This window comes from Diabrotica virgifera, chromosome 1 (genome assembly GCF_917563875.1).
Source record: "Diabrotica virgifera virgifera chromosome 1, PGI_DIABVI_V3a".
Classification (NCBI taxonomy): domain Eukaryota; kingdom Metazoa; phylum Arthropoda; class Insecta; order Coleoptera; family Chrysomelidae; genus Diabrotica; species Diabrotica virgifera.
The window spans coordinates 250298539-250414830 of NC_065443.1; the positions used below are offsets into that span (position 1 = coordinate 250298539).

Genomic DNA, 116292 nt, shown 5'->3' on the forward strand with positions numbered 1-116292 from the left:
CAGAGAAATAAAGGTACTTTACCCTTGAACGAAATTCATATTTTTTGACATACCTCGTATAATATTGATAAAATTTGATATCTAATGACTGAATCTTAGGTTTTAGAGCATTCAGAACTTTTTATAAAAATAACTTTTTTTCGTAAAATTAATAATAAAAAAGTTTCCCATATGTTTCCAACTTAAGTAGTATAATAAATAAGTAGAATGAAATAGATGAACTTTCAGACATTATACTAAAAATATTTTATTTAGTAATAGACAAAGCTTATCACTAATATTATTATTAATTCGTTAAGCGTTACAAAGTTTACTGGGTGTGTACAGGGTGAGGCAAATAAAGGGCCTATTAGAAATATCTCGAGAACTAAAGGCAACAGAATAATGAAAATTTGGATTTAGGGGTTTTGAAGAGTCATCTATTTAATGAAAATATTTTCATCTATTTGCTACTTCCGGTTATACAGGAAGTTGCTTATAACTTCGTTTTTTTAAATGGGACACAATATATATTTTTAAATTTTTGGATTCTCTTCGATGTCTTCTTTCTTAAAATATGAGGTTTTGTAATGTTATACAGGGTATTTTAAAAGATAATTGCGTTTTTTTTATTAATTTCGTAGCAACATTCACACCCTGTACAATTGTAAAAGTTTGATATCTAAAACTGTAACTTACGTTCAAATGATTTTTAATATAGTCTACTATTGTTAATAATCATTAGTATAGCTAAATTTTTAATTTCAGTATACAGGGTTGGTCGAAACTCGGAATGAGTATTTTCTGAGTTTTCTTAAATGGAACACCCTGTATTTTAGTATTGTAGTGAAAGGATATTTTATGGTTCTTTTTTATTTCTTAAGCATTTTCTATACCTAACTGCTTTAATTTGTGCTTAATTGTTAATCGCACCAACAATCTTAACTACGTAGGTATTTTGATTGCTAAACCATTATTGGTAATTTTAAGGATCAGTCTGGATTAATATGTATTTATTTCTGAAAAATTATTTGTGACTGAATTTTTTTACGGCCAACCTAATAAAATTTTACGTATTTTTTGTTGCAATTAATGTTTAGCTTGAATCACCAATAACTCACAAATTAAAGCAATTAGGTATAGGGAATACTTATAAAATAAAAAAGTACTATAAAATATCATTTCATTACAATACTAAACTCAACAAAGAAAACTCAGAAAATATTCATTCCAAGTTTCGACCAACCCTAAAATTTTAAAATTAGCTATACTAATGATTCTTAACAATAGTAGACTATATTAAAAATCACTTGAACGTAAGCAGAATTTTTAATGTAAAACTATTACAATTCTACAGGGTGTGAATATTGCTCCGAAATTAATAAAAAAACGTAAATATCTTTTAAAATACCCTGTATAATATTACAAAACCTCATATTTTAAGAAAGAAGATATTGAGGAGAATCCAAAAATGTAAAAATATACAGGGTGTCTCATTTAAAAAAACGAAGTTTCCGGTATAACCGGAAGTTGAAAAGAGATGAAAATATTTTCATTTAATAGATCATCCTTCAAAACCGCTTCAATCCAATTTTCATGATTCTGTTGCCTTTAGTTCTCGAGATATTTCTAATAGGCCAGTTATCTGCCTCACCCTATATATGAAACAACGATAAAAATAACTTAAATACGTTTAAATCCCATATTGAATCCATCTTTAGGCATTAGAGAAAAAACATTATTGACCATCTTAACAGGTATTACGGTCTTCTCTGTAGGGACAATACTAAAGTGCTTCAAAATATAGAAGAACAGAACTTTCGTTTCTAAAATTGCAAATCTGGAACCGATGCAGTTCCTTGGACCTACTCCAAATGGTTGAAAGGCGTATGGTTTAATATCTGATTTATTTTCATCGCTAAATCTTTCAGGATTGAAGATATCTGGATCTGCAAAGTAATCCGGGTTATGGTGTATTCCGTAAGTTGGGATTATCATTGAGGATCCTATTTTAAAATGAACTGGTGTTTCATCAGGTAAAGTGGGTTCTATGGTATACGGTTTAGTGCATACTCTTTCAATTGCTGGCTGAACTGGCCATTTTCGTAAGGTTTCTAAAACAGAATTAAAAAATATATATATATATATAGTATTTTTACTACAAAAACGTTATTACGTAGGTCAAAATTTTTGACGTAAGAGAACTGTCAAAACATTAGAATGTGACTTTTCATTATTGCCATATTTATAATAAACATGGCAGTAATGGAAAGTCACATTCTAATGTTTTGACAGTTCTCTTACGTCAAAAATTTTGACCTACGTAATAACGTTTTTGTAGTAAAAATACTATATTTCTCTCTGCAGTTTGGTCGCATGTGGGCTAAAAGAGTGATCAATAAAAAGGTATCTTAAAAAATATTGCTCCTGCTATGCTTACTTCTCTTACAACTCAATAGAACTTCCTTCAATAGTTGACCTAGGACAGGGGAATTGGTCAGGTATTGTGAAGACCTATAATAGCTTCCGCTTCTTGTGAGGTAAAATGGTCTGCTACAAGGGGCGCGGGCGGTACTCGCACCATTGCTTTTTAGCCTTTACATCACAGACATGCCGACAATAATATCTACAAAGTTTGGCTAGGCTGATGACTGGGCTTTATTAACACAAACAAAATCACTAGATGAAGCTGAAGGGATTCTGATGGAAGGCCTAGGGGTTATGGGAAGTTGCTTTAAAAAATGGAGACTTCGCCCCAATGCGTCTAAGGCCGAAGTAAGCTGCTTCCACCTAAACAAAAATCTGGCGTCAAGAACTCTTAACGTTCATTTTGATAACACACGCCTTAACTACAATAAACATCCAAAATACCCAGGCGTGACTTTGGACAAAACGTTAAGATTTAGAGAACATTTAAGTACAGTTGGCGAGAAGCTAAAAACTAGAAATAATGTCATTCAGAAGCTCTGCAGCACAACACGTGGGGCATCGGTATCCACACTCAGGTCTTCAGGCTAAGCTCTTGTTTATTCCGTAACGGAATATTGCGCACCAATATGGATCAATAAGTTACACCATGAGAATGATTGCTAGAGTAATCAAATCTACACCAATCCATTGGCTACCAGTGCTGAGAGACATTCCACACAGATGGAATGTCTTTAGCAACACAGCGCTGTCGATTCATAACCATATAGAAGATGCAACCATAAGTCCACTGCGCTCCAGAAAACCTCCAATACAAACAGCAGAATTAACCGCAGCCGCCGTGTTCAACATGATCACCAAATGGATCCATGAATGGTAGGAAATTACAGTCATACCTTCATCACAGAGACACCTCCTGGATTTGACCTACCATGTAAACCTGGTGCACACTTAATCGCATCAGATCTCAACATGGTCGATGTGCGTACCTACAGGATGCACAAATGGGGTAAGCCGCCGTCAATGCGGCGAGGTCCAATCTATCAACCACATAGCGGAGGAGTGCCTCCAGCGAGCTTACCGGGACAGTTCACAAGATTTCCTGTTTGCGACAATCCAATCGATTAACTATACAGGGTAGCGAAAAAGTATGGAAACACGGTAATTTATCGAAAGCTGCTGGAACGATTTTTATAGATTTTGGTGGGTAAGGGTCTTCTAATGCGGCCGATATTATAGTGGTACCTAATTACATTGTTGTTAAATCTTCCGTTTTTCTGGAAATCTAATGAACTTTTTTATTTCAAATAGAACGTTTATTTTATAGAATATTATATTTAATATATTTATATTATAGAATATATTTATATTTTATAGAATGTATATTTTTTGCGTTTTGAAGTACTTAAGAAATACTGATTATTTTTCATGTTATATTCCCTATACCTACAGTCGGAAAAATGAAAGAATACCCATGAATGAACATATAAAACACGCTGTATTTTCCTGTCACCGTGTCACAAAGAAAATTGTCCAGTGCAAGTACATGAAACAATAATTATTACATGTACTTGCGCTGGCCAATTTTTTGTGTGACACGGTGACCGGAAAATACAGCGTGTTTTATATGTTCGTTCATGGGTATTCTTTCATTTTTCCTACTGTAAATGTCATAATTACGGAGTTATTGCTATATTTATTAAAAAATAATTTTTTGAACACATTATAAAAATCAATTTTTTGTTATTTGGTAATTTTCCTCTAAAGTTATTCGTTTCAGAGTTATAAATAACTTAAAACTGAAAAAAAAGTCGAAAAATGACGATTTTTAAGGTTCAAAAACACAAGTAAAAAAATAATTTTTGAAATAACGAAGTACCTAAATTCAAGCCTTCTTCTATTATAAGAATTTTTGGCACATTATATTCGAAAACATTGTTCTTTTTAAGTGTTAATGAAGCGTATATGAGAGGACGGGCGATCGGGCTGCAATAACAACGAAAAAACAATGTTTTAAAACGAAATAAGACCAAGTTACTTATTGGTAACTGATAAAATAACCATCTTTTCTTTTCTTTTCTTTTCTTTTCTTTTCTTTTCTTTTCTTTTCTTTTCTTTTCTTTTCTTTTCTTTTCTTTTCTTTTCTTTTCTTTTCTTTTCTTTTCTTTTCTTTTCTTTTCTTTTCTTTTCTTTTCTTTTCTTTTCTTTTCTTTTCTTTTCTTTTCTTTTCTTTTCTTTTCTTTTCTTTTCTTTTCTTTTAGTTTATACTTTATTCACCTTCTTGGATATTAAAGCAAATAGTTAGCTAAAATTATTATCACGGCGAATGATAGGACGTGGAATGCAATTTAGATTTCCCTTGTCGAGTATTTCGCCACTCTGTTATGCTTTATTTTTTCCAACTTAAAAAGCTCAGAGGATAAATAATTTCGAATTTTATTTCCTGACTTATTAGACTTTTGATTCATAGATGGTGCTAGTAGCATCTTTGGTCATTATTTTGATAATGACCCGGAAAGGATGAAAGGATTTAATTTCAGTTCAGTGCCTCTACCCAGGTGCTCCGATGAGGAAACGGTTATTCCGAAATACGTATAAGCACATAGTAGAGGTAGTGTTGCCCAAAATCGGTCTTGGTCTTGCAGTCTTGGTCTTGTTCTTGCGTTTTAGCAAGACCAAGACCAAGACCAAGACCGCCTTATTTTAGCAAGACCAAGACCAAGACTGACCGTGCAAGACTTGAGCAAGAACAAGACTTAGCCTGCGAGACTCTTGCGTCTTGCAGTTAGGATTGAGTGTCGTTTTATGGAATATATTTGTTCGGGAATATAGGTCTGGATCCCGCGTATGAAAAAAAAGTTGATTAATAGCAAGCTGAAAATTTGTTAATAGCTTAAGGCTGTCTAGTCGGACAAACTTTGATGTATGGGAACACTGGAACAGGGGAAGTTTTAATTGTGGAACAGGTTAAAAATTTGGAACGTCAGACCACGAAAAGGTCACATGTATTTTGTCCGACAGAACTTCGAATTGATTTGTCACCCTTTCATTAAACGCTCATGCAAAAATCAGACTGCTATTTATCACCTGTCATAATTCCTGTCATTTGACATGTTCTACGTGTTCCACTCATTAAAATGCCCATTTGGTGATAAATGGCAGTCTGATTTTTGCATGAGAGTTTAATGAAAGGGTAACAAATCAATTGGAAGTTCTGTCGGACAAAATACATGTGACGTTTTCGTGGTCTGACGTTCCAAATTTTTAATCTGTTCCGCAATTAAAACTTCTCCTGTTCCAGTGTTCCCATACATCAAAGTTTGTCCGACTAGACAGCCTTAAGCTATTAACACATTTTCAGCTTGCTATTAATCAACTTTTTTTTCATACGCGGGATCCACACCTAATATGCTTAGAGACAATGAGACGCAAAAAAATATGTAACAAAAATTTGGAAAATTGGATTTATGCGCATTATGAACAATACGATAAACATATATGTATAGCGAATTAAAATATCCATATAAGAATACTCAGAGGTTTATTATTACAATGTAAATATAAAATATTTATTTTCATTCTTTCCTAATATCAGACAACACTTTCGCTCCGAAAGTAATTGTACTAGATTTTGAGAATACCTTTCATAAAATAATCTTCTTGTGTGACGCCGCACCGACAGTATAATAATAAGTATCACATTTCGCATTGAAACTTTTAAAGATATAATGTCACCTTTGTTGATAAAAATAAAATACAAATAGCATATCCACTGTTACCGACACCCAGTCAATTGTTTTTCCTTATCAGTTAGTGGGAATAATACCATATCGTAAAGACTAAACGTCCTACTTATAAACTTTTACAGAGTGTGCAATTAGATATTAGATCAATAGGCCAAACAAAATTTTTTGCTGAAAAAGCACTCGATAAGATAATGCCCGGCTACCCTGTATAGTCCATTCACTTACGGTAAAATGTTACAAAACCTTGAAATTTTAAAGAACCGCTTGGATTTTGGATTGACGTATGATTACGTACACATAGCTAACACGCCAAAAAAGAGATACTGGCCGATGCATGTGTGATTTTGCCCTGGGGATGAGTTTCACCTTTCACCCCTTCTTGGGGGGTTAAAAAACAAAGGTTCAAAATAAGTCGAGGTTGAATAAACTGACTAATTCTAAGCAACTTTTGTTCTATTTTATTCATCTACAAATAAACCAAGTCAATACTTTTCGAGCTATTTGCGACTGAATATGTTCATCTTTCAACAAAAAAAAAGAAACACGTTTTTCGACAGTTTTGCGCAAATGACTCAAAAAGTAAGTATTTTATCGAAAAAAATATTCTAAGCAAAATATATCTTAGAAAAAATTGAAATAAAATAATGCATTTAATGGTAGGGAAACCCAAGCGGGGAGTTTTGCAGTTATTGGAGCGCGTCAGATTATCACATGGGGAGAAACCTTGTACCCTGTAAATGTACCTCTACCATATATTGGCTTTTAATACAGGGGAATTCGTTAAGGGAGGCCCGAAAAAAATATATAACCTTAGAAAAACTCGAAATCGTCAGATTAATATAAGGTAAGTTTAGCATGTAATACAAAACAGTGTACCTATATTTAAAAAATCTGATGATTTGAGCGGGGCCTAAGGAAATGGGTGAGTCACAAAGTTTCACAAAAAAGCGAATATTTCGCGAAATGAATGTCAGATCGAAAAATTAAAAAGTGCGTTCAATATTTTTGAAAAATCTATCGAAGGACACCAAACACAAAATGCAAAATTTTATTAAGAAACAGACTGACTCTCGTGGGACATGGTAGATAGCTCAGTTAGTTAGACGTTAGACTATAGGCAGGGATAGTTCAGATCGTGAGTTTAAACCCACCCAATGTGAATTGTTTAGACATTTATTAATTTGGTTGGTTTTTACTATGTCTATGTTAAGTCAAGCTGAAAATGTACCTATACGTTTACGTTGTTCTAAGATCTAAAGTAATATTTAATAAATAGCAATATGCTAGTGGGTAACTGCGAGACTTGCAAGACTCTTGCTGCAAGACCAAGACCAAGACCAAGACTGGGAGTGCAATACCAAAACCAAGACCAAGACCAGGTGTATTGGTGCAAGACCAAGACCAAGACTTTCCAAGTCTCGTCTTGGTCTTGCATTTGGGCAACACTAAGTAGAGGCTCTGTACTGTAATCAAATCTGGACCATCTTTTCTTTTCTTTTATTTTATACTTTATTCACCTTTGGTGGATATTAAAGGAAATAGTTCGCTAAAATTATTATCACGGTGAATGACAGGACGTGGAATGCAATTTAGATTTCCCTTGTCGAGTATTTCGCCACTCTGTTATGCTTTATTTTTCCAACTTAAAAAGCTCAGAGGAAAAATAATTTCGAATTTTATTTCCTGACTTATTAGACTTTTGATTCATAGATGGTGCTAGTAGCATTTTTGGTCATTATTTTGATAATTACCCGGAAAGAATGAAAGGATTTGACTTCAGTTCAGTGCCTCTACCCAGGTGCTCCGATGAGGAAACGGTTATTCCGAAATACGTATAAACACATAGTAGAGGCTCTGTACTGTAATAAAATCTGAACCATCTTTTATTTTCTTTTAGTTTGATAAAATTAGGGTTGAAATTGAATTTAGGCACTTCGTAGTTTTAAAAATAATATTTTTTATTTGTGTTTTTGAACCTTGTAAATCGTAATTTTTCGATGTTTTTCAATTTTAAATTGTTTATAACTCGGAAACGATTAACTGTTTTGTCCTGGAGAGAGAGCAGCATATGTGCCTCCCGATGAGAGCCTAATATGTTCCGAAACCGGTAGAGGTGCTTGCTGCATTCTCTGATTGAACTAGAATATAATGCGGATGTAGTTTCTTGTTGCAACTAAATTGAAAATGGTTATTCATTTTTGATTTTTTAATGACTATTAGTTTGCTAGCACAACTATACCGATGTTATTTTCCAAGGTGATGCTGCAGCATCTCTCGGGACTGTCGTGACGTTAAGCAGACCTTAGTTTATCGACATCACTTTTACTCCGGTCAACTTACACATCCGAGGGTACAAAAATTACCATCAAGCTGAAAATTGGCGGGATTGTTCAAAATACCATCATAAATGAAATCTAAAAAGTCCACATAAATTCGACCCGAGCTAAAAAACCCGACCTAAGCTAAAAAATTTACGCGGGGTCAAAGGTCACCAAATATAGTTTTTAGCGATTTTCAGCGAAAAGTTTTATCATAAAATTAGTTTTAATAAAAAATGTAGACTAGATAATTATATATAAAAAATATCTTATTACTTTTTTTCCTAAGAGCCACCGTTTTTGAGATCCAACGATTCAAAAAGTTGTAATCGTCATAATATGCGTACACGTTTCCGCACCACGTTTGAGGTAGTGCACTTAGCGCGTTTTTTAACGTGGTTTCTCCAGTAGGCCTATTCCACGGATCTGTTATAATTCTGTTTAATTTGAGGCTATTGAATAATTGATACTGGTAAGGGTTAAAAATGATAAAAGTTATAAAAAGCGGTATAAATTAAAAAAAAAGGGAAATTCATCCAACTCGTTCATAATTTTCTAATACTTCTGCTTCCTCTTCTCCTTGTTCTTCTTCTTCTTCTTCTTCTTCTTCTTTACCTTCTAGTTCTTCTTCTTCTTCTTGTTCTTATTCTTCTTGTTCTTCTTCTTCTTCTTCTTCTTGTTCATCCTGGGTGCAAGTAAATTGCCCCAATAATGACACATCGCATGGCTCCTCGATAGAATCAAATGAATCCTCAATTGTTGGTGATTCAACATTGAAGCACGACCGGTTTTGACAATTAATGCATGTTACCGAACAAAACATCCCTTTTTACAGTTGCAAAAAATTGTGTTCAGTTTTTCCGGCGCAGATGGGAGTAAAGTTTGAATTGGTTCTAATGAACTGTCGACTAGTTTTCATCCCCAGTCTTTTGGTTTTAGCTGATAACCAAGCCACACTCGAACTTAGTAATATACTCGAAAAATATGTTGATGAGGAGCCACTGAGGTTGGAGGAAGACAAGATAATTGCACTTGTTTTTATTTCGAGTATTTTTAAAGAAACATGTATATCGAAACTTATCTAAGCACGTAGTTTTTTAAGCGCTCCATACATAGAGAGAAGAAAGCTAATTCTGTTGGAAATAACTTCTTGTGGAGTTGAATTAGTTTTTTTAAAAACTTTAGCGCCTTTAAGTAAAATTAGGTTTAACACGTATATTCACTCCGGAGTAGTACTTAAGACTAATTAATACCTCGAGGGTGTCATCTACCTGAAGGATTTCGCCACCCAGGAAGATAACGGTGTAATTTGCATAATAGTAAACAAACTAAATTTGCATAAAGTTTATTGTATATTGAAATGTTTATTAGTACTTAGCAATAAGTATTTTGCCTAGAAAGTTGGCTTTCATTATTATGTTCAAACCCTTCTGAGAAAAGAATAGGTACGTATGGAACGTGTTTATTCCGACAGAACCCATCTTTACAAATTGAATAAGACGAATAAATAAGAAGAATTATTGTAAGTTAATACTTTGTCATATCAATTTACTATTTTTGTTGGGAATAAGCCGTAAAATTGAAATAATAATTCTTATTACTTTCGCGTTATATTCACTTTGCAACGATTTTTTTGTTGGCACTGTAATATAGGTACATAATACATTGCACCCCTCGGTAGACCGCAAGCTGTATAGTAGAAACATTATCATATAATATCTTATATTATTATGTGTAATATAAGTTAAGTTGACCGATAGAATATTATGTTTACTTGTATTAAGCTTCAGTGATGTATATACGTGGTGTACTAATACATAAATATGACGATTAGAACTCTTTCAACTCCTTGAGTCGTTGTATCTCAAAAACGGTGGCTCTTAGGAAAAAAGTATTCAGATATTTTTTATAGATAATTATCTAATATACATTTTTTGTTAGTACTAATTTTATGATAAAACTTACCGTTTCGCCGAAAATCGCTAAAAACCATATTTGGTGACCTTTGACCCCGCGTAAATTTTTTAGCTCGGGTTGGATTTATGAGGACTTTTTAGATTTCATTTATGATGGTATTTTGGACAATTCTGCCAATTTTCAGCTTGATGGTAATTATTGTAACCTCACTCCTATTTTTGAGTCTAACTAGACCGGTCTATTTGCACTATCGAGCACTTGTTGGGTTGATGTCGAAGTGGGCTATATCGGAGGAGGCATCTCTGTCAGCTCACCGGCATATTTTTATTAACATAGATGCTATCAGGTTCATTTCTCGGGAAGTCAGCAGTTAAAACCTCTTGAATTTTTCTTTGTGTCGTGTCAGAGTTGTGGAAAAAGACATCTCTGTGGATCATTAATCCAGATCATCGTCTAGGAATACGAGGCTAGCTGTGCTCTAGCATCTCTGATTTCCTGCCAGAAAGACATCGCAAGTTAAGCTGAGATCTCTTTAATGGGGTCAAGACGACTTCTTGACGAAAGAAGCGTAAAGCTGTGCTTAAGAGGTCTAAGAATTGTTATCAGAGAAGCTACCGTGACGCAGTGAAGTTATTTCTGCTTCAGTTAGGCTTCACCAATCTCTCTCCAAAAATGCTACTCCGTGAGTAAATTTGATTCTCCTTCTGAGTAGGAATTTGTTTTCCACTGAAGAGAAAACCGTTAAGACTCTTCTAAAGGCTTACTTCCTCGAGTTCAAGGCTAATCATATTTTCTACTAGGTCTTCTAGGTTAGATTGTACATACAGTGCATCTATAGCCTCCCTCCCTTTTTGAGCAGCTATAAAACTGATTTAGTTTCACTACCGCGGTGAGCGGCCGTGGAGTAACGGCATAATCGCTGGCCTCATACGCCAGTGCACGTGGGTTCGATCCCTGCAAAAGACAAACCATTTTCATTTCCAATAATAACACGAGCCGTCTCACCATGCCTCGGAGAGCACGTTAAGCCGTCGATCCCCCTGGGCTAGTGTACATCGGCACTAGTTACTTAAAAACAGGGTTAAAGATGTAAATGGCGCCGGAACTGCCCGAAAGGATCTCCCCGGCAAAAATGCCATACGACATTATTATATAGTTTCACTACTTCACCAGTGCTCAAAATCATTTCAACATCCAGAGTTACTATTCATCTTCGAATGGTAACCCTAAGTTATTTTTCTTTTTGATAAAGGGCATTGCTTTGCTACATCTGAAGAAAGGTATTGCTCTGCTTCATTTGATAAGGTGAATTCTATTATAAATATATTTTCACTACCTTTATCTATGAAGTATACTTTTAAAATAGGAAATACTAAATTTAAATATAAAATATTTTATTTTACCTGTAACAACCATATCCATATACTTCATGTTCACAAGTGCTTCATAGGTGAGTTTTCCGTTACAGCTGTCCAATGTGTCTTTAACTTCATCTCTGAGTTTTTCTTGAATGTCCTGATTGGCACAAAGTTCGTATGCTAAGAAGCTTATAAGAGTAGAACTTGAATCAAAACCGGCAAAGAAAAAAACAAAAGCTTGAGCGATAATGTCATCATCAGTTATTTCGGCAGTCTTATCAGCTAGAATAAAAAGAAATAAGAATTAATTTTAGCGAGTAATTTACCATTAAGATAACAACAATAGTAAAAGGCACAGAGACTAATCATGCAGAATACGCAGGGTGTAGGGAAACCCAGTGGCGGCTCGTACCACTTTAAGAAGGTAGTGGCAGAACTCGGGCAGCCGCCAAAATTTTTAGTGACGGATTCACGATATTGTCAAAAATTGACCGGCTCCTTAAATATGCCTCTATTTTCTGAATTTTCCTTTTCGTGGTGACCTCTTAAAGCTAACTCGAAAGCTCCACAACACCTTATAATATTTGTAGTTTTTTTTTCTAGCGAAAAACCACTAAAAAATTTTTTAAGATACTTAATCTTCATTGTCGATTAATAAATTAAACTTAAGAAATAATCAAAATATTATCAAAATACCCACGATCATGATGCACTAAAAGTTTAATTACAAATACAAAAACTTTTTAACAGAAAATATACATAATAAAAGCGACAAACCAGCACGTAAAGAAACTCAAAATAAATAAACCTGGCATCATACCCTCGTGCCTGGCACAGATATTCTAATTTTAAGGTATACTAATAGTCCAATATAGCTCTTTCTCTGTCACTTACATAGAATGCTCGGAAAATCTTTCTCTCTTTAGTCGTGCCAGTACTGACTTCGGCACGAAGAAGATTCTCCTGTCGAATACTCTCCGCTGTCGGCAGGGATTGTATTACGCCCATAGTTGCCATATTTTATATAATTTATGAAGATCAAAAGAAATACACACAAAGAATTGACAGGAATTAAAAAGTTTCTGCATAGTTAGCAAGGTAGTGCCATGGCTCTATGGCACTACCTCACGGGCTGCCACTGGGGGAACCTCCGTCGCGGAGATGGCACGTAAACAAGAAGGTACCTTTTATTTATTACGAATGAGTTCTTGTAGTCCGTATGCAGTTGGTAACTTGTCATGAATACCATTACTGTCTTGATCTATAAATCTATATGAATTTCATGGTGTCACTTCTTCTTCCTTAAGTGCCATCTCCGCGACGGAGGTCGGCAATCATCATAGCTATTCTGATTTTAGAGACGGCTGCTCTGAAAAGTTCATTTGCTACATCCGTACCATTCAGGTTGCGCAACCACGATATTCTGCGTCTTCCTATGCTTCTTTTTCCTTGAATCTTTCCCTGCATAATCAATTGGAGCAAGTTTTATCTCTCTCCACGCGTAATATGTCCGAGATATACCAATTTTCTTGTTTTGATGGTATTTAAGATTTTCATTTCTTTATTCATCTTTCTCAGAACCTCTTCTTCTGTGACGTGTTCTGTCCACGATATTTTTAGAATTCTTCTGTACATCCACAGCTCGAATGATTCTAGTTTTTTCATTGATGTAGCATTCAAGGTCCAAGCTTCCATTCCATAAACAAAGTCGAGAAAACGTAGCACCTAGCCAACCTAACTCTTAGCTCCATGGTGTCACTACACTACTATATATCCTAAACCTACTAAGTTTAACTACCAATTAATTGCATATTTTACTGAACAACAAATTCTTACTCCATAATTCCTATATAATTCCTCCAATATCATAGCTCTTACCTTTCAGATGTTCCTCCACTATCGCATATCCTGCATCAACAATATTCTGATCTTCAGAATGTATATTTCCCTTTCTAGCTTCCAATAAAAGGTGAATCATATCTGGTCTCACTAGCCCTTTTTCTTCTCTCAGTTTAATAGTATCTTTTATTATTTTTGTAAAGAACTTTTCAATGGACGGCACAAGAAATTTGATATTAAACAACTAAAAATAATAATAATTACTAGATCAGAATGAAAACCAATGTAAAAAAGGTAATCTGTTGTCAGTTCTGTTACATATAATATGATTCTCTAAACAAGACATTTAATTCATTACCTTCGCTATTTTTGGTAAAAACATTGCTACTATAAATCTTGCCATCACTTTTATGTTCCTCAAATCCAAAAACTCTTTTCCTTTTAAAAAGAATTCGTTATTGGGATTTGCCAAAGAATCGACTTCGAGTCCAAAAGCTGTCGATGCTATCACATCTGTTCCATATCGACTAGCCAGTTCTTTCATTTCGATCTCGATGAGGTCTTTGTCCTGGTTGAGGAAGTGTTGGGTGAACTTATCGGCTACATTTGTTATTAGGTAGAGCATTCCTTTCATTTTACTGCTAGTAAACGAAGGGCTAAGGGTAGATCGCATACTTCTCCATTTGTTGCCTGAAAATAGAGGTTTATATGTAGATATGATACAGGATTAAGGTCACAATAAAGTACCCCGCACAAACCTTATGGAAATTATTGGTACCAGTGGATTTCGTTGATATTTTGGGAAAATATTCTTTGAAGCATCCTGATAAAAAGTTCTCATGGGCACAACTCAATCGTATAAAGGATTTTCAAGATATAGAGGCACCAACTCGGAAAATTATAAGATTTACTGGGTATTCCAATTCCCTGAGTTACTGGTTATCTGGCAACATGTAGAAGTTTGGATCAAGGAAAAGTACTAGTAGTCTAGGATTTTTTCCTGGCTATCCAATGGCGACCTTTACTTTGACCTTGACCTTCAACGGACGTCATCTTCTAGAGTTTCGAGGGTTTTCGGCATTAAATTGATGTACACAGCTTACTCATGGGCTTTTGGGATCGCTAAACACGAATATGCCATCGGAATTGACCTCCGGAGGACGTGGTGGCCAGGGTCACTGCAAGGGACGTCATATTCTAGAGTTTAGATGGTTTTCGACATTTAATTGATGCAAATGAATTACTGGACGGGTTTTTTAAAGTCGCTAAACACGAATATGCCACCAGAACCGACTCCCGGAGCACCTGGTTTCCAAGGTCAATGAAAGGCGCTCCTGAAGTTTCGAGGGTCTTTGGTACTACATTAATGCAAACGGATTAGTTATAGGTTATAGGACACAGGAGCACCTGTTTCCTAAGACAGGTTATCTTCTAGAGTTTCGGAGGAATCAAATGGAGGAATCAAATGGATTACTCTTAGGTTTTTAACCCCAGAAGATAACCTGTCTTAGGCACCAGGTGCTCCTGAGCCTGTGCTGATCACGTATTCGTGTTCAGCAACCCCAAAAACCTATAACTAATCCGTTTGCACTAATGTAGTACCAAAGACCCTCGAAACTCCAGGAGTGCTTTTCATTGACCTTGGAAACCAGGTGCTCCGGGAGTCGGTTCTGGTGGCATATTCGTGTTTAGCGACTTTAAAAAACCGTCCAGTAATTCATTTGCATCAATTAAATGTCGAAAACCATCTAAACTCTAGAAGATGACGTCCCTTGCAGTGGCCCTGGCCACCACGTCCTCCGGAGGTCAATTCCGATGGCATATTCATGTTTAGCGATCCCAAAAACCCTTGAGTAATCTGTTTATATCAATTGAATGCCGAAAACCCTCGAAACTCTAGAAGATGACGTCCGTTGAAGGTCAAGGTCAAAGTAAAGGTCGCCATTGGATAGCCAGGAAAAAATCCTAGACTACTAGTACTTTTACTTGATCCAAACTTCTACATGTTGCCAGATAACCAGTAACTTAGGGAATTGGAATACCCAGTAAATCTTATAATTTTCCGAGTTTGTGATCTAATTAATAAATCCACTGGGATCTAATTTCCATAAGGTTTGTGAGGAGTACTTTATCATTTTTTTAGTCCTGACCTGGATTTTTCTTGTAATTTTGTATTTGGGTGGTTTTTGTTCTAAATGAGACATATGTAAACCAAATATCAAAAAAATATACAGGGGGGATCTAAAGTTCTGGATCCAGAAAGAAATAATGGGCAAAATCTATAAAACACTTTGTAACTCTCGGTTATAAAAATCAATGATGCAATAAATAATGTAGTATATCTAGAACCGCCTCAGTGACCTTTATTCACCATTCAAGTGGTTTCCCAATGAAACACGCTGTATAGTTTGACTAATATAATTTTTTATTAAAAGATGAGTTTTCCGCGAGTACAAAATAGCTGGAAAATATCGACTAATAGATCTAACTATCTATCTATAAGAAGAAAAATAGTAATTGGCGATCATACACCAAAACAAGTAAATCACAAAAATGGTACACGTTTGAGAAAGATACAAATATTGACAAAATTATTAGTCACTTCAAATTAACGATCAATTTTGTTATTTTAATTTTTATTAGAAAACTTGTTATTTTTGTATATTTAGGTAGTGCTAGTAATTTACAGTTTACCAATGGCGTAAATCTTACCTTTTAAAGAAAAGAGATTTTTTGACCACAATGGATCAACTTCTTCGCTAGCAAAATCACGATGTTCATTAAAATGCTCAAAATCTTTAATAAGCATCTGCTTAATCAAATCCACGTCTGTGACAATTAGAGCTGGCCTGTTAAACTGGTATAGACCATTGTACCTAAAATCAATTTAAAAAAGTCTATTGAGTATTGAGTTACTAAGAACGTAAAACTTAATCTTTCATATTTATTAATATTTATGCTACATATATACCGTAAACTGGGCAACATTGTCCCTCAAGGTAACTTAAGTAGTCGAGGAAATGAAGCTGGAAAAATGGCAAAACCTCGCAATTTTTTCGTCCAGCATCGATTTGTACAAAAATTTGGGATCAGGCTCATTTCACCCTCTAGTTCATTTTCTATATTGAGCCGTTGTACGCTTTTGTTTTTTTAAGGGTGAAAACCACCCCTAATTGTAAGAAATTATAAAGTAACATTTTAAACTTTAATATTGTCAACATTTGCTTCTTATTAGTGACATAATGATTGTTTTGTGCTTTAAGATATAATATCACAATATTTCAACCCTTAAAACCACCCTTGTTGCAGCTATATATGAAAAGTTTACTTATCCTAAAATAATAATTTCGGCTTGCATCAATTTACATAAAAATTTGGGGTTAGGATAATCTTATCCTGTACTTCATATTCTATATCATGCTCAAGGGCGATTATTTTTAGGGGTGTAAACTGCCCTTATTGTCAAAAATTATATAAAAACATTGCACGCTTTAATATAGGTAAAATTTGGTTTTGACTGGTTAAATAATGATTGTTTTATGCTTTAGGATATAATATCATAATATTTCAACCCTTAAAAACCACCCTTAATAACATTGCAATTTTTATAAGTAGACAATTTAATAGATCTATACAAAAAAGTAGAATTAAAGAATTACAAAAACATTTACAGTCGAACCCGCTTATTGGAATAGCCTTTGTACCAGGCAAAAATATTCTTATAACCGGGAAATTCTAATAACCGATCATTGGTGGCTAGTCGAAATAAGTGTACCGAATATACGTAATAATATTATTTACATACTATGCCAATGTGTAGTTTTACATACTATGCCAATATGTAGTTTTACATACTATGCCAATATGTATATCATATATATACCTACATAATCAGTATATGTAAATGTTTTTAGGTCTTTTTACGTCAATAATACAGTAGTGTAACTACTACTTATCTATGTATGTGTTAAATACCAAATTACATTATACTATGTATGTGAATGAATACAGTAGCAGTAGGTAATTAATATAAAATGTATGCAATATGTAGATACGTAAATATTTTCTTATTAAAATGCATATAACAAAATTACTTATTTTTTCTTGAGAAATTATCGGTAATTATAGCTTTTTGTATTGTTAATCCGTGTGGTCATCCTTAATCCATTGGTTGAATGGAACTTTTATTGGCGGCAAGAAATGGATGAATTTAACAAAGCCATAATTCGCATCTTGCAAACAGGTTGGTAAATACTCTCTGGGTGAATTCTAAATAAACTGCTTGTAACAATTTTATAGCAGGCAACAGTGTCTTTGTGTAGACAAATGAAAACTACTTTATGACCCATGCATTTTTCGGCTAACGTTCGAATTGGTAGGTACTCGTAACAAAGTAATAAATATTTATTACCCTAATAATATCTAATCCAGCACTACAGGCCCTTGACGACTGACCATAATACAAAAACATAATTTAAATTTTTAGTAAATTGTAAAAAAAAATATTCGTTGACCTGCAAAATATGCTAATAAGCGGTATTATCTAATTAGAACCTATTCCAATAAAAGGATAAATTTATTAAGGAGTAAATGGAAACGTTTCGGGAACTCGAATTTATATTCCATAAACCGGGATATTCCTATAACAGGGATTCTAATAAGCGGGTTCGACTGTATTTACACAAAAATACGAATTTACAAATATATAAAAATATACATACAAATAGTTTTTTAGTCATCCAGTATACGAACCGGCTCTATGGTATTATATTCGAATTTTTCGAAAGGGGACTATTCGAATTTTTCGAAAAACAAATTAGTTTTATAAACATAGCTCCTTCATTTTTGGCGATAGAAAGTTTTTTCAATAACAGTTTTGTAGGATTTTTGAAAGTAATAAGATTCTGTAAATTAAATTCCGTAAGACCCCTTAATTTTTATTTGAGGTGGGTTTAAAGGGCTCGAATAAGGGGATGTTTGCTCGTAAATAGATGTTTTAAACAGCTATATCTCGCTAACTGTTCACTGCAATGAAAATCTATGCATAAAAAAATTTTAGCTATTAAAAAAGCTACAATTTAGTAGTGTGTCATTTTTTTCGTATCTCCAGTATTTTCGAAGATATTTTAAAGAAAATAAGAAAAAATGCAAATTTGCAAAAGATCAATTTTTCTTTAAACTCCAATTTTTCTAAAATTAGGCATTTTAAATAGGTCAAACTTCTTGGGTGTATTGATAATATAACTACAAAAGGAATTACAGAAAGACCAAGACCAATTTTTAGTTACAAGGGTAGTTAGGGGGTTGTTTTCACTGTATTTTTCGTAGAGAAAAACAGGTACCGACTTTTTTTTTGATCATAAGTTGCTCAATTTTTATGCTAGAAACTTTTAATTATTTTTTTGAAAGATCTTATTGTATCCTTGAAAAAACATCATGTAAGTTTTTCTGGAAAAATGCATGCAAAGTTTTCCCGTTATTTGGCTTTGATTATTTCAAATTATGCATTTGACGAAAAAAGCTAACCTTTAACATGCCGTATCTCGGTTTGTATTGGTCGTAAAAATATTATAGAAAAACAATTTCGTTTGTGTTACTTAAAGATACAATTTTGATATCTACAGTTTTTTTGATTAAATGCATATTTTCGAGTTATTCTCAAAAAACCCTATAAAAAAGTCGATTTTTCCGTCGAAAAACTGTTACTTTCAACCACGAATAACTCGAAAAATATTAGTTTTACAAAGAAAATGTAAAAAACATTTTTTTCTTAAAATTACATTTTACATCGATTTACATGGTTAAAATGTAATAAAAAATTCCCACCCGCGAGATGGGGTGGCAACTACTCCCAAGGTTTTAGCGTACAGCAGCATGATATAGAAAATGATCCTTGGACTATTTCCTACCTTTTGTGAGAATTTCAAGTAAATCCATCCTGGACGAAAAAAATGCGAGCCAAAATACTTCATTTTCTCGACTAAAGCCTAAATTTAAAACAGAAAAATTCGTCGTATATTAACTTTTAAAGTATATCCACAACAGAGCCGGATTTAAGGCAGTGGGGGCCCCAGGGCAGAATTGGTGTAGGGCCCCAGGACAGAATTGGTGTGGGGCCCTACCTCCTGCCATTAAAAAAAAGAATGTGTGTGTACTTTGTACGCACGTAAGAAGATATTCTTCTATTATATAATAGGTAATTTAAACGAAGTAATTATATTTAAAAGGTTATTTGTACTTATTTTATTTAAAAATCAAACTAACTTTCTTATCTACCACTTTCAAAAAAGAAGAATATCTTCAAAAATTATATAATAATATACTTACAATCATAAAATCTATAAAAAAAAATAAAAAAATAATAACTTGCTTGGGCTCGAACCCACTTCACGTCTACCGCGCCGTACGAAAGTTGACGGCATTTCAAACTGCACCAAACTCTCGTATACGTCATATGGGAATATACACAAACTAAACGTTTACACCATAAATTTATATGAATTTAATAAAATTATTAGTTTGATTTTTGTCGAAATAAAATACAACAAAATATAGACGATATATGAGATGAAGATTTGTAGAAAGTTTGTTCGTAATCAGATTATGTAAATTAAAGCATTGCCTACTAATAGGTAACTACAGTATTTCTCATGATCATCTTTCAGTGCGTCACAGTTTTTCGATTTCTCTCTAACGCATTAAATTGTATGTGACAGAAAAAAAGGCACGTCGGTGATTGCATTTCGTCGGTGACATTTTTATAACATTTATTCTAGTTATTCTAGTTGTCGATAGATAGCGACATAATAAAAAAATATTTTTTTTTTAATTAGATAATAATATTACAAATATTATCTGTATAATTTATAAGACTATACAAATCAAAGAAAATACCATTTTATAAATGCAAGAAACACATTTGATTTGTTTTTATTCCAAATTGAAAATAAAATGTGACAACTGTCAGATTTAACGAAAATGTCATGTTAGAATAAATGTCATAAATGTATATTATCACGGACTTACCCATTTTCCTATCATGTGTTACACACTGAAAAATGATCATGAAAAGGACAATACATTATTTTGTTTACATTTTCCAAATATATAGGTATTGAAACTATTAGGTATTTCCAACTGAAACATTTCGAATTACGTACCTGCGGCTTTTCAAAACTATTTAAAAAGTCACTATAATTATAAATTTGATTTTATTTCTGTCCACACATCAATAAAAACTAATATTACACAATATTTTTGTTTGCCGATAACCTCCATATTGAACAATTATTGACAGATCATATCAAAATTTCAACACCCAATCAGAGCCCATATAACCGCTAATACCATACTGTCGGTGTGCGCATACGCGGGGATCAATCAAATTTTACCCTCAATCGATTCGCCGCTAAAGAAGAATATCTTCAAAAATTGTGGTTGTAACTATGGTATTCAGCCAACTACAGGGTTTTCCCGTTTAGGAATAAAAAAAATTTTGATCTACTTTTATAAATATATTTTTAAATAATAACAAAGAGCTGTATCTTGTTACAGTAAAATATTAAAAATAAACATAGTAAAATGTATGGTTAAGTCCGGGTACTTTTCTTCTTCCTCTCGTTGTCCTTATGCCCTATCCTATAAGAACGTCGGACTTTGGTATCACCTATCCATCTTTTACCCATTTCTTCCACGCCTTCCGGTCTACTGCCATTTCCTTCATCTGTTACATTTTCCCTCTCTTTGTCCCGATTTCCTCGATTTGTTCCATTCACCCCTTTCTAGGTCTGCCCTTCTTCTTTTCACCTGTCTTTTGGCATCTGTCACCTTCTTTACTCGTATGTTCTCATTCATCCTAGTTAAATGTCCAAACCAATTCAGTTTTTCTCTATTGGTTCCTGACGCACGTTTCTAATGTTTTCGTTCCTTCCCCTGTCCATCTTCGTCTTTCCAGCTATTTTTCTCAGCTGCTTAATTTCTGCTGCATTTATGGCACTTTCATGTCTTTTATTTGTGACCCATATCTCGTTTGCATATAGAAGAGTTGGTACCGTGATTGTATTATATACATGTATTTTTGTTTCCTGGCTGATTTCCCAGTATCCTATTATTAATCGCATACTAAATTTTCGTAGCTTTCTTTGTCCTATTTGCAGTTTCTAGGTCTAGCTTTCCGTCATTCGATATTATCGTGCCCAGGTAGTCGTAGGCCGTCACCCTCTCCAATGCTTGTCCTTTACAGAACACTCGTGTTTCGCCTTCAATATCCTGCTCTTGCTGACCTATTTTCATCGTCCTGCATTTGCTGATGTTTATTTCTAATTTCATTTTCTCTCTTTCCTCAGTCCATACATCAGTTAGTCGCTGCATCTTTAGTACATACATCAGTTAGTAGCTAGGGTCTTTCTCGAGTACTTTTCGATTTTTTTTAATTAAAAATTCCTTAATTATGTCGGACATGTCTGGTTGCTTTAAGACATCGTGTTCAGTGCCCATTATAGAGAGATGATTCAAACGCTCTTGGCCCATCATAGACTGAAGTCGATTTTTAGTTAACTTAAATTTTGAGAATGATCTCTCCACTGCATTTAGTAAGCATCAGAACTAAACAAACGAAGTGTCACCACAACGTTTGGAAACGCATCATTCACATTCTTTTATTTTAGCAGTCGGTACATTTGAAGTTCTTTACTTATATTTTGATGAGCCGATTTCCTCTTTAAATGAATTGAAAAATTCCTACAAATTGTACCAGTTGGACAAATAGGTTTCAATCTAAATCATTGCTATCAATGTCGGTAAGCTTCAATTTTATTATAAGCTAAATTTTCCAAATAATGTAAAAATCCAAAATTGGAATGAATGGATTCACATTCAGAGAGCCTCTGACTTTACTTAAAGAGGAACTGAAGTGAGCTATAACAGCGATCAAATTTTGCGTCCTAAATTTCTCTGATTTTGCCATTTCAGTCTCTGAAATATTCCTTAAAATAGAAGATAAATTCTTTCAAGTGATCTAAGTGCCCCCACTCCTGAATTAAGGTCAATATTTAGATCTTCGCTAATACGACTTAAGCTGTTTGAATATTGCAAATATTCCTATTTCCAGTCAACACATTCGATTATACAAACCACTTGCATCACTACGAGTTTCAAATTGTTGCTCATCGTCTTATAAAATTTTGGATAATGCTCCTTTAATCTGATTATAACCTTTAACTAGTTCTTTTTTGACGTCACTTCTAGATGACCATCTAGTAGTATTTACTCTTTTAGGAACAATAATATTTCTGCCACGGTCGGCGTTGCTCTCGATTAAAGACGCATTTAAACATTCGATTAACAAGTTGTATCAATAGGTAGAGGAAAAATACATATAGGTAGTTCATATAGTTTCTCCAAGAAATAAAAGAATGCTATGGCAGCAGGACAACACTCAGCTGCAGCTTTTGCAACTAAATTTAGAGAGTGGGTGGAATCCGCAACGCCAAGATATTATGTTATCAAATTCCAGCCTGAAGACCATTGTGTTTTCCACTCATAATTGACGCGTTGTCGTAGAACTGTCCCCTGCAGTTTTTCAAATCGATGTCATCTTCTTGCCAGAATGTCAGTAGAGATTTAAATATATCTTCTGCTTTATGATGACCGTGATTTGGCAAAAATAAATTTTCAACAGTAGAGAAACCTTCCATGTAACGAAATATCACAGTTAATTGATTGACAAAAATTATTTTACATATATATGCTGATTTTATTCGATTTCCTTCATCTGTTGCACTGTTTTCCCTCTATTTGTCCCGATTTCCTCGATTTGTTCTATCCACCCCTTTCTAGGTCTGCCCCTTCTTCTTTTCACCTGTGTTTTGGCATCTGTCACCTTCTTTACTAGTCTGTTCTCGTTCATCCTAGTTATATGTCCAAACCAATTCAGTTTACTTTTTTTAATTTTTTTCTCTAATGGTTCCTGACAGCACGTTTCTGATGTTTTCGTTCCTTTCCCTATCCATCTACGTCTTTCCAGCTATTTTTCTCAGCTGCTTCATTTCTGCTGAATTTATGGCACTTTCATGTCTTTTATTTTGTGACCCACGTCTCGCTTGCATATAGAAGAGTTCGGTAGTACATGTAGTATATTCTTCTTCTTGTAATAGGACAGGGGAGGGGAATTGTCATTTCTGTCATCTGCCTTTTTGTGACGTTGATGACCAGCTATCATACCAACATTTTGTGGTCTACCAACCGAACGTGTTGATTCTAATTTTCTGAATTTTGACCCATTTTGCAATTCGATCTGGACCCATCAGTTCTATGCGGTCATTTCAACAATTCTCTTATAACGTTCTCGTTATGTATGCTATCATGAAAAAATTTCTTTTTTGTTTCTGAGGTAAATTTGCACAGTATCTTTGAACATATCTTTCTAATATTTAACAAAATATCATTACCTACGTGACTTGGTTAATTTTGTCTGTGGGTCAAAGTTAAACCAATAAAGTTTAGGTATATTTAGTTCCTGTATAAATAAAGCTTTAACATTTAAACCACTTTTAATCTCCCAATTTTGCTCTTTTTGAACCAACTATAAGAATTTTGTATCAAATCCTGTTAAAGTGAAAATCAACACACACGTGTTCCTAAAATAGAACTCATCTCGAAGTTGCAGGAAAATTGGACGGATAACTGAGCTCGGGAGTTAGCTGCGGGAGCAGTTAGAAAAGAAGAAACGTAACTTTGTGGATAGTATGGTAGTAAAAGAAAAAGAAAGAAAATTAAGGTTTCTGCTGAAAGAAACGTATTTACAGATGTTCAGAAAATAGTAAGAGCATATCTAAAACAAAAACAATTTTTCAAAATGCGGGACAAAGTGCGGGACAGGACGTTCAGCGTGCTTCCTATTCATCTCCATTATTCTGAGGGTACCAAACCAAATAAGGGAGCTGCGCCAGATGTTGGGTGTCTCCCTGAGAGACCGAATATACGTCGTAGAAAAAAAAAAACAACAGACGCTGTCGAAAAAATTGCGCCGCTAAAGTGAAATTAAGGTGGACGTTGCCAGATTGTCCGACAACCAATGAACAAAACGTATTGTCGAGTGGAGGCCACGAGAAGAAGCACTATGAAGCAGAGGACGCTCACCAACCAGATGGACCGACGATCTAAAACATGTTATCGATAACTGGATGCAAGCTGCACAAAACAGAGACAGAGGAAAGACCGGAGGGAGACTTATGTCCAGCAGTGGACGCGTACCGGTTGATGATGAAATGAGGGAGATCATTTGGCATAAAATTTTCCACACTTTCTTTTCTCGCTTCATTCAAAATATCTGGAAAGTTATTATATTCCCAAAAATTCACAATAAAAACTTACCTTGTACCCGGAAATCTATTATAAAGGTCAGATATGAACTGGACCAGTGGGCGTTGTGTGAATATACCAAAATAATTGTCTATCAAAACATTAGGAAAATCAGTTTGTTTCACTCCATGTTCCCTCCAATACATCGAAGGTTTATAGCAGAAGTAGTAAAACAGTGTTGCCAGCAACACTGCCACCAGAATCCAAAACATTATTACTGCTCTGAAATGAAACAAAATGTATTATTATTTGTCTCTTATTTCCTAGAAAACAATAAGTAAATAGACTGATCATACGTTTACTGTGTTGGTTTTGGTATGAATTTTGCTGAGTATCTTTGCCAATGTGTCTAAATTAGAAACACACAGGAACCGCGCAAGAATCTGTAGCTCCGATCAGAAGATAATTAAAGAAGCCTTTGCAAAGTTATGAATATTAACTTAAAAAGGGGGGAAAGGTTACCATTATTTATGATAATAGTTCAGGGATAAGATGTAGCAGCGCTAAGAAAAATCACAAATCTTTGGCGACAGATTGTCTACACACTTAGGTATAGCAATTTTGTACAATATCGAGATGCAGTATGACATACAATCATTGTCAGAAGGAGCAGGATACCTTAACCTAATATTACTAACTAGAGAATAATGGAAAGTAAATACACATTAGCTAATAGTGCTATTAGAAACTATCTTGCAGATGTGGCTAGGGCATCCCTGCCATTTCGTTCTTTGCAATTCGTGACTGGAAGCCGGGGATTATTCTGGTCCAGCCAGAGAGAGCTGCATATGCACCTCCTGACGAGAGGCTAGTAAGTTTCAAAACCAATAGGGGTACTTGCCGCGTTCTCTGATTGAACTAAAATATAATACGGCTGTAGTTTCGTATTGCAACGAAATTGAAAACATTTATTCATTTTAATAAACAATAAAATTTTACCTGCCAAAATTACAAAAATGACACAAGATAACTTTGCTGGTACTATTACCTACTGGTATTGTTACTTAATTTTTATCTTACTTTTGTTTTTGTATCACAATCTACTTGATTACGTTCTCAAAACATATCTGATTTTTGCAAAGATAATTATTATTTTAGTAAACAGCATGAACGAATACATCTACTGAGAGGTTCTAAATTATGGAATAAATTAATTTTATCTAAAATGGACCACTTTGGAGAAGAATCGCGAAACAGGTCGATTTTTATTTTTAAATTACAATTTTTTTGCATATATTTCATACTAGTGACGTCATCCATCTGGGCGTGATGACGTAATCAATGATTTTTTTAAATGGGAATAGGGGTCGTGTGGCACCTCATTTGAAACGGTGTTCAATTCTCTATTCAGTAATATAAATAATAATATCATTATTTATAGAGGGTGACCAAAAAAATAATTTTTGAATTAAATTAATTGACGCAAAAAGAAGAATGTATGTAATTTATTTAACTAAAAATACATTGTATTGCTGTCAGTAAATAGAAAAAAATGCTTATTTCACAAATAAACATTTCTTTTCGCTTAAATTAAATCACAAACAGCCTCCCACCTACCACTTGGCAGTTTGAACATTTAATTTAAGCGAAAAGCAATGTTTATTTGCCAAATAAACATTATTTCCTATTTTCTGAAAGTGATAGAATGTATTTTGAGTTAAATAAATTGCATACATTCTTCTTTTTTCGTCAATTAATTTAATTCAAAAATTTATTTTTGGCCACCCTGTATAAATAATGATATTAATGTTTATATTATTGAATAGAGAATTGAACACCCTTTCAAATGAGGTGCCACACGGCACCTATTCTCATTTAAAAAAATCATCGATTACGTCATCACGCCCAGATGAATGACGTCACTAGTATGAAATATATGCCAAAAAATTGTAATTTAAAAATCAAAATCGACCTTTTTCGGGATTTTTCTCCAAAGTCGTCCATTTTAGAGAAAATTAATTTATTCCATAATTTAGCCCTTCTCTGTATAGTATTCAATAGAAAGATGAAACGTTCAAGTTAGTCTATACAGGGTGTTTGGTAATGAATGGGCTATAACTTAACCTTAGATTCCTGTGGTTAAAATAGGTCGATTTAAGCTAACTTACTTTAGTACGAAAGTTGATAATAACCGAAATACAGGGTGTCAAATTTAAACTTTTATTTTATTTATTTTTGAATATTTCTTGACAGACATTGAATAACAACACGAACTTTGGTAAGTGGGGGTTTTTGGAACGAGAAACCTAAATTCCCCACCAAAAATTATATATTACCCAGAGGGCGCCAAATACGTCTTTTAGCGTTCATTTAATACGTAAAATTTTTTTTATCCCGCACTCTACATAACTTTGTGAGCAAAACTTTTATTCCACTATTGTTTCTACTTAAAACAGGTACTACATTCATATCGCTAAACTCAAGCGTTTTTGAGATAAACGCAGTTTAATTCTACGATGCAAAATTAAATTTTTTTGCATTTTATTGTAGTTACTAAACACCATTTGACACATCCCTAAAAAAATTAAATATTTCCCAGAGGGCGCCACGTACGTCTTTCAGCGCTTATTTAATACGTTCAATTTCTATTATCCCCCACTCTACATACTTTTGAGATCAAAACTTTTATTCCCCTATTATTTTTACTTAGAAATGTACTACATTTATCTCACTAAACTCAACCGTTTTCGAGATAAACGCATTTTAAATCTACGATGCAAAATTCAATTTTTTGCATTTCATGATAGTTACATGGGATACGGGCAACAATACATTGGCTTATAGGGCAGTCCTTACAGTAGGGATCCTGGCCTATACAGAAAAATGCAAGCGGGTGTGGGGTAACACTGCACTTTGGTTGCATTGGTACACATGCACATTGCATTGCTTTGCTTGCACATTGATGAAGTGGAAGGAAGCGAGTGGTGTGTTGTGTGACAGAAAAATTCCAATAAAGCTGAAGAGAAAATTCTATAAAACAGCCATAAGACCGGTTATGATGTACGGAACTGAATGATGGGCAGTGAAAAAGAAAGAGGAACAACGAATACATGAGGCGGAAATGAGAATGCTTAGATGGATGAGTGGAGTGATAAAAAAGGATAAAATTAGAAATGAGTATATTAGGGGAAGTCTAGGTGTAGCACCAATTGATACCAAAATGAGAGAGCATAGGTTAAGATGGTTTGGTCATGTTCAACGTCGAGACGTTAATCACCCAATACTAAGAATAGCTGAAGTGCAGATTCCAGGAAGGAGTAGGAGAGGAAAACCAAAGAAGACCTGGGGGGAGGCGATAAGGCAGGACATGTTGGTAAAGGGGATTAACATTGATATGACCCAAGATAGAATTGTGTGGAGAAATGCAATTAGGGAAACCGACACCGCATAGGGATAAGGCAAAGAGAATGATGATGATGATGGTAGTTACTAAAAAATCATTTGACATATTATCCTTGTCATACTTGGCAGAAAGTGTAGGTACTGTACACCCTACTAAATTATGTTAAACAAACGTTTCTGGCTACTACCAGTGACGTACGACGGCGGAAAGTGAATGGTTGACCCTTCCGAAATTCTATGCCACTGGCGTAATTGCTATTTTAGTGTAATTTTTAGAATCTGTAATAGGTATTTTCTATGTCAATAATATATCCTTATTCGTAACGATAAAGTCATAAGTTTTCGAGATATTTGAAGTCAAAAATGAAACGGCGAAGTTATTTTGATTAATGTATTATGCACCTTCGTTTTTAAGGTCAAATATCTCGAAAACTAACGACTTTATCGTTACGAATGAAGAGTACATTATTTACACACAAAGCATTCGAAAATTATGCTAAAATAGCAGTTCCGACAGTGGCGTAGAATTTGGGAAGGTCAACCATTCACTTTTCCTCGTCGTACGCCACTGGTAGAAGCCAAAAACGTTTGTTTTACATAATTTAGTAGGGTGTACTGTACAACTGTCTACACTAGCTGGCAAGTATACCGAAAAAAATAGTAAAAAAAATTAATTTTGCATCGTAGAATTAAACTGCGTTTATCTCAAAAACGGTTGAGTTTAGCGAGATGAATGTAGTACACCTTTTTTAAGTCGAAATAATATATTTATTGATATAATAAATTAATCGATTTATTTTGTGCTAAATATAAGATAGGTTGATGCGTAAATGCATAGCAATTAAAAATTGATTGAATCATCATTAAAATTAAACTAAAACAGGAAATAATATAAAGATATGCTAGCCGGAATGACAATCACCAATTATCATAATATTATGTTAAACACTTAATTGATTAATTGACTTACATTTTTTGATAGCGTCGCACAATATAAACAAAATTCTTTACCTAGCACAAGGTTTTTTCGATAAAATTATACTGGCAGCACGATAGCGGCGCCTGTTACAACATAGTGATTTAGCAATAGCATAGCTCACTCCTCTCCCAGCTTGAATCCTTGAATGAGTGAAGGTCGTGGTCAATCAAATTTACATCTGGATGATAGAGATGATTAATTATTTAATCAGCAGCGGAGCATCAACGAGGCTAGTCAAGCAAAAACGGATTCCTGGATATTATATTATGCGTATTATATTATATATACAGGGTGTCACAAAAGTAGCGGAACAGTTGAATATTCCACGAAATTAACATCGGATCAAAAAACTGAAAAATACTTGTTCAATATTTTTCAAAAATATATCCGATGACACTAAATACGACCCCCAACTCTTTAAAACCTTTAGCTAGGTTAACTTTAAAATCTTAAATGGAGATCCCCATTTTTATAGCAGACTTGGATTTTTTACGTAAAAATAAGTAACTTTTATTTGAACATTTTTTCGCATTGTGGATAGATGGCGCTATAATCGGTAAAAACGATTTATCGTGATACAATAGCCATAGGTAAATTATAGAAACGGTCTAATATCTCGAGAAATACACTTCCAAATGAAAAACCAAAAAACACGTGTTAAATATTATTCAAAAACCTATCGAATGACCAGCCCCGGATTAAGAATCTTGAGGCCTTTAGGCAACCTAAACTATGAGGCCCTTTAAGGAACCTCCTCCTTCTCCCTCCAAAACCTCGGATAACCCCTCCATCTCCGAGCGGTATTCCTTAGATCAGTGGTTCCCAACCTTTTAGAGGAAAGGCACCAAATTTGAGACACTTTTTTTGAAAAACAAATATAAAACAGAATATTCAAAAGTTTTTAAAACATTTATATCGAACACTTAAATTTAGTGTTTCTACAACACAACAAAAAATAAATAAAGCGAATAAGACATATATTTTTGCAAAAAAAATACATTTAATTTTTTTGCGACATTTAATATTAAAAATAAAAGGTTGCCTAATTTGGGATAGCCAGATATCCAAACTTGAGACAGGTACCCCAATTTGAGATACTATTCAAAAAAGCCCTTTCCTTCACAGAAAAGACAAATAAATGTGCTGGACTTTATTTCTCCACAGACTTCATGTGTCCCCCTGCCACATTGGTAACACTTTGCCCATCGTTCTCCATATTTATCGTCGGAAAATTTCCGACAAACTTTGCTCTAATTCTTCTTTGTAGGGTGTTAGAGTAATTACTGAAGCCTTTCCTGATCTGGCATGTGGCTTTTTAGCGGTGTCTCTCTTGTATGTAGGGATCGGACAGATGTCTTTCGGAGACACAAGTTGTTGATGAGGTAGTGGTGGACTAGGAGTTCTATGTTCACGCATTGGATGATTTGCTTGTTCATGGTTTGGTTCTATTATTTGTTCGTCCCTTTCGTTTTGTGTTTCCAAGTGCTCTTGAATTCCAAATTCAAAGTCCCTAAAAATATGGCGACAAATATAAACTTCTTTTACTTGAGTATCACTCACAGATTTGGAAAAACATACAAAACACCAAATACTGAGTTCACTGACTCATACTCTGTCAACCGATAACTCAGCTCAGTAATAAGCTTATCCAAAATTGGTAGATGCGTTTCAAATTTTACCTTTTTTTCAGCCTTTTTTTTAGGAAAACTTCATTGGAATAATTATTAGCATAATCAAAATGTAGTTTTCTTGCTCGTTTTCGTTTAATCTCGTCGAAATATTCACACTCAAAAAAATTTAGGTCGTAATATTGATTAACAGTGATTATTGAATAGTATTTCGTTGTAACAACAATGTAATTTTTTCTTTCAACGAACTTTTAGACATTGATCAATATATTTGGTTATTGTCAGAATGATTGAGAATAATAATTGTGAAAATAACTAGAGTACATTAATCAATAACACTCAATTTATTCAGATAATAAGTTAGTTTCGTATATTTAATAAATAACGGTAATTCTGGCAGCAAAGCACTTTCTTGATTTCGTAGATGATAAGTAATTACCTGGGTTTATCGTGACAACGTACAGATTTCATTAAAACAATGTACAAATGTTAATATAGAGTCATATTTGATTATTCCATAGATGTAAACTGATTGTTGTGACATCGAATGCATTAATCAATCTACTACTTTAATAACCACAATCAATGCGTTCATCGTAATAAACGAAGTTGTTAAAACAAAAATGTTTTGCTTGGCCATTTGAAATGTAACGGTTTTTCCTTATCGTTCTTTGTTAAACAATGCTGTTACCTCTGCCGAAGTGCCGAATAATTTCATTTCGTTTCCAAGTGTAGTTCGTACTGGAAGGAAGTTTTCGTGTGTCTATTATCGTATTCATTTTTTTCGAATCCTGAGAAAACTAATTAGTATTTTTGAAAAATTTAAACGCAGAATAAAATATTACAGTATTATCGAGGGTCTGAAGTCCCTGAAAACTTCTATAATGATTATTTTAATAAGTCACAGGGGTGAAAAAGAGAAAATTGAGTATGATTTTTAATTTCAAATATACCATTCAAAATAAACTTTTTGTTTATTTTAAGGAACTTTCAGCCCTCGGTAATAATGTATTCTTTTATTCTGAGTTTAAATTTTTCAAAAATACTTATTAGTTTCCTCAGGATTAAAAAAAAATGACTGCGTTTAAAGAGAATTCGATCGAAATTTTGAACCTGCGCTCTCCAAAAGGATTAAAGTGTTATAAATTTTTGGAATCACTATTGCAAACGCTTTTAAACGAGCTGTCACATGATGTACTTTCCCATTTAAAAAAACCAAAGTAGTGGCTGTCACCTGAAGAGGGATCGCGTAAAGTTCGAAACATTGATGTTATTAATTTGATTATTTTAAAAATCGACCTGTCCGAGCGTTTTGCTTATGTGCTAAAAATAAATAATAAGGAAGCAACACTTTTTCCAGCACACTGTATAAGTGAAATCATATGAGAAATCACACAGTGTAAAGTCCATTAGGTTTAGGACAAAAAAGGGGATTTGCAAAATTATTATTAATCAATTGATACATACATTGAGCTAATGCATTCAGTAATTATCAATATAAAATACGTTCATCGTAGGAATGAACGAAACTGATTGTAGGGATGAATAGAATTGCTTGTAAGAATAACCGTATTTATTGTGGGAATGAACGGAATTAATTGTAACAATAAACGGAAATAATTGTAGAAATAAACGAAATACGTTAGGAGAAATAACACTGTTATTAACACAACGAATAGTCTTCGTCGGTCAATTAACGACGTTGTTGTTTAAATGAATATTGTTCGTTGGCTCAGTGAACAGTGTTCGTAATATTAATAAATGGATGTTCATCCATTCAATAAACGTAATACATTGGATCAACTAATGAACATAATGAATTGGTGAACATCGCTTTGTTGTTCCAATAAAACCAAAAATTGGGCAAATTTTAAGTGTTGCTTTTGTTGTCTGAATTAACATTTTTATTAATATTACGTACCTTTTTCGTTGAGTGCAGAGTATTGTAAATCGCAGGCCTTCTGCTCGTAGTACGCAAAATTACCTCTTTGGGATTTTAAGAGCTCAAAAAGAAGCTGTAATAATTTACTGACAGCGTTGATGCGTTCTAAAATTGTTGTCCAAAACTCATTCATTATGAACGTTTCATAATGAATTTTGTCACGCAAAATTCCTCTAACCGTAGTTTAATCGGCACAGAAAGTACCGGCTCTTAGTGTAATAAGGGCATAATTTAATTTTTATGTAAGTATTAGGCAGTGGCGGATCCAGAAATTTTTTTGGGGGGTCATGCATTTTGAGGGTGATTTAATTACTTTTCTCTGATGCAAGGCCACTTAGTCTTAGCACCCCTAAGATATGTGTGTTTTCAATTATTTTTTGGATGGACCTCAAATTTTTTGTTGTTTGACGGCTCTCGGTTTTTCTTTTTTTAGGAAATTATATTTATCTTGGATCCGCCACTGATATTATGTAGGTATAGGTACTATACTACTTTTTTGCAGAATAATTTTTTTCTAATATTAGCTGTCAACATAACTTCAAAATGATAAACAAAATCTTAAAAATAATCATAATGAATAATAAATTCTGTACTTAATGATATTAGTTATAGATTATAATCCAATTACTTCTTTGTGTTGTAAATATTACACGTTAAGAATTAAATAATAAGTTTGAAAGATTGAAACAATTATTTGCTTTTCTCCTTTTCTCTTTAAATTTTCAACCGAAGTTATTCTAGTCATCCGCTAGGTGGCGATACCAGCAAAGCTCATAGCAAATAATGCCTGTATTTATAGTCGAGTCTCAAGACCTCGTCGAGTCTCGAGATCGACCTTGAATAAAATTTGGGTTTAGTTTACACACAAATTTTATTCAAGGACGGTCTTGAGACTCGACTATAAATACGGCATAAGACACCAAAGCTATTCGAAAATACAAATTAATAATGTAAGTGATGCAAGTGAGGCAAGTGATGGTGACAAAATAAGAAGGATGATTTCCTATTTTATAAGTTAGAAAGATGAAGTAAGAAAAAGAGCGCTTCCGAGAAAACTAATTGAATCGTTTATTGTTGAAAGGGGTTAAGACAAAAGCTCCATTTTCTACTTTTCGAGTTATAGTAAAAAACCCTTCTCTATTTCTACTCTGGGCTAATTAGCAAAATACAAGGAAAAGTTATTTACCAGCAATTTTATTGCTGGAATCGAATCTTATTATTGTATGTATTAATAATATAGATATGCAAAGTCCGCAGATAGTGTGCTACTTTTTTTATAAACAAAATGGCACCCGAAAATCGTGTTTTTTTTCAATTTTAGCTCTATAACTCCAAAGATTTTAAATTTAGACCAAAAAAACCCAAATAAAAATTCACCGCAAATAATTCTGCATAGAGACGTGTTTTTTCCGATTTACTTCGAGGAAAACTTTCCCCGGAAAAAGCGGGTTTTTCCAACAAAATCTTTAATTTTCAACTAAACTTTTAGATAATTAGTTGTTAATCAATAATTAAATAGCTTGGTAACGTAAAAGCCCTTTCCGTATATATTATAATTCCAGAAGTCTATGGAAATTGAATGAACAGTTTAGCAAGAATTAAAATGTTAATTAAAAATTTACGGTCGCTATAATAACGACAATAATTATGATACATAAGAATAACTATGATTTTTTCATAAAAAGACTCTATACCTATCTAATGCACTTTACAGAATTGAAATTGGACTATTTAAGCTGCCTCAGGAATATTTTAAAATTATAAACAATTTTTTGGTTTAAAAACAAATAGAATATCTCGGGAAATATTAAACTAAATTAAATTGTGAAAACGGTATTCAAAAGCCAGTGGCAGGACGCTTATTTTAAAAGAAAAAACGTTTAATTATGACGAGCGATTCCTGAGATACAACCGGTCAAATTTGACCGAAATTTACGGCAAAGATATAAACAATAGGATCATAATTTTCAAACCATCACCTTTTTATTTTTGTCTTCTTTCTCCACGCCAATTTTCATATCTTTAAAATCCTCATAACATATATTATTATAATAAAAACTATCGATAATACGTGTGAAAATTGCCAAAAATAGCAAAATTCCAATAAAAAATTAGGTTGAAGAAAATGTAACCCTCAAAGTTCAAAATCGATATACGTTAACAAAATGCATTTTCTCGGCTTCCCATGGAGCAATTTCCTTCATTCTTTTTTTGTTCCCTAATAACTAGAGTAGAGCCATCGAACTAACGCATTATTAAATGTCAAACTTGCTTTTGTTTTGTTATAATAGATTAATTTATTTATAAGAACAGAAAATTACATATTTTTTCCAGTTGTAGGCTTTTTTTTTAGATAAACTTACTACAAGTGTACCTTTTAAAGTTAAAAACATAAATATTCTCATTTGAAAGCTGTATAATTATTTAAACAATTTTTATTTAAACAAATTACAATATTGTGTTATAATAAATAAATAAATTTATTATAACAAAAGAAAAGCAAGTTTGACATTTAATAATGCGTTAGTTCGATGGCTCTACTCGAGTTACTTGGAAAAAAAAAGAATGAAGGAAATTGCTCCATGGGAAGCCGAGAAAATGCATTTTTTTAACGTATACCGATTTTGAACTTTGAGGGTTACATTTTCTCCAACCTAATTTTTGATTGGAATTTTGCTATTTTTGGCAATTTTCACACGTATTATCCATAGTTTTTATTATAATAATATATGTTATGAGGATTTTAAAGATATGAAAATTGGTGTGGAGAAAGGGGATAAAAATCAAAAGGTGATGGTTTGAAAATTATGATCCTATTGTTTATATCTTTGCCGTACATTTCGGTCAACTTTGACCGGTTGTATCTTAGGAACTACTCATCGTAAGCAAGCAAGCAATTTGATTAAACCCGACCTGTGGGAGATGTCCACCCTATCGAAAAAGTACATTCGGGTGTAACAATTCATTGGGGCGAGGTGTTTTGACCCGAGTGTAAAACAGGGATCACCCCACCTCGCTCCAATGCCCCAGGCCATCCCTTTCCCCCCCATAGCACGCTGATGCGCGATGGGGGCACAACTATCGTAGCCAAATGCTCTTCACAATGGAACCCTGGGTAATAAGATTCCATTGTGGTGCCCTAATCGAATGCAAAAACTAGGCCCAGCGTGATGCGCTCTATGCCTTTATCCTCTTGGAACTACTCATCGTAATTAAAAGTTTTTTCTTTTAAAAGAAGCGTCCTACCGCTGTCTTTCGAGTACCGTTTTCACGATTTAATTTAGTTTCCGAGATATTCTTTTTGTTTATAAGCCAAAAAATTGTTTATAATTTTAAAATATTCCTGAGGCCGCTTAAATAGTCCAATTTCAATTCTGTAAAGTACATTAGATAGGTATAGTATCTTTTTATGAAAAAATCATAGTTATTCTTATGCATCATAATTATTGTCGTTATTATAGTGACCGTAAATTTTTAATTAACATTTTAATTATTGCTAAACTGTTCATTCAATTTTCATCGGCTTCTGGAATTATAATATATACGGAAAGGGCTTTTAAGTTACCAAGTTATTTAATTATTGATTAACAACTACTTATCTAAAAGTTAAGTTGAAAATTAAAGATTTTGTTGGAAAACCCCGCTTTTTCCGGGGAAAGTTTTCGTCAAAGTAAACCGGAAAAAACACGTCTCTATGTAGAATTTAATTGCGGTGAATTTTTATTTGGGTGTTTTTGGTCTAAAGTTAAAATCTTTGGAGTTATAAAGCAAAACTTGAAAAAACACGATTTTCGGGCGCCATTTTGTTTATAACAAAAGTAGCACACTATCTGAGGACTTTGCATACCTATATTATTAATATATAGGATCTTATAATTCGATTCCAGCAATAAAATTGCTGGTAAATAACTTTTCTCAAAAATGGCCTATTCTCCGATAATCAGCCCAGACTATTCTATATCCGCGTCATTTGGTGTTAAATGCAATTTCGCAGTATAAACTATATACATGCAGTGCATCAGTGCTTGCTTCCTTTCAACACTAAATGTCGCGGAGATATGTAGAAAAAGAGAAGGATTTTTTACTATAACTCGAAAAGCAGAAAATTGAGCTTACCCCCTATCAACAATAAACGATTCAATTAGTCATATGAAAATGATATAATATGAATAAATAAAAGGTGTTATAAATGCAAGAAATTCAAGGAAGATGAATGCAATTAACAGAAAAAAGTGAAGAAACTGAGAGACGCAGTGTCAGCAGTTCATATACATAAATGAAATTATTGATAGGGGCTGTAGAGACAAAGAAAAGGGGGCATGTGAAAAATTAGTAATAAATAAGAGGTTTATCAAATAAAACTTGGCCAAGTATACCACGGCGAAAAAAATATTGTACTATGTCAATCAATAATATTTAATTACCAAAATTAAAAATGATTAATTTGGAGATCTTTTAAAATATAAAGTTGTGGTTAAACATTTCAGTCAAAAGTACTTATTTGGTTGGTTGCAATTATAGACCAGGGTAGAAAAATAAAAACGGGAAAAAAATCAATACAGGTATTTGAAGGTGCTAAATCGTAGGGAGTATATAGTTAATTAAAAATACATACAGAGGTACTCGTAAATCGACCTCATTTTTTTATAAAAAAATGCCAAAGTCAGAAAATATTGTTTTTTGCCTATAGCATTTTTAGTATCATATTTACAGCAAAAGTTGTATTATGAAAGTTGTGTATCACAAAAAAACGATTAATTTAAATTTTTACAAGTTAAAATCCATCAAGAATTAACCGAGATAATTGCAAAAAACCACGTTTTTTGCACTATTTTGGAAATGTTAATAACTTTTACTAAATAGGTTGTAAGGAACTTATTGTACCTTAATCATAAGGCAATTAAGTGCCTTTATTAGTTTACAAAATCTCAAGAAGATCTGTTTGTTAGTTTACAAGTTATGTTAAATGTTTATCCCAGACATCGAATGTTTAAACAATCATTGTTGCCCAAGGAGTGTTTTCAGAGCTTTTTGGCAAAGTGCAATGACTACTTAAAGACTCAAAGTAATAAGAAAATTAAAAAAAATAATATATTTGTTTTTTAAATGTTGTTAAACAAGTCGATAAAAAAATGGTAGGTTTTTTCTTAATAAACAATTAGAATATCTTTGCCATTTTTTCTGATAAATAATTATAATTGGTTGTGTCAAAAATCTGGTAAAAAAATGCACATTAAAATGAAAAAAATAACTTTCTAGGACCAATAATAGCCAAGTTATACTTTTTTTTTTGAAAAATCACATCTCTATTGTTTATAAATATTAAGAGTTGAAATTTTTACAGCATGGTAATAAATATCTATATTTTACATGACAATTGATAAGTACCAAATATCTTCTATTTAAAACGAGTAATAACCCTGTAAAATCAAGTTATTCACGCTGACTGAGCTGGGACCGTGTGATATGGAAGAATGTCGGAGTTCAGTTTCTCTAGTCGAGATTTTGCTATAGCAAGTTCAATTTGGAGCGCTTGAAAATTTTTATAATATCTCAGCTTCCAGAGAACGTAGAGCCTTCAATTTTTTTTTAAATAGGGGTAACTCGACGAAAGAATAACAACTAGCTAATTTTCATTGACCGGAAAAATCGGAAAATTCTGGAAAATGGATTTTTTTATTCAACCTTCTATTTACAACGTTAACAGTAATATATTTTGATAAACATTTTCATAGAATATTATAAATTTGTGAATAAATATTAAAATATAATTATGGTATGTACCTATATATTTATTTATATACAGGGTTGTTCATTTTATTCGCCTCAGTGTTTGTACGGAAAACGACTTGATTTAAAAAAAATCTTCATAGAAATATACAAACACTACAATCTAAAAATAATATGAATTATACAGGGTGCTTCAAAAAAGAGTGGTATGTCAAAGATATATTTTTTATGGAACACCCTACACCTGATGAAATTTTTGAACTGCTCAAATTGAAACAATATGCTAGCTGCTAGCTAGACTATACCTAAGTACAGGGTGTTTTAATTCATTTAAATTTTTAGAAAAACGTAAAATTTTAGAGAAAAATAAATATTTACGAATCTAAGAATCGTTGACAATTATTTCTTGGATCTTCATAATTGACTATTTCGCATATTTAAACAGATGTTTATTGTAACAAAATTTATAATTACTTAGGTCCAATTTCACCAACAACAAATAAATCAATGAATGCTATTCGTCCAATAAAATGTATTAGATGTTTAAGTTTATATTTTGTTTCAATATAATTTTAATAATTTAACCCATTAACCGCCAAGCAAAGAAATACTGCAATAATATGTAATATATTTGATTAACTAGAGTAAAATAAACTTAAACATTCGTAAAAAAAATTTTTTACACTTTGATAATGGCAGGTGTCACAACAACAAAATGGTTCGTTTTCGAACCTTTGGCGGAAATGAGATATAAAAATTGAAATACACAATTTTATTTGTTGTGAAAAGTCTCAAAATATTTAGAGTGTAAATGGACCTGGAAGTTTTCATAAACAAAAATAATATGGTTAGAACATTGCCTACACCTTCTTCAGCTTCTTTGTCAAAAATGAAGTCGAACGGCCCTCTATCCTTTTTAGAAATGTTTTTAGATATTTGAAGTTTACACTTTCCAATCCTGTATCTTGCACTGTGCCAGTTGCATAAATTCGACGAATCGACATATTGTCTACTGTCTACAACACTACACATCCTCCCTTATGGAGCCCCCTCCTCCCCCACGCTAGATTATAACAAAACTGAATACCAGAATACCCGTCTTTCTAAAGGTACGTATCCACTATGTTCGTAATATTGGACCACCGAGGCACTGCCGCACGGTCTTTGGCGCACTGTTGCACGGTCCGGGAGCGCCAACCATCCACTATGTTCACGAACCTCTTGCACTCCGCGCTCCCTGCAACTGCTCCAATCGATACGGTATGCGTTCCTCTACATATAAACCGACACCAATTGGAACGCCGAGACGGAGCGCGCACTGTTGCACGGTCCGGGAGTGCCTACCATTCACTATGTTTACAAACCACTTGCGCTCCGCGCTCCCTGCAACTGTTCCCATCTACATGCATGCGCTCCTCTACATATAAACCGCCACCTATTGGACCGTTGAGGCGGAGCGCACACTGTTGCATCGTCCGAGAGCGCCAACCATCCACTATGTTCACGAACTTCTTGCGCTCCGCGCTCCTTGCAACTGCTCCAATCGATACGGTATGCGCTCCCTTACATATAAACCGCCCCAGATTGGAGCGCCTAGGCAGAGTGCGCAAAATTGCACAGCCCGGGAGCGCCAAACGTGTCCACTATGTGGAGCAGTTGCAGGAGCTCGGAGTGAAAGCATAGTGGATACGTGTTTTTACACATAATAAAGAAATATCCCAACAAATTACTGCCTGTGCATCACCTTGAACTTATTCCTGATCAGACAGGAATATATGTCGACTTCCGCCAATGGTTCGTTATCGAACCATTATTTTCAAACACGAGATTTGATGACTCAGAAATTATTTTTTTTGTATTTTTATAACAATTGGTGTACAAATAGGTTAAAAAAATAATGTTTTAATTTATTTGACCACAAAAGTGTTATGCCGATAAAATTACTACAGTAAAAATAAAGTTGCGTCGAAGGATTGAAAATGTCGGACATTTAGAAAATATTTTTGTGATGAAAGCATGAGTTTGGAAATTAAACAAAATTAAATTTAGTTACACTTATATCTTCTGGTTGCTTAAAAAATACAAAGATTTAAAAAAAATTAACGAATTGCCAAAAAAAATTCTACAAAAAAATGGTGCGTTTTCGCACCTTTGGCGCTAAATGGGTTAAAGTGAAACTGGCGAATTTACTTTCTTCTAAATATTTACAGTCAGATTAACTTGCCAATTTAGTCAAAGAGTAAGTATTTTTTTGATAAATAAATAAAATAAGTCTTATTTGACGTTAGTAAAATGGAGATATGTCAGTTTATTGGTCGAATAACTTTAATCATAGAATAAACTACTATTCGTCGTTGGTGAAACCGGCCATTGATCGTACATTTTAAGATTTAAAAACTAATTGGAAACAAAAACATTCTCAAATTAAGAAAAAATGTATATGTATAGATTATAATTATTGATCTTCGTTAATTATACACAGTTTATGTACAGATTTATTAATTTCTTAAACATTATCCCTAATTTTTTTAAACAAATCTTCTTCAACTTCACTTTTGTCATCTATAATATCTGTCAAAAGGTTGTAGCATCTTTTTTCATTAGTATCATATTTGCAATTTATGCAAAGCTCGGTACAATTGATTTATTTTAAGAAATTATGGATAATGTGGAAGAAATTGATGAACCTGTACAAAAACTGTGTAGAATTAACGAAGATCAATAATTATAATCTATACATTTTTTTTTCAATTTGAGAACGTTTTTGTTTTCAATTAATTTTTAAACCTGAAATTGTACGATCATGTAATTATAAATTTTGTTACAATAAAAATCTGCTTAAATATGCTAAATAGTCTATTATGAAGATCCAAAAAAAATTTGTCACCGATTCTTAGATTCGTAAATACCTGTTTATTTTTTTTTTCTAAAACATTACATTTTTTTTAAATTGAAATAAATCAAAACACCCTGCTCTTAGATATAGTCTAGCTTATTGTTTAAGGGCAAATTCAAAAATTTCATCAGGTGTAGGGTGTTCCATAGAAAATATGTCTTTGATATACCACTCTTTTTTAAAGCACCCTGTATAATTCATATTATTTTTAAATTGTAGTGTTAATGGCCCTGTATATTTCTATGAAGAATTTTTTTTAAATCAATTCGTTTTCCGTACAGACACCGAGGCGAATAAAATGAACAACCCTGTATATATACTATAATTATATTTTAATATTTATTCACAAATTTATAATTTTTTATGAAAATATTTATCAAAATGTATTAGTGCTAACGTTGTAAATGAATGTTGAATAAAAAATACATTTTCCAGAATTTTCCGATTTTTTCGGCCAATGAAAATTAGCTAGTTGGTATACTTTCGTCGAGTTACCCCAAAAAAAATTAAAGGCTCTACGTTGTCTGGAAGGTGAGATATTGTAAAATTTTTCAAGCGCTCCAAATTGAACTTTTTATAGCAAAATCTCAACGCGAGAAACTGGACTCCGACATTCTTCCATATCACACGGTCCCAGCTCAGTCAGCGTGAGTAACTTGAATTTAAAGGGTTATTACTCGTTTTATATAGAAGATAGTTCGTACTTATCAATTGTCATAAAATATAGATATTTATTACCATGCTCTAAAAATTTCAACTCTTAATATTTATAAACAATAGAGATGTGATTTTTCAAAAAAAAAGTATAACTTGGCTATTATAGGTCCTAGAAAGTTTTTTTTTTTTCATTTTAATGTACATTTTTTTACCAGCTTTTTGACACATCCAATTATAATTATTTATCAGAAAAAATGACAAAGATATTCTAATTGTTTATAAGGAAAAAACTTACCATTTTTGTATCGACTTATTTAACAAAATTTAAAAAATAAATATATTATTTTTTTTAACTTACTTAGTACTTTGAGTTTTTAAGTAGTCATTGCACTTTGCCAAAAAGCTCTGAAAACACTCCTTGGGCAACAATGATTGTTTAAATATTCGATGTCTGGGATAAACATTTAATATAACTTGTAAACTAACAAACAGATCTTCTTGAGATTTTGTAAACTATGCTAAACTAATATTTTCTGACTTTGGTCTTTGTTTATAAAAAAATGAGGTCGATTTACGAGTACCTCTGTATGTATTATTAATAAACTATATCCCCCTACGATTTAGCACCTTCAAATACCTGTATTGATTTTTACCCTGAAATCGCTCATATTTATTTTTCTACCCTGGTGTATTGTGGAGAAACACAAAACACAAAAACACATACTTAATATGTGTTTTTGTAGATACACATTAAAACTAGTTTTGGCCCTATAATGAGTTATGTTTTTGTTTATGTTTTCAGTTTTGTTGAATGTTTTTGTTTTTAATTAATTTTTAAATCTAAAAATGTACGATTAAATAATTATAAATATTATTACAATAAATATCTGTTCCAATATGCTGAATAGTCTATTATAAAGATCCAAGAAAAAATTTGTCACGGATTCTTAAATTCGTAGATATTCATTTTTTTTTCTTAAACCTTACATTCTTATAAAAATTGAAATAAATCAAAACACCATGTATTTACGTGTAGGAAACCCTTATAAAAATATAGCTTATTTTTTTAAGGAAAATTCAAAAATGGCTCACGAGTAGGGTGTTCCATAAGAGAAAATATAACTTTAATATACCCCTCTTTTTTGAAGCACCCTGTATAATTTTCATTAGTTTTAGATTGTAGTGTTAATTGCCCTGTAAATTGCTGTCAAGAATATTTTTTTAAATATCAAGTCGTTTTCCGTACAGAGACCGAGGCAAATACGATGAACCACCCTGTATATATATATAAAGATATATATATACTGTACATTTATTATTTATTTACAAATTTATAATATGCTATGAAAATATTTATTGAAATATATTAGTGTTAACGTTGTAAATGAATGTTGAATAAAAAAGTCCATTTTCCAGAATTTCCCGATTTTTCCGGTGAATGGAAATTAGCTAGTCGTTATTATTTCGTCCAGTTACCCCAATTTAAAAAAAAATGAAGGCTCTACGTTCTCTGGAAGCGGAGTTATTGTAAAAATTTTCAAGTGCTCCAATTTGAACTTTCAATACCAAAATCTCGAAGCGCGAAAGCGGACTCAGAGATCCTTCCCCCATCACACGGTCCCAGTTAAGTCAGCTCGAGTACCTTCATTTTAAAGGGTTATTACTCATTTTAAATACAAGATATACTGTAGTTATTAATTGCAATGTAAAATATAGATGTCTATTATGATTTTTTGCAAATTTCGACTCTTAATATTTATAAACAATACAGATATGATTTTTCAAAAAAAAAGTATAAGTTGGGTATTATTGGTCATAGAAAGTTTATTTTTAGTTTTTAATGTGTGTTTTTTTACCACTTTTCTGATACAACTAATTATAATTATTTGTCGTGAAAAATAACAAAGTTATTCTAAATGTTTATAAGGAAAAAACTCGCTATTTATTAAACGACTTGTTTAAGAGCATTTAAATAATAAATGTATCATTTTTTTTTAATTTCTTAGTAGTTTGAGTTTTTAAAAACTCATTCCACTTGGCTGAAAAGCTCTGAAAATACCCATTGGGCAACAATAGATGTTTAAACATTCAATGTTTTGGATAAACAATTAACGTAACTCGTAAACTAACAAAACGATCTTCTTGATACTTTGCGCTCTAGTAAGGGCACATAATATCCTCATAATTAAGGTACAATATGTTCCTTAGGTCATATTTAGTAAAAGTTATTAACATTTACAAAATAGTGCAAAAAATGTGGTTTTTTGCAATTATCTCGGTTAATTATTTATCAATTTTAACTAATCAAAATTAAAATTAATTGTTTTTTTATGATACACAACTTTCATAATACAACTTTTGCTGTAAACATGATACAAAAAATGCTACAGGCAAAAAACCATATTTTCTGACTTTAGCCTTTGTTTATAAAAAACTGAGGTTGATTTGCGAGTACCTCTGTATGTATTTTTAATTAACTATGTCCCCCCTACGATTTAGCACCTTCAAATACCTGTATTGATTTTTACCCTGAAATCGCTCATTTTTATTTATCTGCCCTGGCGTATTATATGTTTACATAAATCACAAGGATATAAAGTTTTAGATTTATAATAACACTAGTATTTGCAAATTAATAATATATTAATAAAAAATTATATAGTAAATAACACAGAATTTTTAAATTTCAAACTAAATAAGGAAATATACTAAGAAAGTACAAGCAAAATATGCAGAAAAATATGATATATAATCTTAATAGATAATAATATATAATAATAAGATTATATAATCTTATCTAAACCAATCAGTAAGGTGTGATTATAAAGAATTTGAAAATACATACCATTACGTTGTTCTGTGGGTTCAGAGATTAAATAATGAAGCACGACGTGGTTTAAATAATTTTTTCTACAACCGTGTTAATAATGCAATTTTTAGCACTCCATACGAGCGTTAAAAATGCTACTTTAAGGTATAGTCCTGTCGCCAGGGGGGGTACAACGGCCTCGTTAATTCAGATGGACTTACTCAAGTTTTTTTTTATGTATTTTGACCCGTAGAACACGAATTTTTTGGGTAACAGTTGATCCGGATGTCGATAAGATTGTTATAGACCAAGAACTTGAGGAATCAAATAACAGCGATTTTTGGCAAAACAAAACAATATTTTGTATTTTTTGGGCCATTTTAAGTAAAAAATATTTCTACAAGTTTTTTCGTAGGATGCACAGTTTTCGAGATAAACGCGGTTGAACTTTAAAAAAATCGAAAAATTGCAATTTTTGAACCCGAATAACTTTTGATTAAAAAATAAAATAGCAAGTCTGCTTACCGCATTTGAAAGTTTAAGTCAAATTATATCGGTTTTGATTATTTGCATTGGTAAAAATTTATTTTTTTATTGTTTAACAAAGCTATAAACACGTAGGGTTTCCCGTGCTTTTACATGCGTTTTAACGCATGTAACGTAGAAATAGTCTTGATTGCACTAGTACCTATTCTACCTATTCGTTCGATTTTAAATGAGAAATCATAGAAACATCACTCACGCACTAGTGGTTTGTAGCTTTGTTTAACAATAACACAATAAATTTTTAGCAATGCAAATAATCAAAACCGACATAATTTGACTTGAACTTTCAAAGGCGCTAAGCAGAATTGCTATTTTATTTTTTAATCAAAAGTTATTCGGGTTTAAAAATTGCAGTTTTTCGATTTTTTGAAAGTTCAACCGCGTTTATCTCGAAAACTGTGCATCCTACTAAAAAACTTGTAGAAATATTTTTTGCTTAAAATGACCCAAAAAATACAAAATATTGTTTTGTTTTGCCAAAAATCGCTGTTATTTGATTCCTCAAGTTCTTGGTCTATAACAATCTTATCGACATCCGGATCAACTGTTACCCAAAAAATTCGTGTTCTACGGGTCAAAATACATAAAAAAAACTTGGGTAAGTCCATCTGAATTAACGAGGCCGTTGTACCCCCCCTGGCGACAGGACTAGTACTAGTGCTTTAAAATTTTTAAGGCACTGCAGTTCGTATTGTATATATTGTATATATTGACCGTATAGGCAATTTTGATGTAATGTCAAAAAAAATATAAAAATGGAATGTCAGTCAAGTTCAAGTAAAAGTTTTTGTAGATATTGTCCTGTAATTACGTTTGTAGAAAACATATTGTATGATATGCGTGTTAAAAAGTACATTTTTAAGGCACTCATGTGAATTGCAGAACTTGCTTCGCTCATTCTGCAAACTTTCACATGCGTGCCTTAAACGTGTACTTTTAACACTTATATCATAAATAACTATTATCTACTCTATGTCGTATTATGTATCAGTTTTTAGTTTGTGAAAACTGTCATTATAGATAGCAATGCGTGAAGGGTTTAAAGTGTGCTTGAAGTAACAATGTATTTTAAATGGGATTTACTTTTTCGCACACTTTCAATGGGTTTTTTGGCACACTTTCATATATAGTATTTTTACTACAAAAGCAAGATTACGTAGGTCAAAATTTCTGATGTAAAAGCACTGTCACAACATTAGAATGTGACTTTTCATCATGGCCACGTTAATGTCATTACTTGTCAGATATTTTTCTTTGTTTTTCTTTACTGTAAAAATAATATCTATAATTCTTTATTCTAATTATTAGTGATGTCAATCGGATTTCATCAATAGGGCTTTTCATTCACAGTCATTTGTTTCGAGCTTCTGTCATATGTCGTATAATCCGTGCCATAGCCACCTTTACTTTACAAGCCATGAAGAGAAAAAGGCAACGTCGCAATTGATGACGTCCGTAGTCTGACTTTCGGACAACCGCTTTCGAAACTACGATTTTAAAGTACAAATTCTGGTAAAATTTATAGTATTTTTTGAGTCGAACAAGAAAATATTATTAATTGGAAGTTTGTACAAAATAATATTAAAAGTAATTCCTTGTGAGTAACGTTTATTATACAAAAAAAAAAACCAATAACAAGAATATAAACGGGATTAATTTTTTTTCGAATCCTAAGAAAACTAATAAGTATTTTTCAAAAATTTAAACGCAAAGTGAAAGATTACTTTAGGACCAAGGACCCAAAGTCCCTGAAAACTTCTATGTTTATTTTAATAAGTTACAGGGGTGAAAACCTAAGAAAATTTAGTGTGATTTTTAGTTTCAAATATGTCATTAAAAAAAACTTTTTATTCATTCTAAGGGACTTTTGGCCCTCGGTAATAAAGGAATCTTTTATTCTGCGTTTCAATTTTTCAAAAATACGTATTAGTTTTCTCAGAATTCGAAAAAAATGATTACCTTTAAAATACAGGCGTCAAAATTTTTCATTTTGTTCGTTTCCCGTTAAAGTTTGTCGCACTTATTTAGAAACACCCTGAATTGATAAAGAACAAATCTAGTTGTTAAACATAAGCAAATTAATCAAAAAAACAGAATGTTAAGAAAACCGGAGTCTATATTTGGGTTTTAATTTCAGTATTTTTTAAATACCCGGTACACCATAAAAATTTAACTGTTTACCAACAATATTATTACAGAGGTATTTTTAAAGAATTGAGCTATAACATATTATAAAAATCACTTAAATCTGCCAACAGGTTTAGGAAATATGAGACATTACAAATGACAAAATTTTTAAGTGGACGGATTTCTATATGCACGGTTTATATAAAAACATATTATATTGAACTAAAATCATCTTAATAACATAACTTTTAATGTTTTTTATAATTTGGAGCACGAAATATTGTAAAATATTTCAGTTTCTCTGTAAATACAGTGAAAATTATTTAAAAACAAATGAGAACTGTCAGAATTAATCGGTCTACCAATAGATGTTGCCAAGTTTCAACTTCATGGCTTGTTAAGTAAAGGTGGCTATGTTCGTGCATATTAATATTGTACATAGATTATACAACATTTGGCAGAAGCTCGAAACAAATGACAATCGATGAAAAGCCCTATTGCCGAAATATATTAATCATATGCCAAAATATTTGTTAATGTTAACTAAAATAATGATATTCCATAACATCAACTCTAGAATTGAAATTTGTGTAGCACAGCTAAAATACGACACCAACACGGAACTGCCAGATCTTGTACAAGAAAAACGTAATCGCGATTACATTGAGAATTTTAGAATTATATTAATTAAATAACCAAAAACATTTATTATTATCAGTAATATAAATTTTCTAAAAGAATTATTTAAGTTCAATATTCCAAAAATAATAATTTCAGTTAAATATTTAAGACATTCGTACGCTACTCATACATTCAAACGCAAATGACAGTTCAGTGTTGCTGGTTGCGGTCAATTATGCTGTGAGCTGTGAAATAATATAATATTTTAATAATGATACCTACACCCTACACTATGATAATATTGTTGCTAACTAATATATTTCGGCAAGTAATGAAAACCAATTGACATCATTAATTAGGATAAATAATTATAGATATTATTTTTATAGTAAACAACAACAAAGAAAAATATCACTGACAAGTAATGACATAAACGTGGCCATGATGAAAAGTCACATTCTAATGTTTTGACAGTGCTCATACGTCAAAAATTTTGACCTACGTAATCTTGCTTTTGTAGTAAAAATACATAATCAAATATCCTTAACTTTCGCGTTGTCACGGTGATGTCAATATGAGCAATGACTTACAACAAAATTTTTGACAGTTTTGTGGTTTGAAAGTAGTTAGGATTTTTAAACATCAAAGTTCTAAAAATTGTAGAATAGAAATGAATTCCAGTGACGAAGAGTTATAGTTTTTTTTATTTGTTTATCGAAGAGTAGATAAAATATTGTATGAAACTGTACGTGAAGTACTTTTTGCGAACTTACGCGATGTACAGCACTCGCTCCGTTGTCGCTAGTGCTCTAAATATCGCGTGCGTTCGCAAAAAGCATACTTCACGAACTGTTTCATAAATAACTATTTTCTATAACCGTGTTAAAAATGCAATTTTTAGCACTCCATAGGAGCGTTTAAAATACTACTTTTTAAGGCACTAGTTCTTTAAAATTTTTAAGGCACTGCAGTTAAAAGTGAATAATTGTCAAACTGTGAAACGTTAAAATATTTATATTTCATTTATTAACATTAATATTAATAGTAGAACTTGCCCAATTTGAAAAAGGTAGTTTAAAAGTTTTTTTTTGTAAATTTAATTTAAACTGTATTATTGTATTTTTAACACGTTTGTAGAAAAAAAAAGTATTAAAATTTGTTAGAATATACAACAATTTACGTGACTGTACATATTAATAATATAGATATGCATAGTCCGCAGATAGTGTGCTACTTTTTTTATAAACAAAATAACGGCCGAATATCGTGTTTTTTTTTTAATTTTTGCTCTATAACTCCAAAGATTTTAACTTTATACCAAAAACACCCAAATAAAAATTCACCGTAAAACGTGTTTTTCCCGATTTACTTCGACGAAAATTTTCCCTGGAAAATGCGGGTTTTTCCAACAAAATCTTAAATTTTCAACTAAAATTTTAGATAAGTAATTGTTTATCAATAATTAAATAACTTAGTAATCTAAAAGTTCTTTTCTTATAGATTATAATTCCAGAAGTCGATGGAAATTGAATGAACAGTTTAGCAACAATTGAATTGTTAATTAAAAATTTACGGTCGCTATAATAACCACAATAATTATGATACATAAGAGTAATTATGATTTTTGTATAAAAAGATACTGTACGTATGTAATGTATTTTACAGAATTGAAATTAAACTATTTAAGAGGCCTCAGGAATATTTTAAAATTATAAACAATTTTTTGGCTTAAAATCAAATAGAATATCTCGGGAAATATTAAACTAAATTAAATCATGAAAACAATATTGGAAAAAAAGTGGCAGGACGCTTCTTCTGAAAGAAAAAAGAATGTGTGTGTACTTTGTACGCACGTAAGAAGTTATACTTCAATTATAATATAATTTCAACGAAATAAATATACCTACTTAACAGTTACAATACAAAAAATTAACAATAATTACCAAAAATGAACCAAAACTTAACAATGCCAAATAAAAAAAAAAAAAGAAAAAATATGAATCATCTGGGATTTGAACCCGCAATCTCGCGATTTTTTGATCTCTGGTCTAATGCTCTACCAACAAGGCCATCAAGCTGCATGCTAGTTACCTTTCAGATATACATAATTATACATCACGGTGACAAGTGAAATATAAAAATATATGTTTTATTATTTTACGCCCAAGGAAGACAAATCCAAAGACACAAAATTATAATAAAAAACCTTTTAAACCACCTTTTTCAAATTGCGCAAGTTGTATTATTAATATTAATGTTAATAAATGAAATATAAATATTTTGACGTTTCACAATTTGACAATTCACTTTTAACTGCAGTGCCTTAAAATTTTTAAAGCACTAGTGCCTTAAAGTAGCATTTTTAACGCTTCTATGGAGTCCTAAAAATTGCATATTTAACACGTTTGTAGAAAAATATATTTAAAAACACTAATATATTCTTTCCACACATTTTCTGGACTGATACATACATAAATTAAAACATTTTGAAGTATAACTTCAAAAATATAATATGAAAACTATTTAAAAAGGCAGGATAACTATTAACTAACCTTTGTTGTTTCTCTTCCCACAAATTTTAAAACGCAACAACCATACATAACCAAACCGTCAACCGTCCAAACCACAGCTGCGCTACAGCTGCCATATTGGATAATTTTTGACATGTCATTTGAACATCCAATCAGAACAAAGTTATAATGCGCATGCGCCGGGATCGTAGGTTCTAACCTATAAAAATTCACCCTCATATCGCGCGTAAAGAAGTATAACTTCAAAAACTTTTAATTGTGATGAGTGGTTCCTGAGATACAACCGGTCAAAGTTGACCAGAATTTACGGCAAAGATATAAAAAATAGAATCATAATTTTTGAACCATGACCTTTTTATTTTGGTCCTCTTTCTCTGCCCAATTTTGATATCTTTAAAATAGTCATAACATATATTATTATAATAAAAACTATCGATATTACGAGTGAAAATTGCCAAAAATAGCAAAACTCCAATAAAAAATTAGGTTGGAGAAAATGTAATCTCAAAGTTCAAAATCGGTATACGTTAAAAAAATGCATTTTCTCGGCGAAGATATATACCCCCAAAAAAATATGCCGTTTTGTACCTACCAAGTCCTATAACTGGCTTATGGGTGGTCAAAAGTCACAAACTACACCGGTTCTGAATCGGCCTGACTCTTTTCCACACTTTTCCACACACATACATATCCACAAACATTTTCCCTTTTTTAAATAAAAATTGAGTCATACTTCTGACCTCGGTAACTTTTGAATGGTATAATCGATTTTCAAAATTAGACATGCGTTGGAAAAGTAATGATCAGTACTATTAGAAGCCGCAAAGGTCGGACTTAAATTTTTGAAGTTTTTGGGAGTTTTGGGGACGAGAACGAAAAACAGACCCTAAATAGGAAGGGCCGTAAAATCCACTCCCTTGGACCAAAATGGATGGTTGACATATGAATGGGTGAGTCTTTTCCTTAACTTTAAGATGGAAGTTGGCCCAATTTTAAATTCAGTCAGATTTAGAAAATCGAAAATTTCGTGTATATATAGCGTCGCGTGTAGGGGGGTGTGGGTGTGCGCCACTGGCGAGAACTGCCATTCTCTGGTAATATACACGGAATATACGACATGTGACAGAAGCTCGAAACAAATATCTGTGAATGAAAAGCCCTATATTTACCTAATTTAAAATTTAGTTTGACATTTACGAAGTGTCAAACTCAAATGTAAATAACCTATGCTTTGTTTAACAAATTCAGATATTAAACTAGCCTTATTACTAGCAACGGTTTCAGTTGACGTTTAGTGTGTCGGCAGAAAATAAAAGGATTGTGACGTCACATTTTAGACTTGAAGTCGGTTATCTCGAAGATGGTTAGAGATATCGAAATGCCGTTTTCAGATTTGGATTTAGAAGAAAAAACTACATAAGAATCCATCGGTAAATCGGCTCTAAGAACAGACTTTATAAACGAAAAGTTTTCGTTGAAAATATTAGTTGGTCAAAGCTGTGGTGTACTTTTTTGCCTTAAATATACTTACGTTTTAAATACTGAATTTAAGTTTTTTTAATATTTCGTAATATGTAATTATAAATTAATTTAAGCGCCATCTACACGATAATTGTGAAAGTATCCGAAGTAAGAAATTAATATTTCATCAATAGAACGTCAAAATGATTAGCAAAATCTTTAAAAAATCGATTACAATTTAATTACTTTTTTGCATTGTAAATATTACGCGATAAAAATTAAAAAATAAATTTAAAAATTTCTGGCGAAAGTTGCATTAGTAATCCGCTAGTAGGCGACACCAGCGAAGCTGAGAGCGTATATCGATTTTCGATAGAAATCCAAGTATTTCCATTCACTTGTTGGTGTTCATCGACTGGTATGATATGACGTCTTAAGTTAGGATATCGTGGTTCAGAAGCCCGGAATATTCTAGCTTCGATTTCTTGACGGAGAGACGGTCCTGCGAGCGAGTGGAAAGTGATTAGCTGTGTATAAAGTGCTCCTTCTTCTTCTTCTTCTTAAAGTTCCGCTCCTATCGGAGATTGGAAATCATTCTGGCAATTATAATTTTGTTGGTTACGCGCCGGAACAGTTCAATTGAGCTGCATCCAAACCATTCACGGAGATTGCGTAGCCACGAGATTTTACGTCTTCCTACGCTTCTTCTGCCTTTGATTTTGCCCTGCATTATATTCCTTAATAGTTCGTATTTTTCACCTCTCATGATGTGCCCCAAGTACTCCAACTTCCTGATTTTTATGGAATTTAAAACTTCGCATTGTTTTCCTAGTTGTTCGAGCACTTGTGCGTTTGCGATCTGTCCATGATATTTTCAGAATACGTCTATAACACCACATTTCGAATGCTTCCAGGTTTTTAATGTGGGATTGTTTTAGTGTCCATGCCTCAACCCCATACAAAAGGGTGGAGAAAATATAACAACGAAGCATTCTTATCCGGAGCGTTATATTGATATTGCTTATTTCTTTTGTCTGATCAGTATCTTCTGTGATCCATGCTCCAAGGTATTTGTACGAAGATATTTGCTCAATTTCTGTATTATCCAGTACTAGTCTAACTCTGATGTTTTGTGCCTTTGTAAATACCATGAACTTGGTTTTCTTCAAATTTATTTTTAGTCCATAATCGTTGCAATGTATATTTAGTTGTTGAGCAAGGTGTTGCAATTCTTCTAGTGTTCCCGCTAAAAGTACGGTATCGTCAGCATATCTTATATTATTAAGTGGCTCACCGTTTATTATTAGGCCCTCGTTGACTTCGGCCAACGCTAATTCTGAGATGGCTTCACTATATAAATTAAATAACAATGGTGATAAAATACACCCTTGGCGCACTTCACGACGAATCTGGATATCCTCAGTCAGTTCATTTTCAACTTTCACTTTTGCTGTCTGATTCCAATAGAGGTTACATATAATTCTAATGTCTCTACTGTCTATGTTTTTATTTAACAAAATTTCTTTAAGACGACTATGCTGCACTTTGTCAAATGCCTTCTCAAAATCAACGAAACAGGCATATACTTCCTGATTCATAAATAGGCATCTCTGCGAAAGAACACTTACTGCAAACAGTGCGTCCCGTGTTCCCAGACCTTTCCTAAATCCCATTTGTGTATCACTTATGCCTTCGTCTAATTTCTTATGTATTCTATTGTGAATCACTTTTAAAAACAATTTCAAGACATGACTCATTAAGGCTATGGTGCGATGTTCATTGCACTCCTTTGCATTGGTTTTTTTGGGTAGCAGTATAAATGTCGATTGGAGCCATTCTTTAGGTATTATAGCTGTTATATATATGGTGTTAAATAAATCCAAAAGGTCAATAGATTCAGTATCCACAAGTTTGAGTAATTCGATAGGAACTTCATCAGGCCCGGGAGATTTACCACTTTTAGCTTGTTTCATTGCATATTCGACTTCTTCTCGTATAATGTCAGGTCCAGTATCATCTTTAAATGCTTTTGGTGCTTCTGTTCTCTCTTTGTCTTCAAAAAGCTGTGCTATATATTGTGTCCATCTCTGTATTTTCTGGTTTATATCTGTAATAAGTGCACCACTTTCATCTCTTAGTTGCCTAGTTTGAAGTGTTTCTTTCATTCCGGTTAGTTCTCTAATTCTTTTATGCATGTTAAAAAAGTCATATTTTTTTTCAAATTCTTCCAGTTCTTGGCACTGCTCATGTAACATTCTCTCTTTAGCTTCTTTTATTTTCTTTTTAATTAATCTATCGGTTACATTATATTTAATTGGATTTTTTGTTTTGAATGAATTTCTTTCATTCATAAATAATAGTATCTCTTCAGTCATCCAGTCTTTATGTTTTCTTTTCTTTGGTTTTAAGTTTTCACTCGCTGTTTCAATTACTGCTTGTTTTATATGTTCCCATTTCTGATCAATGTCATAGCTACTTTTATTCAGTTCTTGGGCAATATGTAAATTTTTAGTAAGAGTCTTTACAGTTTGTTCCTTTGTTTGTGGTTCCCTTAATCTCTTAACATCAATTCTACTTTGCGTGGGTTTTTTAATCAGCTTTAATTTGATTCGTAATGTGACTACTATGGGGTTATGGTCTGAACCGATATCTGCTCCAGGGTAAGTTTTAGCAGAAAGTATAGAATTACGAAATCTTTTTCTAATGAGGACAAAGTCAATTTGATTTCGGATTGTTCTATTGGTTGTGTCTCCGGGAGATTTCCATGTATACAATCTTCTTTTTTGTAGCTTAAAGAGTTTGTTAGCTATTACAAATTCTTCCATCTGACAGAATTGTATTAAACGGTCACCACGCTCATTTCTATTTCCTAGACCATATTCACCCACATATCCATCCACTCTTCCCTGGCCAACTTTGGCATTGAAGTCGCCCATTACTATTGTAGTGTGATGTCTCTTCATTGACTTTAAGACTTGTTCCAAATCATGGTAAAATAGTTCAATTTCGTCTTCCTCTTTATCTGCCGTCGGAGCATAAACTTGAATAAAATTCACTATACCTTTCTTAGACTGAAGTTGTAATGATACGATTCTATCAGAATAAGGAGTAAAACTTACTACAGAGTAGTTGACCTTTTTTGCAACTAAGATAGCAACACCATAGCGATGATTAGTCTCGTTGTTACCTGAATAATACATGGTTCCATTATTTGTCGTTTGTTTGCCTGAACCTGGCCACTGTACGTCACTTAATTATACCTAGAACATCAATTTGGAGGTTTTCCATTTCAAGGAGTACGTTCGCTAATTTACCACTTGAATATAGACTTCTGACATTCCAGGTTGCTACTTTTAATGTCTTAAATGCACAGGGATTTCTCTGGTTGACGACCTGGGAGGTCCTGTGGTCTACAGCTATTCCTCCCCTGCCGGATCTTGGATTCCGTGGTCCATAATCAGTAAGTCTGTTTACTGTTTTTGTCATTTGCCATTCATGACTTTACTAGGGGTACTCTACGAGTCTGTAATGCAGTGGTTCCCCGTTGCCTTCTGCATCCTTACGCCGTTGACCTATTAATTTCGGTTCATCCGCCTTTAGGGCCAGTTTCCCAACCCCTGGACAAAAGAGTGCCCTACCACTCACTGACTCATCCGCCCGAAGCCGTTGGTCAGCAAGTGGGGGACTGCTTATACCGGCAATCACTCGGTGAATAAGACTATGGTAGAAAGAAGTATAGTGACCCTTCTGCCCTCGGAAACCTAATAGCCATTCGGGGTCGGAAAAAACAAGAGTTAGCCAAGAGAGGCTGATAGGAAAGATTAAAGACATTTCACTCAAGACAAGTTGAAGAAGAGTAAAATGTGAAGGCCCTTGTGATCCGCCAGGTGCGTTCCATAAGGGTATGAGTATTGATGCACTTTGTGGTCCCGCTCATACATCGGGGTGTTGACTACAGACTGTATGGCTCGTCCAGCATGCCATAGCATGGAGGATGGGTGCACGCCATTTTTACAATGTAGACACCCAAATTCCATGGCCTGACACCCTCCAGGTGTCAGGCTCAGGTGTTCCAAAGTGCTCCTTAATCAAATCCAATTTTTGGACGGTTATGAGTGTATTTTAATTCATTAGACCGATTATGTAGTTAAGTGCCATAGCATAGATTGCATGTAGGAAACAAAAGAGGTAAAAACTGTAAGTAGAATTAATTAAATACTAAATATATTTAATTAATTTAGACAACAATAAACGCCGTCAGCTGAGCCAAAATAAAAAGCAGAAAAGCGACATCAGTACTGATAACCACATTATTTGGACGCGGAAAGAAAACAGGGCCGGCCTAAGAGATATTTTAAATACGGCAGACAACATCAAAAATAGAGAAAATATTTTGAGGTTTTAGGAAGGTAGACACGGCCAGCTCGGAAGGCAGGGAAGGGTGACCTTGAATTGAGTAAGGTTCACGCCTTGTGAACTGCACTCGAGACGCGGTGGATGCCTAACCTGATTCCATTCAAATAAAAATGGAGGCGTTGTTGAAGATGTTACAAGCTATGCATCAAGAAATAAAAGATATAAAGGAGGTCAATAAGCAGTATTTTAATGAGATGAAGGAAATAGTGCAAGAGAATGAATTAGTCAAAGAAGAAAACAAGATACTGAAAAATCATATAAACATGATAAATAACAGATTAGAGAAATTAGAAAACAAAGAAAGGAGAAATAACATCGTAATCCAAGGCCTTAATGTCAAGACGGACGAAGACAGCATTCTAAAAGAGGAAATGGAAACTTTCCTAAATAACGAGCTAGGAGTGCAAGTAACAGTAGCATATGCTAAAAGGTTAGGCAGTAAAACCTGTTTGATCAAGCTAAGCAACGAGTCTGAAAAATATAATGTCATGAAAAATAAAATCAAACTAAGAGGGTACAGACAAGAAAAAATATATATTAACGAGGACATGAGCAAGAAGGAGAGGGATATACAAGGAAAAATAAGAATTAAGTCAAAAGAAGAAAGAAGCAAGGGGAAGAAACTCAAAGTAAGGTTTCAAAAAATAATAATAGATAACGAAGAATGGATATGGGACAATGATGCGGATAAACTAATACCTGAGATAAGCAACAAATACCCAAGAACAATCCATCCAAACCCAAAAGAAAAGGGAAGAAATAAATCAAACGATATTTAGGTGCAAAAACGAAATAATAGAAACAGTCTAGACGTTTCAATACCTTGGAGTAATAATATCAGAGGATGGAAAGATAGATCAAGAAATCTCATACAGAGCGAAAAAGCAAATAAGATCTACTATGCACTAAATAAAACAATATTTGGAAAGGAAGAAATAGATAAAGGAATAAAATTGAAGGTATACAACGCAATCTCTGTACCAACTTTAATATATGCAAGTGAGACATGGGTAAACAGTGCAAAAATAGACAGTACAATAAACGCAGCGGAGATGAAGCAGCTAAGAAAAATAGCAGGAAAAACGAAATTGGACAGAATAAGAAATGAAGATATTAGACAAAGACTGAAACAGGAATCGATAATAACCAAGATACAAAAAAGAAAATTAAAATGGTGTGGACACATTAAGAGAATGGACCAGGGAATACTACCAAAGCAGGTGATGGAATCAAAAAGCTATGGTAAAAGAAGGAAAGGGGGCCAAGGAAGAGATGGATCGATCAGATTTTAGAAATTGGACAGGGAAAAGGGAAAACACATCAACAAATGAAAGAGTTAGCAAAGGACCGCAAGAAATGGAAGATATGGATAGAGGATGAATAAAATCTCCGACGCCCCTGAGGGGCTTAAGAAGTTTCGAGAAAGAAGAAGAAGATTTCTTGACAATTTCAGTTATAAATAATGATGGAATATAAAAAAAGAATGTGTGTGTACTTTAGTGTACTGAGTTGAGCGATTCCTAATTCCCTTGATCGTCGTTTATTATTCATATCAAATATCGTTACACCAACCCGAGGTTACTGCTCGACAGCAGGAGCGCAGAACTTTAACCACATCACACAAACTTTAAATTTTTTTCCGTCATCAAAATCTGCTGGATATCTCCATGGGACCTGTTCCCTCAATTTGAAATTTAGTATTTGATCGAGTAGATATTTAGTTTTTGTCTTACGTCTTTATTTTGCTGTCTATCGTCTAATTATGTAAGTAATTACCTTTTTTTGAGAAATTTCGTTCCGATAGCTTGGAATCTAGTATCATAATTTATCACTTTCTAGAGGAATAATAATCGTTGATGTTAGTTTTAGGGACGACAGTGTTTCCAGTTGAAGAAAATTAGTGCTGTTATTAATATCGTAAACAGTTTATTACTATTATTTATTACCTATTTATACTTATAACTATTAATAATTTACATATTCCAAATAGACTTCTAACTCAGAACTACATACATAATATTTAAGATTGATTTACACTATATTCGTTTCAGGCCCATGTGAAACCCATTTTTCGCTACAAAAGAAATAGCACTATCACAAGAGGTATTTCAGTTTTATTAGTTGGTACAATTTTAAAGTTCTTTAAAATATAGAAAAAGAATAACTTCGTCTCCATCAACGCAAATCTGGCTCCAATACAATTCCTCGGTCCTAAACCGAAAGGTATATAAGTATATTGCTTGATATCTTCTTTATTTTCTGCACTGAATCGCTCTGGGTCGAAAACTTCCGGGTTTGGAAAGTACTTTGGGTCGCGGTGGAACCCATAGGATACGATGGTGATCAGTTGGCCAACTTTGATATGAAGTGGCTTCTCGTGTGGAAGAACTGGTGGAATCGTGAGAGGTTTGGTGCATACTCTTTCTACTACTGGCATGTTTGGCCATTTCCGTAGTGTTTCTGAAATTGTAAAATAAGTACTCAACGATACATTTTTATTAACATCGCAAGTTGATATTTTAGCTGTATGGCAGTTGCGACTTGGTAGGAATACTAAAATCAGAAGTCATTAAACCAATTAAGATATTCGAATTAGTGAACGGAGAATACTTCCCTATGTTAACTAGGTTCAAACATTTCAGGTTAATTAGCCTAATGATCTATTTTAAAAATTATGGATAAAACATTTCAATATGGAATATTAGATAATATTATATAAGGTATCGACTTATCTATGATCTCCATAGAGCAGCGTTTCCCAAACTTATTTTTCCGTGGCCCGGTTATTTTTGTGTTTATGCTTCGTGACCCACTATTTACATACTACATACTCACTACATACACTGGTGTGTGTGTGAATGAGAGGTGCGAAGTGCGTGGTGCGAGGTGCAATATGCGAGGTGCAAGGTGCGAAGTGCGATGTGCGAGGTGCGATTTGCGAGGTGCGTGCTGCAATGTGCGAGGTGCGTGGTGCGTGGTGCGATGTGCGTGGTGCTTGGTGCGTGGTGCTTGGTGCATGGTGCGTGCTGCGTGTTGCTTGGTGCTTGGTGTGTGGTGCTTGGTGCGTGGTGCGTGATGCGTGTTGCTTTGTGCTTGGTGCGTGGTGCTTGCTGCGTGGTGCTTGGTGCGTTGTGCGTGGTGCGCGGTGCTTGGTGCGTGGTGCTTGGTGCGTGTTGCTTTGTGGGTGGTGCGTGGTGCTTGGTGCGTGTTGCTTGGTGCGTGGTGCGTGGTGCTTGGTTCGTGGTGCGTGGTGCTTGGTTCGTGGTGCGTGGTGCTTGGTGCGTGGTGCTTGGTGCGTGGTGCTTGGTGCGTGGTGCTTGGAGCGTGGTGCTTGGTGGGTTGTGCGTGGTGCTTGATGCGTGGTGCTTAGGGCGTGGTGCTTGGAGCGTGGTTTGTGGTGCTTGGTGCGTGGTGTTTGGTGCGTGGTGCTTGGTGCGTGATGTGTGATGCTTGGTGCTTGGTGCGTGGGGCTTGGTGCGTGGTGCGTGGTGCGTGGTGCTTGTGCGTGGTGCTTGGTGCGTGGTGCTTGGTGCGTGGTGCATAATGCTTGGTGCGTGTTGCTTGGTGCGTGGTGCTTGGTGCTTGGTGCGTGGTGCATGGGCACCTTCTCTTGTATTTTAAATACAGTTAATTGCTACCTTGTAATGGTATATTTAGATTGTTCGGGTAATTAAAAATACCACAAAGATAGGCTACCTTGATTAACCAATTAACATAATGAAAACTGTCTTTAAATTGAAATATTGCATCCATAGCCGTTGGTGGATGTTGTTCTAAGAATAGTGAAATTTCTTCCATTAATTCAATAAGTCTTTTTAAAAAATTCTCTCTTGATAGCCAACGAACTTCGCAGTGTAAAAGATGTTCATGTTCACTTGAAGATCTGAAGCGACGAGGCGAGGCGACCCGGCGTTTTGCTTTCATGGCCCGGTACTGGGTCGCGACCCACCGTTTGGGAAACACTGCATAGAGAATTGGTCTACTACAGTGAAGTGACCCTTCCCACTCGAAGAATGGTTTATTCTTAATTCCTTACGAAGAGAAATGATGTCCCATCTCCTTTATTCTTGTAAAACTTAGTTACTTATTTTCTTATATCATTCTGGCAACGAGCAGCAGTGATCACCGGTACGAGCTCAAGGCGCAAAGGAAATTATTCTGGAGCGGCTTGAAGCTGAACTATCACAAGTGTGATTGGAGCCGTTTGAACGTTTGTGGTAGTACGAGGAAAGCAAGAAGAAACTACCTCATTGCCAAATTCACTTGAAACAATGGCCCTTAGTTCCTAACAGACCTTCAGTGGACGTAGGGTGCGAAGAATCTCCAGGAGGAAACTAAACATTATAACGTGGAATGTCAGAAGTCTTTTCCGAGCTAGCATACTGGGTGACTTAACACAAAAGATGAATATACGTAGGTGAATCTTCTTCTTCTCTTTTTCTTTTTCAGCCTGTTTGCAACCACTCCTGGACAAAGGTCTCCCCATGAGCTCTCCACTCTCTCTGTTTTGTGTTATTTAGTTGGTTTTGATGTCGTCTAGCCTTGCGTCGTCTTGCGGTGGTGGGTAGGTATCCCTCTATCATCCCAATAGAGGGTAGGCTTACTTCAGGGATTTAGCGTCCCTGCCTACGCGAGCTTCTGGTTTTTCGTTCACTCCTCACTTAGAGGAAACCAGGTCCAAACCCCAGTATATGTTAAACCCCAAAATCCTTCTCTATTTGTAGGATATGTCTTGAGTCAAATAAATATAGGAATCAAGACTAATACTTTATGAACATCTAGCGTTACAAAGTTACAACAAGCTATCAAAACATCTTGTAATCAAGTGCCTATCAAGTGGCTAACGGCATCCTGGTGACAGCTATGCTGATTGGTTACTGTCATTGCTATAACCATTCAGCACTTCAGCCACCTTAACAGTATGCAGTTATGCATGACATATTACACTATCTCCCCCCAACACTCGCCAACTTACCTTGCCAGCGTGGAGAGTTATGGCTAACTCACCCCAAATGAGTTTTAAAATAAGAGGAGCTGGTGCCAGGTGGGTGCTCAATCCTATAGTTGAATATGGTTAACATATTTGAAATTTGTGAAGTCAGATAGCCCGCTAGTGGTAAATGCATCACTAAATATGGAATGTTATTCTGGTGAGGCGACATGCGACAGACCGATATTCTGTCTGTGACTTCAACTCTATCCAGATGGATTGGTGCTTGCATGTATACCATACCAACAATTATAATGTGTTTTATGTGAAGCCTTCTAATGTGCTGTCTTTTTAGTGACTTTTTTTTGGAAACTTTTAAAGTTTTTCAATTTTGAAGAACAAATTTTATTCTACTCTTTTGTAGTGGCACTTGTTAAATTTTGACCAGAGCCCCGAAGAAAGCTTAGCTAGGAATTTACACACTTTTGAAGTACTTTCTAATTCATTCTTTTGTCATAGATGTGTACAAAATATATCTCTTCTGCAATTACCAAAATTGTTAAGCATTTTAGTTTCAGAAACTTCTTAAACATATTAACATAAATACATATAGGTACCCACCAGAAAGTACCATATCCATATATTTCATGTCAACCAACGCATCGTAAGTCAGTCCATTCTGGCATTTTTCAAAAGTTTCTATGACTTCCTGTCGTAGTTTCTTCTGAACGTCTTGATTTGTACATAACTCATGGCCCATCAAGCTTATAAAACCAGAACTTGTGTCGAATCCACCAAAGAAAAAAACCAGAGCCTGTGCTAGAATATCTCGACTAGTTATTTCAGGTGGCGAATCAACTGAAATAGTAAAACAAAAAATGTTTTTGAATAAAATAGTTTATACAAAGAATGTAGTCTTCATATATATATATATATATATATATATATATATATATATATATATATATATATATATATATATACTAGAAATGATCACAGCTGATTAGTAATTATCAATTTACAAATTATTGGGTTAACAGCTGAAATGGTTTTTGATGTTAACGACTGTTAACGAAATATTGGAATCGTAGAAAAGAGTACACTGAGTCTTCCATTTCAGCTGTTAACCCAATAATTTGTAAATTAATATATATATATATATATATATATATATATATATATATATATATATATATATATATATATATATATATATATATAAATAGATGAAATAGAGAATGTGGAAAAATCCCCTTACGAACAATTCACACATCCACCATTTCGGGCTGGGAAAAATTTTTCGAATAGAATCAAATATCCAAACACCAGTTCTTAGAAATGTGTTTCGCCCTCTTCAACTTCTCTGGGCTCGTCGGTAAAGACAAGAGGTTGAATATCTTTAGACACATTCTAATCAAAAAACAACATTCGAGACCTAGACATAGAAGCTGCGTAAGTCTACGGCAAATCCGACAATGACAGTCTCAAGTTTTAATTCCCTAATTACTTAAAATAAGTAAAATATATGTTTAAAAACATAAGATGTAGATCTTTGAAACACACTCAGTGAACCAAAGATCCAAGGTTATTGGTTTAACGACCACTCGTACGAAATCAAATAGATGAAATAGAGAATGTGGAAAAATCCCCTTACGAACAATTCACACATCCACACATTCCACCTATATATATATATATATATATATATATATATATATATATATATATATATATATATATATATATATATATTAATGTGATATTCAAAGATCGGTGTGCTCAAAGCAATTGATTAGATAATTAACTAATTAATTAAATTTAATTTTAATGATGCACTTATGATTTAATCACACTATTTAATGCTCTAATCTCAGGGTTTTATATTCTCGTGCTTCAATATCTCCTTTGCTTTACATATGATAAATAAGGTCAAAGATTAACGGAATAAAACACATATATGGTACATAAGCATCTATTAAAATAAATTCACCCTCAAAATATCCTCTAAAAGTAATATCTCCTATTCTGATTATTGAAATAACCCTACCACTATCTAAAGTACTTATTGAAATTTGCGTTATGAATAATTCTACAAAAAAAATAAAACTGTCTCTCGGATGATGAGTTGTCCAAATTCTTGTCTCTGGTCGCCTACAATTTACTCTTAGCAGCCCCCGATGTAGTCAGCAATCTCGCAACAAATTATTGCAAGCCTATTGTCATTAATGACCCCCTACAGATGCACGTATCTTTCAAAAAACAATGCTAGCCTTTTCTCCTCTCGATAAACTGAATCTATTTCTCGTTCCGGCATGCAACGGTGACTCTTGGAATATAAGTAGAACAATATAACTTACAATGCTTTACGTGATGAGCTTCCGTCAGGACACTTATTTCAACAAACTCACAACTATTCACTTATCTGCCTTACTACTTCAGGAGACTCTTAGAGATCACCACTAGTCGACTTAACGATCATTTAACAACTGACTCTTCTTCCACCCTCTAACATTTCGCTAAACTCCCATTCTTCATACCTAGCCCCTCCTTTTTCCTTCTTCACCAATCCGAGTTCCTCAATTTTATCCCCATCTACCTTTCAGATAACAAACACCAATTTTCCCTACCATTAGAAATTTCCTAAAACTAATTACATGCCAATCGGTTTTTTTTTTCCTTTCTTAATATCTAAACAAAGATTACATTCATTTAAATTTCTAAATACAATTGTTCCCTCGCCGCAAAAGTCCATTTGGGAAACCCGGTCTCATTGTCCAAACACATAACCACTTTCTTATCATACTAACTGTACAAAGAAAATACTTAATCCCTATTTAAATTTTGTTTACCTACGGCCATCCAAAGATAATTGACTTTCATTTCTTCGAAATGAATTTTGGTATATTTTTATTATATGTTTTAACTTTTCTAAAATATTAAGATCGAAACCATATTAATTCAAATTTTACATATCTTAACAACTCCCCGCCATTTGATTTGCCGAAAAAATTCTGTTATTTATTTAAATGACACAAGTTTTTTTTAGGATCAAATTATTCCATTATGTTACCAAACTCTACTCATGATACTTATAAATGTCGTGAATGTTAAAAATACCCCGTATCTTGCCTGTCTCTATATGCGCTAATTCATAACTATTTACCCCATTTTCCGTATTGACCCTATATGGACCTTCAAATACCGGCATCAATTTAGCACAAATACCATTTTGTAAATTGGACACCCTCAGTGCCCTCACTAAAACTTTATCCCCTTTCTGGAATGTAACCGGCCTTCTTCTTCGGGTCCTCTCTTGCCTTTGGAGATATTTCTCTCCACTTCGTCTCAATCTTCGTTGAACCACCTCGATCACTTCTTCGTATTGTCTGGGGGCGGTGTCTTCCCACGGTCTTGTAGGCATTGTTCCTTTCATTACATATAAAGGCGTCTCCTTGGTAACCGTATTTGGTGCACAGTTCAAATACGTCTCTATTTCAAACACTTTTCTGTCCCAATGTCGATGATGTTCTTCCGCAGCAATTCTTAGAAATTTTGTGACTTCTTGTATAAAACGCTCTGATGGGTTGCTCTGTGGATGTCGGATGCTTACAAATTTTGTATTTATGCCTCTCTCTCTTAATTCCCCTTTAAAACGGTCATTCCTAAAGTATGTCGCATTGTCCAACAAAATATTGTCTGGTCTTCCCACTGTTTCGATAAAATCGTCTATCTTCCGAAGTATTTCAGCTCCTTTCGTGGTTCTACATGGGTACAGTTTTAAATACTTTGAGAAAACATCCACCATAACTAATATGTGTTTATTCCTCTGTGTTGTTGTTATTAAATCGCTCAACATATCAATGGCGACAATATCCAGTTTCTTCCGAGCTATGACGTTTTTTGTGATGTTTTCGTTTTTTGAAATTCTTACTTTTACACTTTTGGCATGTCTCGCAATTTCGAGTCATCTCTTTGGCTATTGTATAGTCCTGTCGACAAATGTAGTTCTCCCTGAACATAAGCCACACCTTCCTGCTTCCAATGTGTCCGTTGTCACAGTGTAATTTTGCTAAAACTTCTTTTGCCATCTGTTCCGTGATTACATATAGTTCTTTACCATCGACCCTCTTAAAATATAAGTTATCTTCTTGTTCGGCCCTTTGCTTTTCTCTTTCATCCAGTTGTTCCTGATTTTCCCTGATCTGAGCCAAAGAAAATAAGCCTGCTTCTTCTCTCATTATGTTCATGCCAACGTGGAGAGTTTTGTGGTCCTCTTTGCGGAATTGTTCATCTCTCGTCAACGCATCAGCCAAGATATTGTCAGTTCCTTTGATATATTTAAATTCAAAATCATACTCTTGAAGTAAAAGAATGCCCCTATGAATTCTATTATTTACCAGCCTATTTTTCATTATATGTACCAAAGCTGCATGGTCTGTTTCAACGGTGAATTTTGCCCCTAGTAGGTAAAACCGTAATTTATTTACACAAAATAACACACTGGCGAACTCTAATTCAGTAACGCTGTACTTTCTCTCATATGTTTTGGTTACACGGGAGACAAAACAGATTGGCACCTCTACATCGTCTTGGATCTGTGATAACACCCCTGCGAATTTTGTTATGGAAGCATCGGTCCGGAGAATGAAAGGTTGATCATATCTTGGGTGGTGTACTCTTACAGCTGTGGAGAAAGCTCCTTTTAAATTTTTGAAAGCCATTTCTTGTTCCGTTCCCCATTTCCACCTAACATTTTTCTTAAGTAATGCTATCAACGGTATTTCTTTTGTGCTGATGTCTGGTATTAGTTTTTTGAAATAGTTTACCATTCCCAAAAATCCCCGCAATGTTTTTAAATTGGTTGGCCTAGCGTAGTTATTTATAATTTCGATTCTATCTTCTGCAAGACTAATCCCTTTTGTGTCTAATTTGAATCCTAAATACAGTATTTCCTTTTGAAAAAACTGACACTTTTGAATATTTAATTTCAATCCCGCTTGATCCAGTTCTTCTAGCACAGTGTGAATATGTCGTAGATGGCTTGTTATATCTGGTGAGAAAATTAATAAATCATCTATGTAATGTACAACAAATTCTTCATGCCTATTTAAGATTGTGTTCAATGCGCGAACCAAAGCAGCGCATGCACTCTGTAGGCCAAATGGTACCACCCTAAATCGGTATACCACTCCGTCGATCGAAAAAGCGGTATAATTTCGACATTTCTCTGCCAAAGGTATTAACCAAAAACTATGTTTCAAATCGATTTTGGAAAAAATGTGTGACCCTGTGATTCGTCCAAATATGGCTTCGATGTTCAAAGGCGCTTCGTATTGCGCGATTGTGTGTGAATTAATGTTTCTTGCATCTAAACATAATCGCAAATCACCACTCGATTTTTTAACGCATACTATCGGGTTGATATATGGAGAGTCACATCTTTCTATCACCTTGTCTTCGATCATTTTTTCAATTTCCTGTCCGACGCTTTGCCTGTATTTATACGGGATTGGATATGTCTTGGATTTAAAATTTTCTAAGTTTTTAACTTTAAAAGAATGTTCATAATTTTTAGCCACTCGGCTTTCTTCATTAATCAAATCTCCATAATTTTCTAGAATCTTCTCTACTTCCTTTTCCATGTTTTCTCCACATTTTAATTTTCTTTCATCCTCATTTTGTTCGCATGTGTTCACTGTCCATAATATTTCTTCATAAAATTCTGGATTCTCGTCCATTATTGCCATTTCTTCTCTGTCCTCATCCTTTCTGTAGCTCTTGGTTGATTTCCCTCTGTTTAACTTTCCCCCAGAAATAGTTGAGAAATTTATTTTCGAAATCTGTCCAATTTTCAAACTCATCTTCTTTACTTTCATACCATAACGCTGCTCCTTCTTTCAGATGGTTTCTAATTGTTTCTTTGCAGTCGTCAAAATATCTAATATGTTGCAATTTGGTTCTCAAATTTTTAACAAATGGTACTGGGTGTGTTTTTCTAATATCCCCGCCAAATTGTATTTTCGCGTCGCTTGTACCATGGATAATCATTTCCCTTCTTTCTCCACAATTCTGTTGATTCTTGAGTTCCGCAATTTGTTTTTCGTTTTGCTTAAATTTTTCTTCTATTTCTCGCCTGTCTTCTTGTATTGCATTTTCAAATTTGCTTTCTAACTGTTCTATCTCGTTTTTCATTGTTGTCAAACATCCTTTTATTTCCTTTTCATACTTTTCTATGCGTTCCTCTATTTTCTTATTGTTCTCTTCTATTGCTTGTTTTGTTTCCTTTTGATTGTCATCCATTTTTTGCTGTGTTTCCTTCATTGCTAGTTTTGTTTCCTCCTGATTTCTATCCATTGTTCGTTTTGCTTCATCCATTTTTTGTGACTGGAGTTGCATTAGTTGCAATAGTTTCTCTATTCCTGTTAATTCCTGTTCTTTTCTCTCCATAATCGTTGTATCTCCTTCATTATCCAATCCTTCTTCAACAATTTTTTCCTCTTCTCTGTTTTTTTGCATTTTGCTTTGCCTCCTTGTGGTCGACATGTTGTTTCTTTTCGTTACTGTTTTCTTTGTCCCCGCCAAATGTGAAATTTTACAACACTCTATAAGTTGCAGAACACGACAAATATTTCTCCCCAAATTTAATAAATTTTCGCCACAAATATCAAATATGCAATCAGTAAATTTCAAAATAAATATCAAATGTACGATTGGTAAAAAAAAATCAAATAATTCAATGGCAGTAAATATCAAATACCTACGATCAATCCATAAATCAAAATTATTTTTACACCTGGAAAAATTGTCAAATTATCTCTGGATCACCTGTAGTTATTCCTTATCTCTTTCCCTACCATCAAATGCAAAGCTGCGATATTTTTTAAGCCACCACGTTCTGGGCTCCAGTTAATGTGATATTCAAAGATCGGTGTGCTCAAAGCAATTGATTAGATAATTAACTAATTAATTAAATTTAATTTTAATGATGCACTTATGATTTAATCACACTATTTAATGCTCTAATCTCAGGGTTTTATATTCTCGTGCTTCAATATCTCCTTTGCTTTACATATGATAAATAAGGTCAAATATTAACGGAATAAAACACATATATGGTACATAAGTATCTATTAAAATAAATTCACCCTCAAAATATCCTCTAAAAGTAATATCTCCTATTCTGATTATTGAAATAACCCTACCACTATCTAAAGTACTTATTGAAATTTGCGTTATGAATAATTCTACAAAAAAAATAAAACTGTCTCTCGGATGATGAGTTGTCCAAATTCTTGTCTCTGGTCGCCTACAATTTACTCTTAGCAGCCCCCGATGTAGTCAGCAATCTCGCAACAAATTATTGCAAGCCTATTGTCATTAATGACCCCCTACAGATGCACGTATCTTTCAAAAAACAATGCTAGCCTTTTCTCCTCTCGATAAACTGAATCTATTTCTCGTTCCGGCATGCAACGGTGACTCTTGGAATATAAGTAGAACAATATAACTTACAATGCTTTACGTGATGAGCTTCCGTCAGGACACTTATTTCAACAAACTCACAACTATTCACTTATCTGCCTTACTACTTCAGGAGACTCTTAGAGATCACCACTAGTCGACTTAACGATCATTTAACAACTGACTCTTCTTCCACCCTCTAACATTTCGCTAAACTCCCATTCTTCATACCTAGCCCCTCCTTTTTCCTTCTTCACCAATCCGAGTTCCTCAATTTTATCCCCATCTACCTTTCAGATAACAAACACCAATTTTCCCTACCATTAGAAATTTCCTAAAACTAATTACATGCCAATCGGTTTTTTTTTTCCTTTCTTAATATCTAAACACAGATTACATTCATTTAAATTTCTAAATACAATTGTTCCCTCGCCGCAAAAGTCCATTTGGGAAACCCGGTCTCATTGTCCAAACACATAACCACTTTCTTATCATACTAACTGTACAAAGAAAATACTTAATCCCTATTTAAATTTTGTTTACCTACGGCCATCCAAAGATAATTGACTTTCATTTCTTCGAAATGAATTTTGGTATATTTTTATTATATGTTTTAACTTTTCTAAAATATTAAGATCGAAACCATATTAATTCAAATTTTACATATCTTAACAATATATATATATATATATATATATATATATATATATATATATATATATATATATATATATAGAGGGCGAAACACATTTCTAAGAACTGGTGTTTGGATCTTTGATTCTATTCGAAAAATTTTTCCCAGCCCGAAATGGTGGATGTGTGAATTGTTCGTAAGGGGATTTTTCCACATTCTCTATTTCATCTGTTTGATTTTATATATATATATATATATATATATATATATATATATATATATATATATATATATATATATAAACAAATGAAATAGAGAATGCGGAAAAATCCCCTTACGAACAATTCACACATATATATATATATATATATATATATATATATATATATATAATTTTTTTTTGACCGCAAAACCTGATAAAAAACACCTTGTTTACTTACTAAACGGTCGATAAGATATAAAAAAAAATAACTATATATATATATATATATATATATATATATGTACATTATATTCTGTATATTATGTCAATAATACCAAACTTGAGTAAGTCGATCAAATTGTTTACCTTGAATATAAGTTAAATTGTAACACAGAGAGTCACGGCGAAATCAGATCCAAAATTTAGCAGACCAGAGCTGTTTTAGAAAGGATATCCAAGGTATTATGTAACAGAGACCTAAAATTTGAATTGAGGATCGCCTATTTCACAGCTACGTGTTCTCAGTCTTACTTTATGGTGCTGAGTTTTAGACTGTAAATAAAATCGATCTAAATCACCTTGAGGCTTTTGAAATGTGATGCTGTAGAAGAATTTTGAAAGTTGCTTGGGTGGAGAAGATTCGAAACTCCACAATACTAGAACGTCTCAGCAAAACTACTATGATTATAAAAAGCTCCAAGAAGAGAAAGCTGAAGTATTTCAGACATGTAATTAGAGGTCTCAAATATAACGTTGCTAGAAAATATTATGCAAGGGAAAATAGCAGGAACACGCAGTCCAGGACGAAGAACAACTTCATGGTTGAAGAACTTGCGAGATAGGTATGGTGATGATACAATCGTGCTATTTAGGGTGGCAGTGAATAAAATTAAGATAGCTGTGATGGTAACCAACGTCCTGAAAGGACATGGTACATAAAGAAGCAGTCTAAGAGGTGAAAAAGAGTAAAACCGGAAACAATACTCAAACATATTTTGAAAAAAAATTGATCAACTTATTGTTTTCTGCTAAACAATCTTTTTGTTTTTTGCGGTGCTTAAAAGATTTTTTGTGAATAATGAATTTTTATAGCTTACCTCCATTCCCATCATAACTTGTTCCGTTCGTTTGACCATGATCAGGGAATTTTTTTCTTGCATCTAAAAGTATCTGGATCAGATCTGGTCTATAGATGCCTTTTTCTTCTCTAAACTTGATTGTATCGTCTACTATATTTTTAAAAAATTCTCCAACGTCGACGTTAACGATTCGAATATTGAACAGCTGCAATAAAAATAGAGTTTCTAGGAAATCTTTTTGAAAATAGACAGTGTCATATGACAGAATTATAATGTACAGAAATGTGTTATTACACCTAAAAATAGATTGTATTCGTCGGTCCGAAAGAAGAATGAAGTAACTGCTAAAAGCCAAATTTCTCAGGAGAGCAAAAAAAAACGATTTTTAAATATTTAAAATAGGGATTAAATGAGGAGTAATCGTCCAGGAGCACCGGTATGGCGTTTATTCTTACAATGATGGCTTTTAGTTTCATCCCTATTGGTTCGAATTTGATTATCTTAATTTAATCCCCCCATTTTCAACCTTATCTACAGTTACGTTATTCTTGATTTTACAATTTTTCTGTACAAAAAAACTATTTTTAAATATTTACTATGCCGTTTATTCTTACAGCGATGGCTTTTGTTTTCATCCTCATTGGTCCGAATTTCATTATCTTAATTTAGTTCCTCCATGTTCAACCCTATTTACAATTGCGTCATTATTAATTTAAAACAAGGCCTAAAATGGTGCATATTTCAATAACAACGCAACTACCCTGTACGTGGTTTAGCACATAGTTACAGTTCTGCCGCTTTTTTATCATCTGTACACAGTATTTTAGAAATCAATTACGCAATAAACAGGAATTGACAAAAGTTGCAGTTAAGTCAATCTTCTTCTGGACCGGCGGTATGTAGTCTCTTTAAACGTTATTTACTTATATATCATGTTATAAAACACATATATACCTACGTTATATTATATTTCATCATCAAGACATCCTCCCATTGGTTGTTTGACTTAGCCTCTTTTCCAATTTTCCCCCATTCTTCCATGTGTTTGATCATGGTTTTAGCCTCTGAGTCCCAACATCCCAATGTACCTACTCAATTATCTCGTCGTTCCCTCATATTTTGAATCTTTCTCTTCGTATACCTATCACTGGTCTCTATGTGGTGATTTTATTGACAACTAATTCTGGATCTCTCCTTTCTTGATGTCCTATCCATTCCAGTTTTTGTGCTATGGTAAGACACCTTTTTTTTGAGGACGACTTCCTTTATAGTTTTGTTTAATTCATAGTCCATCAATTTCTTAAATTTACCAACAGTCACTAATCACCAATGTTGATAGTGAGATACTCAGTCCTAATCCAGTCACCAATGTTATGTTTTTGGAATGATTTGGAATAATTGCTGCTGTCAAACTGCCCATTACCTATATTTGTAAGCTCAATAAGTTTTATCGGAATGTCTTGATTTTATATGACGCAGTAGTAGCAGGTCTGCTCTTATCAGACCATCAAATTTTTGTGCAAAATATAAGCGATCTCTATACTCTCGCGAAGTTACTCGACGAAGTACTAGGGAAAGTTGTCCGAAGTGCATCGCTACACATTCGTTCAACTTCGAGGAACACATTCGCGCGGGGAAAAACTAACTTCGAGTCCTTTGACTCGGTCGCAAAAAACCGACACAGAATGGAAGTAGCCCGAGGCGAAGCGAAGTCGCATGAAGTACCTCTCTACACTCTTGTGCTCGATGAACTTCGATCAAATTCGCGAGTAGCATATGAAGGGGATGTGAAATTTGATATTATGTTCATTAATTTTCTTAATTGAGAATAAGAATGTAAAGATTACATCCTAGTCATATTATCGCTTACCTTTGCGATTTTCGGAAAGAACATATTAATAAGAAAACTCGCCATTTTTCGGAAATTGTTCAAATTTGCCAACTTTGCACCATTTTTATAAAACTCATTGTCTGGGTCAGCTAATGAATGTACTTCCAGACCAAAGGCTGTGGATGCTATAACGTCAGTACAATACTTTGTGGCAACTTCCTTCATTTCTATTTCCACAATGTCTGTGTTCTTACTCAAAAAGTAGTCTGCAACCTTTTGAGAATTGTCGCTAATGAGAGAGAACATTATTTTCATCTTGCTACTCGTGAACGAGGGACTTAGAATTGATCTCATTCTTCTCCATTTCACCCCTAAAAGAAACAAATTCTTTTGTGAAATAAACAGATACAGAGTACCTATACACAAACGCGAGCCATTTCAATTATTTAGAGTTTAGAGTGTTACAGAAGATTCGAGAGAGAGTAAGATATTGATTACAAAATTGATAGAAACAAATACAATGTATCAATAAATGGTACAATGATAGATAGAGAAATGTAGACACGGTAAAGGACCTGATTACCTACTAAATCAATGAGAAAAAAATAGAATACAGAACAAAATGGAAACCTACAAACATAATAAAAGAAAATCCTTTGTCCGTCCGATCCAATTGTGATCCAATCAACCAAACTAATGGTAGGGGAGCCCAAGCGGGGATTTTTGCAGTTACTCGAGCGCGTCAGATTATCATATGGGGAGAAACCTGGTGCTCTGCTGATGTACCTCTACCATATATTGGCTCTTAACACAGAAGAGTTCGTTAAGGGGGGCCCGAAAAAAAATCTATCCTTAAAAATACTCGAAATTATTGTCAGATTAAGATAAGTTAATAATCCGGTCAACTTAGACATCAAAATAGTTGGCAAATAACAAAAATTGCCGGAGAGCCAAATTTTGGTGGAGAACTAGAGTTTACCATAAAAAATAAAGTTTTAAAAGTCCCCATCGATCCCATGTGTGCAACAAAAGTCATTCGGGGTCAAAGGTCAAAATTTGAGATTTTTTGGATTTTTCTCGAAAACGGTAAGTTTTATCAAAAAAAAAAACATCAAACCAAAGTTGTAGATCTTAACAATCTCTACAAAAATAGTCCTTACAATTTTTTTCCTAAGAGTTACCATTCCTGAGATATCGCGATTTTAAAAGTTACTTTATACATTATATGCACATATAAGCCACGTATATGCATAATGTGGCACTTAAGACAAGTATAAATGCCTATTTGTGTCTCTTTTATATAATATATTATACTATTCTGAAAATATTTCTTCAAAAGATAATCAGTCCCAATCTGAATTTCCTCTATCCACGTGGCCTTTAAAAAACATTTGGCTATACCATTGTTTAAAAAAGAACAGATTGTCTATTGTAAACAATGGCTACAGTATTGTCCGTAGGTCTTGTTTCATATTATCTGTTTCTTTTAGTGCTAAAGGTTCAGTTTAAGTGAATATAAATACTTATTACAAGCGTCTACCATTTAGCAGACATTACGGGCTTACAGTGACAGTGGTATTTGACGGCTACAGTGACTCGACAAATAATAATAAAGCTGCAGAACAACGTCGTCGAACTACAAAAACATCATCGGGTTCCGAAATTATCTGTGATGAAAATATAACAGTTCCAGCGAATCAACAACAATTTTTCGCTAACATTAATAATAAATCTCTTTTCGTTTCCATGTTAAGTGACAAATTAACAGCTGCGAATATTGAAGTGAAACAAGCTAAAAATGACGCAGATGTCCTTATAATTGAGACAGCAATTGAAAATTTTAAGGCAACAAACACAACAATTGTAGTTGGTGAAGATGTTGATTTGTTAGTACTGCTTACTACAAGGACTCAAGTAGATAAAGTTATTTATTTTCTGAAACCTGGAAGGGCTGAAGAGCGAACAGAGATATATTCTTCGAAAAGTTTATCGGCTTATCCCAAATGCCAAAAGTACATTTTATTTTTACATGCGATAACCGGCTGCGACACTACGACAGCAATGTACAGAAGGGGCAAAACGTCAGTACTTAAATTATTCGAAAATAAAAAAAGATTTGACTGACTGCTGTAAAGTTTCTACAGAACTTGATTCCACACCGCAAACAATAATTACGGAAGGAATTCGCTTTCTTCTTGCGGTTTATGGAGCTCCAAAAAAAATTAGTTGTCTTGATAAATACTGATACTTAACTTTTGTAAAAAATACGCGAAACAAGAAACAAGTACAACTATCATGTCTTCCTCCAACATCAGCATCTGCTTCAACAAGTTCAAACATGGCTAAGTAATGAACTGAATCCAGAAGACTGGGGTTGGAAATTAATAGATAATACTCTGGAACCGATTAAAACCTTACTCCCACCTGCTCCAGAAAAACTCCTTAACACTATTTCTTGCAATCGAAAAAAAGGTTGTAGTGCCAAATGTGGATGTAAAAAAGTCTGGTTGCTGTGTTCTCTAGCGTGTACCAACTGCCAAGGTCAGTCTTGCTCAAATGTCCAGTTTAGTACAACAGAGGAAGACTCCTGTGATTTTAATGAAGAGACCAGTGACTCAGTCACATTTGAACAATTTTTGAACATCCAGCAAGAGGAAGAAGATGAAATCGAAGAAGACTTGACTGTTGAAAAGTAGACTTTCAAGAATATGAATCTGATTAAAATGGTAGCCCGTCAAAATAGCCCCGTCAAAAAAGCTCCGACAAAATCGCCCCGACATAATATCCCGCACACAAAATAGCTCCGACAAAATAGCCTGCAGACAAAATAGCCGCGGAATAATAGCCCGCCGACAAAATAGCCCCGACAAAATAGCCCCGACAAAAAAAGCTCCCTTCAGAATTCATCATGAAATAATTCCTTAAAAATACATTTTTTCGGAAGGGGTAATTATCCTGTATTCAGGTGTTTATCTTAACCACATTAAATAAAAATGGTCTTTTCAGAGAACTTGAGTCCTGTCTTCCCTGCCTCTTGGAAGTTTGAACATTTAAGTTAAGCGAAAATCAATGTTTATTTATGATATAAACATTTTTTTCTGTTTTCGGGCAACAGTAAAATGCATTTTAAATTAAATAAATTAAATACATTCTTCCTTTTTGTCAAATAATTTAAATAAAAACAATTTTTTGGACACCTTGTATAAATAATTATGCAATTGTTTAAAAGAGGTTCTTTTAGCCGGGGCTGTTTTGACCGGGGCTATTTTGTGTGCGATCTATTTTGTCGGGGCTATTTTGTTTGCGGGCTATTTTGTCGAGGCTATTATGTGTTCGGGCTATTTTGACGGGGCTTTTTTGACGGGGCTGTTTTGACCGGGCTATTTTGACGGGTCACGGATTAAAATATCTAAAGAAATCAAAACAATAGTTAACGTAATAATCAATAGCAATATCAATAATCAATATTAATAATAATAAGGTAATATCTCGAACTTGACCGGTATTGTTTCCTTAAATTATCCTAAAATTGTCAAAACAGTTAGTGGAGTAGGCCTACAGGGGAAACCAAGGTAAAAAAAACGCACCGAGTACACTACCTCACAAGTGGTGTGAAAACGTGTGCATAATATATCATGTATAATGTGACTCTTAGAATCGCGATATCTCAGGAATGGCAACTCTTAGGAAAAAAATAGTAAGGACTATTTTTGTAGAGAATTTTAAGATCTACAACTTTGGTTTGAGGTTTTTTTTTGATAAAACTTATCAAATACCTTTTGAAAAAATCCAAAAAATCTCAAATTTTGACCTTTGACCCCGAATAACTTTTGTTGCACACATGGGATCGATGGGGACTTTTAATACTCTATTTGTTATGGTATACCCTAGCTCTCCACCAAAATTTGGCTCTCCGGCAATTTTTGTTATTTCAAATGTCTATATAGACCGGGTTATAAGTACATGCAAAAGAGTGTAGGTACATTTCAAAAATCTGACGATTTGAGCGGGGCGTAAGGAAATGGGCGAGTTAAAAAGTTTCAGAAAAAAAAGCGAATAATGCGCGAAATAAACCTTAGATCGAAAAACTAAAAAATACTTGTTCAATATTTTTCAAAAATCTATCGAATGATACCAAACATGACCCCCACGGCGAGGGGTGGGTGGTAAATTTAAAATTTTAAATACAAATCCCGCGATATTTCGCAAAATAAACATTAGATGCGAAAAACTGCAAAATACACTTCATCAATATTTTTGAAAAATCTATCGAATGGTACCAAACACGACCCCCCACGGAGGTGGACGTAGGCCTCTCCCAACTTCTTCCATCGGTTTCTATCCTGAGCAACATTTTTCCAATTTGTTCCGGCTGCTCTTTTAATATCATCAACCCACCTCATCTGTGGTCTTCCTCTCGGTAGTTTATTTTCGTAAGGTCTCTAATGTTGTATTGTTGCATTCCAACGTTGGTCTTTTTGTCTAGCAATGTGGCCTGCGAAGCTCCATTTAAGTTTGGCAACTTTTGTTATGTCTTCGACTTTGTTTTTGATCTTACCCAGTCGTTCTTATTTTTTCTGAAAGTCGTATACCTAACATTGCTCCTTCCAATGCTGTTTTTGTTGTGGCTAGTTCACGGGCGTAGCCAGGGGGGGTTTTGGGGGTTCAAACCCTCCCCGAAAAGTTAAGATATTAACATATTTCAAATTTTTATTATGAATATAAAAGTTATTTTATGTAGATTTAGTCGTTTTACTTTTTTGAACCCCCTCCGAAACTAAAACCTGGCTACGCCTGTGGGCTAGTTTATTCATATTTGCCTTGGTTAGGGTCCAGGTTTGACATCCATATGTCAAGATAGGAAGAATGCACTGGTTGAACACTTTGCTCCGCAAAATATTGGGGTATTTTGAGGTTCTTAAGTATCCAACTTAATTTTCCAAATCCTGACCATGCTAGTCTGGCTCTCCTAGTAATTTCCGTATTTTGGTTTTTATTTATCAAGTTTCAGGATTTGACCAAGGTAGATATATTCCTGAACTTTTTCTATCTCACTGCCATTTATAGTTATACGTCTTGGGTCATGTGTGTGTTGTCATTATTTTAGTTTTTCCCATATCCGTTACCATTTTATGAACTCAAAAATGTGATCTCCATAAAAATTTACGCCGTTATTAATCAAAATTCAGAGTTGGCGCACTAAGATGAAATTATTATAAGTTCGAGACTAATCTATTCATGTAAATTTTATTTCATTTGAGTGAAATTACATTTTCCATATGTGCGGATACTAAAAAGTTTCTTAGAAACTTAGAAAATGTACTTACCTTTCAGTGAAAACAAATTAGTGGCCCACAAGGGATCTGCATCTTCATCAGCCATATGTCGATGTTCACTGAAGTGTTCAAAGTCCTTGATAGTGATTTGTTTCACCAGATCGACGTCTTTTATTATCAGAGACGGTATGTTAAACTGATAAGTTCCATAATATCGACAATCAGGAAATTTTTTGTACATCAAACTCATGATATCGGCCAAGGTATTTTTTTGAAACATAACAAACCAGTTGAAGGTAAAAGCAGAATATAGATCTTCTTGCTTTACGCCTACTTCACGCCAAAATGTCAATGGTTTCAATATACAGTGGTATATTAAAATTAGAACTAGTATCATCGTGAGGATAAAGAACATCGTGAAGAATAATATTACTAGAAATCACCAGCAAATAATTAGTAAAGTCAATGAAGTTTTATACAATAAAACTCATTGAAGATAAAAAATAAAAATGATGAAATGGTTGCTTGTGTAAGCACATATTCATGTATGTATGTATGGGTAAATAAGGTCCTCTACTCACAATGCGTGTTAAGGTTTTATTACATTAAAGTAAAATGGGGCGACCGGTTTCGCTGTTTACATATTGTACAGCATCATCAGGCCCACAAGAAAATTGAGCTAAAAATACAGAAATATTGTGTGTAAATGATGTTGATGCTAAAGGGTGTATAATATAACGATAAAAACATTTTTTAAGGTAGTACAGAAGATTAGCCGACCGACCGTAATCTGATATTAACTGTCTGAGTTGTTTCTTTAACAATGATATAAAGAGTTTTTTAAAAACTTTTAGTAATTAATATTTATAATTAAAATTAAAAGAATTTAAAATAATTTAAATTTCTTAATTTAATTTGGAAAATGTGTTCTGAATAAGAGAATGTAACAAAAAATATGAAATGAAATATGTACTTACATATCAAGATTTTGTAGTTTCGTTAAATGTTGATGGTTAATGTTAACTAATGATGTACCTATGTTGTTGATGTTGGTCAAAGGCCCCTGTCCTCTAGTCACTACTTTTTGTGTGTGTTGAGAAATGTTATTTGTGTTTTATGACTGGAGGAATATATCGGTAATCGAGGGTGTCACCCCAAATCCTCAAAATAACGATTTTTAATATCAACGAAAATCCTATAAACGTATGTTTTCAGTAATAAAAAAAAATAATTATAATTAATGAAATTGCAGTAAACAGGATACGTATAGCAGTTTATTGATTTTTTATTTTACATTATGTGAATGAATTAATATATATTTAATTTGTTTTCTAGCTGAAACATCTAATGGCTTCTGATTGATAATTATGTTCGCTGGGTTAATTAATTATAATTAATGAAATTGCAGTAAATAGGATACGTATAGCAGTTTATTGATTTTTGTTTTATATTATGTGAATGAATTAATATATTTAATTTGTTTTCTAGCTGAAGCATCTAATGGCTTCTGATTGATGATTAAGATCGCTGGGGTTAATTAATTAAATAGTGAAAGCAATGCAGTGGACTATAGTATGGTACGGTTATGTATATACAGGGTAGCGAAAAAGTATGGCAACACTGTAATTTCTCGGAAACCGCTAAAACGATTGTTATAGATTTTGGTGGCTAAGGATCTTCTAATACGACCGATATTATAGTGGTAATTACATTGTTATCAAATCTTCCGTTTTTCTGGAAATCTAATGAACTGTCTTATTTTAAAATGGAACACCCTGTATATTTATTACATTTTGAAGTCCTTAAAGAATTCTGATTAATTTTCATGTTGTATTCCCTATACCTTACTGCCATAATTTCGGAGTGATTGCTACATTTATTAAACAAAATTTTTTAAACAAATTATAAAATCAATTTTTTTTGCCCGGGTAGACATTATTTAGATTCTTTGGATCGTTGGAAACAAAAAAAAGTTCTTTTGTAATTTTCCTCTAAAGTTAATTGTTTCCGAATTATAAACAACTTAAAACTGAAAATAATCGAAAAATGACGATATTCTAGGTTCAAAAACACAAGTAAAAATAGCTATATTTTGAAAAGAATATCTTTTTCAATGAAATACTTACTATCTTTGCGTCAAGATATAAGAAATCTGGCCTGGCGCTCACAAACCCTCCAGGAGCGGATTCGCTAAAATTAAGGGGAAAGGAACAAATGCAAAATTTTGACGCCTGTCAAAATTTTCAATGTGTTTTAAATGTAATCATTTTTTTTTAATCCTGAGAAAACTAATATGTAAGTATTTTTGAAAAATTTAAACGCAGAATGAAAAATTACTTTATTACCGAGGGCCGAAAGTCCCTTGGAATGAATTAAAAGTTTCTTTGGAATGAGATATTTGAAATTAAAAATCACACTAAATTTTCTCTTAGTTTTTCACACCTGTAACTAATTAATATAAACATTATAGAAGTTTTCAGGGACTTTCGACCCTCGGTAATAACGTAACGGCTTAAAGCCGAAAGTTCGTACCCATCCCCTTAACAAAAAAAAATTCAAGTCTTCAAGTAGATATAATATTTTAATGGGGTTGGAATAATAAATATAAATTTAAATATCATATCATTATATTTATTACGTATTTATATCTATGTAGTTATAGGTATATTATTATGTACAATGAAATAAGAGAAATGAACAAATTAAAGAAATTAAGGAAATGAATGATAATAACAATAAAAGATTGTTGTATATGGCATCCTTGTCAGTCGAGATGTTGTCTTGATGAGGAATTTACCGTCTTCTGGATTTGGATTATCTTCTTTCACAGTTTGATAAACATTCCTAACAATTTCTTTGGCATCATCAGATAAATGTACACGTGTTTTACACTTAGCACTAGCTTCACCGACTTCAGACATTTTACTTGAATACTCGCGATCTAACCTTCTATCTAAATGCAAGAAAATAACTGCCTGAATGTGCAAATGTCAAACTTAAATATGTTTGCCCCCCTTTCATAATGTTCCATAATGTATGTTTTCTGGATAAATAAATGATACTTAATTTTACCTAAATACCTATAAGCACGAGAATTATGTGTAAAGCTATAGAATAATAATTAGAGGTATATCTTATCTTTAACTAATGCTCTTTCTAATGATTCTTTAATTTTTTTATTTAAAGATAGAAAGCTGCATTATCGGAAGTCCATTTTGTTTAAAGTGAAAACGATATAAAACACATTATAATCTAACTCCATAAAATTCACGTAATGAGCGCATTGGACATAAAAATTGTTTGTGATAATTTGTAATTGATTCCAAGCAAGTTAATTTCAGATGACTAAACGAATTCGTCTACAGTAAACAAAATTTTTAATACATTGTCTAGAAATTTTAATTTTAATAATTTATTTGCATTGATAGGTAACGAGTCAGTTCTGTAAATAATATAAAGTACGGCCCTAGTAGCTGTTCCAAAACTATTGCCACCCGTCGCGAAGACAATTGAGGGATTAGTAACGTCAACTATTTATTATGATACTAAATCGGTAGGGACATCCCACCAGCGCCAGGCCAGATTTCTTATATCTTGACGCAAAGAATAATTAATTTGTATTTAATTTAATAGTTAGAAATACTTACTTTTGAGTTATTTGCGAAAAACCGTCCAAAAACGTTTTTTTTTGTTAAAAATAAACATATTCACCAGCAAATAACTCAAAAAGTAATGACTTCGTGAAAAAACTCTTTCGAACAAAAGTTGCATTGGATTAGTCATTTTATCCAATTTCGGATTTATTTTGAATGTATATTTTTTCACCCCTGAGAAGGGGATATTTCCAAATTTGTGTAAAATGGAGGGGATGTAGAAGTGTAAACTTTTTCTTATAAAATAATAGATACTTTCAATTACGTATTCGCAAATGTTCATTCTTCTTTTATTTTTTTGAGGTTTTTGAAAAGTTGTGTGTTCTTTGATCGGGCTATCGTTTGTCTAATCAATAATAGACACAATTTTGTTAGAATAAAAGCAAAACATAGACTAAACGTATTTTAAATATTTATTTCACATTACTGCATGGTCCAAAGCCTAAGATTCATCAAATTTTATCAATATTATACGAGGTATGTAAAAAAAATGAATTTTGCTCATGAGTTCCTATCTACCTTTATACTTCACAATATCGAAAATTGTTAATATGAAAAGTTGTTTGAAATTAAAAACTATGTTCTAATATGTATTTGGGTCATTCCATTTCAAATCACTCAATTTTGGAGCAAAAAAAATTTTGGACCTCCGATTTGTCTGAAAATTGGTATATAGCTTCTGCGGGACGTACAAATAAGATATTTAAGGTCAAAAAATCTTCTTCTTCTTTTTTTCTCAAAATGTTATTTTATGCGATTTTACAGTGATTTGGTGTTTATTTATACAAATTTGCATTTTCTATCGTAAAGTATCAATGAAAAACATAATATTTTAATAGAAAGGACTCAAGAATGTCATTATATGGCATTATAACAAGTTACTTTGATTCAAAACAAGCTTTTGATCAAATTTTATAGTGTAGAAAACGTTAAAATACCGTTTTTTACATTTTTCTCCATTCCCAAAATACATCATAATAGATTTGGCTGAAAATTTGCCCACAGATAGACAAAACATAGGACTTTAAGTGGTGAGAAGGATTTGAATTATATTACAATACCAAAAAGGTTACATGCAATAATATAGTCAAAAATATAGGCGTCTAATGTAAGCAAAATTAACTCGAAAATATCGACCTCACGACAATTGTTAAAAAGAAATTGTAATAATAGTAAATACGATTTATTTGGAACAATTTCAGTTGCTACCATTTTTGTCGAAAAGTTAAAAATGGCGAAGATATTGAGCCAAACAGGTTCTACTTTTAAAAATCAAGATGGCGGCTAACGTAACGGAGGAATTCATTCGTGATTTTAAATTTAGGCTACTATTGACTCCCTTAAAGATCAGAAAAATAAAATTTTGGGCAGCTCGGCATTCAAGGTCAAATGCTATCCAGACTGGACTAATATATACTTTTGAGTCTGATATTACTGCATGTAACTTTTTTGGTATTGTAATATAATTCAAATCCTTCTAACCACTTAAAGTTCTATCTTTTGGATATCTGTGGGCAAATTTTCAGCCAAATCGATGATGATGTATTTTGGGAATGGAGGAAAATGTAAAAAACGGTATTTTAACGTTTAATTTTTACACTATAAAATTTGATCAAAAACTTGTTTTGATTCAAAATAACTTGTTATAATGCCATATAATGACATTTTTGAGTCCTTTCTATTAAAATATTATGTTTTTCATTGATACTTTACGACAGAAAATGCAAATTTGTTTAAATAAACACCAAATCACTGTAAAATCGCATAAAATCACATTTTGAGAAAAAAAGAAGAAGAAGATTTTCTGACCTTAAATATCTTATTTTTACGTCCCGCAGAAGCTATATACCAATTTTCAGACAAATCGGAGATCCAAAATTTTTTGCCTGAGTGATTTGACATGGAATGTACCATTTACATCCTTCTAATTGAAAAAAAAAATGAAAATTTTTCTCAAATACGGACGCCTAATATAATTTTCATTTATTACAAAGTTATAATTCTTTTATTATAAATTTTACGAAAAAAGTTATTCTTCATAAAAGGCTCTGCATTTTAATTTCTAAATTTTATCAATTTTATATGAGGTATGTCGAAAGATATTAATTTCGCCCAAGAGTATTTGCATATTGGTACATCGTTTTTAATTCTAAAAACTTTTTATAATAACAATTTTCAATATTGTGAAAAAGGTACTTTACTCTTGAGTGAAATTCATATTTTTTGACATATCTCGTATAAAATTTATAACGTGTGATATATGAGCCGTTGCCGATAGTCAGGGCGAATTCAACATTGGGTCAAATATTTTTTTTGATGATACCATTTTAAATTAAATTTCCTACATCATAGAACTGTCGAATTGTTGAGTTCGACCTTATTTTGCCTTCAAAACTTGTTTTTGTTGAGTTCGCCCTTACTACCTGCATTTTTAAGCCTAAATTTGTCGACACTTGCTTTTGTTGAGTTCGTCGTTAGCGTACTCGCATACCAAAGCAATATCCTACATCGCATGTGGCTTGCATTGCGAAAAGATACGCACTGAGTGTTACGTCTGGTTTTTGGTGAATCTTCGGTGACTTCCGCTGGAATTTCGTTTACCGAAAACCAGATGTGACACTCAGTGCGTATCTTTCCGCAATGTATGTTATGCGATGTAGGGATATTGCTTTGGTTTGCGAGCTCCCTTACTATCCGCAACGCCTCATATTATGATGGTTGTATCCTAGGTTTTAGACAATGCAGAGCTTTTTCTGAAGAATAACTTTTTTCGTAAAATTAGTAATTACAGAGTTGTTATTAATCGGTTAAGAGCTATTATTAAGGGATTACTAGGTAATCGGCTAAAGAGAATAAGATATTTGTGATTAAGAACTTTGCTTATAATAGTAAAATAAGTATCGTTTTATTATTAATTTCAAATTTGATAGTTATTAAGACTATATTTATTATGAATTAATGTAAATTTTGCTTACAATAGAGAAACAGTATAAAGTAAGAAAGGAATGTTCATATTAAAGAATGTTAAAAAATAGGAACAATAAGAACAAATTAAATATAACACCATTATTATGATATATCTATAAAGGACTTATAACAAAAAAAAATTGATGAAACAATATCGGAAACATATTGTTTCACATAAATGAAATAAGGTAAGTCGATTCAGGAGAGTGACAAAGACAAGGAAAATGGTAGATGACTTTTATTCACTTCTATTCTACAACAAACAAACTAGCAATACCTTACCTTTTGCATATATCACCAATTTAGACCTTACCCCTTATTTTCTTAATAACCAGTAAATTAATTACTGAAATAGTTTTAGTATATATGTACTTTTTTTCCTTGTATTATCGTTAAGTGCAAGGGTTAGAAAGTCAATTACAAATAGATGTATTTCGTTAATCTATTTTGGCAATTAAAGTAGCTAAGTACTAATGTACTCTTTTTGTACTTAATAAAGTGATCTGGGTACAAATAACAACAATTAACTAGTAACAAATTGTTTTGTTTTGTTTTCGAAAAATTGTTTTATGCTTTATATAACTAATACATCTAATAGTATGGGATCCGAATCTAGGTCGAACTTTACATCTACTTTCCCGATTAGACATTTTGTTATTAAATTGCATACATAGACAAATACATCTTGCATGGGTTGCCTATCAAAATATGTTCTTAGCTATCCTTAAGGGGGCAAGGGCGTAGAGTTTGAAATCAACATTTCAAGCACAGTTTTGTGATTTTTTTTAAAGTATGGTAGAACTATTTTATTTTTAAATTAAATAAGCACATTCAGTACAATGCATAGAATATTCAAAAAAAAATCAATGAAAAGTATTGAAAAATAAGTCAACGGTAGCAAATTAAAGACACCTCAAAAAACAATGGATTTTGCGGTGGGCATCAGAACTCATCATTGGATCATGCTAAACAAAAAATTCAAAAAGATTTGATTAGCTTAGGAGTTTCTCAAGGTATCCCTATTGAGTTTTTTAGTTTTAACGATTTTTGACTTTTTGTTGACACTCAGAAGTCAAAACAACGATTTTTTTTGTAAAAAAGTGTGAAAACCAACATATTTATTATTGTTAGACACAGAATAAGCATAAAACAAAAAATATCTCGACAACACTCCTCACGAAATGCCTAAAGAAAATATAGGTATACAAAGTTCCCGGTGGATAGGTCAAGTAGTAGTTTTTGGAAAAATATAGTATTGTGATAAACGTGTTTAAAGTATTGTCAACTTTTATTTTCAATTTATTTTTGTCTGTCAAATCGTAAAGTGATGCACACCGGAATATATTTTTGAATCGCCGAGTAATTTACAAAAAAGACTGGTAACAGCTGTTAAACGTTTCTCACTATGCTCAAGCGCGCTGGCGCGAACTTGCTGTAAAGCTAGTCCAAGATAGGGAAATAGGGAGATTGTGTTGAATAACTGTACCTTCGACTGGCTTTGCAGCAGGTTCGCGCAGCGCGCTTGAACGTAGTGAACAACGGTCAATAGCTGTTTTCATGTTCCTTTGTAAATTACTCCCCGATTCAAAAACATATTCGGATGTGCATCACTCTAGGATTTGATAGAAAAAAAAAAAAGAAATTTAAAATAAAAATTAACAATATTTCAAAGGTATTTTCCTCCAAACTTCTTTTTTCAAAGGCGGTAGACATTGTAACTCAAAAACTACTTTACCGGCCCACCTGGAATTTTGTATATAGTTTCTTTAGCCATTTTTTGAGGTAACGCTCTCGAGATATTTTTTGTTTTATGCTTATTTTTCGTTTAACAGTAATAAATATGTTGATTTTCACCATTTTTTTTTTGCAAAATATGGTTATTTTCACTTCTGAGGGATACCAAAAAGTCAAAAGTCGATAAAACAAAAAAAAGACTCGATATCAGCGTTACCTCGAGAATCCCATAAGCTAACAAAATCTTTTTAAATTTTTTGTTTACCATAATCCATGGCAAACAAAATTGTAAGTTCTGATGTTCACCGCAAAATCCATTGTTTTTTTAGGTGTCTTTAAAATTTGCCATCGTTGGCTTATATTTTAATATTTTTACTTGAATTTTTTTTGTATATTCTAAATCGTACTGAATACAGGGCCGTGTGTAGGTCAAATGACGCCCTAGGCAATTCACTAGTAGCAGCCCTTCAAACATGTATCATTTTTGCGAAAAAAAAAATGCAAGCAGAATTTTTAATTTAAATAAGAATGTTAGGTTCTTCAAATAATGTTTGGAAATGTGTTAAAAATATTCTTTATTTTACATCAGGCGTAATGCTACATATTACTATTATAAGTATGTTTGAGAGTTTGCCTCACCTTTTGACCTGTGCCCAATGCATACGTTTTAAAGCACGATACGTAGAAATTGCCTGTTTGTACGCGCGCTTACTCGTTCGATTTTAAATGAGAGATGTATTGAAAACATTATAGCTTTGAGAGAGATTATAGCTATGAGAGATTATAGCTTTGTTTAACAATAAAAAAATAATTTTTAGCAATGCAAAAAATAATCAAATCCGGTATAATTTGACATAAACTTTCAAATGCGGTAAGCAGAATTGCTATTTTATTTTTTAATCAAAAGTTATTTGGGCTCAAAAATTGCAATTTTTCGATATTGTAAAAGTTCAACCGCGTTTATCTCGAAAACTATGCATCTTACGAAAAACTTGTAACAACATTTTTTGCTTAGAATGACCCAAAAAAATAGAAAAAAAGGTTTGTTTTGCTATTATTTAATTCCTCAAGTTCTTTGTTTATAACAAACTTATCGACATCCGGATCAACTGTTAACCAAAAAAAGAATGTGTGTGTACTTTGTACGCACGTAAGAAGATATTCTTCTATTATATAGGTAATTTAAACGAAGTAAATATACTTGACAGGTTATTTGTATTTGATTTAAAAATTAAACTAACTTTCTTATCTACCACTTTCAATAAGTTTTTATTAAAATAACGAAAAATAAAAAAAAGTATGAATCGTCCAGGATTAGAACGCGCGACCTTCCGTGTGCTTCCGTTCTCTGTCCCACCGCTCTGCCAACTACGCCATCGAGCCACTTGAATTGACACGTAAGTTTCGGATATAATTACACAACACGGCTACAAACTGTAAAAATGTTATGCCTACAAATTTTATTCTTTTACTACAGGGAAACAAAAATCCAAAAACACAAGAATTATAATAAATAATACATTTCCTAAAACCACTAATATATTCTTTTAATGACTTATTTTCACGGTTACAGATACATACATACCTATCTTGAAAGATTAGCAATGAACTACATACTGTCAGAACTACATACTGTCAGTGTGCGCAGGCGCGTGGTTCATGTACAATTTTACCATAGCCACCTTTACTTTACAAGCCATGAAGAGAAAAAGGCAACGTCGCAATTGATGACGTCGGTAGTCTGACTTTCGGACTACCGCTTTCGAAACTACGATTTTAAAGTACAAATTCTGGTAAAATTTATAGTATTTTTTGAGTCGAACAAGAAAATATTATTAATTAGAAGTTTGTACAAAATAATATTAAAAGTAATTCCTTGTAAGTAACGTTTATTATACAAAAAAAAACCAATAACAAGAATATAAACGGGATTCATTTTTTTCGAATCCTAAGAAAACTAATAAGTATTTTTCCAAAATTTAAATGCAGAGTGAAAGATTACGTTAGGACCGAGGGTCCAAAGTTCCTAAAACCTTCTATGTTTAATTTAATAAGTTACAGGAGTGAAAAACTAAGAAAATTTAGTGTGATTTTTAATTTCAAATATGTCATTAAAAAAAACTTTTTATTCATTCTAAGGGACTTTCGGCCCTCGGTAATAAAGTAATCTTTTATTCTCCGTTTAAATTTTTCAAAAATACTCATTAGTTTTCTCAGAATTCGAAAAAAATGATTACATTTAAAATACAGGCGTCAAAATTTTGCATTTTGTTCCTTTCCCCTTAAAGTTTGTCGCACTTATTTAGAAACACCCTGAATTGATAAAGAACCAATCTAGTTGTTAAACATAAGCGAATTAATCAAGAAAACAGAATGTTAAGAAAACCAGAGTCTATAGTTGGGTTTTAATTTCAGTATTTTATAAATGCCCGGTACACCATAAAAATTTAACTGGTTAGCAACAATATTATTACAGCGGTATTGTTAAAGAATTAGGCTATAACATATTAAAAAAATCACTTAAATCTGCCAACAGCTTTAGGAAATATAAGACATTAAAAATGACAAAATTTTTAAGTGGACGGATTTCTATTTGCGCGCAAGTTTATATAAAAATATATTATATTGAACTAAAATCATCTTAATAACATACCTTTTAATGTTCTTTATAATTTGGATCACGAAATATTGTAAAATATTTCAGTTTTTCTGTAAATACAGTGAAAATTATTTAAAAACAAATGAGAACTGTCAGCATTAATCGGTCTACCAATAGATGTTGCCAAGTTTCAACTTCATGGCTTGTTAAGTAAAGGTGGCTATGATTTTACCCCCAATCGATTCGCCGCTAAAGACGAATATCTTCAAAAATTCTACGGGACAAAATACATAAAAAAAACTTGGGTAAGTCCAATCTGAATAAAGTAGGCCGTAGACAACTGCATATTGAAACATAGTTTTTAATTCCAAATAACTTTTCAATAACAATTTTCGATATTGTGAAATATAAAGGTACTTGTGAAATATAAACGTATAAAATTAATAAAATGTGATATCTGATGCTTGCATCTTAGATTCTATTGGGACCGTGCAAGTTCGAAAAAGCGACACCTGGTTTCATAGCTCGGCAAGATTTTTTGCACTTTTAATTATATTGGCCAATCATATTGGTCCTGGTTACTGGACCATAGCTTGGCCATAGCCCAAAAAATTATAAGAAGAAAAAGTAATATTAAGGTTATGTTATTAAAAGGTAAACAATTGTATGTAGTAAATAAAATTAATTATTAAAATGCACTACTACAAGCAAAATACAATTAATTAATAGCCCAATAAATGACCGTTTTGGAGTGTAATTTTCAGGGGCAACTCCGAATTGCATGAAAATTTGGATTTAGGTTCTACTTACCCTCCACTTCAAAGTTGAATTTGTGCCGTTGGTTGCTTTTACTTGGGGGGTGACAGTCACCCTTTCTCGGGGGGTGAAAAACGCATGTTTAAAATAAGCCCGGAAATTGATAAATTGACGGATTATAAGCAACTTTCGTTTCATAAAGTTTTTTACGTAAGTAAATACATTTCGAGTTATTCGTGATTGAAAAATGTTGATTTTTCGACAAAAAAACTACGTTTCCAGACCATTTTTAGCAAATAACTCAAAAAGTAAATATTTTACTGAAATAAATATTCTAAGCAGAAACGTAGCTTATAAAAAAAAACGAAAAAAGTGGTGTATCAGTAAAGTTTATAAATTGAGTAAAGGCAAAGTTGTAGCTCATGAAAAATACGTTCTTAGTCGTCTAATTCCAAATCGAATAATTCAACGCGAAATCACCGAAAAATTAAGCACTTTTCGGGAAAAGCTTATTAATATTTTTAAAGTATCTAAAAAAAGCTTTATATTTGTTTTTTACAAAGTTTTCTAGCATCAAAAATAAACGAGTTACACTGAAAGAAAAGTTGGCCCCTTTCTTTGGTAAAAAAATCGTGAAAACCTCCCTCTATTTAGCATCCTAAATAAAATTAATCGTTACCCCTTTACCATTTATTTTAACTGTATGTCTATTGCTTATATCATCTGTAAGTTTGGTTGGTTTGAAGTGATTATTTAAAAAAATTGGTTTTATAATAAAAAAAATTTTCCAAAATTTTTTGAAAAGTTGCCTTTTTTCAAAATAACTTAAAAAGTATCAGTGATAAGAAAAATCTTAAAGAATAAAAAAATGTAGGTTTTGCTATTTTAAATATACTAGTTTTACGTTGTTTTTCCGTAAGATAAAAATTGGTTAAGATATGGCTGTTCAAAATTTGCATACACTCGTGATTAGTGACCCGTTCAAGCTTTTTCAACTATAACCCTTTCAAAAATAAGCATTTTAAACCGTTGTGACTGACAGATCATATAAAAAAATAGATATAAGTAAGTAAATTGTTTGTAAAGCGGTAGCGGTTAATTTCATTTGGGGAGTTAAACACGGGGAGATTTTCATGATTTTTTTACCCAAAAAAAGAGGACCAACTTTATTTTGAGCGTAACTCGCTTATTTTTAATGCTAGAAACTTTTAAAAACCATTAAGGTAAAGCTTCTTATAAACGCTTTAAAAAGTTTGAATGGATTTTTCCCGAAAAGTGCTTAATTTTTCAATGATTTCAGCTTAAAATATTCGATTTGGAAGTAGACGAATTAGAACGTATATTTCATGAGCTAAAACTTTGTTTTTACTCGATTGATAGACTTTGGTAATACACCATTTTTTTTTTGGATTTTTATTAGCTACACTTTTGCTAAGCATATTTTTTTGATCAAATATTTACTTTTTTAGTAATTTGCGAAAAACCGTCTGAAAACGTAGTCTTTTTGTCGAAAAATATACATTTTCAATCGCGAATAACTCGAAAAGTATTCACTTACGTAAAAAACTTTATAGAACAAAAGATACTTAAAATCAGTCAATTTATCCATTTCTGGTCTTATATTGAATGTATTTTTTTTCACCCCCCGAGAAGGGGTGACTGTCACCCCCTAAGTACACACAACCAACGGCACAAATTCAACTTTGAAGTGGAGGGTAAGTAGAGCCTGAATCCAAATTTTGATGCAATTCGGAGTTGCCCCTGAAAATTACACGGAATCGCCGTATTTCCCGTTCATTTACTGGGCTATAAATTTACTTTTATTATAATAATTGCATATCATATCAATATTGTGGAGCAACATATACTTTTTATTCTTCATTGGCAGTAGATATGAAATATACGTCAATTTGACAATTTCAATTGACAATGAATTATTTTTAAGAAAGTTGCAAGATTTCTTCGCTAATCGCGCACGATCGTTTCTCGTATCCCCTCCAAGTACTTGCTCACAGTGAATACGACGCAGAGCATCTAATAAAGAATTTAAGAACATTAATCGTAAAGTTGATAATAAAAAAGTTTTCAATAGGTTCCAAGTTACCGAGACATACTGTATAAGAGTTCAAAAAATTGTTTTTTTTAACATTTAATATTTTTTAAGCCTGTTATTAAATATATTTTTGCTAAGTTGTACAGAAAAAAGTTGGTTTGATGACTTTGTACAGACATTTTTTAACTCTTCGTTTTTTGTAGAATATTTTTTCATCTCTCGTAATTTTCTCAAAAAGAAGTTGTTTATTTCATTTTTAAAGTAAAATAATTTGGTGCATTTTAGAGACTAAATCTTAAGATTAAAAAAAATACCTTTAAAATTGTAATATATCCATTTAAGCTTGAGTAATATCCTCTTAAAGTGGTAGTAATTCTGTAAAACTACGAAGTTTTCAAAACTTACATTTTTTTGAGACAATATAATTTGAACTAAATTTTTTAGTTTTTTTTAATAAAGCGTAGTTTAGTAAGATGTTTGTAAGCTGTGTACATTTGAGAGTTTTGTAGGTAAACATTTTGTAGGTAAACATAGTTACACATTTTTAAATCATTATCATTCTAAAACAAAATTCATGCAAGTCTCATTTTCCGCTCACACCGTACATATGCTCATAATTTTTTTGTCTTTTTATTATAATAGTAAGATAGCCTTAATGTTTTTCTTTCATTTATAATTTGCAAAATTTAGACTGATCAATTAGTTAAAAAATTATGGTAAATTAATTTAACTCCCAGCACAGCACATTAAGCAAAGCAATTTAAAAGCATAGCACACTCCCACCTAGCAAGGTAACAGGGATAGCTAAGGTCAACGCACGTTTCTCGGGTGCTCCATACAGAGACATGTTAAGGATAGACCGGGCTAGTCATATGCCACTCAATGCATCGAGGTGTAACGCCGACATTGGATTGAGTCGTCTAGCCATCTTTGTCTGTCACATGCGCGGGATTGCTTGGTTAAAAGAGATAGACAGACCACCGATGCTGTTTTCAATGCTGTTTTCGCGTTACGATTTTTCGGTGAGTATGCCGTGTCTACGCTTAATATGTCAATGGCTCCCTATCGTAGGATGGCACTGCTAGTCTCATTTTTGCAGGTTTTTGCACGTCGTTCGTTATCACTTTCTTTATGTCAGTCTTCATTTCCTTGGAAAAAATACGACGCCATATTTATTTGTTTTATTTTTTCATACCTAAATAGCGTTTAAATACTGCAAAATAGTGCATCTAGCAACAAAAAGTATAAAGTGAATTACAGCAGTTGTGTATACAATTTTGGTATGGTTATAACTGATGAATAAATAATAATATTGTGTTTTAAATATTTAAATATAAATATATGTGTAAGGTAGTTGAGTTTTAACTTTTTACATTGATAATATACATATTTTATAAACATAAACATGCATATAAACATTTTTTTCTACGAGCGTTCAAAAAAGTCTACTTTTCCGCACGCGTTTTAGTTTGGAAAGTTTTACTTTTCCGCATTATAAAAATGTTGTATTCTTTCTTGTACTTGTTTGCTGGTTTTTTCGGTAACAGATGAAGATTATTGACAACGTCAAGAATAGATGGGGGTAGTTCTGCGTCACTTGATGCCATCTAAATCACTGAATTATTTTAAAATTCGTAAGTCAAGATGCGTGGAAATTTTAAAGTATGTGACGTGATTTTTGACAATAATTGCTTTGTTTGACATCGTTGCTATGACTTTAAAATATTAAAACCTGTACTGATATACACCATTCATTGCTGCATAACAGATATTTAGGCACCGCATTGACTTTAATTCGAGATTATTTTTTAATTCAATTAATTGATTAGGATTTGGTTATTTTTCAAACGCTCGTAGAAAAATTATTGTTCCTAACTCTTGCGGAAAGTCTCTTCTCCGTACTCGACTGCTTGCCGAACTCCGCTTTGCGTCGTTCGGCAAACTGCAATCGCGTGCGGAAAAGTATGACTTTCCACACTAGTTAGGAAAATAACTATTATAAATAAAGATTGTATTCTATATTTTATTCTTTAATTTTTTTAACCACTTTGGCATTTTAATGTAATGGAAAATAAATATAACCTCAAAATAATACAAGAAAATCCAAATAGTATACGAAACATATAAACGTTGTTTGATAAATATACAGATATATATTTTTATCAATGGTATATTTATCAATCCACGATATAAATATTATCGTATAGGATAAGGATTTTGTTTTTTTTTGTTATTTTGAGGTTATTTTGATTTTTCTTTCCATTAAAATGGGTTCACAATCCCAATTAATTTTACAGGCCTTTTGAATTTACCGCCATATGGCATATAGTTACGCTCTCTACTACTGGTGACGCGACAATCGTCGTTTCACTCGTTGGCGCGGAACTTGCATTGCTAGGTGGGAATGTGCTGTGATCCTGAAAGGACGGATTTGAACTATTCCAACATACCGACGCGACGGTCGGGTCAGATATGAATCTGAATATTCATATATCTTAATTTCATAAGTCAGCACATTTTTGCACCTTGCTTACTTTGAGGAGGGCATTTTTTGCTATACCTACTTTTGGCTATTATATCACTGATGCATGTATAATTATAGGTTCATTACATATAATTGTTAATTTTACCGCCACATTATAAATCCAATATGATCTGCCTAGTTTTAAATTCCACTGCATTTCCAATCCGTCTGAATTCACCCTTCTGGCAAATTTGTTGATTTTGGACTTCTGGGGACTTATATTTAAAGTATCCGGGGCTGACTAGCTATCAGCACATCCATGAATAGATTTTACAAGAAAGGAGACAAATTTCCTCCTGCGGACACCCTCTAGTAGTTGTGCTGATACTGTATCCCCCAGTAACGTTAAACATATCACTGGCTTCTCAGCATGCAATTTATCCATCTGCTGCTTGTCGTCCATTCGTTTTAGACGAATCACCTTTTTGATTAATATTTTTAGTTTATTTTTTTATAATATTATTAATTTTAGTCTCTCGTAACTAAAGAAAAGCGTTTCTTAAAAAAGTTTTTTCATATTTTTTTATATTTTACTTTTTAGTCTTACACTTTTCAAACATTAAAATATATCGTCATGTTTATTAAAATATGTATAAAACATATGATGTACAAACATAAAAAGTAGTCTGAATCGGTAAAGAATTTGAAACTTTATTGTTTATTTATGAAGCATAACGTAAACAATTAACGTAAAAAGTGAAATTATGTAAAGTTCATATAATTAGCTACAATCTGTAAAAGTTGTTGTAGTCTGTAAAAATTTAAGCATTTTCCGTTAAAATCGTTTTTTATTTAAAAAATTACTAAACATAAAATTTTTTTTTATTGACTATTCGTGTATTGTTTCCGCGAATGCATATGTCTGCAAATTTTTAGTCATTTGCATTGAAGAAATGGCAGTCATATAACGTCCAAAGGTTTGACCCAAACGATTGAACTAAAGAAAAGCATTTAATTAATACGCCAAAACGAATTCTAATGTTAATTGCAGCACAAAACGTCTCTACCGGTGGTTTTTCTAAAACTACGATAAAAACACGAATTTTTTGAAGTCGAGTTTTGGTTGAAGTTTTGTTTCTTATCGTATTGAAATTTGACACGAATAAACGCCGATTTTTATATACACAAATATGAGCGTTCAAAATTTGAAACTTCATTATTTATTTATGAAACATAACGTAAAAAATTAACGTAAAAAGTGAAATTATGTAAAGTTCATATCATTAGCTGCAATCCGTAAAAGTTTTAAGTTTTTACATTATAAAAAAACAAGAGAATATTAACATTTTCCATTAAAATCGTTTTTTTTTAATTAAAAAATTAATAAACATAAACATTTTTTTTATTGGCTATTCGTGTATTGTTCCCTCGAATGCATGTGTCTGCAAATTTTCATTCATTTGCATTGAAGAAAAGGCAGTCAAATTAACGTCTAAAGATTTGGTACAAACTATTGAAGTAAATAAAAGCGTGCTCCTAGTAGCATTTAACGTGTCTTGGTTTGTTATTTCTACTGCGTCTTGATTGTAAATTTAAGTAAATTTAGTATAATAGCGTTATCGAAATATATAGCATTAGTATTCATTTGAGTGTGGATTTGTGTATAAGTCGTTGTATATTTTAATTTTACACTTGTTTATTATTGTAATTTGAATAAAAAGTTTTATATTTTACCATAGATTATTTTATCATAGAGAAATTATTTCGCAGTAACTAATATTTTTTGACACGAATATTATTCTTGATAATAAATATAAAAATAAAGAAAATGAAATGGTTATGAAATAAAAAGAACATAACTCTCGAAGCAATTTATACGTCGAAAGGTTATTCGATTAGACTACAATTTTTGGGATTTTTGTGAAAGTAGCAGATACTATTTTGACTTTTGTACTGAAAAAAATCACTAAAATGATTGCGAATATATGACCTTAATAGGATATTATTTGATCTAGGTATTATATAGAATTTTTGTACCTGCAAACCATTGGGTATTTTTAATAATTGATTTACCAGCAGATATTTATTAATTCATTTACAAAAATGTGAATACTGAATATTGCAGGAAAATAATTAGCGAAGTGTCCTATTTAAGATACAAAAACTCTTGGTAAAGAAGCTCGTGGATTATATGATTTTCGATTTGATATAAATGAAATGTTTATAACACACGTATTGTCATTCCATTTTACTTTTTGCAAATAATATACAATCCCTAAAGTCGCGTTTACACGATGGCAATTGGCGAGACAATTGTCATTGGACAATTGTCATCACGTGGTTGCAGATTGTCGGAGGCCAGTCCAGTTGAAAGAGAAGATGTTTACACGGGGCCAACTAAACATCATGGCCCCGTGTAAACATCTTCTCTTTCAACTGGACTGGCCTCCGACAATCCGCAACCATGTGATGACAATTGTCCAATGACAATTGTCTCGCCAATTGCCATCGTGTAAACGCGACTTAACTTTGATAATATAGAACCTCCCGCACAAGCTAGTAGATGGAAACAGAAATTCAAAGGAAAACGTTTATTTCTTAAGGTACTAGTACACTTTGAAAGATCAAAAATAAGCATTTGTTTCAAGAATTTTTTTCTCAGAACCTTTATTAAAAATAAACATAAAACTTTTTAAATATTAATATCTAACTCTTAGAGAGTACAAAAAATATATCCTTTTTTATTTACGCACCTACACTAATATTGTAAAGGGCGCCAAAGTCGAGGCTTCGAAGAAAGATGCCGGACAGTTAATTTCAGGATTGGGATCTCTGAAACAAAAAAATCGTACGGCGTTTGAAAAAGGAAGGTTTCTCACGTGACATTTTACCACAATTTGGCCAAAAAATAAAAAAAAATATGAATTTTTAACCATGAAAAACTAAAGAAAAAGGCGTTTTTTTCACAAGAAATTTTCAAATTACCGTAAAAATTTTTTTTGCTAAATTCCGTCCTTCCTAAATAAAAAAGAAACCTTCCTTTTTCAAATGCCGTACGATTTTTTTGTTTCAGAGATTCCAATCTTGAGAGTAACTGTCCGCCATCGGAACTACTTTTTTCGAGGCCTCGATTTTGGCGCCCTCTACAATATTAGTGTAGGTGCAAAATTAATATAGCTATGATGATTGCAAACCTCCGTAGCGGAGATGGCACCTGAAGAAGAAGAAGAAAGTGTACTAATACTTTAAACGAAAGTACAGTGGAACCCCGATAAGTCGGCCCCCGATAACCCGGAAGTCCGGCTAATCCGGTCCGATTTTCATCAGACAAAACAAACACTTTTTCACTTTGACTGAGTTTGTTACCAAGAAATAAACAATACATATGTACACAACTGTACATAATTTAGATGTACTGTGCATTGCATATGTATTTCATGTTTTTGCAATTATAATGTGTATATTTGTTTATTATTTATATGTATTTTATTAATTTTTACCATATTCTCCGACTAACCCGAATTTTCGATAACCCGGATCGGCGGCGGTCCCGATTAATCCGACTTATCGAGGTTCCACTGTAACTATATAATATATAATATTCATAAGAGGCATGGGTAAACACTATTGGTTAATTGGAAAATATGCCACTAAAATCAGAATCAAGGAGTGATATTGGTCAATATTCACAAAACTGATTATGGTGATAGTAAATTCATGGCTTCTCTAAAAACCAATCGACAAGTCAAATATTACTGTATTAGGTTTTCGTCGATCTGTAGCAATTCCCTACCTAAAATGGACTCTTAGTACAAGAAGTATAATAGAAAAATCAAGAATATTAACATAATATAAAGTTTAAAGTATTTATGGACATAGAATTTAACGAGAAAGAACGGTTTACTGAGAAACCTGAAGAACAGTGACGTTGTTCAGTAAAAAAATTGTTAAACCAAACAACATACATACTGTAAAAAATGTACTGTAATATCGAGTATAAATTGGTTTATACAATATCATAAAACATAACATTATTTTTATTAGATGTAAATAAAAATTAGATGTTAATTTCCGTAACTTTTTTTAAACATTCGTACATACGGTATGCGGCAAAATAAACAGTAATGAAATGCCAATGCCTCAAATGTGTATGTGCCATGCGCCAAAACGTACTGAGTGATTTGCGAACGTCGTTATAACGTATGTGGATGTCGTGTTAATATTAGGTGCTTCAGGATGGTTCTCAGTTTCGCAGAAATTTTTTTTACCGTGGAGTGCTATTTTTGGTCATACGGAAAAGGTCGCGAAAACGTTCCAAGCTTAAAATCAACAATGGTTTCAGCATGACGGGACAACCTGTCACGCGGCCAGGGGGCAAACCGATCTATTGTATGAGATTCCGGAATTGCTGCTAGAATTTAAGCTTTTTTGGTGCCAGAGGGCATCTTTAACATCTGTTTTCTCGGGAACGTCGTTTTGAATAATGTTTGAAAGGTATACGAGATATGTAAATAATCATAAACATTTCAATATTTCAGTACTGTTTATTTTGCCGCATTCTGTTGAAACAAATGTATATAAAGAAGAACTTCTGTTGGAGTGAAAGTAAAGAGAGTGATAAACTCCAACAGAAGTAAGGAAAAAGAAAGAAACTGTAAGCTAGATATATATAAATAATGATAAGATAGTGTAGTGGAAGAAAGGGGAAGTAAAATGAAAATAAACAGAAAATAGCTTCTCGCTGGAGAGGCTGAAGTATGAAAAAATACTACTTTGCAGTAGCACTGAAGAAAGGGGGATTAAAAGGGATAGACGTAGAAGTGGGAAGAGATAGAGTCTAACTGAATATAATTGGCTAGCAAGAGATGCAAGAGAACAACTTGACACTCAAGGATGGATACGGCTCGTTTGCATGCCTGTCGAAGAACAGTAGCTCAAGTAGATAATGATGACGACTAGAAAAGGTATATGCTAAGATAAGAATAATGTTCTGAAAATAAATAAAGATAAATAATTGCTAAAGAAGAACCAATTAAATAAAACTAACAAATCATGGGCGCCAAGAAAATGACCTTCGATCACTCTCCCAGATATCTTACAGTGCTGTCAAATATTAACTATATGAAATCAGTAAACATGAACCTAAAGGAATAATAAAAATAAATGATATACAAAATAAATAAATATTTATTAAAAATAACTACCTAGATTTTTGACAATCTTTGAGTTAAACCAAATTTAATATTATGTGACTCTAAAATGACATACGTTATACAAAAGCTATATCTGAGATAACAACAGTAATGTTACCTGTTACAAAATTACATAAGTACCTCTTACTTACATATAGGGTACAACTCACATGAGTCCTCTTTACCAAATGGTTATAGTACGCCTGCTACGTACAACTAAATTAAAACCCGAAAATATGACTAATATAAATAAATAGGCAAAAGCCTGATGAAGAGAAAATACAATAATGAATAAGCAAAGTAATAAATAAAAGTTATAGAAATGAAGTTAAGGTAAATACCGAAACGACGAATTAACCGACCAAATGCAAGAAAATAACGTAACGACGAAATACTTGGGAAACAAGCAAATAATACAACCTAAATTTACATAATGACATGAAATCAACTAAATTACCAATGAAATATAAAAACCTAATACTTTTTGGCAAATATGGCTAGCTCAAACCCAAATTATAATAATAAAAATTAAAAACAGAATTTGCAAAATAAATTTTGCAATCCAGCTTTCGCAAAAAAACTTCAATTTTTTAAATGTCGCAGGACTGAAAATAAAGCAGATAGCAAGTTAAATTTTTTTTGCTTATAGAAGTGTATTGTACCTTTCATTTGCAATTTGCAAAATTAAAATCGATTAATTACCACGGCGTCAGGAAATTTGTTAAATAAACATTAATTTTTGGTGATACGCGCAGGACAGCGGTGTTCGATTCACACAAGTTGATTTCCACCAAAATTTCTTCCAATATTTATCTAATATATTAATTTCTTACTCTATATTTTGTTGTATTTTAATATTTTAATTCCACAAAAATCAAACAAATTTTATTATTGTTTGTGAAATATTGTTTAAACAATTGCATATGTTTAAAAATAATAAACTTTTATTCTCTAAGTTAAAATATATAAACAAAGAAAGTTTTTGCTAAAAAAAGTTATTTCAACGGATAGAGTATGTGTTTTTATTTCGCAATAAACAAATTTATTTATCTATATTGAAATGTAATAAAAATTAAAATGTATCAATTATTATCAAAGGTCATTGGAATGCCCAATCAGAGCAAACTATCCGCTGTCCTGCGCGTGGCACCAATAATTAATGTTTATTTTAAAAAATTCCTGACGCCGTGGTAGTTAATCGATTTTAATTTTGCAAATTGCAGATAAAAGGTACAGTACAGTTCTGTACGCAAAAAATTTTTCAACTTGCTCTCTGCTTTATTTTCAGTCCTGTAACATTTTGAAAATATTAATTTTTTTTGCGAAAGCTGGATTGCAAAATTTATTTTGCAAAATCTATTAAACCGATCTTAATAAAACTTACAGTATTGTTTTACTATATCATAAAGTTTTTTTGGGTGAAATATGAAGGTCCTAACTGTAGCATAAATGGTTGAAAAACGTAAAATGCGAATATTTGTTTTGTATGGTTTTTTTTCTCGCAATTATTGCTATTTTGCGACAAGGGTGACTATTTTTTAAATTTTTATCCAATTATATATTGTAGTAAATTTAATTACGCAACTTTTATGTCAGTACAACTTTTCTCGGAAATGAATAATTTCAAAGTTATAATCAAAAAACGAAGAGAAAAATCGAATTTTTGCTTCATTTTTTGACATTCTGATTATTTAAACAATGGCCCGGACCTTTTTGAGAGGGAGGATAACTCAAATATTATTATTTGAGTTATTTTCAAGCACTTTCTGCAAAAAAATGTGAGTCACCTCTCAACGTCCAAATGTACTAATATTTTTACAGATGCGCCCTGGTCTAATGAGTATTACGACATTCTAGAGCACACTCCCTTAATATATCGCAGATAACATTCTAGATGCAAGCTGCATCCCTACACGCCGAATCCAAGAGCCGTTCCCGATTAGTGGCAGCTTGAAGTCTTCGCTGGTGATGATTGACGCAAATTCACGGCAGCAATTCTTCTCATTTAACGTCCCTAGCTTCTGCGATAAACAACAATACCACCTTCTAAAGCTCCCGCTTCACTAGCAGTTCTGCTTCTTCACTTATATTAATAAAAACTTTCAATTAAAAAAAAATTAAATAATTAAAAAACAAAATAAAAAAGCAACAAAATGTACCTATGTATCTAACAGTGGTGTAACAAAATCTGTCGCCCCTCTCCGCAGAATTGGAAATGTGGCCCCCTTGAAAAATTATTAAATGTGACATTTTTCACAAAAACTTATATTAGACCAGGAAGGATCTGTTTTTAGGTGGATGCGAGAGGTGGCATTCGGATTTTTGCGGATAAAGTTAGGTGATAACTTCGTTAATAATAATTGATTTATGCTCCTCAAATATTCCCGGAACATTAATAAAAAAATAAAATATTTAAAAATTTCAAAAAATTTCGTTTCTTTCTATTTTCTTTGCTTATAACTTTAAAACGATTCATTTTGGAACAAAGTTGTATGGGAATAAAACAAAGATAATTAAATTTTATATCAGCTACGATTGGTTAAAAATGTCTTAATTTGTCACCCTTGCTGCAAAATAGCAATAAATATAAAATAAAGGGGCAAAATAAGCCTGTTTTATTCAATGTTATTCCATCACTTAGGTTACACTTGGAACCTTCCTAATTCGCTTAGAAAATTTTTGTAATGTGCTAAAATCATCCACCAAATTTAATTAAAATTGACTTACTAGATTTTGCATAATAATTTTGCAAGCAAAACTTTTTTTAAAAAATTAAAATTTTTTAAAATCTTGCACAACAAAAACTAGAACATACAAAGATTTGTCAATTTTTTACATATAAAGAAGCACTCCACCTATCTAATGCACTTTACAGAATTGAAATCTGATTATTTAGGCAGCCTCAGCAATGTTTTAAAGTTATAAACAATTTTTTGGCTTACAAACAAATTAGTGCTGTGGCCAGGAGGGGGTGCTACGGGCGCCTTTATTTAGATGGACTTACCCAAGTTTTTATGTATTTTGACCCGTAGAACACGAATTTTTTGGGTAACAGTTGATCCGGATGTCGATAAGATTGTTATAAACAAAGAACTTGAGGAATTACATAACATAGATTTTTTGCAAAATAAAACATTTTTTTGTATTTCTTGGGTAATTCTAAGCAAATAAACGCGATGGAACTTTCAAAAAATCGAAAAACTGCAATTTTTGAACGCGAATAACTTTTGATTAAAAAATAAAATAGCAATTCTGCTGACAGCATTTGAAAGTTTAAGTCAAATTATACCGGTTTTAATTATTTGCATTGCTAAAAATTAATTTTTTTATTATTAAACAAAGCTATTTGTTTATAAGCCAAAAAATTGTTTATAATTTTAAAACATTGCTGAGGCCCCTTAAATAATCCGATTTTAATTTTGTAAAGTGTACTAGATAGGTAGAGCACTTCTTTATATGTATAAAAATTAGCCAACTTCTAAATGGTCTACTTTTTGTTCAGAAAGATTTTAAAAAATTTGAACTTCTTTAAAGACATTTAGATTGCAAATTTATTATGCAAAATCTATTAGGTCGATTTTAACGAAATTTGGTAGACCATTTAAGTAAGTTATAAGAATTTTCTAAGCGAATTACTAAGGTTACAAGTGCCACCAAAGTGGTTAAGAAACATTGAATAACAACAGGCGTATTTTGCCCCCTTATTTTATATTTATTGCTATATTGCAGAAAAGGTAATACCTTAAGACATTTTGGACCAGTTGTATATTATATAAAATTCAATTATCTTTATTTTATTTCTTTACGACTTTGTTCCAAAACGAATCGTTTTAAAGTTATAAGCAAAGAAAGCAGAAAAAAAATCGATGTTTTTCGAAACTTTTAAATATGTTAATTTTTTTATTAATGTTCCGGGCATATTTGAGAAGGAGCATAAGTCAATTATTATTACTGAAGGTGTCACCTAACTTCATCTGCAAAAATCAGAATGCCACCTCTCACATCCAAAAATAGACGATTTTTTACAGATTAGTCCTGGTCTATATGTGTTATAGCCCAGTAAATGAACGTGAAATACGGCGGTATCGTGTAATTTTTAATGTCACCACCCAAGTGGTCCAGTCAATACTATTTTTCGAGTTATTTACGAGTGAAAATGTTCAACATTATTCAACAAAAAACCACGTTTTCAGGCGGGTTTTCGCATATAACTCAAAAAGTAAGTACCTATTCGTAAGTAAGCAAAATTGTAGCTTATACAAAAATGAAGTCTATCGAACAAGTAAATGCAAAAAAAATCTAAGTTTTCACTCTAATGGCATATAAAACAAAATAATGCTATTCTACATCCCACCAGAATGAAAACAATGGGAACCTTCTCTGGTTACACCTCCGAGGCTTCTACAATTTGCAAGCCATACGGATGCTGAGACTAAGGAAGATGAGGGAATTCTACAATTTACAATTCACGTCCCATCTGCTCAGCGCGGTAAAGTTCCAACGAGAATGGTTCCCTTTGTACTCTAATCAGAGTAAATGTAAATCAAAAATGAATAACCATTTTCAATTTCGTTGCAAAACGAAAATACAGCCGAACCATATTCTAGTCCAATCAGAGAGTGCATCAAGCACCTCTACCGGTTTCGAAACTTATTAGTCTCTCATCAGGAGGCACATAAGATGCTCTCCCTGATCCAACCAAAATAAACCCCACCGTGCAGTCCCGCACTGCAACGAACGAAATGGCATAGATGGAGGTGTAACCAGAGAAGGTTCCCATTGTTTTCATTCTGGTGGGATGTAGAATAGCATTATGTTGTTTTATATGCCATTAGAGTGAAAACTTAGTTTTTTTGTTAGCAGTTGCCGCTAGGGCATCTATGCCATTTCGTTCGTTGCAGTGCGGGACTGCACGCTGGGGTTTGTTTTGGTTGGATCAGGGAGAGCAGCATATGTGCCTCCTGATGAGAGACTAATAAGTTTCGAAACCGGTAGAGGTGCTTGATGCACTCTCTGATTGGACTAGAATATGGTTCGGCTGTATTTTCGTTTTGCAACGAAATTGAAAATGGTTATTCATTTTTGATTTACATTTACTCTGATTAGAGTACAAAGGGAACCATTCTCGTTGGAACTTTACCACGCTGAGCAGATGGGACGTGAATTGTAAATTGTAGAATTCCCTCATCTTCCTTAGTCTCAGCATCCGTATGGCTTACAAATTGTAGAAGCCTCGGAGGTGTAACCAGAGAAGGTTCCCATTGTTTTCATTCTGGTGGGATGTAGAATAGCATTATGTTATTTTATATGCCATTAGAGTGAAAACTTAGTTTTTTTGTTAGCAGTTGCCGCTAGGGCATCTATGCCATTTCGTTCGTTGCAGTGCGGGACTGCACGCTGGGGTTTGTTTTGGTTGGATCAGGGAGAGCAGCATATGTGCCTCTTGATGAGAGACTAATAAGTTTCGAAACCGGTAGAGGTGCTTGATGCACTCTCTGATTGGACTAGAATATGGCTCGGTTGTATTTTCGTTTTGCAACGAAATTGAAAATGGTTATTCATTTTTAAGTAAATGCAAATTTGTAGCTCATGAAGAATTGTTCCTATTTGTCAAAATCCATTTGAATTTTATGATATATATGCATAGCTTAGGTTACCTCAGTCTTACCTCGTTCAGCACAACCTTCACTACCGTTCAACACAAAAATAAAAACATTTTTCTCGTAGGAAGCGAGATATGTGTTTAAAACAAAAACATTTGAACTGCAAATTTTATATTTATATTATTGTAAATTCTCGAGGGAGGGCTCTCTGAGCCCCCTCGAATTTTGAGCGAACTCGCTTAATTTTGATGCTAGAAGCTTGCTATAAAATGCGATAAAAATGCTATAGAAAATAGAAATAAAGCTCATTTTTAAACATTAAAAAAGTTTCAATGAGTTTTCCCCGAAAAGTGATTCGTTTGTTGGTTATTTCACGTTGAAATATTCGATTTGAAATTGAACGAATATTTTCATGAGCTACTACTGTGTCGATAGACTTTATGAATAGGTACACCATTTTTTTTTGTTTTTTATAAGCTACATTTTTGCTAAAAATATTTTTTAGATAATTTTTCGATAATATTTAATTCGATGAAATACTTATTTCTTGAATTATTTGCGAAAATCCGCCTGAATACGTGGTTTTTTGTTGAAAAATAAACATTTACACTGGCAAGTCACTTGAAAAGAATTGACTTAGATAAAGAAGCTCTATGGAACAAAATCTGCTCATAATTAGTCAATTTATCCATTGCCGGACTTATTTTAAACGTATATTTTTCACCCCGGAGAAGGGGTGACTTTCACCCCCAAGTAAAAGCAACCACCGGCACAACTCCAACTTTGAAGTGGAGGATAAGTAGAATCTAAATCCAAATTGCCTGGCAAATACGTCGTGACGCTGATAATTAAACTCCAAAACACTGATTTACTGGGATATTAGTGTATTCATGCACTGTTTAGGACAATTTATTTTTCATCTTTATTGGTATAGAATAAAATAGAAAGAACAGTAATAAACGACTACCTTATTACATAGTATTATTCTATGCGATGAACAATTCTCTTCGAGCATCAGCAAATATATCTACAATTTTATTAAAACATACAATACATACATACGATACATTGTATCTATCTGATGGGCAACTTCATTTTCGATACTGTAATTGATGCATTATACATTTTCAATAATTTGCATTACACATTTTTACATATATTTATTAGAGACAAGATGGGACCCCTGACATACTGGGCCCCCCCGCAAGCTTCATGCTGCCGGGGCCTTTGTTACGCCCCTGGTATCTAAAAATAATATTGTAGTATGTACTTATGTTATGAAATAAGAAATTTATGACTATGAATCTGCAATCAATCAAAAACAAGTCTGGCTAATTGGTTCTGCCAAAGCCATTTTTCAGAAAAAAAAATTACTCTAATGTCTATACTTACTGACTACTCAATATCATCTTTACGCTCCCGAAAGGAAGTTTCCAGTACCCTGAAGAGGTCTAAGCCTAAACGGGGAATAAATAACGTGTTTCGTTTGTTCGTTCGTTCACCTCTATTCCATATACCAAAACCGGAAATATATAGGTAATATTTGAGAAATCGGATTTTGAGAGGTAGGGTGAGGCTGTTAGAGGTAACAATTTGCTTCATTCTAGTGAATGACTCTCTCATTTGCTTTATCCCGACTTTAATTAACTGTTGTTCCTAAGTCAGTATACGCGCATCCAAGAAGTGTTCAATGCTTTGATTTTTTAAAATCAATTGTCTTGCTCGTGTTCTGTGGTGTTCAGCTTGAGCCTGTATTTTGCGCTTGTTCTTTGTATCTTAACCATCACGCATCTCAGCTCCTCCATGCTACTCGCGAGAATCAGTGTCGTCAGAATACCATATATACCTATGTAAAATTTTGAAATTAAAAAAAAAATATAATTTGGGCGTTAATGGGTTAATAAAATTTTTTCATATTATTGTTTTGCTATTATTTTATAGACGAAATTTAGTGGCGATTTCATGTCTGTTGATTAGTAGAATTCTACATTTGCAGATTTTTATTATATAAAATTTTCATCAAGAATTAGTAAAAAAAGGTTGTTCTGCGTCATGTTCTTGTTCTGATCTTCAGATTTTCGGGAAGTTATTATGTCTTGACGATTTCTATTTATTGATTTTTTTTATATATAATGCTATATTTATTTATTGATAGGAATATTTACAATTGAGATTATTAAAACCTTGAAAATATTATCAAAGAAAAAATTGAGTTATCGTAAAAACATTTAATTATAAACAGTAATGTTTACAGTTTAGTGCAAATTTGATGGACTATATTATTTAAATAATAATCGCCCCACCCATATATAGGACTGGAGATCACCTACTTAAAATTCTAGATATGTATAAATATTAAGACCGATCAAGAAAGTACTATACAATGCTTAAAAACATTAAATATTTTTAACTCATCGTCTAATGATCAGAATAATATTATAGGATATGATATTAAGAGTCTAGACTCTAGAGTCTAGCTTTATAGTAAGAAGTGAAATTATCAGACTGCTATGGCTTCTAGGAGAATTCGTTGGCAAAATATTCTTAATATTTTTTTATCTTATTCATTTGTTAACTGAAAATTTTGTTTTACTATTTTTCTTTTAAAAAAGTCCAATGGTCAACTAGTCAACTCTTTCATCAACTGAGCATACTGTTTAATTTTTATTCTTCAATCACAATTTTCATTTATTTCAATTATATTTCCATTTATTCTTTTGTACATATATTCCACGATTCAAACCCTTTAACTAGTAGCCATAGACACATGTAAATGTCTATGAACTTAACTAGCGAAAAAGTTTATTTGTCAGTTGGCAACTCTGATTTCCGTTCTGTCATGTCAATTTCACTTATAATTATTGACGGGCAGCATACGAGTTAGAACAGTAGAGTATATCAGAAAAGTAGAGAATAGTACGGTAGTGTATATGTTAAACTTAGTGTGAATAGTCAATATCTGATAAGAACTACAGACATACTGCTGAGCAAGACTTTATATTAGTTTAGAAAAGTTTAGTTGGTTTAAGTTAGAAATAGGTTACTCGTTGTTCTGTCCGTGAGAATATACATTAGTTTTACTACAAAAGAAATATAATAAAAAAAATAATAAGCCGTATTAAATACAAAAACTATAACGATAAGCGTCGTACTCTAAAATGTCTAATAACAAACAAGACAGGCGAGCTGCTTCTTTTAGCCCGCCACGGTCCTTCCAGCATTAGCCACTTTATATATTTATCCTTCTCCTCTTTCCTTGATTGACTCTCCTCCTTATTCCTTGATTTTCTCACTAGAGTCTTCAATTGGTACGCCCATCTTGTTGGCGATCTTCCTCTTACTCTTCATCCTTCTACCTATCCTTATAGTACCAATAGTTTTATGATTCCGTTCTTCTGGTTATGTGAACGAAATAATTTAGGTACGTACGCTTTACTATCTTTAACAGTCGTTTATATGAAGCTTTTTTCGAATTGACAGGTCGGTTCTGATTACTCTCCAGAACACACGTAGAATTCTTCTGAATCCTCTTGCATAGGCTTCGATCTTACTTCTGTCATTTTTTTGAGGCTCCATATTTCAGCTGCGTATGTAGCAATGGCAGGAAACATATCTTTCTTTCAATGCAACATCTGATGAATTCAAAACTTCTATCAACAGGTGCAAAAATTCAAATATATGAGGTCATAATATGATCAGCAGTAGCGTATGGGAGAGAAACATGGACGCTAACAAAAACAGAAGTAAATAAATTGCTGGTGTGTGAATGAAAAATCCTTCGAATGATATATTGCAGAGATAGCGTGACAAACGAATGGATGCGTAGATACAATAACGACTTAAAGTCACTCTTCGGAAAGAAAATTTAGTCAGATATATAAACACCAAGACACCAATATACTCAGATGGACAGGGCATGTGTTTTGGGAAATGGCATATGGGAGAAGGTCTGTGGGACGGCCTAGAAAAAGGTAGAGAGATGCAGTCAGAGAAGATTTTTTTTTGAATTGAGGTGGAACGCTCTTAGAAGACTAGGAAAGGTGTCCCTAGTACTGTTGGACTCGGACAGGAGAGGAGAACACGCTAGGGATATACCAGATCATACCTGAGTATGATCCCTGCGTCCCGCATGCCCCCCATAACCAGCCGCCTACCAACTAAAACCACCCCCTCTTCCGACCCGGAAAATCCCTGGACGTGTTCCTTAGCGAACGATACTTGTAGATATTCCGGGCAGTCTGTGAATGAAAGCCTCAAAAGGAGGAAAATTTTCGTGATCCCCATACTATTCGCGCCTGCCTAAACGCGGCAGACGGATAGGTGGGAGCCTGGTTCCTGAATGGTGGATTTTTGTAAGGAATCCCATTAGCACCTGCCTGAAGCGGAAGAGCTTAGGGGAAGTAACTCAGATCCTACTATAGGACAAATTGATCTCTTCTAGGGGAGAAACTGGGAATGCGCCCTAGGAAAGAATTAGGGCAATGTGGTCTCTTAAGCGGGTTACGCGGTAAATGTAAGTGTGCTAAAGTATCTTTTTGTTAATAATTTTGTTTTTTAATTTGTTTTGACCCACCTCAGCCGTTTTACTCAGCCGGTTCAATTATAGTTCTTTGCTTTATTATTTTAGTGACCGCGTCTATCATAAATTCAAAATTATTTTTAATCTGGATCGCAATATTTATTATATTATGTGGGCCAATGTCGCCGAATTTATTCCGAAGCCTGACCTGTTCTTGGGTAAAAACGTTACACTGGAAAACGCAGTGTTCTGCGTCCTCCCCGGCATAGGTCGTCGTTCGTTTTTCTGATTCTGTGCCTGAATGATCTGAAAGACTCATGTCCGGTCAAGAATTGGGTAAAAAAGAAGTTGACCCTCTTGAACCTGCAGCAGTACCACCGCCCCATGTTCGGTATGAGCTTTTTAGTCCATTAGAAAAAAAAATACGCCTTAGTGATTAGTGTGCTCCGCCTTCCATTCCATCTGCTATTCTGTCAGAAGCCGCTCACGGGCGGCCGCTCTTACCTCCGGTAAGTGTCCATTTTGTTGTTCGTATATAGACTGACGTTCCTTGGCTAGCAGATGGATCGGGGGAGTGCCCGCCATCACCTGTAGAGCCGCGGTAGATGTGGTCTTGTATGCACTGACCACATTTAATAGAGATTTCCTATGCGCCTTACTTAGCATATCTTTATATTTTTTATATCATAGGACCTCGATCCAGACTGGGACCCCGTAGAGAAGGGTGGACTGCGCGGTATGTAGGTACAGTCTCCTCTTGGCACTACCTGGCCCTCCCATATTAGGTGTTATTTTTCGAAGGGCCTTCGAAGGAAGTTTGTGCCTCGACCTTCCCTACCACCCTTGTTAGGTGTTTAGTAAATCCCAGTCCCCGGTGGTGGTCTATTTCAAGATATTTGGCGCAAGAGGAGGGCTTAACCGCGTTGTTTCCAAAACGGAACAACAGGTCTGGTCCACTTCTCGGTGCCTTAAGGACCACCATCTCTCTCTTACTGCCTGAAAGCTCAAGATCCTGCTCGGTCAACCAGTCATTCACGCGTCTAAAGCATCGTTCGACTCTATCCACTAGTTACCAGTGATATTCGTGGGTCACTAGTATAGCTAAATCATCGGCGTACGTGACCGCTTTGCAATCGCGCCCGTATTGTATTCGCAGCGTCCCGTCGTATTGGATATTACAAAGTATCGGTCCAAGGACGGATCCTTGGGGAACGCCGGCCGTGAGCTTCATGCTTGTACTTTTGTTTATCGTAATATACCTATTGGATGGATAGCTTTTAATCACGTTTAATAAATATTTAGAAATGTGAAGGGCTTCCATCTTACTAACGATATGTCGCCAATTAGCCGAATTTCTAACATTAAACATGATCAACACTGCCCAACGCCTCCTAGTGTCCCTGACGCAGTCCATGATGTGTTTGACAGCATCTACCGCCGATCTCGCCTTCCTGAAACCATATTGTCTATCGGACATAGCGTTCGCGGCATCAATCCCCGCTTGCAGGCGGTTCTTCACAACGTTTTCAAATAGCTTGCCTAGGAAGTGAAGAAGACAGATCGGTCGGTAGGAGCTGGCCTCTTCCGGATCTTTACCGGGTTTCGGAATAAGTGTGAGGCGTGCCCGTTTCAAATCATCAGGGAAAACCTGGGACGTAAGTAGCTGGGACAGTGCGGATCTTACCAACTCGGGTTGTACCGCGACCAAGATCTTAATAGCTTCCGGTGGCACCCGATTAGGTCCCGGCGACTTCCCTATCTTAATCACTTCTATAGCTCTGGTGAGTTCCAGGGGGTAATGGCTTCCGGGCGTTCACATACTGCCGCCACGAACAGCATGTCAGGCTTCCTGGGGAAAAGGACGTTTGTAATGTCTAGTTTCCATTCTTCAGTGAGCCTCATCCCAGATGTCGTCTTTAAGCGCATCGCACAGATTCGTCCAACACATGCGCTTGGCTTATGATCTTATTAAAGTTCTTCTTGGCGCTTTTGTATGTCTTCCTGATCTGTAGGGTTCTTTCCCTCTGTGCGATACGCCTCGGTCTGAAACAATTCCTGCGAGAATTTTGCACCTCCTCGTTCCACTAATACGGCACCGTATAAGAAGCCTGAGTGCTGCTCGCGCTTACCTTATACGCGTGTAATATGGTACCTCTAAGCAGTGGCGGTTCTAGACAAAAAAATCTGGGGGAGGGCAAGGGAACACAACCGGTGAATTAACAAGATAACGTGCCTTTTTAACGAAGACTATAGTACAAAAATCATGTAAAAACTGGGTGGGCGGCTGCCCCCCCTGCCCCGGGCTAGAACCGCCACTGCCTCTAAAGCTATAAAAATCAGTGACCTCCTCTCGGAAGTCACCGACCTTCTCCGTAAAACTTGCCCTATCGATTGCCATAACCCTTCTGCCGCCGCCATTAACCTCCCTGGTACCGACCTCGTAGGAGATATATTTGTGGAATGTTCTAGATTGTCATCTAGAACATCCCACTTGGTGACCTTACTGGACTACTTATTTGACACCAACGTGGCGTCAATATGGGTGCGTGAGTCCCCCCTCTGGAATGTATGTTTACCATTATTCATGGTCAACACATCGACAGAGGAGATCCACTCATTCCATACCTCTCCTCTACTATCGTTCCTTGGGGATCCCCATAGAATGGATTTCGCATTGATATCCGCAGTCAGAGAAGATCTGGAGAAGATGGAATTACAGAGGCAGTGGAAAATAGTGGCACAGGACCGACAAACATGGAAGGCAATAATAAACGCGGTAATTACTCAAGAAGGGTTGTTACGCCATTGATTATTATGAGATTTCTTATTAGGTTAACTAGGTAGTTAAGCACTCTCATATTTTCCATTATACTCCAGAGGGGATTCCATTATATTGAATCAAAAGCCTCTTTGTAATCTAGGAAACGAAGCAGCATTGGAATATTGTGTAGGCCAACCCTCACTTTTTCTATTATGTCTGATGTTCAATATCTGCTCACGGGAAAATTTTTCCAAGTTTCAAGAATTTAAAAGACTCGTTGAAAATCAAACGGGGCTTATAATAAAACGCTTCAGGAGCGATAACGGTTTCGACTTTTGTAATGCTCAGTTTAGAGCTCTATTTAAGGATTCAGGAATAATACATGAAACTACAGTGCCATATACTCCTGAACAAAATTGTGTACAGGAGTGTGCCAATCGCACGGTCGTAGAAAAAGCTAGAGCTTTGCTCACTTATTGTGGTTTACCTAAAGCTTATTGGGGAGAAGCAGTGGCTGCTGCAATATATTTTAAAAATCGTAGCCCTACTACAGCTGTTAACCAATCGGGTGGATGTCTCTCCCTGAGTGGCCTTTTTCTATTTTCCGATTCTTCAGTACAATCTACATCCGAATCAGAGAAAGGTGTAACATCAATTGACTCTTGATTTTCAGTGTCATTTGAATAATCGTGAGTGATAAATGATTCATCAATTACAGACTTATCACCAACATTTGATTAAATTCCTCAATAAATGGTGTTGATTCTATTATAACCTCAGGTTGAGTTAAAACAGAATTCTTTCCATACATTACGTGTTCAAAAAATACATCTCTTCATTTTTCTACTTTTCCTCTACAATTGGGGTCGGCTAATCTATAGCCTTTAGTATGTTCGCAATACCCTACCATAATCATGGGTTTAGATTTAACATCAAATTTACCTCTAAAATTCTTAGGTATATGAGCATAAGCTTTACATTCAAATATTCTTGAGTGACTTAAATCAACCTTGAAACCAGTCCGTAATTCTTCAGGAAGAGTACTATTAACAGCTGTATCATTGGTTAACAGATTATGTTACCTATCAGTTAGTTAGTTCTGATGAGGAAACTGTTACAGTGGAACAAGCTTTAAAAAGTAACCATCGTAGAGAGTGGCTTCAGCCCATGTAGTCTGAATATAATTCACTTGTAGATAATGACGTTTGGAATTTACAATGAGTACACAAGATTGTACTCGCTATAAGGCTAGATTGGTAGCTAGAGGTTTTTCTCAATCTTACGGAGTAGACTATTTTGACACTTTTTCCCCTGTAGCTAGAATCTCATCTCTAAGGTTGTTGTGTGCTTTATCAGCTCAGTTAAATCTTCTCGTTGAACATTTTGACGTTGTAACTGTTTTTTTGAACGGAGAGCTCAAAGAGGAGGTCTATATGATGCAACCACCTGAGGGTTTTATCAAACAGGGAGAGCAAGAAAAAGTTTGTTTTCTTAAACGATCAATCTATGGATTGAAACAGGCTTCTAGGGCCTGGATAGATAAGATTAATCAAGAACTACTTAAGTCTGTTTTTCAAAGATCAAAAAATGGGCCTTGTTTATTTTTTAAAATAAAAGGAAAGTGTATTAGTATAATAATTTTGTATGTTGATGATTTCTTTGTATTTCACAATAATGTATCTATGAAACAAGAATTGTTTAATGATCTGAAAAACAAATTTAAGCGAAAGGAGTTAGAGGAAACTAAAAGGTTTTAGGCATTCAAATATCTAGATGTAATAATACAATTTATCTAAGTCAAAGTAAATACATTTACAATGTTTTAAAGATATTTGGATTCTTAGATGTGAAAGGAGTATCAACTCCATTGGAAAAAGATGTAAAATTAGGTAAATGTAAAGATACTAAATCTCATTCAAACAATGTTCCATATTAAAGTATTATTGGTTGTCTTGTGTATTTGGCTGTAACCACAGATTTTTTTTGTAATCATATTTTTATATACCGGGTGTCCACTTATATTTTCCCCCATTTTAACTGCCTATAACTTCTAAACGGCTCAAGATAGAAATATGCGGTTTTCGCTGAAATGTTTTATTTAGTAAAACTTTGTCTGAATGGATTGAATTTTTTATATCGTTTTTAAATACGAAAATAAAAGTGGCGGATTTTTGAAAAAAACGTTGTTGACTTTTTTTTAATAGAACACCCAGTATATTTTTTTGTAAATTGAAAGAAAGGTGATTCACCTATCCAGCGATATAAAGTTTTTCAAAATCGGTTGTCAAATCACTGAGTAATTAATTTTTAAAATGAGAAGTGCAACGTGGATATCACATACCTAAATAACATAACTAAGCAAATTGATATTGTTATGTGATTTCCACATCGCATCTCTCATTTTAAAAATTAATTGCTCAGTCATTTGACAACCGGTTTTAAAAATTTTTATATCGCTGGATAGGTAAATGACCGTTTTTTTCAAGATTTTAGGTAAATGACCATTTTTTATATCGCTATTAAATAAAAAATGTCGGATTAATTAAAAAAACGGTGTTGACTTTTTTTATTAAAACACCCAGTATATTTTTTATAACATAAAAAAACGGTCATTTACCTATCCAGCGATATAAAAATTTTTAAAATCGGTTGTCAAATGACTGAGCAATTAATTTTTAAAATGAGAGATGCAATGTTGAAATCACATAACATAATATCAATTTGCTTCGTTATGGTATTTAGGTATGTGATATCCACGTTGCACCTCTCATTTTAAAAATTAATTACTCAGTGATTTCACAACCGATTTTAAAAAACTTTATATTTCTGGATAGGTGAACGACCTTTCTTTTAATTTACAAAAAAACATACTGGGTGTTCCATTAAAAAAAAGTCAACAACGCTTTTTTCAAAAATCCGCCACTTTTATTTTCGTATTTGAAAGCGACATAAAAAATTCAATCCATTCAGACAAAACTTTTACTAAAATAAAACATTTCAGCGAAAACCGCATATTTCTATCTTGAGCCGTTTAGAAGTTATAGGCAGTTAAAATGGGGGAAAATATAAGTGGACACCCGGTACGGTGCGTCCATAAAGTAACGCATAAATTAATTATTTCGTAAACCGGCGACTTTAAGGAAAAATCCAGAAACAGGTTGATTTTTATTTTTACATTGCCATTTTTTGGCATATATACCATACTAGTACCGTCATCCATCTGGGCGTGATGACGTAATTAATGATTTTTTTAAATGAGAATAGGGGTCATGTGATAGCTCATTTGAAAGGGTATTTAATTATCTATTTACTAATATAAACACTAAGATAATTATTTATACAGGGTGTAAAAAAATTGTTTAAATTAAATTAATTGACACAAAAAGATAAATGTACCTATGTAATTTGTTTGAGTCCAAGTACATTTTACTTCTCTCAGAAAACATAAAAGTGCTTAATTTGAAAAAATAAACATTGATTTTCGCTTAAACATAATGTTCAAATTTCCAAGAGGCAGGTGGGTGGCAGCTTTAACATTGAATTTAAGCGAAAAGCAATATTTATTTGTCAAATAAACATGTTTTTCCTGTTTTCTGACAACCGTAAAACGTATTCTGAATTAAATAAATGACATACATTCTTCTTTTTGTCTCAATTAATTTAATTGAAAAAGAATTGTTTGGACATAATTATGGAAATAATTATGTTAATGTTTATACTAGTGAATAGAGAATTGAATACCCTTTCAAATGAGCTATCACATGACCCCTATTCTCATTTAAAAAAATCATCGATTACGTCATCAAGTCCAGATGGATGACGTCACTAGTATAATATATATGCCAAAAAATGTATTATAAAAATAAAAATCGACCTGTTTCGAGATTTTTCCTTAAAGTCGCCGGCTTACGAAATAATGAATTTATGCGTTACTTTATGGACGCGCTG

The 116292-nt window shown here is 33.2% G+C and overlaps 1 protein-coding gene across 1 annotated transcript; it reads right to left on the reverse strand.

Moving 5' to 3' along the window:
- Nucleotides 1-231: 231 nt before the first annotated feature.
- On the reverse strand, nucleotides 232-78463 carry LOC114329100 (uncharacterized). Its single transcript, XM_050663328.1, has 12 exons — nucleotides 78095-78463; nucleotides 72807-73138; nucleotides 70955-71141; nucleotides 62182-62418; nucleotides 58709-59090; nucleotides 29299-29406; nucleotides 24958-25167; nucleotides 16297-16460; nucleotides 13943-14274; nucleotides 13624-13828; nucleotides 11791-12027; nucleotides 232-2093 (listed from the first exon to the last, which is right to left on the reverse strand). Exons 1-12 carry the CDS (start codon nucleotides 78456-78458, stop codon nucleotides 1663-1665), a joined length of 3189 nt encoding a protein of 1062 aa, XP_050519285.1. The 5' UTR covers nucleotides 78459-78463; the 3' UTR covers nucleotides 232-1662.
- Nucleotides 78464-116292: the final 37829 nt, after the last annotated feature.

What these genes read in the sequence shown, in the direction of transcription:
- LOC114329100 (XM_050663328.1), bottom strand. Translation starts at nt 78,458, where the DNA reads ATGTTCTTTATCCTCACGATGATACTAGTTCTAATTTTAATATACCAC. An exon ending in AGTGGAGGAACATCTGAAAG is followed by an intron (nt 12,028 to 13,623) that starts GTAAGAGCTATG and finishes TTTTTATTCTAG; the next exon opens with CTGATAAGACTGCCGAAATA. An exon ending in TATGGATATGGTTGTTACAG is followed by an intron (nt 2,094 to 11,790) that starts GTAAAATAAAAT and finishes ATTCTGTTTTAG; the next exon opens with AAACCTTACGAAAATGGCCA.